Source organism: Copadichromis virginalis, linkage group LG1 (assembly GCF_057382275.1).
Source record: "Copadichromis virginalis isolate Kocher_CV1m ecotype Utaka linkage group LG1, C_Virginalis_male_GT1.1, whole genome shotgun sequence".
Classification (NCBI taxonomy): domain Eukaryota; kingdom Metazoa; phylum Chordata; class Actinopteri; order Cichliformes; family Cichlidae; genus Copadichromis; species Copadichromis virginalis.
Genome location: NC_140618.1, coordinates 29241920 through 29358967, shown reverse-complemented (window position 1 = coordinate 29358967; position 117048 = coordinate 29241920). Strand labels below are relative to the sequence as shown.

The window sequence follows — 117048 nt, the reverse complement described above, 5'->3', positions numbered from 1 at the left end:
ACAGAACCTACATGCCATTTAACTTCCCACAATTCTTGGTAAAGAACAGGAAATGAACACACTTGAAATATTGTCCCCGTGTTTTCCTGAACACTTTATGCAGAAGGTAAATGTAATAATGATATCTGCGTCATTTGATACAGTCAGTAAACAGGCAGGGACTGAATGCATCTCTGTCCAAACAAACAAACAAAAAAAAATAATCAGATATCATCTTTTAATATGAATGCTGTCACAAGGGTGAAATTAAATAATTTTACAACCAAGAAATGCGGTTTTCCTGCTTCGCTCATGCCCATGTGGATTCTCTCTCAGTCACACGGACCTCACCCAGAACAACTCACCAAAAACAACAATGACCTAGTGTGTGATGCCATTCTTTCAGACTTGTGAGGCCTGGTGAGGGTCACATGTTGTCAAACTTGCGAGGTCACCATTTGACCTCTGGCCCCTAGCTTGCAAAGCTGCGGAGTGTAACTGTACAAGACAGTATCAGACTGGTGTTGATAATTTGAACAACGGAAATGTTTGTCTATAGATAACCCTCTACTCTTGGACTCTTGAGCAGGATAAAAGCATATTTTTACTCTGGTATAAAAAGAAATTTGGCACTTTCAGTGAAAGGCAGTAATTTTAAGTGACTTCAAAGACACCGATGATATTTCAGTTAGAAAAAAAGAAGGTTGGACATTCAACATTTGAATAGATATATGATCAGGAGGTTTTAAATGGTAATACTGAGACATTTTTGGTCCCAGCCTTCCAAACATCCGTTCGCTTCAGGTTCGTGGGAGCCAATCCCAGCTGTCTTAGGGCGAGAGGCAGGGTACACCATGGACAGGTCGCCAGTCTGTCACAGGGCCAACACAAAGAGAAAGACAATTATTCGGACTCACATTCACACCTATGGGCAATTTAGAGTTTCCACTTAACCTAACCCCACTAACTGCATTGTCTTTGGACTGTGGGAGGAAGCTGGAGTACCCATGCAAACACGGGGAGAACATGCAAACTCCACACAGAAAGACCCTGGTGGACCTAATTCCTGGTGGAAACCACTTAATACATAATGGCCACTGTGGATGACTAGACAACAACAAAAATCTTAAAAGTGACCGTTAAGACAAAGAATATAATGTCACAAAATGGATAAGTAACCAATTTATCACTTGCTCTGACCAAAAAAGTTATTAAACTAATCCAGGAAACCATAGGTTTAATAATTAATAATAAAAAAGTCAGGGTTGTGGTCCACAACCGCATAACTTTTACAGCCCTCGAACCCAATAATTAAAATAATTGAATAATGTCCAGTACGTTTCACAAAATCTCCACTGTGTCAAGCTGTAATTCATTATTCAATCATCTGATTAAGAACATGACCCCCAGTAATAGATGCAGACACCCTTGGACATGAGATCTCCCTCCACCTCGCAACATGAGCCCATGAGGCCTTGAGTTTTCGCTTGCAGAAAGATTTACTGTTAGAGTAATTTAAATATTCAGCTCGACCAACAAAAGGAACTTTACCTTAAATGGTGTAAGCACATGTTGAGCTTTCCTTTGTTAGTGCATATGTGTGTGAGTGTGTTCTTTGAACCGATATCGAGACGTTTCCTCAGAAAAAGGAAATGATAAACTTTTTGTAAAAAAATCTTCAAGTTCTGTGGATTTAGTTCAGATCCAGAGCATTAATATAAAAGCCTGAACTTGAAGTCCTTTTGCAGAATAAACCTGAGTGCTGATGAGCCTGAGGGCATTAACTTTGCACACACACACATACAGATTGCTCAAATGACAAAGCATTCCCAGACCCTGAAGCGCCTTAATGGAACAATTAAAGTCATAAAAAGCGCCCAGAATACGAGAGCATGAAATTGTTCCTCGTTTCAATGTTATCAGAGTCACACAGAGTTCAGATCTGGAAGGAAGCAAAGCAAGACTTGGCCCACTGACTGGGCCATGTTGCAGCACTTATTGCCATGCCAAAATCTACATGTATGTTCCCCCAGAGGCAGCCCAGAGGTGGAGACACGTGAGTCATGTGAGATTTGCAAACAAAATGCACAAAAAAATATAGAGACCGACGCCTTTGTGCCTGTTTCTATTTCCTGTTTCCACAAGTCAGGGACCAGTGAGGGTGTGCTGTGAAAGAAAGAGAGAGAGAGCCACGAGTCTCTGTTAAATGAGTATACAGTGAGTTGCTGTTGGCTCGGGTCTGTGTAGAATAGATGAGTGTGTGCGTAACCCCCACAGCGACTGCCTCGCTCCTCAGCAGCCCTCAATCTGAGATTTTACCTCCCTGTGCTCACAGGCTCTTTACCCTGGCTTAGCATGGCAGCTTGGCAGGCCTTACTGAGTGGAATCGCACACATATGCACACACACATGCACACATGCGCAACACACTTTGTCCTCGAGCACAAAATGCCCTGGAGTTTCTTAACCTCTTTCAAATCTTCATCTTTCCACTCTCTCTTTATCATTGCCCCACTGGAAACTAGGTCAATGTCAGTTCATGTCATTAGCTTCTGCTCCAACTGTGCATGTGTGTGTGTGCTCTAACTGTGCATGTGTAGATGGACTTACAAGGGTGTGCATGATCATGTTCAGTTAGCAGCCATGCTTATCTGCCACTTGGCTAAAGAACTTCCTTGAAAATGTTTGTTTTCATGATCTGTGCCGGTGCATTGGAAATGAGTCTGTGCGCATGCGTGTGTGTCTCTGTGTGAGTGAGTGTGTGTGTGTGACACGGTGATGATGAGGGGGTGGGGGATTCCAGGATTTTTGCACGAGGCAGCAGACAGATGTGGGAGACTTGAATCAAAACTGTTTTGTTGGCCAACTTCAAAAGGCGACTTCTCCAGTGTTGGTCTCTTTTTGCTTTCCATTCCTCTGTCATTCGCTCATGCTTTGGCCAGCAGCTCACGCTTCTCCCCTGTCTTTCAAGCAGAGGCTTGGAATTGAGCAAACAGCAGGACGGATGTTTCAGTAAATCTTTATCATAACTTTCTGTCTTTGCTCCGGAGGACCTGTGGTCTCTATAGGACCTCAAAAGACATAATTAATAGTACACCCTAATTCACGTCTTTTTCCCCACTTTTTAAGAGAACTCCTGCTAAAGATTTTGAACAGAGGTCTCAAAGTTTCAGGGGAACCTTCTCGTAAAAGTTTACTACAGTATATAAACTGAAATCAGTCTTTCATCCATTTGTGACTGGTGCTGACTTTATTCATGTAATTTACAGTACAATTCACAAATCTCCCAAAAGTCTGGATTAGGATATGTTCTTGCAGTTTTATTGTTTGTAATTGCATTAGGAGGCTCAGCTGCAAATCAGCTGCTCTCAATGTTTAGTCCGCATCAGCTGATAGCTAAGCAGATACTCTTCTAGACATCCAGTGAGTAAACCTCACATGGAACATTATCTTGCATTACATATGCAAGCAGCTTTGTAACCCACCTCCACTCCAGCTCCTTGTTTTCAGGTTGTGCCCAACTTAATCATCAATTTGACAATCCCATCAGGCTCAGTCATTGTGTTTGTTAATCCAATGTTTTAAATGCATAGTACTTAAATGAAGCCTCCTGCAGTTGGTAGCATAGTGATAAATTATTACAATTTTTTTTTTTCACAGTAGTGAGATTTATGCTTGGAAACAAGGCCACAACAAGGTAAAAAAGCCTTGAAGCCACAGCTCTTTGTTTTCTCTTCTGTTACTGCTCTTTCTTCATCAGCAGTAACAATCCCCTTCTCAGGCATCCTCCTCACCTCCTCTCTGTTCTTCCTTTTGCAAACAAAGAATGCATTCATACTTGATGTCCTAAAATAAAGTTATAACATTAAAACTGGAGTAAAGTGTATTTGTCTGTCTTTTTGCACGGGGTGTGTTTATGGTTCTCTCTGCAAGTGTGTGTCTCTTACAGATGGCAGTGAACCACCAGCGGGAAACAGGGAATGTTTTCCATCCCTAAGATGGTCAGATTCTTGTGGGGGGACACTGACTCTGCATAAATCGCACGTGGAGGGAAGATAGGCAAACTAGAACAGCTTGCATTGCTACTATTGAGTGTACCCCGCAGACCCTGAATAAATCTCTGAGTATTCAGCATGTGAACACCTGGCATCACAAACTACAACCTAAAAAATAAATGTATGCAAATACAAATGCCAAAAGGTAATTATTTAATGTTGAGTAGCTTTGTAAACTCGCTTTATTTAATACGGCTCTTCAGCATTTTGAGAAAACATTGCATTGCAGCCAAAAGAATAGTTTAGATGAGGATATTTTTAAAGCCAATAAAACTAGTGCCTCTGCAGCTAAGGTTATATCTGTGCTTTGTCTACAGCATTTATGGCCATTGTAAGAGCTGTGAGTGGAAGGCTTGGATACTGCTGTTGTCCTAAAAGTAAGGACAAAGGAAAAATTCGCGCTTTGGGGTTTGTCATTTGAAATTCATTGAAAGGTGATGCAAACTTGAAACAATATGGCAGTCAACAAAAGCTTGAGCCAGAATTGTACTAGGGACCTTGCAGTCATCAGGAAACTGTTCCTCGTAAGCACACTTTCATCAAGGATTTGAAACAAATATTTTACATTTGTATCTATCACTCTATCAAACCTGTTGCCTCTGATTTTCATTCTAGTTCTTGTCTAATTTATCCCTGTTTACTTCTTCTTATGAGGCTTCAGTGAACGGTTATTGGATCAAATGAAATTTCAGGTTTCTCATTCAGGTCCTGTGTCAAGTCTTTGGCTGATTTATTCTTATTTCTTAAGGAGAGCATTGCCAGATACTGTTCATTGGGTGTGCCACTTCTTTTGTCTTCCACTTGTCCAGTTTCCTCAACTTTTTTAAGAACACACTGCACACCATGCTGAGATTTGCCAAGTTACTGCCAAGCTTCTAGCTCTTTGGGAATCACCATTTTGGTGCAAAAATACAATTTCATGCCTATTGTATGATTGCGTTATCTTTGGCAATTTTCATAGGCTCATCTAAAGAAATGGGATTTGGATTCAGTTTGGAACCAAAAAAAGTCTGCTAAATGTAAAGAAATCAGATTTTGCACACTCCTGTATTTAGCTTTTACTTTTGTATTTACTCATATGTCTGTTTAATCAATTTTCAGCTCCTCACTTTTAAGTTGCCAAGCAATCAGTGAAGCCTCCAGGAAACCATTGACCTGGGTCAATGAAAAGTCAAGCACACACACCCAATAAAAACAACTTGTCCTTTCCCCCCTAATTTAGCAAGAGTATGGATTAAACAACAGACATTTCCTGTATACTGTGTTACTTAGTGATATGAAGAGATGATGACGGCTAATTTAGTTACTTAGGACAGCACAAAGAAAGAATTCCTTTTTATTCACCAAAGAGATGTTAAGGTGTTTCTCTCAGCTAACTCTGTATTGGTACAAAGCACTTTTTCAGTTGCCATTTTGACAAGTAATAGTGGAAAAACACAGGTGTTACTAATCACCTTAATTAAGGGTCTGTTGTGTTTAGGGACAGAACATTGATTAAGGTGATTAGTAACACCTGTGTTTCCACTTTACTACAAACCCAAATGGGTGCAGTGAAACAGGTCTATGCGGTGCATGCTTGCGTGAAACTTTCTTGATTGGGGTTTAACGGTTCCATTAATACAAGTTCTTTTATATTGATTACACTAGGGTAGCGGGCTTTTCTGATGTAACGTCCTCTTTTCTCAATCAAGGGTCACACAACTGAGTATTGCTGAAAAACATTTGGTTTACGTAAACCAGCTATTAAAACTCAGCTCCCAGGACTCTTAGGGATGACTCATGCTGTCATCCCCGCATTTCTCCTCTCCTCCTACACATGGGCCTTTTTCCTTGAAAGAGGCATCCTCACCGTGAAATAGACCAACTACAACATTTCATGAGCCCAGAAATTCAATTTTTCTTCTTCCGTGGAAACAAAATTTAAGGGAAATGAGTTCACGCAGTGCCTAGGTACACATAATGAAAATGATCCATTTGGAGACGAGAAGGGATTCCTCTGAGTTATTTTGTGGTTATGTTTGAGTTTGTGCAGCACCAGTGTGCAGTCTGTAGTGTGCTATGTGGCAGTGAAGGGGACGATTTGTGATGACAAAGTGACTGAGCCCAAACATCTGAATTGCACCAGTACATTATCCTCATAGAAAATACAAATACAGAGCACCGGGCAGCCAAACTCACGTGTTACATGCATACACACCCATGCAGAAAGAGAGAGTGGGGTGTGTGTGAGTGTGTGTTGGGGTGAGGGGGGGGTTCGTTTCTGCTGCAGCTCATTTTCTTGAAATATTTCATATGAATATTGGCAGCAGTTGTGCTGCAGAAGACAAAAGGAAATGAACCGTGCGTGCCGGAGCCAAAGACAACATACAGTGTGAGAAAGTCTTGCTGCAGTTGCTGCTCACAGCACAGTGAGAAGCAATCTCAATCTAAGCTATTAAAAACTGCCAGGGGATATGTGAAACACAAGGGCGGGGAGATGAGCTGGTGAAATGATATTTGGGTTGTTGCAGGAGATCGGCTCGCGTCCCATACAGCAAAACAAGTGAAATATAAAACGCAGGTTGTGTTATTACTAAATGACAGTTAGTTGGTATTCTGAGGGGGAGGGAAGAATTGAGGGGTTGTGAAGAAACAATAAGGCAGAACTTCTACTTCTACAGTGTTTATCTAATCTCTGTTTCAGTCTTACTATTTCAGGCTTTTTTTGGTTCAGCCATTTCAGGACAGAGGAGTAAACATTCCCTAAAATGAAACCCACGCTCAGTTTCTAAAAGTCAGGAGATTAGCTGAGAGACTGAAAGAAGGATGGGGTGATACACAGAGGTGGGTGGTGGAGAGGAGGAAAGTAGGGTGGGGTGAGGAGGTGGTGTCTTACTGTAAATGACACCCACTCTGTGTTGAGGAAGAGCAGAGGGTGACCCTGTGATGGGAACCATGACACGAAGAAACAATCCTGCCGTAGACTCTGACATCAGTCTGTGAGTCTGGGAATACAGCATGAGCCCATCTATTCATGCGTGCTCGTCCTATACACATGTCTGCATTGTTATATTCAAATTACTTTCTTAGCATCAAAGGGGGAAATCCAGGAGTTTTAAACATGCTGGTCAGAGCAAAAGTCTGGGGAATGTTACTCATCTGGTGAACACATTTTTAGATTATCTTGAGTAACTCAGAATGCATTTACTGAAGTGGTATGACTTGAATAAGCTTAATTTGTCCGTGAGAGAAAAGTCTAGGAAGCCAAAGTAAGCCTGTACTCTGAAAGTACAGTTTTACTAGGATGCACTATGAGGTCTTTAAGATATGAAGGTGGCTGATAATTCAAGACTTTTTATATGAGAAGGATTAAATTATTCATTTCTCCAGAAGGCAATGTAGAGAAGTTAATATGGGATGTATATCTGTTATCTCTATTCCACGTTAGCACTCTTTTTCTTTTGTATCCAATTAGGTTTTTTTGAGCCTGATAGTAATGAACTGCAACAGTCCAGCCTCAAAGTAACAAAAGCATGATATAATATTTCACCATCAATCTGAAATGTCATGTTGCCAGTTTTAGCAATGTTGCAAATATAAAAAAGACAGCCGGGCATGTGAGTAAACTTTAAAGGATATATAGTGATAAAAAATTATCAAAGAGTTCCACATGGTAGCAATGGAAACCAAGGCAATATTTGATTAAAACCATGTTTCTGAAACTTTTAGAACCAAAAACAAGAACTTCAGTTTCATTTTCGGACTAGAAAAGTACAGATTATCCAGGTCTTTCTGTCTAAGAGTTTAACCAAGTAATCTGTAATACACATACCTGAGTATAGCAGTGGAAATTTATGCATTGGCCGTGCAATGGTTACCTCTCCAGGGTGAACCCCGCCTCTCGTGTCAAGAATCGCTGTTTTGCAGGTAGGAGTTGGACCCAAAATGACCGTACAAACAAAAAACAGGAGCACAAAGAGTCCAAAAACAAAACGTGCACAAAACACACTGGCGCACAGGGAGCAGTTCATGAATGATTCAGGGGGCCGACCCGGAGGACGGCAACACAGGAGTCCAAAACAGTTCAGTTTGGGAGTCCAGCCGCGCCAAAGGCAGCGGCGGCGACGCAGTCGAAGGAGATCCAGAGACTGGCCACGCGGAAGGCAGCAGCGGCAACAGAGCAGGTCCGGAGGTTGCCCATGACGGTTATGACGCCCAGCCAGTGGCCTGGAAAGCTGCCGGCGATGTTGAGGCGCTGGATGTAGCTTGGACAGTGGCGTAGCAACCGCAGGACCAGGCGAAGCAGGCGATGGCATGGAAGCCAGAGGCCGAGGTGCTGCAGGCTGGATAGATCCCTCGGACCCTCCAGCGGAGACAGGGGGCTGAAACGGTCCATCGGACCTTCCAGCGGAAAAAACTGACCAGCTACAGGGGGACCGACCAGCTACGGGGGGACTGAACTAGAGGGAGACCGAGCTGCTACGGGGGACTGAACTAGTGGCAGCGTAGGAGACCGAGCTCGGAACTGAACAGGCAAATGAGCGACCGACTGAACAGGTAATTGAGCTATGGATTGCACAAGTGGCCAAACTAAAGGTTGAGCTGAACACTGATTAGCAGACTGGGCTAATGGCAACATAGGAGGCTGAATAGCAGGCTGAGTTAATGGCTGATGTTAAAATGGAGCTAGTGGCGGAGTAGATGACTGAGCTAGCGGGAAACACTGGAGACTGAGGCAGTGGCGGAGAAGATGACTGAGCTTCAGGCTGGGCAGTTGACTCAAAAAACACGGCCTCGGAATAAACAGTCCCTAAGTCAGAAAACTCTTGATTATTGTCTCTTTCACTCATCACAGCCAGCAACTCTTCTGACTTCTGGCTGTGGCGATGGGCGGCGGCGCTGCTTCTTTTTTGATGACAGCACCGATGGGGCGGGCAGCTCCACATCCGGCGAGTCGGGCAGGTGAGCAGTAGTAGCTAGGGGATGAAGGTGGAGCTCGTTTAGGTTAAAATCCTGTGCGAGTGGGTGGAGCGTACCTAGTAGCCAAGGAAGACCGGAAATTAACCGCTGTAGCCTTGTTTCCACAGCGTGATGAAACTCCCTCCCCTTATGTTCAAGCCACAGTTGAAGGAGTAGATAATGTCCTGGCGAAGATCTCCTGACGGGTTGAGTGCCACTGGGTCCATGTCCGGTCGTGTCGTTCTGTCAAGAATCGCTGTGTGGCAGGCAGGAGTTGGACCCAAAATGCAAGCTCTCAGACACGAGGGATGAACTCAAAATACAGCTTTATTTGCTGACTCAAGGAAAAGATACAAAACGAAACTGGGAAAATATAAACTAAACTTCACAGAGATGCACACAAGGGAACACACAGCATGAGGGACAACACGACACTGACACAAAGAAACACAGGGCTTAAATACACCGGGGAATAACGAGGAAATGAGACACAGAAGGAGAGCACAGCTGGGGGAAATCAGAACTGACGAGACAAGGAAGCAAAGCAGGATACACTCACATGAGACACAGACCTTCAAAGTAAAACAGGAAGTATAACACTGGGATGCAGACTAGACACGGTGGAGACAGAGCAACTAAGAACACAGAGACATAAACCATAAGGCATAGAACTCTAAGAACCAAAAGGCTAAAGATGATAAATAATACACAGAGGGAAATATTAGGCACTAGAAACTAGACTCAATGAAGTAACTAAAGACCAACAATGAGAACATAATTCACAATACAAAGTGACAAAAAACACAGGAAACTCAAAACACTCAGTCAAAAACCCAGGACCCTGACATCTCGCCCTATGATAGCTGGGATAGGCCCCAGCATCCCCACAGTTGTTTGAATGCGATGGAGTATTGTTGCCTCACAGCAAGAAGGCATATTGAATTTCTTGAATTTCAAAATGTGAAACAACCACTTTGCGCGCAATACTTGAGTGAAGGTAGGCCTACTTTTACTCACCACAACTGACAGATGGCTGCAGCAGAAGCCTGGTGATGGCTAATGCCAAGAGTTTTTTGGTGTTGAAGCCAGTGAGCTGCCTCTGACTCCCTTTAACTCACCCACAAACCACTTGGAATCAAATACTTAGAATTCAAAATCTAGTACTCAGAATTTCACCCTCATCTCAGCTTCTATCCAGGTCACACTTCTCTTGCAGAGGGTAATCACAGTTAGGTTCAGCAAGAGAGTTAAGGGTCCAAGATAACCAGGGAGAGGCCGTTTTACTGTCAACCACTCCAGCCCCGTTTGCCAGTAACCAGTCTGTTATCTTGGTGCAATATGAAGTTCAGCTTTAGATGTCGTTCACTTTTACCAAGCATACTCAACAGTACTTCCAGTATTATTCCTATTATAATGGAGCACATAAATGTGGGTCCAAATAATATTTAAGTGCAAAGATAATGTTTGAGAACAGAAAAGCTCACATGGATATTTTTTTTTCAGAGAACTCAGGGAAAACAGCAGAGAGGAGAAATGTTGAGTGAAAAGTTGGGGGAATGGTATGGGTGATCCAGTTATTTATGTTTGAATACCATTAAAATAAGCCTGCCTAAAACTTCAATACCTTCTGTTACTACCTTTGTAAGAAGTGGCTCATGACGGCATGACTACATGATAGAAGAGACTGATTTAAAGCTTAAAAGATGATTGCCCACAAATATGTGTAATGACTGAAGGGAAAAACTTTTTGCTTCAGTAATACATTGTTAAATGTACAGTTTCAAACGTTTTTATAAAAGTTGAACATAGCCAACAAAACATCATCCATTAGTTCTTTTTTATTTGCTAAGGTGTCAACTCACACCAGCAACCTGCAGGCTGTATGAATGCATAAACACAGATACCTGCTAATTAGTGCTAAATACCACACAAATAAAATGCTATAAACACTGACAAGGAGCAGGGTGCAAATCAGCAACCGAAATGAGTGAAGTTGAAGTCTGGCAGATAGCTAACAGCCACAGACACCTCAATGAACTTTTATCCAATTATATAGAGTTTTATAAAATTACAACATGTGTGTGTGGAGGATTTAGCTACTTTTGGAGCCAGCCTCAAGTGGCCACTCAAGGAACTGTAATTTTTGGCATCTCATAGTTTGTTTTTGGTTTGGTTTTCACATAAATCCCTAATTAACTTTGTATATCATTTGTATATTTTATCTACCCATACTTTCTCCACAGTAAAACATAGAAACATATGTTCAAACTGAGAAAATGTAAATGTTAAAGGTAGAGATGGACCGATCCGATATTACATATCGGTATCGGTCCGATATTGACCTAAATTACTGGATCGGATATCGGAGAGAAATAAAAAATGTAATCCGATCCATTAAATATCACGAAAGCACCTCACAAAACTTGTGACACGCTGTAACTCGCCTCATAACCTTAGCAGTAGGAGCAGTATGCATCATGTGATAGAGCGGCTGTGCCAGACCTGTCCACGGTCTGGTTGAGCATTTGGAGCTTCGCTACCAACCAGGCATTTCATCTCCGACAAAGTGATCCCAGACAGAAGTAAAGCAAGTGTGTAAGTCCATCTCTGAATGTTTGTAAAGCGACTGCCTCTCTCTCTCCCCCTCTCCTGCTGCTACTTCAATCATGAAACTGCTTAATGATCAGCTGATCGGCTTTTCTGTCGCCAGTCCGTCTCTCTTGTTTGTTTTTGGCCCACTTTGCACCAGAAAGAGGAAACCAGCGCCTGAGCAACAGCAGCACGTTTAAGCTTGATAAGCTGTTGTTAGAATTTATTTAATATTAGTTTTTACACCAGGATCTTTTTCTACGTAGCTGACGGCTGGTAACTGTGCAGGGGCGGATCTAGCAAAGTTTAGCCAGGGGGGCGGATAGGGCATTAACAGGGAAAAGGGGGCACAAAGACATACTTTTCTTTCTTATTCTCATTTAAAATGTCTAGCTTTTATTAAATAAATATCTGACACCCAAAATTTTAATTTGATGTAAAAATGAATAGAAGTCCATTACTGTATATAGTAACTATTAAGTCTAATATACTTTTTCCTTTGGGAAGGCACCATCTGTGCAGTCTGCAGTTCTGTTAGAGAAAGATGTTGAATCTATTTAATTATTCTTGAAAAATAATTTATTTCTGTGCATTTTTTTCACACTGCATCAAATTAAGGTTGATTACATTGATTAAGCATCATGAGGTGGAGCGTGAGGGGTGATTCCCTATTTTTTATTTTTGTTGTTGCTGGGAGTTGGAACCCTATTAGCTAGGTTGCTTAATATTTACGCTAAGTACTCTTTCAAATACCAGAATAGGGAGGATGGTGCAGGTTTAAGTTTATTAGATTGATCAGTATTTGTACTCTTGCACCCAATGTGACCCAGTGTCCTATATTGAGATTCACAGCCAGCTAAACTCTCTCTTGCATCACTTCCTCCAAGGCACGTGTTGTATTTGGACAGGATTTAATGCAAAAAAGTGTGAAACTGAAATGATACAGAATACAGAAATGTCACATAAACCTTAGCTTGGGTTGAACTTAAGTGGACATATAAAACACATCAAATGTTTCCAAATCGCTTCAATAATGTCATATACCCTGTCTGAAAGGTAAACACAACTAAGAAACTTACTCATATTGCCACTCAAAGAGATTTAACGGAGTGGGTGACTTTGGATCGGAAGAAACACACCATGTCTTGCTTCACTCATGAGCAAACACTTCCTATCACACTTCTTTTAGTGACTAATTGGCTCAACATAGCAAACTGTGCAAACCTGCGCCCCCTATAGGCCTGGAGAAATAACATACAAACAGTTCCAGTACAGTATTGCTGAACTATGAAATTTTTTTTTACATACAGGTATAACAGAATAGCTTTAGTGTTGTTGTTTTTTAAACTTGAGTATGAACTTATACAAAATGCAGCAAGATATTAAAAAAACAGTTTTGTTGATTAAAAAACACTATATCGGATTCATATCGGTATCGGCAGATATCCAAATTTATGATATTGGTATCGGTATCGGACATAAAAAAGTGGTATCGTGCCTGTGGTGTATTCATAATTGTCTCTGGTACATTTGTTGTATGGGCAGTATGTGTTCACTGTTTGATTGTGTAATTACGTGTTACGCACTGGCAATGCATGCCGGTAGATGGTAATACAGGAAGTAAAAAGAGATGGTCTTACCGCACACAGTGGTCCCGCGTACTTATTCAGATTCAGAGTAAGAATCACACATGGTGTCAGAAGTGCTGTGTGACTTGTAAGACTCCATACATCTGCCGAGTGTGAGGAGAAGGGGAAGGTGGAAACAAAATGCCGAATGACGACGTAGACGATCGTCCGAGGGCAGGAGTTAGCACCGCGGCTAGCACTCCCAGCGCTACGTTTAGCATCCAACCACCGGAGCCCTTTGATTTTTCCAAACCACACGAATGGACAAGATGGGTCCGTCGCTTCGAGAGATTCCGTCAGGCAAGTAATCTGTCTGCGAGCTCGGAGGAAAATCAAGTGAACACTCTCATATATTGTATGGGAGACGAAGCGGATGACGTCCTGAGAGGACTAAAGTTAAGTGATGTAGACCAACGGGACTATGGTAAAGTGAGAGATAGCTTCCACAACTTTTTCATTGTCAGGAAAAATGTTGTTTATGAGCACGCACGTTTTAATATGCGCAAACAAGAGCCGAATGAGACTGTTGATGCATTCGTGACTGCCTTGCATGCATTAGCAGAGCACTGTAACTACGGACCGCTCCACGATGAGCTGATAAGAGACAGAATAGTAGTGGGCTTGGCCGACACGAGGCTGTCTGAGCGCATGCAGATGGAAAAAGACTTGGACTTGGTATAAATCTATAAATATGGCCAGGCAGTCAGAAGAAATCAAAAAGCAACAGTCAGCTTTGAGAAGTGAAACAAATGTAATGCATGTAAATGCGAAAACAGTTGACAGAGTGATACAAAAGCACGACAAAACAAAGTTCAACATGTTCAAAAATAAAACTGTCAAAACACAACAGCAATATAGCAAGAGACAAAGTAACAAATGCTACAAGTGCGGAGGCTCTCCACATCCGAAACCTGAGTGCCCAGCAAATGATGCAAAATGTCATTTATGTAGAAAAAAAGGTCACTACCAGCGAGTCTGCAGACAAAGCAAGACAGTGCAAAGTATTGAGGAGGAAGAGGAGCAAGGTTTCTTCCTAGGCTCAGTTTCCAGTGACGGCCAGGCGTGGACAGCCAACATACAAGTGAAAGATGCAAAAATCACTTTCAAACTGGATACTGGAGCAGATGTGACTGTAATAGCTGACTCGGACTTATCAAAGATTTTTGCTAACGAACACAGACCAGTTCTCCAGCAGCCAGAAAAACCTTTGTTAGGCCCTGGAAAAACACCACTGGACGTTGCAGGTTTTACAAAGCTACAGCTCAACTACGGAGCGAAACAGACAACAGAGAAGGTCTATGTTGTAAGAAACCTGAGCACTCCACTGCTAGGCCTGCCCGCCATTACAGCTCTTGGCCTGCTGGTGCGAGTTGACGCGGTTTCAATGGACACTCTGAAGACTACTTACCCTAAACTTTGCAATGGTCTAGGGAAAGTGCAGCGGGCCTATCACATTAAACTCAAACCGAATGCTGTGCCGTACTCACTCAAAACTCCGCGAAGGCTTCCTCTGCCTCTGATGGGAAGGGTAAAAGAGGAACTCCAACGAATGGAAGAGCTTGGTGTCATTACCCGAGTTGAGGAACCAACGGATTGGTGTGCCGGCATGGTTGTTGTTCCAAAGAAAAACAGCCCTAGGCTAAGACTTTGCGTAGACTTTACCGGACTAAATGAGTATGTGTGCAGGGAAAAATATGTGCTGCCATCGGTTGAACAAAGTCTCGGGAATGCTCGCAGGAGCCAAAGTGTTTAGCAAACTGGATGCCAACATGGGCTTCTGGCAGATTCCCCTGTCCGATGAGTCTGCCAAACTCACCACCTTCATCACACCCTTTGGGCGGTTCCACTTTAACCGCCTACCGTTTGGGATCAACTCAGCGCCCGAACACTTTCAGCGCATGATGGCGGAGGTCATCGAGGGTCTCGAAGGAGTGGTGTGTCACATTGACGATGTGTTGGTGTGGGGACGTAACCATCAGGAGCACGATTCCCGTCTCCATGTGTAGCTGTTGCTGTTCTGAGAGTCTATTGTGCAAATGGTGTGATATGCCCATGTAGAAAGGACGGCACTGCAACGCTGGACTTGCCCTTACTCTGGGCTCCCTCTTTATTCTGGCAACTGGTACAAAGAAAACAGCACACAGTCTTCATTAACAATCTGCAAAGCAACTGCAACATTCAGTTCACCAGCTTGGGAGTTTTTTTCCTTTTCCAAACATAACACTTAACAAATGACTAAGATATATTTATACAACACAACATCAACAAAATCTTTATTTTAAAAGTTCTAGCTGAAACCAAACTTGTGATCGTATAGTAGCAATATTATTTATTTATTTTTCTCCTTTTTCCTAACCAACAACAACAATAACATATAAAAACAGCTTTTCTATTATAAAACAATCATCATTGTTCATCATTTTTTTTCCTATACAACAGCATCAATTAAAACTTATACTTAACAGCGCCTACCTGGTACAAAGAAAACAGCACACAGTCTTCATTAACAATCTGCAAAGCAACTGCAACATTCAGTTCTGTTAAAAAGAATTAGAACAATCACAATCTCATAGAGAAGCATTAGAGCTGAGTGCAAGTCAAAAAGCACCCGACTAGCTAACGAGTATTAGCTTAGCATGCTAACTAAAAATGCTACTCGTGAATAAAGTTACTACCCATGCATCAAAATGCCTGTAACTTTCGGGATACATGCTAGTACTGCTTACAATCAAAATACATGTTGACAATTACCACCATGAGGGTGTTTTCATTAATACAATTACAAAATTGACAACAGTATCGCTCACTAGCACCTACCACCAGCTTGGGAGTTTTTTTCCTTTGCTGAGGCATGCGCTGTGCAGCAATTTGGAACCTTAACAGTTGCAGTTGCTGTGTTTGTCCACCAGGTGGCTCCAACTATTCACAAAGCACATCAATTTTGAGGAAATTCATTAAGCTATTTTCTAACTCTGTTACATCCACCCCCGCAGAATTTCACTCAAAATTAAAGATGCACAACCCACAGCATCCACCAAAATCAACAAAACAAAAGAGAAACCCAAAAGAAAACAGACCCGACATGGTTATATAGACACACCAACTCAAGAAGTATCCCCAAAAGGATGAAGCAGAGTGAGCGGCGCCAACTCACTACCAGCTCCTGGATGCAGGATGCCGTCTACACCCCACACAAACCATGCCCCACAGAAAAAGAAATGTCCCCGCATCGGGACCGAAGTTCAAACATGGTGGTGCAATGGAAAACCAGAATGGAACAAAGAATACACCAAACTGGAAACCACAATGTAGAAAATAAAAAAAACTTACTGAAAAGCCTGACGTAATGACTTAGAGACTTTGCCAATCATCTGACTTGCATCATTAACAACCTCTTGAGTGGACATTACATGGAGCAACCGATTGACTGGTTTGACAATGCGTCCAAAACGAGATCTGACTGGTTGTACATCACCAGGACCAGAGTGGGTGGAAGGCGTGAGTTGTCTGTTCCCTCCCTGAGTGATAGTCGAGGGGGCCGATAAGCAGTCTCGTTCAGAGGTCACTGAACCGGCTTGATGGTGCAAATCACTCACACTCTCAGGCTCATCAGCCATGCTCAAAACATGACCAGAGGGCTCAGCGCCCTCACAGCTGTCCGAACGTGCAGCCGACAATTTGTCAACCCATTGCCGAGTTCTGTTCACAGAATCCCCACTCTCTGAGAAAGACAGCAATCCCGTCGCATCCATGGCATCGCCAGATCCAGCTTCAGAAGAAGACTGAAAGGTGCGATCTGCGTGACTGTCCACGTCCACAGGCAAGAAGTTAACAAGCATCAACAGGTTACGGTGCACAACCCTCTCCTGTCCAGTGATAGGATTCTTGATCACATATGTGTGAGTAGCAGGTTTCACACCAACGACAGTGTATATGGCGGACTCCCACCTGTCTGCTGTTTTTCGCTTCCCTCTCTCACGTCTGTTGGAAACCAGGACTCTATCACCCGTAGCGATCAAGTTCCCCTTCACACGGCGGTTATAGAGCTCAGCCTGACGTCTCTGTTCTTTGTCAACATGTCCTTGAGCAATAGCCATTGCCTCTTGAAGATCCTTTGTCAGGGACACCACGTAGCTATCATAACAACCGATTTCAGGATCTTTCAGTATGTTTTTGAACAGCACATCAACTGGAAGACGGGGGACCCTACCAAACATGAGATAGAAAGGAGCGTAACCTGTTGTCTCATGCACAGTACAGTTATACATGAATGTCAGGGTCTGGAGGCGCCGGGGCCAGTCGTGTTTCGCATCAGGAGGGAGGGCACGAATCATGTTGCCCAGTGTCCTGTTAAAACGTTCCACACTACCGTTGCCCATTGGATGGTACGGCGTCGTCCGAGACTTCTTCACACCAGCAACCCTGAGCAATTCGGCAACCAGCTGACTTTCGAATGATGCGCCCTGGTCAGAATGGACCCTCTCTGGGAATCCATAAATGCAGAAATACTTGTCCCAGAGTTGCTTCGCAACCTGTTTAGCAGACTGATCTCGGCAAGGGAAGGCCTGGGCCATCCTAGTAAAATGGTCTGTCACTACCAGCACATCAACAGGTTTCTTGTTAGAATCCTCCGCAGTCCAAAAATCAATGCACACAATTTCCAAAGGTGCAGATGTCTTGATACTCTCCAGGGGTGCCCTCCCCTCAGGATCAGCTGCCTTACCAATGACACACCGCTGGCATTGTCGCACATAATCCTTCACATCTCTGTCAATGTGCGGCCAAAAGAACCTCTGGCGGGCCAGACACAAGCTCCTAAACTGCCCCTGGTGGCCAGCATTGTCATGTGTGCCCTGGAGGACCTCGGGTTTAAGGGCATCAGGAACAGCAAATTGGTATCTCTTCTTCTTGGAGACCTGATCCCTAGATACTCTGTAAAGGACACCATTACACATCGTCAGTTTGTCCCAGTGTTTAAGGTACCTAATGACCATGGCACACTCACTGGATCTTTCCTTCCGGGAAGGTCGACGGCCACGTTCCACAAAGTACAGCACTCTGGAGAGGACAGGATCCCTCAACTGCCCCTCACGAAGCTCACCCTCAGAGAACACAGGTTGAGCATCCGTTGCAGGGAGAAGTAGCTGTGGAAGCTGTTGGAGGATGTCAACAGCACGCGTTCTGGCACCCGACTCCCAAAGGGTATGTGTCTCAAAGATGGCAGAGACCTCTTCTTTAGTCAAGGACTGGTTCTTAGCATGCACCGACACATTAGGCTCCTCCTCGACCTGGCCATCGAAGAGATGTCGACTGGAGTTCGACTGTCGAAATGCCTCCTGTACTGAGCCAACAGAGATGGGAAGAGCTTCTCCAACTAGGTTGCTATAGGGACAGCAGAGCAACCTCTCTCCGACAGCCAACTTCACAAACGGTCGACGGCTTAGTGCATCTGCGACAATGTTCTTAGAACCAGGGACATATTTGATATCAAACTCGTAAGATGCCAGCTTCGCCACCCACCGCTGCTCACAGGCGTCCAGATGAGGTTTAGTCATAATGTGTGTAAGTGGATTATTATCAGTCCACACCGTGAAGGCATGTCCCTTGAGCCAGTGGCTGAACTTGTCACACACAGACCATTTCAACGCAAGGAATTCAAGGCGATGAGCAGGGTACTTACGCTGGGCACGGGAAAGGGATTTACTGGCAAATGCAACTGGTCTAGCCACAAAATCACCTTCCTGAACTTGTGAAAGAACTGCTCCCAGCCCATCCAAGGAGGCGTCGGTGGACAAGACAAAAGGGCGAGCAAAGTCAGGATGGGCCAAAACTACTGAGGACACCAAAGCAGCCTTCAGATCCTCAAATGACTGTTGATGATCATGTGTCCAGTCAGTAGGTGTCAGCTTCCGAGATTGCATAGCACGGCTCACACGTGCCCGCCCCTTGCGCTTCTGCTTCTGGCCAGACAGAAGGTCAAAGAGGGGCCTTGCCAAGGCAGAGCAATTGGGCACAAAATGCTGGTAATAGTTCACCATCCCCAGAAATGATCTGACCACGGGACTGTGACGGGGTGATCCCATCAGGCTCCATTAGGTCCGCAATGGTCATATTGCTGACAGCCTCGACCTTAGCAGGATCTGTGGACACACCAGACTCATTAATGATGTGCCCGAGGAATTTCATCGTCCTCCTGAGAAGCCAGCACTTCTTTGGGGCCAATTTCAGGTTGTGTTGGCGAAGTCGGCTGAAAACCATTTCCAATCTCTCCAAAGCCAACTGCTCAGATGGTGCAAAGACCAACAGGTCATCAAGGTAGCACAGCAGGCTGAGGAAATTTTGATCGCCAAAAATGCAGGTCATCATTCTCATGAAGCTGGCTGGGCTGTTGCACAAACCCTGAGGGAGGCGGTTATACTCGTACAAACCCATGGGTGTTGTGAATGCAGAGTATTTGCGATCCTCCTCATGTAGCGGCATGTTATAGAAGCCAGAAGTCAAGTCCATCGTGCTAAAAAACGCATTGCCACCAAGGGCTGCCAAGCAATCAGCTTGATGTGGCAGGGGATGAGCGTCCTTTAGCGTCCGCCTGTTGAGCCATCGAAAATTGGTGCACACTCACAAGTCGCCATTTCTCTTCCACACAAGGACAAGAGGTGAGGCAAACTCGCTAGTAGACTTCCTGATTATGTCTCTCTCCTCCATCTCGTTAAGAACCTGGCGGAGCTTGTGGTATTCGGCAGGAGGCACACGCCTGTAGGGGAGACGAAATGGCCTGTCATCTGTCAGTCGAATCCTGTGTACAAAGCCCTTAGCCTCACCACAGTCCAGATGATGGCGAGAAAAGACATCTTGATAATTGACCACAAGGTCAGCCAACTTTTCTTGCCAGTCCGATGACACATCACAGGATTTCAGGTCCAGGTCACCCAGGCCAACACGGTCCAGCCTCTCCTGTACAGTACCAACATCCACTGTGGGTACAGATGTCCCAGTGGGCTCTGTACGAGTAGACTGTTGACTGAGCTCTGGAACCTCCATATCCTCCAATGCAAGGCAGGTGTAGACATCAGCAAGCTTGGCATTCCTCCGCAGAATAACAGGGTTGTCTGTGACATTAAGGAGCTTGAGTGGGACCCACCTGTCTCCCCAGAGAGGAGTCACCACTCTAGCGACCATGATGCCCCTGGGTGCAGAGCGAGAGGTGGTTGGCTCAGTAACTACAGTAGAGCCGGAAGATATCTTAACATCTTTCGGAAGTTTCCCCCATACAAGAAACTCACTGTTACCTGGCAGGGTGACAGCCCTGTTGCACCTGACTGTGCCCACTTTGTCTGGTATCTCAGTACCAGACCAGCGTTCCAGGCCAGCAAGCAGAGAGAGGAACTGTTCAAGTTCCTGATGCCCTGAACGCGACATCGAAACTGCCTCCCAGTAGCTTGCATCTTTCTTGAACTGACGGATTAAATGTCTGATGACATTCGAGCCAACTATTAAGTCATCTTGTTGATTCTCAACAACAAAGGTTGGAACCAAGATACGACACCCATACACTTCCATGTCAAGCTCCACCACTGATTTAGGCTTCACTCGTACACCACCACAGCCAACAAAAACAACAGTGGGTGCCCCCTGATTTCTCAAATCAATAGCACCAGCAGCAGCAAGCCTCTGCAGCGCTACTTCACTCAAAGAACAGGCCATTGAACCACTATCCAACATAGCACCAAGGGATGACTTGCCTCCGATTGTAACAGGAGTGTAGAACAGGCTGTCACTGCTGCTGATTCTCTGTGTGTCCTGAAAAATAACTCTCTCAGACTTGTCTAAGTCCTTTACATTGTCATACAGTTCTGCTGCATCATGTGTGTGGGAGTGTTCTTCATGACCTGTACAGCCTCCCTCAAAGCACAGGTCGTCTAGTTTCCCTGGGCATTGTCACCCGTAGAGGCCCCATTGGCACACGAGCGACGTGTGTGACCGGGCTGAAAGCATGTGAAACAGAGTCGGGCAAAGCGGCAATGGGACTGTGTAGTGTGGTCCTCCTTATTACAGACCTGACAGCTCCTGCCATTGAACAAAGGGGCCCGATTCTGTACTCGTCTGCCACCCTGCCGTGAGGGGGAATGTCCATCCCCAGCCTTCGCTTTATTCAACAGCTCCCTGAGCATCGACATCATCTCACCAAGCACAGCATTGTCGCTGGGCTGCTGACAGTGGGGGAACTGCTGCTCAGGAGCAGGGAGGGCAGACTGCTTCTGGTAATGCAGGGGAATAGTCTGGCATCTATTCTGAGTTGAGGTCGTCGGATTCCGTTCCCCATCCTGTGACAATAGAGGAGGAACAGTGGGACAGCTTGGAGCAAGAAACATCTGCTGCGTCTGGGACAAGAGAGGAGAGGGTGAGACAGAGGGTCCTACCCCAGGTGATGGGGGTGACATAGGAAGCGCGTCAACACCAGAAGACTTCCTGTCATCGTTATTCAAGAGCTCAACACGCGTGTCATCACGAATTAGCGCTGCTGCATGGGCCTCAACCACGCGCACTCTCACAGAAGACACCCTCTTGCGCCGATACTCATCTATCCTCTCCTGAATCTCCTTGCACGTCCACTCATGTATCTGTTTGTACTTAAACACAGATGCGAGCTCAGGATCTGGGCAGTGTTTCACAAACATTTTAGCGATCTCACCACCAATGTCCTCCATTCGCCTGCCTTGACGCTTCAAACCTTCCTCAGCCATATCAGCAGCCTTGTTGAGGCGTATCCAGTAATCAACAGGATTCTCCCTGTGAGAAGGCAGAGTTGAGTAGAAGTCCTGCAGGGGTAGGCAAGAGGAAGTGCTGCTGAAGTACCTTATCAGCATGTTGAATATGACATCAGGGGCGCAGGAAGTAATAAGCGCAGGATCACTTCTCAAGCCTATCTTAACTACATCCCTGGCCTTCCCCATTAGCCTCCCCATCACCTCCTCTGTCTGCAACGACACATCAAGACTCTGCTTCCTGATGTATGATTTCATCAACTCAACCCATTCAGTCACTGTGTACTTGTCTGTACCATCACCCCTGAAAATGACAGGTTCCCTGTCGGATTTTACAATAACACTGAATTGAGTGTTTTCACTAGGTGTATTCGTATCGCCACCCGAATGTGAAGTCTGGTTATGTGAGTGAGCATTATTTCGGTCGACATCACCAACAGCTCCACTAGACATAAGTCTGGCCGCAATAGATTCACCTATCTGTGAACCAAGTTGAAAGATCATGTCACTAAACTGGTTTAATGTGTCATTCCCATCACCGGGAGTGGAGTGACGTGCTTCGCCCCGCAAAAATTGCCCCACGGGAGACTCATCCGGATCTAAATCCGACCCAAAGGCTCCAACCCTCCCAGGCAACACAGGTGAAGCTCCCTCATCCCTCCCAACTGACCCATGTGACAGTAAATGAGCACGTGCTGCACCTCTACCCCGCCCAACAGAGGAGAGAACATTTTCACATATATCACTCAGCTGGAATTTGCTTGCCATATTAGCATATAAACAGAAAAAAAAAGGAAAAGCAAGAAAAACAAAACAAAACAAAACAAAACGTAGACAATAACAAATATTCAGAGTTGCAGGTGTCAGCACAAGCAGTCCGGAGAGAGTCCCATCAAATCAAAGAACAAACAGTCCAGTACCTCAACGTAATTCACAGTCCAAGACGAGCAAAGGATGAATCTTTAAGCACAATACACTGCAACCTGGGTTGGAGATCTGCATCAAGTTGATCTCAAATCACAGAGTCACGGCACCAATGTAGCTGTTGCTGTTCTGAGAGTCTATTGTGCAAGTGGTGTGATATGCCCATGTAGAAAGGACGGCACTGCAACGCTGGACTTGCCCTTACTCTGGGCTCCCTCTTTATTCTGGCAACTGGTACAAAGAAAACAGCACACAGTCTTCATTAACAATCTGCAAAGCAACTGCAACATTCAGTTCACCAGCTTGGGAGTTTTTTTCCTTTTTCCTTTTCCAAACATAACACTTAACAAATGACTAAGATATATTTATACAACACAACATCAACAAAATCTTTATTTTAAAAGTTCTAGCTGAAACCAAACTTGTGATCGTATAGTAGCAATATTATTTATTTATTTTTCTCCTTTTTCCTAACCAACAACAACAATAACATATAAAAACAGCTTTTCTATTATAAAACAATCATCATTGTTCATCATTTTTTTTCCTATACAACAGCATCAATTAAAACTTATACTTAACAGCGCCTACCTGGTACAAAGAAAACAGCACACAGTCTTCATTAACAATCTGCAAAGCAACTGCAACATTCAGTTCTGTTAAAAAGAATTAGAACAATCACAATCTCATAGAGAAGCATTAGAGCTGAGTGCAAGTCAAAAAGCACCCGACTAGCTAACGAGTATTAGCTTAGCATGCTAACTAAAAATGCTACTCGTGAATAAAGTTACTACCCATGCATCAAAATGCCTGTAACTTTCGGGATACATGCTAGTACTGCTTACAATCAAAATGCATGTTGACAATTACCACTATGAGGGTGTTTTCATTAATACAATTACAAAATTGACAACAGTATCGCTCACTAGCACCTACCACCAGCTTGGGAGTTTTTTTCCTTTGCTGAGGCATGCGCTGTGCAGCAACTTGGAACCTTAACAGTTGCAGTTGCTGTGTTTGTCCACCAGGTGGCTCCAACTATTCACAAAGCACATCAATTTTGAGGAAATTCATTAAGCTATTTTCTAACTCTGTTACACATGCTACACTGCAAAGACTGGAAAAAGCAGGCATAACGCTGAATGTTGAAAAATGCGAGCTCTCCCAGAGCAAGGTTGCTTTCTTGGGTCACATCATAGCGGATACAGGAATCAGTCCTGACCCGAAGAAAACGGAGGCAATTACAGAAATGACAGAGCCAACTAATGTGTCAGAGTTGCGCAGTTTTCTGGGCATGGTGAATCAAGTGGGCAAGTTCATCCCCCATTTAGCTGAAAAAGACAAAGCCCTGCGAGATCTTCTTTCCAAAAAGAACGCATGGTATTGGGGAACTGACCAAGTGAGAGCTTTCAAAACATTACGAGATGCCCTGACCTCACCCCCAGTGCTCGCAATGTATGACCCCAACAGAGACATTAAAGTATCAGCAGATGCTTCATCCTATGGTCTCGGAGGTGTTCTTTTGCAGCTGTGGGAAGAAGGATGGCGACCAGTGGCGTATGCATCGAGGTCCCTTTTTCCTACAGAACAACGATACGCACAAGTGGAAAAAGAGGCACTGGCATCTACATGGGCGTGTGAGCGTTTTCGTGATTTCCTGATTGGTAAACATTTTTGTCTTGAAACGGACCACAAACCTCTCGTTTCCTTACTGGGAGGACAAGCTCTGGATCTCTTGCCACCCAGGATCCAGCGATTCAGAATGAGACTCATGCGTTACTCGTACACTGTGCAGTACGCCCCAGGGAAATCGCTCTGGACAGCAGATACTTTGTCCCGCTCACCTCTGAAAAAACCAATGAACCTGTCAGACAAAGAGCTAATGGAAAGCACAGACATATATGTCGACAGTATTGTAGCAAACATGCCTGTCAGTTCATCTTATATGCAAACACTGAAGGAACAACTGAAAAGCGACAGTGTGTGTGCTCGCGTCATAGACATGTGCACCGAAGGCTGGCCAGAACATGCAAAACAAGAGCCTTTACTGCGAAATTACTGGCCTGACCGAGCCACGCTCACTGTTGAAGACGGCCTTTTGTTAAAAGACACACGGCTTGTCATTCCTTCAGCAATGAGAAACGAGGTGCTGGAAAAACTACACGAAGGACATCAAGGTGTTGTAAAATGTAAAGCTCGTGCACGCCAAACAGTGTGGTGGCCCAGGCTGAGTCAACAAATCTCTGAGATGGTGCTCAAGTGCAAAACGTGTATTCAAGAAAGACACAATAACAGTGAGCCACTCATGCCAACAGAATACCCTGCCCGCCCATGGCAGAGAGTGGGCACAGATCTTTTCGAGCTGGGAGGGAAAACTTACCTTCTCGCTGTTGACTATCACTCTAGATTTGTTGAGATTGCTTTGTTAAACAGGACAAAATCAAACGACGTCATTACTCACCTGAAATCTTTCTTTGCCCGTCATGGCATCCCAGAGGTCCTCATGTCTGATAATGGGCCACAGTATTCAGGTCAAATCTTTACAGACTTTGCAGCAGCATACGGCTTCAAACACACAAGACCAAACCTGCTCTCGGGGAGCTGCCTCACAGTTGGTCGTCTTGAGGCAGACGCAGATTCTTGGCAGTCCGCTCAGGAGCAAACGTGGTCTTGTACGCAGTGATGAAGAGGCCTTGCAGAGGGCAGGACTTTCCAGAGTAAAGAAAAAGCAGCACAGCATTGTTGAGACTAAGTTTGAGTTGGTGGCCAGACATCCAACTGGAGATGTCAGCAGGCCTAATGGAGATGCGTGCCTCAACCTGAGTGTCAAAGAAAAGAATAGCTGTGGAAGCTGATATAAACTGTAATGCAGATCAACTCCACATAAGGTGGGACACCTGTTGGAGCAGCTGAAGCAAGTTGTCATCAACGTCTTTACAGAGGGAGGTGAAAAATGGACAAAGGGTTACATAAAACACGGAGAATTTAGTGTGTTGTCTCAACCTGGCAATGGCAACTTTCTGTGGTGATTTCATGAGGCTTCGTTCAAGCTATAAAATCTAAAATGCAAAACGAATGTGTAAGACTGGGCTGTGCTCAGACTCGTGTGAAAGGAGAATGCGCATAATAGAAGGAAAAAAGACAGCGATGAAAGCCAATGCAATGGAACACATAGCCTATACTGTGTCAAAAACCTTTTTTGTTCTTCTTGGTTTTAGAGGGATAGCAGACTGGAGCGAGGAGCAAGTTTGACTCTATATTTGCTGGGTGTGGCTGCAGACATGAAGCAATGCGTGTGAAAACTATCACTGGACTGGACAAAATTCCTCAAATATGGACAGTGTAAATATCCACCGGACATATATCAAGAGGAATAACAGTGACTTTTTTATTTTTTGAGGGGATGAGCGAAAGAAATTACATTTCTTTAATATTTATAACTACTGGAGAGAATGGTTCGTCTGATTATCGTTTGGAACTGTTCTGTGTCACCACGTTTAAACAAAGGAGGAGCAGGTGTACTGGTTTCAAAGATGAAAAAAAAGACATGTTATTTATATTATTCAGACTTTAAACAAACATATAAACGTCTTCATCCTCCCGGTTTTTTCTGGGCTGACTCTGTCGTTATAGTGTCGCTGCATGCTGAAGGTCCGCGGCTTAAAGTGCATTTTTAAACTCAAGATTTTTATTGTATCGCGAGAGCAGGGCACGGAAGGGGGGAGTTTGGGGAAAGTTGAGCTGAGCAGGGATGAGGAAAGACCTCAGCTGGAAAGGAGAGACGCAGTGAGTTTTACCATTCTCATCCTCTGGAATGCATCAGCTAACTTATCTGTGCACAATTCACGCACAATTGGATGCGCTCGGGCAGACTTCAAAAGTTGCATCTATTTATAGCCTAGGAGCCTAAGCGACGGTTTTCAGTGGCTTTTTTTTTCTTTTCCACAGTTTGCTCCTACACGTTTTTTTGTTTTTTGTTTTTTATTGTTTTTGTTTTGTTTTGTTTTTTACCTGCAAGTCAAAGTGCAGACAGTCCTCTGTCGAGTCCCAAGCGAATCTCCTATTCGGGAGACAAGGTAAGGAATTGGCTGGTGATACATTTTTTTATTTTTTTTTTGCATGCTTTTGCAAACCTATCACCACCAACCCAGTGACAACAGCAGAGTGTTTTTTATTTGGTTTTTTGCCCACGATTTCTTGCAGTCTCCACTGTCTCCTTTCAAAATGTTTTTTCCCCTCCTGCATTTATTGTTGTGCAGCTTTGACTCCAGACAGGAGAGGTCGACGGGGCTGGGAAACTACATAAGGTGATTTTTCTTCACTGAAGTCGTACACTTGAGAGTGGAAATGACAGAAATTAAGCGTGGAGGACGGCTGCTGCAGTTGGCCGTGACTGTGGCTTTACTGTCGCTCTGTGCCGAGGCTAAAGACGCAGCAGAGGTGGCAGATACCGAAATCACTGAGTTGGCGACGAAGCAGACCGACACCAGAGCCAGTAGGGCCAAGAGGAGGGGAGGGACGGACGTCCTCAGAGGGTAATGTGGTTCTAATAATCCGGCAAAGTCAGTTTTGGAAATCTTTTCTTTTCTTTTAAACTTGGAGCAGGTGTCTGTCCTCACATGTTAATTGGTGTGTGTGTGTGTGTGTGATTTTGTGTATTTTTAAAAAGGCAGACTGGGACCCATGAGTGACATTGTCTGTGATGGGAAGTTTGGAGAAAAGGTTTAGTAATTAAATACTGGCAAGAATATCACATTCCTGCTGACTGCAATAATAAATTACATCCAAACAAAGGAGGCCATTGGCCGTGTGGCTGTGGCAGAGAGAGAGAGAGAGGGGGAGAGAGAAAGAAAGAGAGTAACAGCCTAATCCTCTTTCTAGCCAAAAACACCACACCCCAGTTGTGGATAAATCACATCTGCAGCTGTACACAGTGGGTCACTGCTGGAGAGGTTTTGTGTGTGTGTGTGTGTGTGTGTGTGTGTGTGTGTGTGTGTGTGTGTGTGTGTGTGTGTGAGAGAAAGAGAGAGCGACAGAAAGGAAAGACAGACAGGAGGAAACCAATGCAGAAAAGAAAGAACGTTTGTGTTCAGTGATGACAGCAAACAGCTGATGAAGGTCACACAACTCAATGAGCATTCTCCACAGGCATTTTTATTTGACATGCTTTAAGTTAATCTATCTGAACATCTGGGTTCAGTGCAGGAAGTGCATACAGGCTGCATACTGTGTCATGCAGACTTACCACTGTTTCCAACATCCAAATGGCTTCAATTGTCTGGTTTGAGTTACAGTGTACATTATGTATATACTGACCCCTTGGTCAATGTATGCAAAGTGATTATAAGTTCACATATGTCGACCTGCTCAACATCTGTAGGTGGGAGGACGGACTAGGTGTTCACTTTCATGTCAGATAAAACATTTTTGTGTACAGGTGCAGTAAATTTCTTATAGTGGCTGTGCTCACATCATAGCATATTCCAGTGGTTCCCTACATTGTTTTACACACGAACACCAGACAGCTTTATTCGATACTTAAAAAGTTAAGAAATGAAAGAATTAGTTCTGTCATTTGTGCAAGGGAACATCAGATCCATGTGAAAAAAGCTTGGGAACCACAGGCACACACAAGAACTTTCTAAGTAAAAGCAATGGACAGCTTGTGGTTTTTTTTTTTGAGGACTGTTAGGATATGATTCAGGCAGTTCCTTTGTACATACAAAAGATTGTGATTAAGATTGTCATTTACTTCTACAGTAATACATGGCTTATTACTGGCACATGGTGACAAAGAATTTGGTATTAAGTGAGAAACGGGGTGACAATGAGAAGTCGAGATGAAGGTGGGTTGCAAAGCAGCTTGCAGCTTGCAGATGTGCAGCTACTGTTTCTGGGCTAAAGAAGCATAAATAGTTCACTCTGTGTGGTTTTTACCAAGTGAAAGTCTACAAACTATGTTGAGCCTTGTGTATAGGTGCAGTGGACTTTCAGATCAGCTCATCAGGTGATCAGCAGGGATTACAGGTTATCTTTACTTTGTGGCTCACCTGATCTATCACTATGCCTGATTGTTAGTATTTTTGGGAGGGTCTCAGTGTTTGTGTATTTAACAAAATATGGATGCTGTGCTTGGACAACACAGACAGATCCCAACTACCATTCTATTAAAGTGTCCATGAGCAGTGTGCCATTATTCCTGCCACCTGTTTTAAAAGCTTCAAGAAACAGACCATCAGTTTCAATAATATGTAGACGAGTAAGTAATATAGAGTAATTAGTGTTTGGTGTGCCAAATTTCAAGCCCACTTGGACAGATCTTCGATATATATCTTAATTAAAGGACTTGTCTTGAAAATACTTGAGTTTTTTTGACATGGATCATCACTTTTTGATCGTCTGCAGCCCAAATGTGTGCGGCTCAAGAAACAACGCCTACTGCTGCCCAGGTTGGAAGACTCTGACTGGAGGAAATCAGTGCATTGTTCGTGAGTATCACCTCTATTAGTCTACTTGCACTTCTCATTGTCAATTTTAAATCAATTTTTGCCATAAATTTCAGTTTTTATTTATTTTATCCAAAATTTATTTGGTCTATTTCTCTGGCTGTGGTTACTTCAGGTATACTTTGTCATTAATTGTATTGACTCCACATTTTGCTCTGTCAAACTTCACCTGCCTTCACTCACTTAGTAGACAAGAGAGTCTGAGAAGCTGTGTGATTGCAGCGCTGGCTGGATGCCGGTCGCAGCTCTAATGACATTGTTTAGCAGTGGGGTTCATGGAGTAGGGTTCATTGGCTGGACTCTACCTGATGGGAGCTGGGGGGGAAGTGGACCATGCCAACAAAAGTCTGTGGGAAAGAGAACAACAGAGCAACACAGACGACACCAACTGAAAACACATAACATTTATGGTAACAAAACTCACAGAAGAAAATAGCTCAGCAACGTTGCCAAGTCAGCTTCTACAAGTAAAGCACGATCAGGGCAAAAAGAAAGATTTGGCCTTCTTTGGACTGTGGTCTGTGTTTGAAATATTACAGAAGAGAGTTTAGCATGAGGTTAAGATCAGCGCTTTAGCTGCAACAACTGATATTCTAACCTGAAATTCAAAACCGGCAGCGGACAGGCTGACAAGCAGCAGACCCACAACATCAGAATTTCTCGAACGCAAAATAAAGTCAAGTCCTGGCGCCGTGACATGAGCGTTGCTTTGTTATTTGGCCTTGTATTTTCTTTGACCGAGTATCATTTTCTCATTTGCAGCCATCTGCCGGAGTTCATGTGGAGATGGTTTCTGCTCCAGACCCAATATGTGCACCTGCCCCAATGGTCAGATCGCACCATCCTGTGGATCCAAGTCAGGTCATTCACTCACCTCCATTTTCATATACTTTCTTCTGAATCAGCTCCATTGAAGTGTTATTAGTTTTGTAATATATAATGTGGGTGGCTGGAATGGGAGTGGGGCAATAGACAAAGATAATTATGATTTATGCAAATAGGAGTAATGGATGACAGAAAATATGCCATCTTATATAAATTTTCTTTTATTACAGAAATTGCAATCGAATTGATTTTTTGGCACTTAAAAAAAATCAGTTGTTTTTCTCTCCTTATCATGAGTAATGGGCACCAGCTTATGTGTACTAGCATATGAGATAGCAGGGCAAAGAACCTGAACGCATCCCTTTTAACTGCCTAAGACTGAAGCAACTGATATATGTTGCAATCACATCCTTGATACTAGCGGCCGGTCCTGTGGGTTTTGTGAACGGGTGTGTGTAAGTGTCGACTGGGAGTGTGTATGCTTTGGAAGATGTCCACCATCAACATCTTCTCTATGTCGCTCCCTTGCAGCTCACCGCACTTCAACCTGGTGTGCTCATCTGTTTACACACCATAAATTTTTTTAGGAAATATCTAGAAGCATAACGTTTAAGAAACATGGTTCAGTGTCAGTTTTGTTGATGTCGTAAATATAATCTGCAGCATGTGTTTGGATACACTGAACTGAACCCTAACGCTGGTCTGTGTTCATGTGTGTGTATCTTTGTCTTGTTCTTCCCACAGTCCAGCACTGTAACATTCGGTGTATGAATGGGGGATCATGTGCAGAGGACCAGTGCTTGTGTCAGAAGGGCTATGTGGGAAACCACTGTGGACAACGTAAGGCTCATAATAAAACGCATTACTCTGAATAACTTCATCATTATCTGCCTCCTTTTTAATTCTATTTCTTAGAGTTTCTGTTTTACCCTCAAGCTTGTAATAGTGCTATTTAGTAAAACTTAGCGTCAATAACATTGAGGCCCTCTAGAAGCAAGTCTGGCAACTCTTATTTGGGTGGAAAAAAGAGCTAATGAATGCAAGAACAGAATTTATTGTCTAATTAAAACACTGTGTATAGTCATGTGAAAAAGCCTTACTGCTTTCAAGGGAAATCAGAGAATAAGTAGCACTCAGGTGCTGCTAATCAAATGAACCTGATTAACTGATCATCAGCAAGTGTGAGCACTGTGGAAGCAGAGGTTTTGGCAGATTTCTGTTCTGAGCGTTGAGATGTGTGTTAACACAGCGCCACAATCGTCCCAAGACTGGACAGACAAGCTAATCACAAGGTCAGAGAACAGCACAGATTAAGGTTGAAAATTTGCATCTTAACAAATCAAAGGAATTCTGGAATAATGTTTTTTGTGCAAGTGCGACCAGAATGGAGAGGTTTGGCCGTAATTTACAGCGCCACATTTGGTGAAAACCAAACACTTAACACCAACTGTGAAGCATGGTAGAGGAGAGGTGATGATTTGGGCTTGTGTTGTGACCTGGGTGCCTTGCAGCCATTAAGCTGACCATGAACTCTGAATATCAAAGTATTCTAGAGTCAAATGAGAGGCCATCTCTCTGACAGCTAAAGCATCATTATTCTGACAGTATACAGCATTGAATGTGCAATAAAATGGCTTAAAAAGAAAACACTTGAGGTGCTGCAGTGACCCAGTTAGAGTCTAGACCAGCGGTCCCCAACCTTTTTTGCGCCACTGACCGGTTTATGTCCGGCAATATTTTCACGGACTGGCCTTGAAGATTTCGCAGATAAATACAACAAAATAAACCAAAAAAAAGAAGATTTATTCATAACACATGGGAAAAGACCCAGGGAAACCGAGTTAACGATAAAAACGATAAAAAAGTAACTATTTTAAAACGATAAAAACCCTGAAAAACCATGAATTTCACAGCCGAGCCTCAACTCTCATGGCTCGGTACCAAACGACTCATGGACTGGTACCAGTCAGTGGCCCGGGGGGTTGGGGACCGCTGGTCTAGATATCAGCCTCCTTAAAATATTGCTGCAGGACCTTAAGAGAGCAAAGTATAATCAGATGCCTGGAAACCTCAATGAACTGAAGCAAACACTGTAAAGAAGAATGGGTCAGAAATTCTACACAACAATGTGAGAAACTAATAATATCATACAGCTTATTTGGTATTAAATCATGAGTTATGAGTCCTGTGAAAATATTCTTTTTCACATGACTGTGCTTACTAAATTTCACTATAGAAAAGGATCACTGTGTGTAGGTTGGGTGTCTTTTTCCCATGGTTTTAAAGCTAAGAGCATGTGCCTAAACTTTTGATGCTCATTTCTTGCTCCACCTAACCACAACTAGTGACATCATTGTGTTACTGAATTCCTTCACTTTGCATCAGTTATATTTGGTGACACCCTACAAAAACAAAATCCTGGCCCCGTCTACACAGCGGTGTCCTCCTGTTGTGACATTGTCGATTTCTCTCTCTTCTCCAGCGGTATGTGAAAATGGCTGTCTCAATGGAGGAAGGTGCGTGGCTCCCAACAGATGTGTATGCACGTACGGCTTCACCGGAGCTCAGTGCGAGCGAGGTAATGAGCGCCACACCGCATTACTCCGAATTTTCCTCCTTCACTTTACATGAAACTGTTCCTGTGCTCTACATTCACTTCTCACTGCTGCTGAAGTAGTTTTTAAAGGCACACGTGCTGCTTCTTTAAAAACGTGACTTGATATTGAGTGGTGGTTGTGTTTTTTTGTTTTTTTTTTTTGACTGAAGGCAATTCCTGCTTAGTCATGCCATCGGCTCCAGGAATGTGGTTTGTTGTGGAACATTTGAATTTTAAGCTCAAGCTCAGAAATTACCATTATTTTCCACATCTGCTCTGAAACAACGCTTTGGGGAATGTAATGTCTTTCTAAATGTGAGCTGTTTGTTAACTGAAGACCTCCCAACCTCCTGTGGTTGCTCTCTGGCACATGTGAGCAAAGTCTCCAAAGTATACAAGCACACGCAAACCAAGGGCAGCCTGCAATGTGTTTGAACAAAAATGTGAGCATTTTTTCAGTGTACGTGTTTTGTGCTTGTGCTGACGACCTTTAGAGGTCAAAATGGTGACCTACTAAAACTAATATTTGGATTAGAAGCCGAGATCCTAATTATGCTTGGGAGGCCTGTCAATTAAGTCCAACTGAAGATGTGCCTATTGGTTTACTTTAGTATGTTCATTAGCCTGTATCTAATAACAACTTATCTGGCTGCTCAACACTTGTCTGCTGGGTTTCTACTCTTTGCTGCGGAGTCTTTGGAGTGTTTGTGAGATTTTGCAGGAATGTAAATTAAGCCTTTTTTTCAACAAATTAACTTGTCAATAGTCATATTTTTCAAGAAACACAAAAAAGCACAAGGAAAAAACATGTTTTGTCTTATATAATTATTTCTGACAAAATAATTATGCACTGGGAGGGAAGGGGGCCATAACTTTTTTAACTGTTTGATTCGCCATGTAAGGTGATGAGAATTCAAGGAGATGATACATTTTTAAATGAGTGAAACAGGTATACTTGCGTATTTCGGGCAACTACTTAGAGACCACCCTCCAATTTCAGTCAGGTTCTTAACATAGTGTAATATACTGTATGGAGTTATCCATTGATGCCATTGCCAGTTCATGTTTAGCCAAAATCTAAGATGATGAAAGCCAGAACAAATCAATAAAAGTGATGATTTTGTAGTGATGAGTATAAATAGTGGAAAAATAAAAAATAATTCATCTCTACATCTTTTCTTTGATAATATGCATCTTTTTCTGTGTGTTATTGTTAGCTTCAACTGTTGTCAGCACTTTGAAGATGTCCGTTTAGGATATGAATGAAACAGCTCAGAATTACAAGCTAGCTAACTGTATTTCACTGAATTAAAATGTATTTTCAACTTTTAAGGGTAATGTGGGATGATATTTTTCCTCTATTTGATTGACTTTTTAGTGAGAAATAGTGGATAGAAAATAAATAGAAATCCATAAATTTGCTTTTTGGCTATTCTTCTGGTATTTTGTTCGGCCCAGTCTGGGAACTGATTGGCTATCATCTGATGATAGAGCCTTAAATAGTATTTCTGGGCTTCTGGTCTAGCCAGGCAGATATCTGACCCGAAACCTTCTTCAGGTAACTTTTTTTACACTCACTAGCTACTTTGTTTGGTACACCTATTCAGCTGCCCAATTATGCTATCTAGTATGCCAATCACATGGCAGGAACTTAATGTATTTAAGCATGTAGACATGGTCAAGATGACCTGCTGAAGTTCAAACTGAGCATCAGAATGGGGAAGAAATGTGATTTACAGTGGGGCAAAAAAGTATTTAGTCAGCCACCGATTGTGCAAGTTCCCCCACTTAAAATGATGACAGAGGTCAGTAATTTGCACCAGAGGTACACTTCAACTGTGAGAGACAGAATGTGAAAAAAAAAATCCATGAATCCACATGGTAGGATTTGTAAAGAATTTATTCGTAAATTAGGGTGGAAAATAAGTATTTGGTCAATAACAAAAATACAACTCAATACTTTGTAACATAACCTTTGTTGGCAATAACAGAGGTCAAACGTTTACTATAGGTCTTTACCAGGTTTGCACACACAGTAGCTGGTATTTTGGCCCATTCCTCCATGCAGATCTTCTCGAGAGCAGTGATGTTTTGGGGCTGTCGCCGAGCAACACGGACTTTCAACTCCCGCCACAGATTTTCTATGGGGTTGAGGTCTGGAGACTGGCTAGGCCACTCCAGGACTTTCAAATGCTTCTTACGGAGCCACTCCTTTGTTGCCCGGGCGGTGTGTTTTGGATCATTGTCATGTTGGAAGACCCAGCCTCGTTTCATCTTCAAAGTTCTCACTGATGGAAGGAGGTTTTGGCTCAAAATCTCACGATACATGGCCCCATTCATTCTGTCCTTAACACGGATCAGTCGTCCTGTCCCCTTGGCAGAAAAACAGCCCCATAGCATGATGTTTCCACCCCCATGCTTCACAGTAGGTATGGTGTTCTTGGGATGCAACTCAGTATTCTTCTTCCTCCAAACACGACGAGTTGAGTTTATACCAAAAAGTTCTACTTTGGTTTCATCTGACCACATGACATTCTCCCAATCCTCTGCTGTATCATCCATGTGCTCTCTGGCAAACTTCAGACGGGCCTGGACATGCACTGGCTTCAGCAGCGGAACACGTCTGGCACTGCGGGATTTGATTCCCTGCCGTTGTGGTGTGTTACTGATGGTGACCTTTGTTACTTTGGTCCCAGCTCTCTGCAGGTCATTCACCAGGTCCCCCCGTGTGGTTCTGGGATCTTTGCTCACCGTTCTCATGATCATTTTGACCCCACGGGATGAGATCTTGCGTGGAGCCCCAGATCGAGGGAGATTATCAGTGGTCTTGTATGTCTTCCATTTTCTGATGATTGCTCCCACAGTTGATTTTTTCACACCAAGCTGCTTGCCTATTGTAGATTCACTCTTCCCAGTCTGGTGCAGGTCTACAATACTTTTCCTGGTGTCCTTCGAAAGCTCTTTGGTCTTGGCCATGGCAGAGTTTGGAGTCTGACTGTTTGAGGCTGTGGACAGGTGTCTTTTATACAGATGATGAGTTCAAACAGGTGCCATTCATACAGGTAACGAGTGGGGGACAGAAAAGCTTCTTACAGAAGACGTTACAGGTCTGTGAGAGCCAGAGATTTTCCTTGTTTGAGGTGACCAAATACTTATTTTCCACCCTAATTTACGAATAAATTCTTTACAAATCCTACCATGTGAATTCATGGATTTTTTTTTTTTCACATTCTGTCTCTCACAGTTGGAGTGTACCTCTGGTGCAAATTACTGACCTCTGTCATCATTTTAGGTAAATGGTAAATGGCCTGTATTTATATAGCGCTTTCACTAGTCCCTAAGGACCCCAAAGCGCTTTACATATCCAGTCATCCACCCATTCACACACTGGTGATGGCAAGCTACATTGTAGCCACAGCCACCCTGGGGCGCACTGACAGAGGCGAGGCTGCCGGACACTGGCGCCACCGGGCCCTCTGACCACCACCAGTAGGCAACGGGTGAAGTGTCTTGCCCAAGGACACAACGACCGAGACTGTCCAAGCCGGGGCTCGAACCGGCAACCTTCCGATTACAAGGCGAACGCCCAACTCTTGAGCCACGATCGCCCAGGTGGGGGAACTTGCACAATCGGTGGCTGACTAAATACTTTTTTGCCCCACTGTAAGTGGCTTTGTCATGTGGCATGCATCAGAAACTACTGATCTACTGTGATTTTCCTGCAAAACCCTCTCTAGTGTTTACAGAGAATGGTCCAAAAAAGAAAAAAGGTCCAGTGACTGGCAGTTCTCTGGGTAAAATGTCTTGTTGATATCAGAGGTCAAAGGAGAATAGCCAGACTGCTTTGAGCTGTCAGGAAGGCAACAGTATGGGTATGCAGAAGAGCATTTTTGAATGCACAACATGTTGAACCTTGAAGCAAATGGACTACAGTAGCAGACGGCCACACCAGGTGTCATTGTTTAAAACTTTGCACTAAAAATCCAGGTAGTTATGAAGGCAAACGAGGCTCCAGTCCAATACTAGCAAGGTGTACCTAATGAAGTGGCCAGTGAATGTATATTTATAGAGATTAGGTCATAATTAAGTGAAGCAGAGAAAGTTGGCTGATGCATTCAGTGGCATTTTTGGTTAAGCTACTTTCCCTGGAATTTCCTTGGCTATAATCCATTACCTCCCAAGAGAAAGACATTGTGCTCTCACATAAATACAAACAGATGCATAAAGTACATGTATACATACACCCCACAGGGTTTTCTTAATGTAGTTTACAGAACTGCGTCCCATTATGGCTCTATCTTATCGCATTAGCAAGAACACAAGCTTTCCACACACGTCATGTGACCAGAAGTCACTAAACTCAGGAGTTCGAGGTTTTCACGGCTGTAGCGTTATCATGACGTTGTCATGGCTCAGCATGAACATACTGAGCTGTGTGTGCTAAACTGGCTGGCGATCTGCTGACCAGTCGTCCCACCACCAGGCACAGCTGACTGCAGTGGAAATGCAGTCTGGTACATGAACGTGTTCTTTGTTCGTTGCAAATATGATTAAGGTTGGAATGTGGAATTGGTGATTGCATGCAGGGCTCCGTGCTCCGGCTGTAGAGTCATTTAACTGTGGAGCAATAAAGTCGAGCTTTCAGTATGACACCATTGAGACGGTGGGGAAAGACTGGCCTGAAATGGTGCTACACGTGAGTTACACAGTCAACAAGTCAGCAGCCAGAGCACAACAGGGAAGTGGGTCAATCAGCTGAGGGGCTCTCTTAGCATCTCACTGACACCCCCAAGTGTGTATGTCTGTGTGTGTTTGAGTTCAATTTGTTAGTCCAGGGAGGATGAAGAAATCTGCTGACATGCCATTAGGGAAGGCCCCACCCAAATATTAAGACCCATAACACGTGCAATGAAACACACACATGCACAAATCTCACAAACATATGCAAATTACACACACATAAAAGCATGTAAGGTGTATGTAATGAACACCATCTGCAAGGGAAAAACTTAGGAAGGGTGGATATGGAGAAGGTGTGCAGATATCTTTGTGTATGTGTTCCTGGAGTTAATCCAGGAAACTCTTTTACCCACTTCCCGTCGTGCTTTCCCTCGTTTCTTTTCTCGATGATGCTGTTATTGTGCATAAACTCGCCGGGCACTGAAGGAGCATTTCTATTGTGTTCTAAAAGTAACCAAACCTCAAAACAAACACTAAAGAGCTAACGAATCAGAGTCAACGCAAAGTCTTGAAGCTAAGATACTTCTTTACTGAAGGAGCTAAAGCAGCTACTCACCACGTTTTTCCAAACTGGGGCAAAAACAAGAGTAACATTTTGCAAGTTTTGCTGTGTTTTTGAGATCATCGCTGGCTGGAGTGGGGATGAGGAGTTGGGACATGGGCAGAATTTTTAAGTGTGTGCATGTGTGCGTGAGCGTGTTTGTGTGTGAGCACGTGCGATTACTCCCAGATGTACAGGACATGGGTGGATCCCCCAGCTGTATGCAGTTCACAGAGAGACAGTAAGATGACGGATGAAATGACACCATTTTCACCCTACAGCTGTCTGCCTCTCCCTGTTTACCTCAGCTGACTGTTTAAGTGCAGTGCTTGGATCTACTTTATCTTGTGCTCAGATCTTTTGCCTTAACACTCACTCACTCTCCTCAGCTAAGAGCTGTAATAAGCAGATATCAAGTTAGATTGTGTACTTAAAGCATTGTGAATAAGACATAACAACCTTTTTTTTTTTTGATGAAAAGAGAAACCTGAGTTCTCTTTATATAGCCTGTTGCACTCACTCAGCCTGGGCTCCATGTGAAAACTTTCCATAGCTCCTCAAACTGCTTTGCCTACATAGAGATTTTCGCTTTGTTATTTTAGATGAGGCACATAGTGTTAGATAGAAAATAAGGCTCACAGTTAGTTAAAACAGAACATTCTTGATTAGTAGACCCCTTAAGTAACTTAGGCAAAATTTCTGTGTTAAGAAAATAGAGTGAAAGCAGGAAATACTGGAGAAAATTCCCCCTGGATATATCTTTTTTAAAGCAATCTTTGGCTTTCTAGTCTAGATTTTCACAAAAACAAAATCATTCCACTCCTGTCAGCACTGGCTCTTTGATCACTTGCAAAATTATAACCATTTCCTTCTGTTGGAGATTTCATAGTTCATGCTTTTCCCCCTCTCACCTCGATTATTGCAGTTCTTTTTGTGTAGTCAAGCCTTATCTCTCCTGCAGTTTGGAGACCATATCACCCCTGTGCTGGGCTCTCGTCACTGGCTACCAGTGAAGTATAAAAATTGGTTTTATGATTTCTTCTTTTGTTTTTAAAGCTGTGGCACCTATTGATACACCGCGATTTAATTGATATCAATAGTGATCCTGTTTATCAATACTGATACTTATGAATACTTGTATTGATAACATGCAACATAGGCAACATAGCTGTGATTTTAATAACATCATATGGCTGGTTTTGCAACTCTTGATACAAACCGAGTTAAGCACAACTTTCAAGGTGACTAGAGAAGATGATAACATTTGAAGACATTGAAGCGTCAGCAATTTTTGAAGTGTGATAAACAACTTTATTGCTTGACGAGCACACTTCGGCTAGTGGTCTTCATCGAGGTCATCATGTTCTCACTCTTGATGAGTTAGCAAGCTAATGTCAAGCAGGTATTGAGGTTTCTTGCGTGGCGCAATGTACACATTGCTTGAGAGTTGTGTGTTTGAGTATTTGTGTTTGTAGACATATCCGTCAATTCTGATCAAGCTACAACAGCAGCAGTATACTAGCAACCAAAGTAACGAAAAATAGCTTTTTGCCAACTGGTGCAGAAATACTGATTTTCCCCTCACGACCATTGATTGCCAGATGGTTGCAGACTGGTCTCTAGATCAGTGTGACCAGGGCCTTATTCAACTGATTCTACATTGTTACCATGATTGTCCATTTTATAGCAATTCACAGTTGTTAGCTTTTGGCTCCTGACCATACAATACTTTAACAATGCAAAAGAATCTAACTTGACTAGTTGTGTTTTTTCCTGCTTGGTATTGTTTACCAGTTGTGGACAGGTTGGTCTTGACTAAGCTAAAGCTTTAGAAGTGAAGCCTGATTAATTATTACTGCCTTTGTTACTTATTGAAGTTCAAGCTCTGGCTGCCGGGCTGAAGTCTGCATACCTTTAGCTCTACCATCACTCTGGGTTCTTTGCTAGCTTTGTGTTAGCATGCTGTCTTTGCAGATGCTTGCAAAGAGCTGATGTTGAGTTAGCAGCAGTGGAGTTGTTTTTGTCCTGGACTTTTCTACTTTACCATCACATTCTTGTCCTTCTGTGCAATAAAGAAAATAAAGGTTATGTACACATCTCCACTCCTCAGAAGTTACAGTCTGCTCAACCATTTTCCTCCTCCAACATATTTTAACAATGACTGCAAATGCTGAAATTTTTTAGTTTCACAAATCCGACCCACATTAGAACTGGCGAGCTCTGCTAGAGCAAGCAAGCTGCACAGCTTCGCATTTACAGAATCTCATATTTGCAAGTGTCTTGTTAGGTTGCTGGTGTAACTTGTTTTCCACTGCTATCTATCTGCAGGCTAGCTGCTTTTTTCAATAAAAATGTTATGAAGAGACATTTATTCCAATCAGATGTGATCGCTTGACTGGCAGCTTCATTATTAGAGGATAACTTGTAAAACATGAATTATGTTAGAAGGGTAGAATATTATAGATGAATTGATTGGCTTTAATACTGACAAGCTTTTCTGCTACCTACTTATTTCGATATTTCGTTATTTCTGCTGTGCCTAGCCAATCAACTGCTGGAAGTGCTTTAATTTACTACTCACATGGGTGAGTTTAGACCCGTTTTTTATCAGAGCACCCCTAAAAAAAATATTAATAGTATTAATAACTTTTCCCCCTAACTTTTCCATTGATGACAGTACAGGATAGGATGAAAACAGGTTTTATGTCCAGTATTGTTGATGTCATGATGTTACAGTGCGCTCACACAGAGGTGTTGCTGCTTCAACAGCGTGGCTTGTCATTAATCGCTTAATAAGACTTTCATTGCTGCGGCAGAAAGAAGACGAGGATGACACAAATCAATGATGCAGATTTAAAACACACTTTAACTGGAATATAGCAAAAGTTCAAACTCTTCTCATAATTGCATTGTTATGCATATAAAGTGCCTATTTTGTTTAAATTGTTCTCTAAATAGTGTTAATATTAGCTAACGTAGAGTAAAACATATTTGGAGTTGCCAGCCGAGGAGCTGATATACTTTATTACTTTTGTTTGCTAAAAAATGTTCATTCCTGTTCTGATCGAATTGGGCTTCAGTGTTTGTTTACAGTACAACTCCAGATCCAGGTGACAGCAAGTTAAAATGATCTTACCTGTCTATGTCCAGCAAAAGCCTGTATTCAGTTTTAATATTGCTATAAACTGATAGTGATCCGTTTATGTCTTTTATTCACTGTAATGTTTAGCTTTTGGGTGATAGTACAAAGAGTGACAGAGGAGTATAGAGAGGGAAAAAAGGGAGAGAGCAAAATGAAAACAGCAAAGAGAGAGAGCAAAAAGAAACAAGAGTAAATGTAGACAAATTCACCCAAAATTATAAAGCTGTAGCTTCTGTTTGCCTAGCTAGTTGAGTGAAGAGGATGGACAGGAAGAACGAGGGAGCAAATCGTGAAGTTAGCTGGGGAAAAAAAAGTTATTTTTCTCAAAGTAGTTTTTCATGTACTTCATGGATGCTTTGCATGTTTTGCAGTAGGACACTTAAAAAACGCCACTGGACATTGTAAACAGAGCGTATTGATATGAATGGTAGCATTTTACAGGACTCATACCACTGTAAACATGGCATGAACAGGATGGTTGCCACTACACTGATGTGACAGACTATAACACTCTTCTGCTATGCTGATTCGGCATAATAAAGGAAGGGTTTGTGTGAACTGGTAAAAGAACTTTGTTACCAATTTGCTTCATGTACAGGTCTGGGGTGATTTTCCAGTGTCTGTACTGAATATTGCTACTTTATGTGACTGATGATTTGGTGGGCTGCTTCTATGTGATTAAAACACTGCATGTTTTGTGTATGTTTCTCATCTTGTCTCCTTTGGCACAAATGGTTCCTTATCTTCTTTAACTAAAGGCTCCACCCTAAAATAGTTTGCATTTGAAGGTAACACTGTAATGTGTATCTAAGTAAATTTAGGTTTGTAAATGTGAAAAGGGTTGATTACATTTGTAAACAGCATGTTGCATTAATAATAATTACTAGGAACTGCTGACATTATGATTGGGAGCTGAGCCCCCCTAAACTTTTGAACCTAGAATCACCCCTGCTGTACAACATATGTAAGTTATTTCTTTTTCATTATATAGTATTTTTTGCAAAAAGGTGAAGTCATGTTACAATGTGTGCTTGGATTTGTTTTGCTAAGGGTCCCATGAATGTACTACAGCATGAAAAATTAAACCAATGAAGAGGTAGAGCCCTCGTTTGCCTTTCAGATTGCATCTAAGGTGTGGGCTGCCTCTCACATCCTATGAGCAATCAGGGAGCAACATTCAGCACAAATTTAAATTAATTAAACTGGGAATTAACACAAAAGTGGCAAAACATGGGAGTGTCGCACTGGGTTGTGTTTAGCCTGCAGTCTGATTGTTGACTTTTTGGTAACTTTCAGGTTATTATTGTTCAAGAAAGAGACATTATCCTGGAGTGTCTCATGGAGGTTTTCCAAAATAGAAATACTCAAGTAAAGTTCAAGTATCTTCAAACTGGGCTTGAGTAAATGCACTGCGCTACTTTCAGCTGCTTGTTGGAGGGAGAAGTAGACAAAGAATCAAAAGCATTTGGTCTCCAATTGAGCCTGAGCAGGAGGGGAGTGAGAAAGAGAGATGACCCAGTTCTGTTTCACACAGTACTGGTGCCAGAGGCAGAGAGACGGTGGAGGCTGGGGTGCACGTGACGGGACTGGGCTGGGCCCCGGTCCACATGGGAAACTCACAATGTCTCGTTTGTTTTAAACGACTGCGCTGCTGGAACTGGTCTCCCTTTTTCCTTACTGTCTGTTGTCTGCTGTGAAATGTGGAAATGATTTTTGTCTTTGGCTCATGTCCAGATTCTTTTGGGAAAGATGTATCCCCCTCCTACCCTTTTCTTCTGTGCCCCTATCTCTGTTCCATCTTCATCTTCCAGGCCTTCACCTGATAAGAGTAAATGATTGTGTAAACTCCTTGGGACTTGTAAGGAGAGAGTGGAAAAAAGAGGGGTTAGATAAAGCAAGCAGTCGGCTCTAGGGAATCTGATTTGAAGGAAAGGAGAGATGAATAGTCTTGATGGAGGGACTTTCTTTACACTCTGTTATTTATTATTAGCCTTTTAGTTTTAATTCTAGGCTGTAGTAGCTAGTGTGGAAATCACCTACTGTGTTCCACAGACACACCCTTGCCAGCCAGCCAGCCTCCGGTGGCTTTAGGGATGATGATCTATACCCTAGATTGTGGATTATTAAGAAAATCGCAAAAGGTAGCAAACTGCTGATGGTAAATGTGACATTTTACAGAATAGCAGTAGCATCGGTAACTAATGAGCCGGTGATCATATAATAGAAGCAACAGACTGAATTTTCTTGTCCTTGCTTGTGTCCATTGCTCTCCATAGCCGCCCACACAACTTTAAAAGGTTTTCCAGACCTCTTCCCTATCTCTTGTTTCTTTCTTTCTTTCACTCACTCACATACACACACACACACACTCACACAGACACGCGCACACATACACACACTCACAGAGACACGCGCACACATACACACACTCACGAACAGTGCACCTGAGAGCCAGACCAATTAAAATGCCAGGAAAATACAATGCATGCTTTATGGAGTGCGTTACCGTCTGCTCTGCAGGCCCTTTATCACTTATAATCTAAGTGTGTTGTAGATGTCATGTGAGATTACATTGAGTTTGAGTATGCCAGACAGCCATTCGCTCACTCACTCAGGATAATGTTCATATTCTGTGATTTTAAGCTCCAGCTTCAACCTTTTTCTTTGGCCTAATCTTACAACCTGTCTTTTTGCTTTGGGTTTAAAAAACATCACCCTTTTACCTCTGCAGACTATCGCACCGGGCCGTGCTTTGCCTCAGTAAATAACCAGATGTGTCAAGGACAGCTCACGGGCATTGTGTGCACAAAGACTCTGTGCTGCGCCACAGTGGGACGGGCGTGGGGTCACCCCTGTGAGATGTGCCCAGCCCAGCCTCACCCCTGTCGAAGAGGGTTCATACCAAACCACCGCACCGGGGCATGCCAAGGTAAAGTCTATTCCTCTGTGTCTCTGCCTCCCAGTCTGTTTTCCTATCTTTCTTTTTCTCTGTTACTCTCCCTCTACCCTCTGCGTTCTTTGAGTAGTGTGCTGCTGCTGCCATCTTTTCCTTTAACTCCTTCTCCCTCCTTGTCTGCTTTCACCCCCCTCCCTCTGTCACCCTCTGAGCTCTGCCCACCATCCCTTTTCCAGAGGATTAGCTCTAATTGGGTTAAATTGGGGTGGGTGGCAGTGCCTCCCACATGTGTATGGAATGCCCGCAGACGCCCGCTGCGGCGGGACTGTCAGAGTCAGTAACACGGGTCAGTGGCGGTGCCACGTGGGAGAGCTCATTTCTGGTAAGACGGCCCTGTGTCTGCCTGCTCCAGACCCAACAACATCAGAACCTCCGCAGGGGAGGCGGACCTGAGCCAGGACCCAGAGGAACATGGAGTACTCTGAGACAGCATCAGGTCACAGCCTCCTGTAGGTTTCCAGCCTGAGACCTTCGTTTTAGTCTGTCACATTCATTAAATGAATTTCATTTAATCATCAGCATCACTGACAAAGTAACAGATTAGAAAGCTGCACAAACCTGATGGTCCGGGTCACCTCACAAATGGCGTCATCATGACCCTCCTTTCAAGCAACATCTTTATGTACATTAGTCTTCATGTGCGTGTGATCATAAATGTATCAAACCTGATGCTTTACAGTCAGCCTTTTTTTTTTCTATATTCACTTCATTCCTGTTTTTTTTTTTTTACCAGTTTGGTTGCAGTTTTTGTTCATTCTGCTGGAGAAATTCCTCTCCCCCTGTTTCTTTTCGTTTGTCATACTGTTGATCTCAGGAAAGTCAGAGAGAGACTGTAAAAACAGACCCATGTACATCCAAGGCTGTTCACATTTGTGCGTTAAACTCAGTCAGCATGTGTATTAACTTCCTGCTCCTCTTCTAAGTTTATTTTACCACAATAATGTCTGTGTTAGAGTATTAATTCTGTGATATGCATGTACAGATGTGGATGAGTGCCAGGCCATCCCTGGCATCTGTCAAGGCGGAAATTGTATCAACACTGTTGGATCGTTTGAATGTAAATGCCCCGCTGGGCACAAGTTCAACGAGATCTCGCAGAAATGTGAAGGTAAGCAACAGTGAAGCCATGAACTGTCTGGTTTTCGGTGTCAGCTTGAATGACAGAGTAGACCTTCGGATATTTTTTAAATCCGTAAAAGTTGAGACAGTTAAAAGCCACATCCGCCAAGATGTGGTTAACTTCACCTCAGTCGTGGTAGTCTGATTATTACTTTGTAAGGAAAGACCACACATAAGCCACATTTTTGCCCTTCCCTTGAAAAAAGCCTAATTAAAGCAAAGCAGCGCTCTGGTTTCTCTCAGTAACCCCATGTAACACTCAATTTTGATGTTTGAAAGAAATGCTGATGAATTTTGAAAAGAATTTTCCCCCTTCTATACAAATGTTAAAGCTAGACTATGTAAGTTGCTGCTCCAGACTAACTAAGTCTGGTATGGACATTAGATTTGGGAGGCTAATATTGTGTTTGTTTTATTGAAATACTCATCATTAACTTACGTCTCTTCTTTACAATACTTCTGTTTTATTGCTTTGAATGTTTCACCTTATTAAAATTTGTTATTAGCATTAATTATTGCTGTCAGTTGTAATCAACATGGTTGATCTGCACCATGAATCCTAATTAGACTCAGTTTCAGGATTACTTGATAAAAACACGTTTTTCTCCCTCTGCTGTGGGACTCACATGGATTTTAATGCTTTTGCTGGAAAATTTTTACTACTCGTCCACAAATATAGGCCTAAATCGATCCTGCGAAATGTATTGTCTGTTAGGCGTGTATGTAATAATTTCAAGGCCTAAGCTCAGAGAAAGGTAAAGGTAATCGGGCACTTCTTTACTTTATGTGTGCTATTTTAATGCCCAGAAATAATTACTGGAAAACTTCTGCACTTTGTAAGAAATATTTCAAATGTGTCGAAGTCACAGCGCTATTCCTGCAGACTTTTGTGCTCCATGGTGTGCGTTTGGTGTTTAATGGTGCTAACAGAAGAGGTACGGAGGTCCCTGGATTTGATATCCTGTGACAATGCCTCATTTCCATTGTTCCTGCCAACGCATGCTCTAGTTTTGGAGAAATTCACGTTTCAAGATAGTTTTCACTTTCCTCTCCTCTCCTCTTTCGCAGATCTGGACGAGTGCTCAAACATTCCAGGTATTTGTGGTGTGGGTGAATGCTCTAATACTGTCGGCAGCTACTTCTGCAAATGTCCCCAGGGCTTTTATACCTCAGTGGATGGATCCAGGTGTATAGGTGAGTCCACCTGTCCGCTTTTCCACTCCAAAGAGCTGCAAGTTTCATTGCGTGTGATTTGCTTGTGTTCATAGTTGCAGTCATTATTAGGCATGACAAAATAGGAGACAAAGCAAAAGATGCTGCTTCATTCTCTTTCCTTTTTCCACTCTATTTTGGTTCTTCTTGGCACTGAAAGCAGAGAAAGGAAGCTCTCCAAAGTTCCAGCTGGTAGAATTTAGGTCAATAGTCACTTGTTGAGTTAAACTCTCTTCAAGCTGTGGCGAGCACGTGATGAGAGAAGTAAAATGAAGTCTTATTTCCAGGTGACTTTCTACACAGCTGGAAAACGCTAAATCTATGTGCGTCTTCGTAAAGAAAACTCCTGTATGCTTCCTAGTTAAGCTCATTTTCGCCCTAAAACCAGAGCAGGAAAAAAATTAGGTCAGAGCAGCCTCTTGCACATACACGTGCATACAGCACACACGCACAAACATATGCAACCATGCAGTCACATTACTCCCCCCCAGGAGAGCGTGTTCCTGAGGAAGGAATGTCTGCGTGTTTCGTTTCCAGAAAACTTTTGCCCAAAACATTTTCGTCTGTTTCTCATGCAGTCGCACTTCTCGCCCGACCCCCTTAAGACCTCGTGGTTGCTTGCGAGCAGTTCTGTGCCTGACATCTTGTCGAACTGGAGCAAGCGATCTGTAGTTTAGGCTGTCATTTTCTCCACATGAAATCTGCCCCGGATGGTCTGGGTGTGAAACAAAACATGATATATTTATGTTAATGCGCAACTTGAGTGTGAGTCATGCTGGCACACAGTGCCAAAAACTGCAGGATGAAGGAAGGGTTCATATAAATAGGAAATGAGGACTATTGGAAGTGGCTTCCACCTTCCAAATGATGGAAAATCTGAAGCAAAAACAACAATTTTTTTTCTGATTGTACTCTTGCCAATTTGCTCAACACGCAGACAGCACATGCCATATTCCATGCGGCGCGGTTAGTTTAACCGACTTCCTGCTGTGTCGTTTCCCACAGATGCTCGTGGTGGGTATTGCTACGCCAGCCTGCTGAACGGGCGCTGCGCCAACCAAAATTCACAGCTGTTGACCAAAATGCAGTGTTGCTGTGATAGTGGACGCTGCTGGTCTGATGGGTCCACCCCTGAAATGTGCCCCATTCGTGGAACAGGTGCAGTCATTCACATGGCTTAAGTATTGTGATCTTTGTGGCATTGTTATTTAATTATACTCAAAATCAGTGCTCTTAATAAAAATGTAATAAATCTGTGAGAATCTATGGAGATTTACAATGAAAACAACAAAAACAAACTTTACAAAGAATAAAATGCAAGTTAACAAACAAACTCACTTGTACACACATATTCGCACACACACTAGACAATTCAGAGCTAACCTCTATCTGCTTTTCAAATATGCTTGTTATAGAAGAGCACCAGAAACTGTGCATTCAGATACCCAGTGCACCGATACCTGATCGTGTCCCAGGGAGCCCTGACATACCCAACATCTACCCGGTTCCATATCCTGGGCCTGACATTCCTCAAATTCCAATCAAGGTCCCTGTCCAACCTGTGCAGCCTGATTATCCTAGACCACCTGTAGAACCTATACCTATACCTAGGCCAGGTATGTCCCAGCTTTCTGCCCGTGATTGCTTCATGTTTGCATGTTCAACCTGCAATTGATCTTGGATTGCCATCAACGTCCAACTTTTGATATACAAACAACCGGTACCGTTGAACTAAAAAATGAATGGCAGTGAGTGTCCTTTCTCAAAGAAACCATCCTTACACAACTGCATAGTAGTATTTAGAGTTATATTAAACATGTCCAAAATCTTTGGCTTTAAAAATTCCGACATACTGTTTTGCACAACTATTATACTACTGCAGTGTTGAGATTTATCTGGCAATGTAAAACTACATATGTGTAATATGCCAGAAACAGGTGTGTTGGCTACACTTCCTGTAAATTAAGATGTTGAACTAAACAAAAATACGATTTTTCGTTATATTACCTCACGTTTTGACGAAAAACGCTCGCGTGATTTTGTTCTATCAGGTCCCGTAATTATCCAAACCCAGAATATCACCAATATGTGCCAGGCCTTTCGTAACCTCTGCCTGAATGGCAGATGTATCCCCACGCCAGGCGTTGGATATCGCTGTGAGTGCAACATGGGCTTCAGGCTGGACAGAAGGGGAGAGTGCATCGGTGAGTTCTGACGCGTTTTCTTAACACAAAACTCAAAGTGCATGCGTTTGGCTGTTAAATTTCATGCTTGCTTTCCAGATGATAACGAATGCGAGAAGAACCCATGCGCGCACGGAGAATGTGTGAACACAGACGGCTCTTACATCTGTCAGTGTCCTGCTGGATTCCAGTCGACCTCAACCAGAACCGAGTGCCGAGGTTACACATTTACATACATGCAACATATGCGCACTTTAAGAGTGTGTATGTTTATTGTGCTATCTGTTTCTTTTTTCCCTGCCAGATCTGGATGAGTGTGTGGCCAATGGTCGTATTTGCAACAATGGCCGCTGTGTGAACACTGAAGGCAGCTTCCACTGTGTCTGCAATGCTGGATTTGAAATTTCTCAAGATGGCAAAAACTGTCAAGGTCTGTTAACTTCTCATGTTGGTCACTTACTACTCTATGGGGTAAAGATTCCTTTAGTATTTATGACAAATGGACCATGGATATGTTAGAGGTGGTGGAAGCATGAACCATAATGGGTGAAATCATGCACAATCACTGAAAATAATTATTACTAGAGTAAACCTCTAGTGTTACTAGAGTAAACTAGGGTAAATCATTTAGTTCCTCTTTGTCCACAGACCTAGATGAGTGTCTGATCAGGAACATGTGCCTCAATGGACTGTGCATCAATGAAGATGGGAGCTTCAGATGCATCTGTAAACCTGGGTTCTATCTCGACACCAGCGGACGCATGTGTGTAGGTACGTTTGTCCAAAAGCCCACAAAGTGAAGCATCAGCAGAATGTATTTTGAGTAAGATATTCTCTTGACTGCATTTTCGCCTAGCTTGGAGGATGACTACCTCTCTGGCATGTTAATAGCTCTGTTATATGACTCTTAACACACAGGGCAAAAAATCCCCCTAAAAAGCCTTGGAAAAATCCCTTTGCTTCCTTGCACGCCAGTTGGACATAGTTGGATAGTTGGGACCCGCCTGTTTTGAGATTTCAGCAGACAGCCTGCCCTAAACTTGTTGAGTGCAAAGAAGAAAAAACGATTTGGCTTTTTCTTGTTACGTGCTTTAATATGCTGTAATAGCCAACAACTATTGTATATGCCAACATCCGAAGCTATGTCGAACCTTAGATGGCAACTAGAGTTTCATGGTCTCAGACACAGACGTTTGATTTCAGAGACACTGACCTGGTTAAGTCATTACAGAATAAATAAACAGGAGAGTAGAGTGTGGCTGAAATGTGCTGATGTATGCAGCCATTAATGAAATGTGTAGTCTGAAGGGGCCCTGGGGCCTCATTGTCTCTCTCCGCAGTCTGTCTGTCCTCCAAGACACCCAAACAGAACACACACATACACATCATACACATACGTTCATAAACACAGATTTCAGCATGCATGCTTTATCATGGTGCATGCTCGTTATCGTAATTATTGTAACACAGTGAGAAAACAAAGAGAACACAGAACGTTTTCTTAGCTGAAGTCAAAGCTGAAATTTTAGGAGTTGTGGCTGCATTTTTTTTAATCAGTTATTTATTTCAATCTGTTTTATCGTCTTACCTCGTAATATTGTGAAGAGAAAGGTATATAGTTTGATATAGATATATACAGAAGTGTTTTTTCTTGTCTCTATTTGTAGACATCGATGAATGTGAGACTCCGGGTATGTGCATGAACGGCCACTGTGTCAACACTGAGGGATCCTTCCGCTGTGAGTGTATGGCCGGGATGGCAGTGGGCCTGGATGGACGGGTCTGTGTTGGTGAGTACATGGAACTAGAGTGAATTGCGTGATCAAGAGTCAAGAATAATCCCACCATTTTTTTCTTCTTTTTTTAAAAATAAAGCAAAAAGTTGAGTTTGTACAATTCTAATAAGTCAATATTTGGTGTGACCATCTTTATTCTTCAACACAGCCTGAACTCTCTTATTTAGCTTTCTTGTAATCTCTTTGAGTAATCTCCAGGAATAGTTCTCTGGGCTTCTTGAAGGACATTCAAAGCTCTTCTTTCAAAGTTCTTCCAACTTTTGGACTGTACTGTCAAGATGATCCCACACTGTTTCAACAGCTTTGAGGTCCGGGCACTTGGGAGGCCAATCCATGACTGTTGTACCTCTTGACGTTTGTACTTACCGATGAACCAAAAAACCTAAAGTTTCAGATTTGTACTCATCACTCCCAAATACCTGTTGGTCCAGATTTTTGGTCCAGTTCTTGTGTAATTTGGCATACCTGTACCCCTTCCTCAATAATGACTTCTTGACAGCCACCTTTTCACTGAAGTTGTTTCTGAGGAAAGTTCATTCACTTCCTCAAGTTTCTAAGAACATCTGCACAGCATACCAAGATATGAAAAGTGCTTGGCTATATATGGAAATCACCTTGTTGGTGAAGAATAACAGTTTTATACCCATTAAACTTTACTATCTTTCACTTTTTTTGTAGATTGTATATTTGATAGACTGCTAGTAACAAGGTGCATAAAGATACACTTTAAAATTGTCTCTTTGCTAAGTTGTCTGTTATGTGTAGACACAACACTGGTTCAACCCTTGAGGTGCATTTTTTTATTTCGTATGTGCCTTTTCACTCGCTGGGCCCATGTCCTGGAGCTGCGGTTTGTTTCGAAGGGGACTGGCGGCGGCTCCCGGGCCTGGCTGATCCCCATGTACTACATAGAGGTGAAGAAGTGAAAGAATCGAAAAGGGGAGGGAGGCTGGGGCACGAAAACCTTGTCGAACTGGGGGATCATATACAGATAAGAATCGGAAGGAGCGTGTTTGGAGGTCCCACTCCTGAAATTCAGATACTTTATCTCCAAACCAAACAGAAAAGAAAACAACACATAAACAGGAGTGTAGAGTGAAAAAGAAGCCAATGTTCAAAGAAATCTCTGTAAGACCTCCATTAAGACTGGACAACTACTGCTCAAGAACACTTTAAAAAAAATACAAGAAATCTGGCTCTTTGTAAGAAAAATATGAAAAATTATGGTTGGCTCCAGACTTTGTACTGCACAAGTCCAAGAACAGAAAACATTGTCTGAAACTGTTTAGAGCAGACTGAAAATTTGCTTTTGATTACTTGTACATACCATGATGTCAATATTTGAAAATTTGTTCATATTTAATAGGAACAACCAGCACATTAAGAAAGAAATAAGGAAAAGAACTTTAAGTGCTTTGGCGAAGACTTCAGTACATGTGACCGTTTTAACCAACAAAGGACAAGCCGGTGATGAAAGCGTTTGTTCCACTTTTCGAAGCACCTGAAAGCACAGACTGAACATACTTGTAAGATGGGTTAATCCCACAACTGTCTACAGATGTTTACCAGCAAGCGTACATATTTTTTCCCATTCTGTGCTAAAATTTAGCAAAGATGAACGTGATAAAGCAGAGAGTATTCACGTCATATTAACCTTTACCATCAACCTGTGCTGTTCCTGCACATTTACTGCAGTTACTGAGCACATGTTGATCAGCACTCAAAGAACTTTCTGTCTCTCCTTCTGCTCCGGTCCCACGGAGGAGCCCTTTGAAAGATGTGTTTTGCATTTTCATAAATGATATCTCTTTGTGTGAGAAATGTCGAAACGCTGTTGTTTGGTCTATGTGAACATTTGTCAGAATGATATCAGTGCGAGAGAATTCCTCAAATCCCTGGATATTGTGAAAAGAGAACAACCATTTGTTTTGCCAGTGTTGTTGTTTATTGGAGCTGCGGCCTCTTTCCTCTTCTCTCGCTCTCTCTCTTTTGCTTGGTCTTCGGTCTCTTTCGAGATCTCTTTCCTCATCTCGGTTTCTCACACACATGCTGTCTGTCTTATTTTTGTTTCAAACAGACACGCACATGCGCAGTACGTGTTACGGCGGCTACAAGCGAGGGCAGTGTGTTAAGCCTCTCTTTGGGGCTGTGACCAAGTCGGAGTGCTGCTGTGCCAGCACAGAATACGCCTACGGAGAGCCCTGCCAACCGTGCCCACCACAAAGCTCTGGTACGGCTATTCAAATTGCCCCAACCTTTACACATATAGAACCACCTCCTGCTGCTTGACAGATGCAAACGAAGACAGACACAGTTTGCGCAAAATTCGAAACACACCCGTTGATGTGAGGATGACCAAATGAAACACTGCATCTCCTCTGCATGCCAGCTTAGATTTCACAAAAATATGAAGTTAAGTTGTTTGACGGTGATTCCCGCAGTTTGGAAACACTGACAGCCACCAAACACACACACAAACCCATGTCCACAACCACACACACACACACATAATCCAGTCACTTCTCATTAGTTGTGCCAATTAAGGTTTCGGTATCAAAAGATGCCAGAGCTGCACCACATTAAGAGCCTGTTTTGTACACATCTAAGCTAAATGAGAAGGCGTGTAAATGGATAATGACATGGTATTAAATGGCTTTTGGCAAATGTGATATTACTTCTGTTGCTGTTGTTGCTGCTTTTTTCAAGCAAATTGTGGTGTGTGTGTTTGTAGCCGAGTTCCTGGCTCTGTGCCCCACTGGCATCGGAACGACTGGTGATGGACGAGGTAATGTAATACATAAGCTCAAACCACTGACAACCTTGAAACCAAGTGGTGCTGCGCATATTTAAGAGGGTTTTTTTTAGAGTTTGTTGGTTTTTTTTCCTGCAGATATGTTCAGCGGTTTATTGTTTTTGCAGATATTAATGAGTGTGCCCTCGACCCTGACATCTGTCAGAACGGAGTATGTGAGAACATGCTGAGGACGTACAAATGCACCTGCAATGAAGGTTTTGAAGTAGACCTGACAGGGAAAAGCTGTGTTGGTGGGTGGACTGTTCTGTAATGTCCTTGTCTACAGCTTTGATCTCAAAAGCCAGTGTCGTCACGCGTCCCTGTCTGTGATTTCAGATATCGATGAGTGTCTGATGAACCGGCTGCTCTGCGAAAATGGTCAGTGCCGGAACACGCCGGGGAGTTTCTCCTGCCAGTGTTCGACGGGATTTCGCTTTGATCCCGAGACAGACGTCTGCGAGGGTCAGAGACCCCTTCATTCCCTTGTGCGGCGCAGTGTAGCTGCATCTGCCGTGTCTCAGATTTGTTGTCTCATTTTTGTGTCCCACAGATGTCAATGAGTGTGAGTCTAGCCCTTGTATAAATGGGGACTGTGTGAACAGCCAAGGGTCCTTTGTGTGCTTGTGTTCAGCGGGTAGCTCCCTGGACAGCACCGGGCTGGAGTGCATAGGTAGGTATTATACCAATACATTACCAATAGATTTTTTGTGTATTTGAAAAAAAGTTTAAAAAAGGTACACTGTAGTATGGATTGATTCAGTCCTACCAATTATAATTAGATCATTATAGATGAAAAATGAAAATTTGCTTCACTTTTGCTGAACCTTAACCCAATGCATCGCCCCTAAATTAGTGCTACGCCAGTGCTTGTAAGCCAATCAGCACATTCCTTTTTTCCAACGATCAAAGGAGATTAATTGAATGTAAACGATATTATGCACTGTGTCATACTGTATATAAAGCCAAATCCAAGTTACTTCATGTAAACTGATTATCTAGTAACTCTGAGGTCTGTTTGATAAACCAGAGACTATTAAGAGCACTTGCTGGCTGAAGATGATCAATGATCGGTGTGAGGTCAACATCAACGGGGCCACACTGAAATCCCACTGCTGTGCCACACTGGGAGAAGCCTGGAACAGCCCCTGTGCCAAATGTGAAAAAGGTGGACAATCGCTGATTTTTTTAGATATGAGTTTATGTTATATAGTTTTTATTTTAACCGATGACTTCATTGATTTGGACCGTGTTATGTGCCCTTCTTTGTTTAGATCCAATCTGCAGTAGAGGCTTTGCTAGAGTCAAAGGAAACGTCTGTGAGGGTAAGTGCTGCTTTGATGCTGGGTTCTGGAAAATCAGACTTCCACTCTTATTCCTGTAATGTTCAGATTGATGATGCTTTTTTTCTCTGCTTACCTTCAGATGTGGATGAGTGTCAGGTATTTCCTGGAGTGTGCATCAATGGCAAATGCGTCAACACACCGGGCTCCTTTTACTGCCAGTGTCCTCCAGGAATGACTGTTGACATGAGTGGCAGGATGTGCATCGGTAGTAGCTGTCCTTTATACTTGTGCAATCTATAGCGCGTCATAGTCTTATATCAAATACATGTTAAATGTGTGTTTGTGACATCCAGACCTGCGCACGGAGCAGTGCTACCTCACTCATGAGGATGAGCGCTGCGGGACTCCTATCCCGGGGCGGCACCGTGTAGATGCCTGCTGCTGCTCAGTGGGTGTGGCCTGGGGCCCTGAATGCGATGAATGCCCGGAAAAAGGCACTCCGGAATTTAACCAGCTCTGTCCTCGGGGCCGAGGTTTCTCGCACAGGGGTGACTTCATTAACGGCAGGCCCTTCCTTAAAGGTGTGGTACTGTTCACAAATAACAAAGACTGCTATTGGTTGTTGCATCAACTACCTCTCACCTGTGTCTTTAATCTCTCTGTTCTGCACCTCAGATATAAACGAATGCAGGATGATAAGCACGCTGTGCTCCAATGGGAGGTGCAGAAACACTATTGGTAGCTTTCGTTGTCGCTGTGATAACGGCTATGCTCTGGACTCTGATGAGAGGAATTGTACTGGTGAGTAGAACTGAAGCTGATTGGTCATATCATTTGGTCAAGGCATGAAAGCATTAAAATAAATTCTTAATTTATTGTTATTGTAGTTTATACAGGGTGGGCCATTTATTGTTTTTCTTGTGACATTACCAATAAGTGATGTGTCACATGGCCCTCTTCCTATTGAGAAAACAAAAGTTGTATCCAAGATGGCCGACTTCTAAATGGCCACCATGGTCACCACCTATCTTGAGGAGTTTGCCCCCTCACATATACTAATGTGCCACAAACAGGACTTTAATATCACCAACCATTCCCATGTTATTACGGTGTATCCATATAAATGGCCCGCCCTGTTCAACCTCTGATTCAACCTCTATATTTAAACAGCGAGCGTCTGTAGGGCATTTGCTTATTTAAGCGTTCTGCTTTCTTCTGATTGGCTGCCCCTCAGCTGGCTTCCACAAACAATACCCATTACTCAGGAGCAATATCTCCTCCTCATTGTAAAATAAACTCTTAGATAGTTTCTTAATGGATTACTTGATGGGCTCTGGTCACACACTGATCAGCATGTTTCAGTATTTCTCACATATATGAAAGAATGATTTACTGAACATTTTTGACAGCTAATCTGTAATGAAAATAATCTTTAGCTACAATTAAAATTCTATTGTTGACTGGAGTATGTCAGCTGCTCCATTATGTCTCTGCAAGTCTAACCATACTTCATCAGTCCCGCTTTCTCTGAATCCCTCTGCCAGCACTAATTACAACAAAGTGTTGCAAAGACATTGCCTCCATTCATCTCATTCAGTCTAATGGGAGTCTGGCTAGCTTTGGGGACTTGTTGGAGCCGGTCCTTGCAGTCTGGTTAGCTACATTGCAACACTGTGCACACATCACTTTAGGTTTAAATGCCTTTAAGTTCTATTTCGTTATTCTGAAATAATTTATAGGCCCAGACAGAGTAAATGATATCTGGGACCCTTTAACCCCATATGAGGGAAATCCCAGCCCAAATGGTTTGAGTTAAGTGTTTCAAAATGTGGATTCAAGTCAAAAGGGATCAGACCTTTAGCTTTCATTGGCCCTTTAATCTTATTGTATACTTTAACTTTCATGTAGTCGACTATTTTTAAGCGTTCTGTGCTTTGATATGTTAATTTGCCCTCCACTTAAAATAAATTCTCTATTTTATTTATTTTTTACTTATGTTACAATAAATAAATACATTAAATATGCTCTCTTTACTCGTGAATGTTAGTGCAGTTTTATGGATAATATCTAACTTGCTGCATTGTTCTGTTCCTTTCTTATAGACATCGATGAGTGCCGCATCTCACCGGACCTGTGCGGACCGGGCACCTGCATGAACACGCCTGGAGATTTTGAGTGCGAGTGCTTTGAAGGATACGAGAGTGGCTTCATGATGATGAAAAACTGCATGGGTGAGCACTGAATCCCCACACAGCAGTACCTGAGGATTCAGACTATGCATACCCCCTCATCTTCATATGATCCGGTTCAGTAATATGCAGAGACGACAGCATGCTTTCATGTGAAATCATTTCATCTGTCAGGACATAACTGAGTAATTTGATGTCCTTAACAGCTCTCTCATATACCCTGTTAAAGGGACAATGTCTGAGTGGAGCACAGCCAGGTTGAAAAGTATAGTGACGGCCTGCCACCTCCTTCACGTTCCCCCCATGGGTCATAATCTCTGGATGAGGTGCCTAGGCTTGTATGCCAGACCAGGACCTCACTGTTGAAGAAGATGATGTAATCGAAATGAAATGAAAGTTTCGTTCACTTAATTTCAGTCCCCGCGGGGTGTTGAAAGCATCTAGTCTGGGCAGCCCAATGTGGTCACAACTGCTTGACAAAGCTAGTCCATAATAGCTCTTTATTAAATGCTATACTTGACCTGCACGCGAAGGACCCGCACACAATCAGCTGCCCAACCAAAATGAATTTTATTTGAAGCTTCAAGTTCTAATACTCTAGTGAAAAAATGGTCTATTTCTGTTCTGGTCTGCCTTTTTATGCCGTTTGATTAAATATCTTGGAAAAGTCATACAAACAAAATGGTGAGAGTCAATACTTTTGTTGGTGAAGAGCCGTAATTAGCCAGAAATTGGCAAAGCAAAATTTACTGCTGTGGCAAAAAAGCAGCTGGAAATGGAAATAATGTGGGCAGAACTACAATCATAAACTGGTGGTACTGAATGGGTTTGCAGGCTGACTGAAATAACGTAATCATGCCGTTATATTGACTGAGATATAACAAGTACTTTGTGACTGCCAGTCCCACGGTCTTTGTTAAAATGGAAACAGAACTTCTGAAGTTGTCAGTCCGGTGGGTTTCTATGGTGAAGCAAACACGTGCACAGACTAATGTTGCCTCGATTGCCGATGGCTAGCGCTGAATGGCTGTACTTGCATCATTGTGTCTACTGTGTGTTCTGCCATCCCCAGACATCGATGAGTGTGAGAGAAACCCTCTGTTGTGTCGAGGAGGTGAGTGCATGAACACAGAGGGCAGCTTCCAGTGCGCGTGTCCGGAGGGACACGAGGTCGCCCCCGATGGATCGGCCTGTTTAGGTGAGTGTTGAGAGAGAAGAGAGTCTCTTCCTCTTTCCTGTTTTTCTCCCTTCATTGATTACTGCACATTAGGCCCTTTCTACTGTATTTTCTTTGGATCCTTGGATTGACTTGGATCATGCTGTGTGTGGGCTCATTAGAGAGCATTTGTGTCCTTAGATAGATGGGCAGACATGAACTCTGGGCCAATGTGCTCTCCTATATGCTGACATTCTTGCAGTCGTTGAGAAATAAACTAATATGATGTTTTTTTGTCTTTACAGACATCAATGAATGTGAGTTGAGCGACAGGCTGTGCAAGCATGGTCAGTGCGTGAATATGATCGGCCGGTACCAGTGTTCCTGCGACACAGGATACAAATCTACTGAGAACAGACTGGAGTGCGTCGGTATGTTCTGACTGTCACGTGACTGTGTTTTAAAGAATAGATTTTATTTCGATTTTTGCCAACAGTATGTGTGTTTTGTCTGCCGCTTAGACATTGACGAGTGTACCATTGAGAACGGTGGCTGTGAGACTTTCTGCACCAACTCAGAGGGGAGCTATGAATGTAGCTGCCAATCTGGGTACGCCCTGATGCCCGATCTAAGAAGCTGTACTGGTGAGTAGCTGCGTTACCTGTCTGTCGTTGTCTTACAGTTGGCATTTTTTGTACACTGCATGGAAAATGTAAAGAAAATACCCTCAATTTTTGTGTTTACATCAAAAAGCCTGCATGTGCAATACAAAGACGTGGCTGTGACTTGGCTGGCACATGTTTAAAGAAAGCTCACACTGAGCCGGGTTATGGTGCCAGAATTTTTTTTGGAGAATGAGTGCAGGTTTCAGGCGCTGCTTATAGACTCACTCCTGTGATGCTTATTCCTTTAATTAACAGAGACGGATTTACAGACAGAGATCCAGGCAATAGAGGGGTTAATGGGAGAGAACTGTTCAGTTTCTTGCAGAAGTGCTGTCCTGAATTGAACTTGCTTATTTATGAGAGACAAAGTAAATTCAGTCCTGACTTCCTCTTTGAAGCTGATGTGTGCTTTTCCCTCATTGTTTGCATACCTAGCTTTAAAATGTTTTTTTTTCTTTCCCTCTTGTCCCTCTCTTTTCTATTCCTATTTCCTTTCTGCTTTCTCCAATCTGCAGATATCGATGAGTGTGAAGAAAGCCCAGACATCTGTGACGGGGGCCAGTGTACAAACACACCAGGGACTTATCAGTGTCTGTGCTTTGATGGCTTCATGTCATCCGAGGATATGAAGACCTGCCTGGGTAACGGACGTTCTTTTTATAGCCCAAATAAAACACTGCAATTGTAGCTCTGCGCTTATTAGATCCAGGGGATTCTCGCATTTACTGAAACTACATAATGAGCATCTTCAGGGTTATCCAAGATATGAGTCATGAGAATAAGTCTTAAATGACTCAGATCAATGAGTCTGTGTATGAGAGAACGGGGCAAGTGCTGTTGTTGATTTATAAAATAGTGAACATTGTGTTAGCCGGAGGAATGTGTGACATTTAGACGTCTGGTTCCACTGAGTGAGAAAACAAAGAACCAACTTCTAAATGGATCTGCACAAGCTGACTGTTATTGCTGTATTTATTTAAAGTAAATGTTTTAAAGCCTCAGTGTAGCTCATGATGTCATTTTTTGTGCTTTCCTAACACCCATGTTATAGCTTATTTAAAACCATTTTTTTTTGGCTGGCTGAACATACAAAAGCGAATTCATCTCTATTAACTGCCATTAACCTTTCCTTTATTGTATTCATTTTAAGCAAGTTCTGGATTTTTATTTTTTAAAATGGCATCGCTCTGTTCTTACCTCATAGATGTGGATGAGTGCGAGTTAAACCCGAACATCTGTCTGAGTGGGAACTGCGAGAACACCAAGGGATCCTTCATTTGTCACTGCGACCTGGGCTACTCTGTACGCAAGGGAACCACAGGCTGCACAGGTGAGTGAAACAAGCACACACAAGCATACAAACCCACCAAACCAAAATGCTCTAACTGTGGGGGAAAATGAACAGAAGTGAAAGAACGGTGAGTCAGTCGGAGCCGGCTACTAATTAATCAGTGTGGAAAGAGTGTGAGTGTGTGTGTGAGTGTGTGTGTGTGAGTGTGTGTGTGAGAGACGTTGTTTAACAGCAGCAGTGAAAACAAGTTGAAGAGAGGTCAGAAATGAGAAGACCCGGGGAGAATGCCTGTCTAACCCGAAGCAGCTCTAACATTACTCATCACCATTCGAAAGCTGCTGTCTGAGTTGATAAGAAACACGCTCACACATACACACACACACACACACTCACGTGTGCAGACAAACATGCAGCATCGTTAACAGCAGCAGGAGCAGTGAGGTCACCGTCTTCCATCTAATGCATGCATCATTTTGCACCTTTGTTTATTCTTTTGTTGCTCTTTCATTAGGGTCAGTTAAACATTACGTGATGGTTGGAAGAGTTCGGCAGCACGTAATCACCTGTAACGTCTCCAGAACACATAAATACAATGTCTGTCCGTCCGCTAGAGTCTTTTGCTAGTTTGGACTCGCCTCTCGTCTAGAAAAAATTAAGTCTTGATTTATGAGGCTACTTAAAAAGTGTGCGGTCGAAGGCTAGTTGTGACTTTGGCCGGTGATTTCTTTTAATCTAACACACTCAGCAGCAGCAGCAGTGCATTTTCTTCAGACGCAAATAAACAGGTTTTTCTGAACTGTTACACCTCCACCTTCTCCACACACACACACACACACACACACACTTGCAAACACATAACTCCTGCTCATTCTAATCCCATTTAAATGTTCATACAGTATTTTCCTTGTTTTCCCCGAGGCTGCAGCAAAAGCAGCCGGTTCTGATTCACAGCTTTGGAATTTCAGCCCCAGACCAGGGAATCGAGATGCTAATTCCTCTCGGACAGGCATGATGTCTTCTTATACACAAGAAACAAAACCTGCTACTCTTTCTTTTGGAAAAAGGTCTCCACCAAATAAAAAAATTCGGACAATGAAATTCACAAAAAATTGGTTGCTATTGTTCAGCTGCCTCATGCGACCTTGTTGGCATGCAGGGACTAAACCTTCTTGTGCGTGTGTGTGTCTGTGTGTGCGAGTGTTAATGAGTGAGCGGTGCTCTTAAGCCCAGATATGATCCAGCTGTTTATGTGGCTCCCACAAGAATTATTTTTGTTTTTATTCCACAACATTGAGAACTCAGGGGCAGGGTGTGAGTATCTTGAGCGTACACTCAAGCACTTTTGCATCTCTACATGTGTATTGGAAAGTTGGGGCCTTTATGGTCTGTTGTCTTTATCGTCTCTCAGCTAAATGACAAAACAATGAAACACTTCTTGCTTTAACAATGTGTTGAAGCAAGACCATGCAACTTTGACAATAACAAGTTACATTATCTGTCATTTGAAAGTGAGAACTTAGATTCCAAAGAGTCAGTTGGTCAGTTTTTACTACTGCAGCCGAAAGGTCAGATTGGCTATATTTTAATTCCCAATCTAATCGTGTTATTAACCATATATGGTATGACCAGCAGCTTTCGCTGGCTAGTGCTTATTGTTATCAAACTTAACATGAATATGACTTTAAACATGGGCTGCATGCTAGCAAGATGGATGCAGCCACAATTTCAGTTTGTGCTGTTTTCAGTTTGAGTGATAAAGGTTAGATTGGTACTTAGTGCTTTTCTTATTTAACTGAGCACTCAAAATGCTTTTTACTACAAGCCTCATTCACTCAGTCACACACTATTCAATTTTATTTATACAGCGCCAAATCAGAACAACAGTCGCCTCAAGGAGCTTTATATTGTAAGGTAGACCCTACAATAATACATACAGAGAAAAATCCAACAATCATATGGCCTCCTATGAACAAGCACTTTGGCGACAGTGGGAAGGAAAAACTCCCTTTTAACAGGAAGGAAGCTCTGGGAGAACCAGGCTCAGGGAGGGGCGGGGCCATCTAATTCAACCAGTTGGGTTGAGAGAAGGAAGACAGGAAAAAAGACATGCTGTGGAAGAGAGACAGAGATTAATAACACATATTCATACAAACACTTTTTTCTATATAATCACCTTCTCTTAACAGTCACACACACTCATGCTCATGGATGAGGCAAATCGAGATTCAGTAACTTGCTCAAGGAAACTTCAGCACACAGCCTGGAGTAGGCGCAACTAGTCTTCCAGTTGGTACCTCCTGAACCACAGCCACCCCAGGAGCTCCTATGGTTTATGGTTCAAATAGATTTAGAAATTGGGTATAAAATAAATAAGGTGTATCAACTTGAAAAGATGAGAGTATCTCATAGACAGTATCAAAGATGGATTTAACTCCTGTGATTTCATTTATTGGTTTCTGAAGTCGTGTTCTGAAGCCTTGAGAGAAGTATTTCTGCTGTCACTGTCTTGGTGAGCAGTAATTTAAAAAAAATAAAAAGAAGTTATTGAGAAGTTATTAGGAGTTTCTTTCCACAGGTAATCCTACATTTTAGGAAAATAATCTTTTATTCATTTTTTTTAGTCAAAATCAGTGAGTCCATAATCTCAAGTCTTTAAAGAGGTCAAGATGGAACATTGTTTTCCCTTTAGGACTGGAAATGTTTCTTTTTTCCCCTCAACCACAGGTATCATCGTCTCCTTCAGATAGAGTGCAGGTTTAAGGCACTTCCACATTGGCTTCATTTTCCAACCTGGAAGCTATTTCCATGTTTTGTACAATGACTAAAACTCTGGTTTCGCTTTATGTTTTGGCTTCTTCTGCTCCTGTGCCAGTGTTGATGTGGAGGTTTTTACCCTTCAGCTGTAAAAGGCTCATGGGGAGTTGTCGTCACCCTGCTGGGCGGCTGGCCAACATGAACACCCAAGTTTGTGAATGCGGTACCTTGAGAACGAATGTTACCGCTGGGGTTTCTTTAGATTTATGTGCTTTTGAATGTATAAATGATGGGTTTTGGGTCTAAAAAAGGGAAAATAAGAGTAGAGCTGCATTATTTTTAATGACCAGCAGGGGCAGACTCTCCTAGTTGCAAAAAAGCTTCTGATTGCATAGAAATCTATGAGAAAAAACACCCCCCCGATCATGTGCTCTTTGACTTGGGTAAACACTTTCCCAAAGACTTTATGGGCTCATAACCAATACGATGTAACAGTGGCTCTGTCTTTTGTACTGTGTATGGTCTGACGCAGCTTCAAACAGCCGATGATGGATGGCACTTTTGGCACTGGCACTTCCAGTGTGTGAATGTGTGTGTGAATGGGTGAATGACTGGTTGTGTAAAGCGCTTTGGGGTCCTTAGGGACTTGTAAAGCGCTATACAAATACAGGCCATTTACCATTTACCATTCTGCTTTGGCATCATTATTCCACGCTGGCTTTAGTTTAGTTTTAGTTTTTCACGACTCTTATTTTTAACATGATAATATTTGTCTTTGTAAATGATTCCCTTGTACTCTTGCTTTGATTATTTGACTAGTAGATCATGGTGATTAAAACAGTAAAAAGGCTTCAAAAACATGTTAGTGGTGGTACATAAAGTAGAGGCAGATCCTTCAAATGCAGTATTAAGTATTAAGAGAATGCGGCACGTTAATATGGCAAATACATAAATGGTAAATGCTTGACAGTTGTCAAAACATGTTGGAATAAAACGAGACAAGAGGACACTCAGATAAACTGGCAGTCAGGCATGCAAACACACTAACAGCCAGCTAAGCAGCCATGTATAGGCAAATGTGTAATTCGCAACTTTTTTTCATCTGTCAAACACTGTCCTAGTTCATTCAGCCCTCTTTTTTGACCGATGACACGCTTCTCACATGCAGCAATCTTTGTTTGCATTGTGTGTGTATGTGTGTGTGTGCGTGTGTTTGTGTTCTTTCTTTCATCAAAGGCTTGGAGGAGCTGATCATTAGTTTTGCCTGTAATCCAGGGAGATTCGTTTGCCGCAAGCCCTCATATTAACCTTGTAATCAAATGTAATGAAAATATGCCATACCCTGTCCTTAGGAAGACTGTAAACCAGCAGCGCTAATCTCTAATTGACTGTGTCTTGAATTACTACCCTCACAAAGACAGACACACGCAGAGAGGAGTGTGTCTCATTCCCTGATAGGTCGTAAAAAATTGAGTTCTCAGCATGGTTTCCCTTGAAGTACATGAAGGGAACGTGAACTAACTAACTTGTACGCTCTTGCTATTAAAGCTCCACCTCTAGCTCAGGCCTCAGTCTTTGAGTGAGGCTACAGCCACACTCAAAGAGATCCTTATTGGTTCCACCCCACAGGATTTAATCAACGTTTTGGGAAGGGCAGATATTAATAATATTCACTAATTGCTCCCATTAATTTTTATTGCTCATTTATTAGAATCTTGAGTGGCAAACAGTAGGTCTGTACATTCAGAGAATAGATTACCCCGAATATTTCATTGGTTGGGAGATATTATTGTCATGGTTTTGCTGTGAAGGAATGTTTATTTGTAGAGTTGGCACATCACACTTTTACCACATCACATTTAAAGAAATTATGTTTTGGAAAGATTAAATTTCCACACTTGACATCTGGGGCGGTGAGAAACCCAAACATGAACATTAAAGGGGGGGCGGGGGTCGTAATGTGCTGTTCCAGAAGCTTCACATTAGAGGTGCAAAGTCTGTGGGTAAAAGGAGGTATCTTTGCCTAAAATAACCTGCGAGGACTAGTTCAGATGGTGCAGACAGAACAAGGCCTCAGCGTTAGGCCTTCGTTCCACCTCTTAGCCGTTTTACAGCTCTCAGGACACACTTGAATGACGAAAATCCAGAGACCTGCTGCGCTCATTAAACCTTTGTAGCAAGGCCATTAGTATCAGAGATCATGAGAATGCCTCGTTGCCTTGTGCTCTGAAATACAGAGACAGTGAGCCAGAAAGACCTAGCCCTGTCTTCTCCTGCTGCTATCTTTATACAAATCAAACCAAGCATCAACTCACTCTACAGCGCCAAGAACCCAACTGGAATGAGAAAGCAGACCTTAATCATTGGACCATCAGACCTGTGTCTATTTTTCTTTATGTTGTTTCTTGTTCTCTCTTTGTCAGATATCAATGAGTGTGAAATCGGAGCCCATAATTGCGATAGACATGCAACCTGCACCAACACAGCCGGCAGTTTCAAGTGTAGTTGTGCTCCGGGGTGGATTGGCAGTGGTCTCAAATGTACAGGTAAGGCTGATGGCCTGGAATGCGCAAGTAAATGGTAAAAATACATGAACCATCTGAAATGAATGAGCTTGTGTATGAGATGCGCAATTGCGAAAAGCGAACCTGTGCTTTTGGCTATCGTCTTTACTTTGATATTGATTTAATACTGCAAGGCTTATCCTCAATATTTGGATGAATTCGGTTACGTTTGCAGGAATGTAATCGTTTGTTGTGTTTCAGACCTGGATGAATGCTCAAATGGGACACATATGTGCAGCAACAATGCTGACTGTCTCAACACCATGGGCTCTTATCGATGCGTGTGCAAGGATGGATTCTCTGGAGATGGATTCTCTTGCTCAGGTCACACATACAAAATCAGTTTCTTAATCCACACTTCAGCCCTTTAAAAGATCCACGGATGTATTTTGTGCTTACTGACTCTGTGTGGGTGTGTGACTGCAGATAGCGATGAGTGCGCAGAGAACGGCAACCTGTGTGAAAACGGCCACTGTCTGAATCTGCCAGGAGGCTTCCGCTGTGAATGTGACATGGGCTTCATCACCACTGCTGACGGCAAGGCCTGTGAGGGTAAGGCAATACAACACAGACTATCATAGTTCCCAGGATTTGAATGGGTGCCCGCATCCTAAATTATGTTGACAGTTTCAAAAAACAAAACCCAAAAATTGCCCGGTGCTATTTATTTGTTTTGTTTTCCTGTTTATGGAAATAGCAGATCCAAACAGATGCTGCCTACTAATTATATGGATTTTTGGACATCAAAGAGCACAATATGCTGAGCATTAATGTGATTTAGGCTGTGAGAACATTTCGAAGGACTGACAATAACAGTGGAACTCGCCTTGATTTTCTGTTCACGTTTGCTCGATAATTTAGTGTTTCAACATCACGCTTCTGAAACTTGAAGCACACATCACAGCGTGCGAGCTCGTAACTACGAGATGTTTATCTGACTCAGGAGTGTATATCAGTTGTGCAATTGCTACAATTTGGTTAAAGGTTGTATCTAAGCTTTGTGATAGAGATAAAAATGAACTGAGTGGAAGGAATTCTTTGAAAAAACCGGTCCAAACATTATTTCCTGCTTACAGTGTAATTCCTTGTAGCATAAAAAGGCTACATATTAGAATTGTAATGAAAGGCTGCTCTAAAAACAGTCTTATTCTTAAAATTAGTGCTTGAGATGCACAAGCTGCTTACACTACATACAGCTGTGGACAGAATTTTACTCATCGTAGGCATAAATTGTAATTTTGAGCTTTTGGCGATTTCTTTGAACGGTTCTTTTGCCAGGGTGGAATGATTGTACAGCGTACACCTTTAATGACCCAAGCAAGAATTAGGTGCACAATTTTCAATTTACTTTTTTGTTTTTCTAATACACACAGGGCCAAACTTATACATACAGACCCAAGACCTTATACATAGACCCCCACTAACATGTTGTTAAATGTCTCTTAGCAAGTTGCAACTTGACCAGATGCTTGTCAAAAGTTGGAAGAGTTCATTTAAATTGGTTGGCACATTCTTGACTTTTAAATGTAGTCCATATATTTCCGATAAAGAGGAGGTCAGGGCTTTGGGAAAGACATTCCAGAAGCCTAATGTCAGCCTGCTTTAGTCATTCCAAAACCAGTTTGGATTTATGTTCAAGATCATTGTTGTTTTGAAGGATACCATTGTGTCCAACTTTCAACGGTCTAGCTGTTGTAGTCCAGCTTCTTCATTATTCCACCACTTTGTGCAGCATACCAGTACCATTGCTGGCAAAACATCTCCAGAGTATGAGCATTACGCTACCACCACCATGCTTATCAGCTGTTTTCTTAGGTTTGAAGGCCTTTACTCTTCCAAACATACCTCTTACCATTATGGCCAAAAAGCTTAAAGATTTTTCTCCAGAAGGCAGTGACGCTGGTGTTCCAACAGTTTCCAGTTCATGACACACTTGAGCCTGGAAAGTTCCCAGGTTGTTCTTGAAATACTAACCAATTTAAAAGTTACAGAAGTGGTGACAAATCAGAATAACTTGCATACAGTTGTTTGAACTGATAATCTTAGAGTCTGCACTTGTTTAGAAATGGCTTCAAGAGACCTTCGCAACTTGTGTAAATCTGCAGTTCTCCCTTTTACATCTTCACTGAATTCCTTGCACTTTCCCATTTTTCTCAGTTTTAAATGAGCAGTGTCAAACAAATGCTTTTTATGCTGGCAACTACCGGAAACTACCGGTTGTATTAAATTACAATCACTAAACAGAAGATAATATGTCAATTTAAAAGACATGGTAGAACCTTCAGCACCACTCATATTTTTTTAAAACCCCTCTGTGGATTAGAGTAAATCCCAAAACAATTTAAACCAGTGAAACCAGTTATTGGTTTTTAAAGCCATTAAAGATGTGTGTACAGTCATTTCATACTGGAAGAACAAGTTCCATGAAATCATTAAAAGTCCAAAATTACCATGACACTCATGCCAATGATGAATATAAGTCAGCTTCTGACCACAACTGTATAAATTCTGGATTCCTAACCTTCATAATATACTGACATATGATTCAGAGTTGCCATATGTGGGAATCTCAACTGCAGGCTCTTTTTTAAAGATGTTTTGATTGGGATGTATTCCGCTCATTTACTCAAAGTCTGAATAAAATATTAACTTGTTTTTAAGATTTCTTGTAAGCTGCATATGAACACATTTATAACTTGTTGCAGATGAATGCTGAGTGCAGTGATAATGCACTGCAGGATTCAATTGAAAGAGCAGACTGACCTCATTGCACTGATGTGTCAAACATCCTGAAATAACCTGTCCAGTCCTGCCTCCATCAGCTCAGTCGGAGCTGGACAGTAATGACTTGTGCAGAGTGTAATGATGTGGAAGAGCACAATTTCATAACCTTGGCTACAGTTCTGATAGTGTATGTGTGCGTATGTCTGTCTGAGTATGTCTAGAGCTGTCATTCTGTAGCAGAGGTGAGTGGCCTTCACTTCCTAAAGCCCACTGCCAGTTTTCCACCGTGATCTCATGATCCACTAATCACTCACAGCTGGCTCGCTCTTTATCTCTCTTTTTCACAGACATAGACGAATGTACCTTTGCTGACATCTGTGTCAACGGACAGTGCCAGAATATCCCGGGACTTTTCAGATGTAAATGTAGCATTGGTTATGAACTGGACAGAAGTGGAGGCAACTGCACAGGTAAGACTAGTCCAGCTCCCCTCCATGTTCCTGTGTTTAGGCCTCAGCAAACAGGGGAAATATATACAAGTGCAAAAGAAACGCAGCACACGTGTAAAGATAAGAGCTTTCATATTCTGTGATCCATCCAGTTGCTTTTGTATTGGCCAAAAAATTGAAAGCGATCATTTATATATAAAAAAATGTACTTTTTCTTTCTCAGATATCAATGAATGTGCAGACCCGACCATCTGCATTAATGGAGTGTGCGTTAATATCCCTGGAAGCTACCATTGTAACTGCCCACCAGACTTTGAACTCAATCCCACTCGAGTGGGCTGTGTAGGTGAGACTGCAACACTAAACATATTTAAAACTGTTCTTAGCTTGTTCTTTAACTAATTTCAAAGAAAAGGCTTAACCAACATAGCTGAAAATCTGTGCCTGTTTATGTGTGCGTTTGTGTGTAGACACTCGCTCTGGTAGTTGCTTTCGAGATGTTCGTTTGCGAGGAGACGCATCTGAAAATTTGGACTGCTCCAATGAGATTGGAGTTGGCGTCTCCAAAGCGTCCTGTTGCTGCTCCATGGGCAAGGGCTGGGGAAATCCATGTGAATTATGCCCGCCTGTAAACTCAAGTGAGTCATCACATTATCCTTTGTAACCACACATTATGTACTTTTTGTTTTCAGTTCAACTGCGAGGAATGTCTACTCTAGCAAGAAATACTCATGCGTGACGCACCTCCAGGAAGCCACAGCGTCTATAGCCCAAATACAGTGCATAGTTAGCTAACCTTAGCGTCTCTTTTTGGAGCTGATATACTCAGTGGCTTGTGATAGTACATGAGAAGGTAATTTATTGCTAGCATTACTTACTTTGATAAAGATTTCCACGATTCAACATTTTTGTTCATTTCAGCTGTAGGAAAGCAACACAAACATCTGAAGAATGATGGCATGATAAAATTGGAACCATGCAGTGGGTTGCATGGGTGCATCACTCAGATATAGTACCTGCTAATTAATATATACAAATAAAATGCTAGGATTTAGGAAGACTTTATCAAGTAGGCTACATTTGTGCATAAACCAATACATGTCATTTGTCAGATAAATTGATTAAAAAGTGTTCCATGAGTCTCCAAATCCATAAGCAGAGCAAAGGTGAAACACACCTCACAGTCAAACTACAGTTATGGGATAAGGCATAAGGGATAGATTAGCTATGGATTGCAACACCATTCTTTGTACCAGGATCTTCTTCTTTCAGCTGCCCCCTTTAGGGGTCACTACAGCAGCTCATCTGCCTCCATCTCACCCTATCCCTAGCATCCTCCTTTGTTATACCAACCCTACATCCATGAAACGTCTCTGTGGTCTTCCTCTTTTCATCCTCCCTGGCAGGTTCATACTCAGCATCCTTTGTCCAGTATCTCCACTATGCCTTACTGCTCAACCTGAGCTGGTCCCTCTGATTTACCATCTTATAAAGCTTCCCTTTCATTCTTGCGGCTATCCTTCTGTCACAAATCATCCCTGACATGGTTTCCACCCTGCGTGCACTCCCTTCTTCACCTCTCTTGTGTACACATTTGTTTGGATGCCTGACCCCAGGTATTAAACTCACCTACCTTCACTACCTCTACTCTACTGCATGTTCACCTTTCCACCTTGCTTCTATTGACTCCTCTTCTCTCTTGTGCATACCTCCACCTCTCCAGGATGTAAACATTTTTATATATGCTCTTACGCTCTTAAGCTTTTGCACCCTGGCTGAAGTGGTCTCTCCTGGAAATGTGATTTTTGACAGTTCCTTGTCGGCTTGACTTTTCACCCTGTATTCTTGTTGGTGGGATGGGTTGGCTTGTTAGCTGTTGGCTGTTTTGAATTGTGGTTTAAAAATTAGATTTGAATGTAGAGGAAAGAAAAAGATTTGGTGTTTATGTTTAATCAATAACCCTGTCAAATCCATCTATTTGCGGCAGGGTAAACAAAACAGACCTTAATTTCCTTAAACCAAACCTTAATTTCCTCAAATTAAGGTTTGTGAATCATATCCAAGATCAAAATATATTAATATACCAGAGTACATAAGGAGTCTTAAGGTGCAAACTAGCTGCTCTGCTTACATGCAGACTCACATGCTGGCTTCTCTTGCCATGCGATTAGTGTGTTTGCTGTAATTGCTGTTGCTGGTAAAAATGAGACAGCTTTGTGCAACTTATTTGGAAATTGCCAACAGATGTTTCAAAACATTACAGGGAATGACTCATCCTTTTCAGCTCAGGGAACTGTTTGCTTCTGTGACAAGAACAAAACCTTTTTCTTTTCGCTTTGTAATTCTGAGTAGCTGCAGTCATGTCCGGTCCTCTGGGCTCTGTGGCTAACGCTGAGATCACAAAAAGCACGACAGAAAACGAAAGGAAACAAGTGCATGACTAAAAATGGCTTTTTCAAGCACCACGATTCATCGCAATTACTGGCAAATTCTGCTATAACGCACACCCTTGATGCAGGCTTGTAATTCGTTTCTGTGTTTTGTGTTACAGCTCAGTACAAGACTCTGTGTCCTGGAGGGGAAGGCTTCAGACCAAACCCCATCACTGTCATCTTGGAAGGTTGTAGCAACATGCTATTATGCCTTTTTTTGTTTTTGAGGTCGCCCCTGGGTATACTTACAGAAACACCAGCCCACAATGGTGCTGAGTTTTCCCTTTCTCTCTCCCACAGACATCGATGAGTGTCAGGAATTGCCCGGCTTATGCCAGGGAGGACGGTGCATCAACACATTTGGTAGTTTCCACTGTGAATGTTCAAGAGGCTTTGCCCTCAACCTGGACACCAGAGTTTGTGAAGGTATTAAGCACACACATGCACAAATGAACAAACAGGTGACCCATCCGTCTCCAGCTCTGGCCCTGGGACATTTCACTGGGGAGGAAATTGAGTCCAGCCGTGGAGATGTTCTTTCAGTGACACATGGAGAGAGAAAGAGAGAGAAAGAAGCACTGGGAGCAAAAAGGCAAAGAAAATATTGGACCCTGTTGTCCCATAGACAACACTGCAGCTCAATAAGTGTCTGCTCTAGTTCCCGTTTGTTGCTAACCCAGCAAAGCTCAGCCAGAATGATGAGACAGCTGAGAGCGCTAACTGTGTCCAGAAGAGCAAGGCTCTGATGTGGTCAACTCTTTCCTTGGGGAAGTACGCAGTGTCCCCTGTAGGCACGCCAGTGATGACGGAGAGAGGAACGAAAGGCGATGAAATAGAAGGCTGTTTAAAAAAGAGAAAAGGGAACAGAGAAAGGAGGAGAGCAGGAGGCTTAATGGGTTGACAGTGACATTTTAACTCAGCCGAAAGCGTGTAATAGACACGCCGGTCCACCGTGCACATTTCACGCTTTGCCCCCCCCCCCGTGAAATGCACACACATGCAGTAAGTTGCAGTAACAGCAGAGGGGGATATTTTATTTCAAGCCAACATGAAAATAATCATGGGAAAGTGTTTAATTAGTGTGTTTTTGTTGACCTGAAGTACAAAAGTCTAGCACTGCAAGTCCTCCTTGTTTGTGGTCAATGAACTGTTCAGCTATGAGCTGGGCTCATAGGCATGCTCATGGCTTTTTAGGAGTAATGCTGATAAAGAATTTTATATATTTAAAGGCGTGGACCAAAATATGTTTCATAGAAGTAGCTGGCACCTTTACTGAAGGAATGTTTTTTCCCCCGTGCTGCTCTCTCTGTGTACAGATGTCAATGAGTGTGAACGGCCAGGCATCTGTGGCCCCGGCCAGTGCTACAACACCATTGGGAACTACACCTGCATCTGCCCTGTGGATTACATGCAGGTCAACGGAGGGAACAACTGCATGGGTAGGTAGGCTTGCTGGGTTTTCACGATTGTCGCTGTCGTATTTAGGGTTACCTGCAACTCTGCATTTCTCACAAACGCACCACACACAGACATGAGGAAGAGCTACTGCTACAGGAACTTTTACTCTGACAACGGAACGTGCGACGGCGAGCTAAACTTCAACATGACCAAAAAGATGTGCTGCTGCTCCTACAACATCGGCCGTGCGTGGAACAAACCCTGCGAACAGTGCCCCGTGCCCAGCAGCGGTGAGGTCTAGAACAGTAGAGTAAATACGTAGTATATACCAGCACGCGGAAGTGGCGATGAACTCGTATAAACTCGTGCCTCCTGTCCATTCAGATGAGTTTGCGATCCTGTGTGGCAGCGAGAGACCGGGATATTACATCGACATCACCACTGGACAGATTATTGGTAAAGATTTTCACACTGAAACGCTTACGCGATGAGGAGGAACGCTTCTCTTTTCTCACGCCGCCGTTGGTCTCTCGTTCATTTGACAGACATCGACGAGTGCAGGGAAATTCCGGGAATCTGTGAGAATGGAGTGTGCATCAACATGATCGGCAGCTTCAGGTGCGAGTGCCCCATTGGCTTCATCTACAACGACAAGCTGCTGATTTGTGAAGGTGACGTTTGCAGTCTGCTGTAGAATCCCTGTGTTTTACTTTGGTCTTTTTATATTTATGCCTGCTGTATGAACATCTCTGTCCCTCTTGTTGTCAGATATTGATGAGTGTCAGAATGGACCGGTGTGCCAGCAAAATGCAGACTGTCTGAACTTGCCAGGAAGCTACCGATGCGAGTGTAAAGCTGGGTACCGCTTCACTCCCACTGGGCAATGTCTTGGTAAGGATGTGCTGGTTATTAGCTAAAAATGTTTGCGGTATCAGCGGCACTCGAATTACACTGCAGTTGTATAATCAGCCTCCAGTTTAGTCGTCTCCTGTAATGGCATAAAATGGAGACAAAATTAGTGGACAGATGGATAGAATGATAGAAAACATTAGCCAAAAAAGAGCAGCCAGAAATCCCTCTGTCATTCCCTTGAGAAAGATGCTAACTTCACAGGGTCTTTCTGTGGCCTCACGCTAACGCTGTCTCACTTCTTCCAGCTTTATCAAATGCGGTTATGCGAAACTCTTTGAAGTGCACATTCTGGCCAGTTATTTGCCAGAGATAAAGCACACAAAGAGGCAGCACAGTTACAGTCAGCCTGAGACTGAATTCTTCATGGTGGGCTTGTTATTAAGGAGGAGAGAATGTGAAGCAGGTGTTGAGCTGCTGAACATGTGCTACAGCATATCTAAATCATGTTGCTGTCAGTCTGGAGAGTCCTAAACGATAAGTGAATGTTATGCCGGCATCCTGCTTTTCATGCAAGTCCTAACACCCAGACACGCTCAGGCTGCACTTGATGATGTTACACTGGCCTCATGCAGTCTAATTATTGAGTTATAGTGCAAAAGAATGTTTGGTCAGTTTCATGTATTATGAAGAAATATATGAATTTTAGTAACTGTTTGAGGATAAAATATCTAAATACTATTTGAATATGGATTCAAAGTGTGACATTTGTTTTTCTCTTTTGTCTCAGACCGTAACGAGTGCGACGAGAACCCCGGTATATGCAATCCAGGCCATTGCATTGACACACTGGGGAGCTATCGCTGCGTCTGCCCCAATGGCTTCAAAGCAACTCGGGACCTGTCGATGTGTGTCGGTAAGCGGTGCTACTTCCCATCAGTCTCACCGGTGTTCCTCTGCCAGGTGATAAAACTGTGACGCTGCTCTCTGGTTTCAGACGTGGACGAGTGTGAGAGACAGCCCTGTGGAAACGGGACCTGCAAGAACACCGTAGGCTCCTACAACTGTCTCTGCTATCCTGGCTTTCAAAACTCGCACAACAGCGACTGCATAGGTGCGTGTGTGGACGTGAGTAAAGAAAAAGTGAAAAAGAAGAAGAGCCATAGCATCTGTGTTAACTGTTGTGTTGCCTGTGTGCCGAGCAGATGTCGATGAGTGTGCGACGCAGAGGGGCTTGTGTCGAAACGGGCAGTGTGTCAACACAGTGGGCACATTCCTCTGTGTGTGCAATGATGGCTATGAGCTCACTTTAGACGGCAGACTGTGTGGAGGTAAGGAAATGCTGTTTGTCCTTTTTTGATATTGATCTAATTATGATATAGATATGTTCTATAATATGTACATTTATATCATCCCTTTTCTTCAGATATTAATGAATGTGCAGTGAATCCAGGCACATGTGGTGCAGGAACTTGCCTGAATTTGGATGGTTCTTACAGGTGTATCTGCCCACCTGGCTACCACCTTCATGAGGAAACCTGTGAAGGTAGAGCGTCATAAATCCCATTCATTCCGTGTTGTGGTTAAAAAAAAACTGAGAGGTGAAAAACAAGAATTACTGAAGCAAAAAAAATGCACATAGAGGTGAATTTCTGCTAACATCTAACTTAGACTAGCTTAGATCAGCTCTACTGGAGTGCACCAGAGGAGGGGAAGCTTCGTCAGACCCCCTTTTTCTTCCTTTCACATGTGAGAATAAGGCTGAGCCAAAAAACATGGATTGTTTGTATAGCGGGGCTGATGAGGAGATATTCCGGAGACTTCAATACATTCCTGCTTTGTGCTGAGTTCCTAGACGAAGGGAGGAACAGCTATGAATTCTCAGCATCAGAAGCAGCCACAGCAGCTGGTTATTGTGATAAGTGAACATGTAACAGTGAGGCAACTGCCTTCGTGCAATTATTCACGTGCGAGATTACACTGACATTTAGATGTGCAGTGACATACTGGAAACTGGAATGCTTCTAATGGTTTAAACAACTGGAAATGTCATTTAATGAGGTTCACAATGTTGTTTCTCTCTTTTATGTCAGACACCGATGAGTGCGCCCAGTCACCTGAGATCTGTCAGTATGGAACCTGCTCTAACACTCAAGGAAGCTTCACCTGCTTGTGCCCTGAAGGCTTCCAGCTCTCTGCGTCTGGACGGAGATGCATAGGTAACTGTGTGTGCACGTGTGGGAGTGAGAAGGATGGGAAAAGAAGCTATGAAATTATAGCATGCGTTTGCTTTTACAGTGAAAAGTGAGCACTAGTGGAGACTAAGCAGCAGCCAGTGGTGTCCGGCTTTTCCTGCTCTTTCATGATAGCACACTGTGTTCCAGCTGGTTCTGCTGCTGCTGCCTCAACAAGGCCAAGGGTGGCTCTGAACAGATCACTTTTCCATTTCCTCACTTGTGTGTGTGTGTTTATACAGTATATGTGTGTATTTTGGATTGGGTGGGGGTGCGCTGAGTCCTCTGCTAGGGAGTTCCCTCTCCAAACACTGAAGTGATGACATCACCAGAAGCGTTCGACTGAAGGTTAGGGGATAAACAGGAGGAGTTTGGTGGAAAGTGAGTAACACTGGCAGTAAATTAGTTTGTGGTTTGTGTGTATTACTGAGAAAACACTGATGATGGTGAGATTTCCAAAATGCATGTATAGTTTCTATAGCTGCATAACCCAAAACAGCCCTTTAACACATTGAGGAATAACATTGTTTTATTTTAGATTATACTCTTCATAATTTAGCAGACTGGAATAGATGTACATATTTAGATTTGACCGCAAAGCCTAAATTTATTTGTGCTAACCGCTCTCCTCCGTGACATCTGTATTTTACATGAATGCTACAATAATGAATGAAGACGTAGTTCTCGGCCACAAAAGGGATTATGGCATTATGCAATATAGTGTTAAAGCAGCACAAGTTAAGAAGAGTTATGTAGCCTGCGTATGCAATAGCAGAGAGAGTACTGACGGGGACAAGAACGAGTAGAAAGTTAAATCTAAAAACAAGTTTAAAATCCTTCTACTCACATCCAAAAACTTTCCTTTTTGATAAAGCTTTTAGGGTCAGGTGACCCTGAACTAGCTCCCTTTGATAGGCTGCAGTCGGCCTAGGTTGCTGGGGGGCTTCCCGTGATGCACCGAGTGTTTCTTTTTCACTCACTATTTGTTTTCAAACTCCGCTTTGACTTCAATAATTATTTGTTATTAATCTCTAGCTCTCTTCCACAGTGTGTCTTTTTCCTGGCTCCCTCCCCTCACCCTAACCCATCGTGGCAGATGGCTGCCCCTCCCTGATCCTGGTTCTGTCGGGAGGTTTCTTCCTGTCAAAAGGAGTTTCTCTTTCCCACTGTTGCCAAGGGGGTCGTCTGATTGTTTGGGTTTTCTCTGTATTATTTTAGCGATTATCTTGCAGCATAGAGCGACTTGAGGTGACTGTTGTTGTGATTTTGTGCATCGCTGATGGTCACTGAGGTTCTTTGACATCAATGATTTATTAGTGATCACTGTCACTGTGCTCTGTGCAGTTCTAAATTTAATCTGTATGTATAATCATTTGTGACAGATATTGTGACAGCATAGGTGCCACAGTGATGCTTTTGATGTCATTCCCATTGGCGTCTATTGATTGCCTGGAAACAGGGAAAGAAAATGAGGCCACCCATCAAAACAAACTCAGCTTCAGCACTGCAGTTAGTAACATTCCCAGAAATGAGCCTCACAAGTTTAAAGTGGCTTGAAAGAACAAATGTCGAGATAGTGTGAAGGATATCAGTAGTTTCTCTATTAGCAGGATGTTTGTTTAACATTCTTTGGTAACAGAATCATTCACAAAATGCAGATATGCGGTGAAGAAAGAGGCTGTGAATTTCATGTTTTTTCTGGCGTCGCAATAATCGATACTGGTAGGAAAACAGAAAGAGAGAATAGGAGGGTGATGACACGCATGATTAGTCCTTGGATGGAACCATTTCAGTGATTAGGGGAGTTGCATTTGCAGTATTTGGTATGTGTCTTAACCACTTGGCCACCAGCGCTCGCCAATTAATGATACGTTTTAAATTATAATGCTTCAGTGGTTTTGCAAATGAACATAATTATAACTATTAAATATTTGTCACCACACTTCAGATCGTTGTCCCTGCTGTCATTGTTAGCCAAGAGTTGATTCATTTAAAAGCTTTTTTTTTTTTTTTTTATCAGGCGACTCTCTTGTTTATTTAGAAAATTTCTTTATTTCACAATTTTCCTTTTATAAAATGCAAAATATGAAGGAGATATGCACTTGGAGATTCCAATGCACCCGTGCATATGTGTACATATACTTGCAAGGGGCTGTGCATAGAGCTCCATCAATCTCCTTCGCAGAGAGGCTGACAAATCCGTTTCATGGAGGAAAGTAATGTGACACTCTTTGACATTCTCCTCACAGCACCAGGTGTTCATGTATGTGATCTTTGCTCCTGAGCCAGGTGTGTGAGTGATCTATGGTGGTCAGAAAGCTTATTTGTGTTGAGTTCACTGAAGGCCATTGTTAGCAGGAGAGCGAAACCATATGCTTCCTATTACAAGTAAGGGGCTGCTTAGTCCTGGAGTAACCAGACACACACAGATTGGTGAGTGGAAATAATTATGCAACTTCAGTCTGTACAATTAAAAAATGGTTGAAAACAAGAACACTTTTTCTCATATCGAGGTCCTGTTTTGTACACTGACGTAATAATCAAGTCGCAGGTACAAGCACTACGTAAGACTTTACAGCTTTTACATTGTGGCCGCAGAATACATAATACTACAGCTGTTTCTAATTCTGAACCTTTAACATGGTTGTTGTTTAGGGGCCCGAAATGAAGCTTCCTTCTTTTTCATTTTCTTCTTCGTATTTTTCATGTAAAAACGTAGGATTCTGCCACATTGATTAGGAATAGTTTCTTCATTCTTTTGTGTTAGTTTCATGTCTTGCCCTTGAGCACTCTGTCACCACCAATTGCTCAAGCTCAGACCATTTATGCGCGTAACTTTTGAACCTCATGACTGATTGTTTTCCAAACTTTTCCCGAAATGTCACGGATGATTTTCGGACTAAGCCTGCTCATTATTCATTCATGTGGATTTTTGATTCTCAAGCTCTTTTGTCTGTTACAGCCAATTGTTTGTGGCAAAGCTTCCAGAAAATGAAAGGAGACTGAAACCAACAACAGAAACAAACAATCAGGAAGATGGTGATCACAGTGATTAACTTGCCATAACGACTCAAGACCCCAGTTTGAGAAAGCACGAAAAAATTTGAGTTGTTTGAAAAACCAGAGTTTTGTCATATTTGCCTTAATCAAATAATCTTTGTGCCTGGGAATCTTCTTCTTCAGGCTGAGGCTATAGTGAACCAACCAGCTATGGATTTACTGATTTATTGAATTATTCAGAGGCAACAAACTTTTCTTACAATCTTTACGGTTGTCAAATAGTTTCTCGAGTTATCTGAAAGGTTTTAGATTTTCAGAACCAGTTGTCCTCTGCCAAAACAAGCCAGACAGGATCCTGACTTGATATAGATTATCTTGACGACATTGCGCTTCTAGATATTTCATCCATCTGTTTATCACCATTCACTGTTCTTGCCTTCTCTATGTGTGTTATCCCATAGATGTCCGTGTGAACTACTGCTATACCAAGTTTGAAAATGGGCGCTGTCAGGCTCCAAAACCTCAAAACACTACCAAGGAAGTGTGCTGTTGCATCGGCATGCCAGGTCAAGGCTGGGGAGACCCCTGTGAAATCTGCCCCATCAAAGGACAGGGTGTGTATTCTACACATAAAACAGACACTGCTGCGCAAAACACATAGATGTGAGAAACCGCTCATATTCATGTAAGCTCATGATCAAAACGTTTGATGACTTTTGACATCTGACGGTTCCAGAGGGGTATCGCGATCTCTGCCCTAACGAGGGATATCAACGTGGGCCAGATGAACATCCAAAAGGTAAATAGGCTGATAATAAATCTGCATTTTTCAATATCTCTGTTATGGTTGTGGCATTTAATTTCAATCTGTGTTGACATTTCTGATTGTAGATATTGATGAATGCATCAATAATCCTTGTGTTAATGGCCAGTGCATTAACACGGACGGCTCTTTCCGCTGTGAATGTCCCATGGGATACCGCCTTGACATTAGTGGAGTCAGATGTGAAGGTCAGTCAGGTCATTTTCTTTTTTCTTATCCTCCTGATTGCTCTTTTAGTCATTCTGAGTCGCTTTTTTCGTTTTTTTTCTTCAACACAGACACTAATGAGTGCGACATTGGAAATCCCTGTGGAAACGGCACATGCACTAATGTTATTGGGGGATTTGAGTGTGCGTGCGATGACGGCTTTGAGCCTGGGCCAATGATGACCTGCGAAGGTATCCGAAGCTGTATCTGAGCCCCCGTTTAGGTCATGGGTGTCTTAATGTGTAACTTGTGGTTTTTCTGTTTCCGGTCCAGACATCAACGAGTGCGCCCAGAATCCTCTGCTGTGCGCCTTCCGCTGTGTTAATGTAGTGGGTTCGTACGAGTGTAAATGCCCAACAGGCTACGTGCTGCGGGAGGACAGGAGGATGTGTAAAGGTATAACAGTAAAATGACTCACCCGTGTAGTCAGAGTTCGCAGGTCCATTAACGGGAAAGCTCTGGTAGAAATTCTCACAAAAAGCCATGCCAGCACCTTCCATAAAGTTACATAACGCACTCTCGCACTGTTTCTGTGAGATCCTCAAGGGTTCTCTGTCTGGGATGAACTTAAATCACTCTGACAACTGTAACCCACCGAGTCTGTTTACACCTCTGATCTCTCATATACCTCGCACGCCATAGCAACAGTTGTATTTGGAGGGAAGTGGTGAGTCAGGAGGAACATGTCAGTGTCTATAACGTCACTGTTTACATTACAGCTCCAAACAGACCACCAACTACCCCACTACAACCCTGTTATCAATCCAGAGCTCAGTGTTGGATTTAGTGGTTAGATTAAACTCTGGCATACTTTGTCTGAGTGTCTGTGTTACGTTACCTGTTGCACAGGCATGAATGCACGTGGGCTTCTTGAGGCTTTTGCATCCACTTACTCTTACTATGGTGTTTGTCTTCCAGACCAAGATGAGTGTGCAGATGGTATAGATGACTGTGACAGCAGAGGCATGACCTGCAAGAACCTGATTGGTACATATATATGTATCTGTGCACCTGGATACACACGGCTGCCCAGTGGAGAGGGCTGCATGGGTAATTATCATGGTGTCGTAGGTGGTTTTACCTTGAGTACATTTAATATAGTATGCCTCTTTACACTGTGTGTCTGTCTGCTTTAGATCTGAATGAGTGCACGGCCAAACCGGGTATCTGTAAGAACGGCCGTTGTGAGAACACTGTCGGAAGTTACCGATGCAGATGTGACCAAGGATTCATTCCCAACCCCACTCAGACAGAATGTATTGGTATGTACACTGTCATCACTTTAAAAAGGCTGTAAGGTTATCATCAGAAGAGAACCCCTTTATCTTTAATTTTCTGCCAGATAGATGAGATTAGGAGTACATAATTAAAACGAGTGTTTGCAGTGTCTAGCCACAGAGACAGTAATTGATTAAAAATCATCCATGCTACTTAATAGTTTAACAATATAAATAATTTAGACATTAATGTGCTGTATGTGTTTTGGAAGAACAGATGCTGAAGCTGAATTTAATGCTTCCATGGGAATTGAACTTTACCATGATGGTATCCAAATCTTCCTAAAATAAACAAGGGTCTGTTACTATCAGCAGAGGAGGAAGCAAGGAAATACTGCTCAAAGCCTTTCCTCCTAGTCTAAATATATAGTATAGCTCTGGATAGCTGTTATGTGTTGAGCATGGTGAGAAAACCTCCAGTGGGACTTTGTAACTGTATGGCTATCTTCCTCCTTACAGACAGTAGTGATATAGCAGTGTGGCTTATCTATTTATGTCTGCTGTGTGAGGCCAGGCCCTGTCTGGGTGGTTTGGTCTGCTTGCTGTTATTGTCTCGCTCTCACGATCCTTTCTGTGTGTGTGTCTCTCTCACCCTGCAGATAACCGTGAAGGCGTCTGCTTCACCGAGGTTCTGACCACTCTGTGTCAGATGACTTCTACTAACAGGGTCCCAGTGACCAAGTCGGAGTGTTGCTGTGATGGGGGCAGAGGATGGGGTAACAACTGTGAGCTCTGTCCCCTGCCAGGGACGACCCAGTACAAGAAGATGTGTCCTCTGGGACCTGGGTACACCACTGATGGAAGAGGTAGCTTAATGAGTATTTAGTAATCCACATTTACCTTCTACAATTCAGAAGCGTTGAGCTGGAAGTCACCGGATTTGGATGACACTGTGAAGTTATTAGCTAGTTCTAACTAGCTTTTCTAGCAAGGTTCATCGACTGTAAACAGACACCTTCTAATTAGCGCTTAAAATGCTCAATTTTCACTCACCAAAGCTGAAGCACTAACTTCTAGGACACTTTGTGCAGTTAGCCAAACAATAAACAATCATCATTTGAAAGATAGTTGAATTAAAAAAAAAAAACATCCAAAAGGTAAAACATCAACACAGCTGTATAGCCCATCTGTTCCTCGTGCTATATAGTTATCACTTTACTGGCACCAAATATCTGTATTTTTATTAAAATATGAAGACACTGATTTGATGTCCTTCTGAAAATGAACCAATTTTTGTGGTGAAGAAGATCAGGGTAATGTAATCAGAGATATTTAACTACACAACACACACTGCGGTGAATAAACACACTATTGTGCCATTTTTTCCTTCAGTTACCAAGGAGATTGGTGATTTTTTTTTTTGAAATATTACTCTGTGGTTTATAGTTACTCTGTGATTTCCACATTGAAAACCACAAACATGGTTCGGCGTTTAAGTGACTATAATTAGCTGAGGTGAAGCCTAGCAGAAAGCTTCCGCTTACAGCAGTTTATGTTGGCAACCACCTATCAGTCACAATGGACATGGGCTTAATAAAGCTTAACTTTGAGTCTTAATACAATCTAAACAAGTAGATTATCACTAAATTCACACCCCATTCAGTGAGCACAGAGTAGAAAATTATCTATGACAGATTCTTTTTTTTTGTACCAGGTGGTGTGTGTGTGTGTGTGTGTGTGTGTGTGTTTTCCCCCAATTCTAATTTTAGGCATTTTAACACAAGACAAAGGGGACTGACTCCATTTTGCAGCCTCAAATGGTCTAACAGAGGAACTTTTTGACACTTTGACTCAGTTTTTCAGTCCAGAGAAAATGGTGATCAAACATCAATCGATGAAAATAAATACTATGCATCTTTTTATCTGCTTTTGCATTAAGTATCCCTGTTGGTGTGAGTATATGCCAGCAGGCAGTTCCTCCCTCACTGAACTCCCTTGACATTACAAGGCACAAAAGCAGCATTATTTTAATCATTCCCTATATGTCTGTATTTGGTCAATACAGATAACAATGACAAGGTCAGTGATCATTGTTTCTAAGTTATAAGGCTTTCTGTCAATTTTCAACCAGTAAATTGTGAACTTGGCCTTGACGACCTTGGTGGTTGTAAGCCAAATTTTAATAGACTGTTAACATGATCCCATTCTACACTCCTACAAGTTTTATCAGAAGTCATTCAAAACTTTTCAAGCTATCGTGTTTACAGACATAAAAAATTACACACACGCACTCAAACTAGAGATGGCACGATACCACTTTTTTATGTCCGATACCGATACCGATATCATAAATTTGGATATCTGCCGGTACCGATATGAATAGTGTGTTTTTTAATCAATAAAACTGTTTTTTTTTTAATATATTGCTGCATTTTGTGTAAGTTCATACTCAAGTTTAAATAAACAACAACACTAAAGCTATTCTGTTATACCTGTATGTAAAAATACACTGCACCCAAAATATTTCATAGTTCAGCAATACTGAACAATCTAATAAACTTAAACCTACTTTATCCTCCCTATTCTGGTGTTTTAAAGAGTACTTAGCAGAAATATTAAGCAACCTAACTAATAGGGTTGTAAACTCCCAACAAAAAAAAAATAGGGAACCACCCCCCACCCCCCACCTCATGACGCTTAATCGGCGTAATCAGCTTTAATTTGATGCAGTGTGGTAAAAAAATGCACAGAAATAAATTTATTTTCAAGAATAATTAAATAGATTCAACATCTTTCTTCAACAGAATTGCAGACTGCACAGATGGTACCTTCCCAAAGGAAAAAGTAGTATAGCTTACTAGGGTATATTAGACTTAACAGTTACTATATACAGTAATGGACTTCTATACATTTTACTTCAGATTAAAACTTTGGGTGTAAGATTCAGATAATTATTTATTAAAAGCTAGACATTTAAAATGAGAATAAGAAAAAAAAGTATGTCTTTGTGCCCCCCTTTTCCCTGTTAATGCCCTATCGGCCCCCCTGGTTAAACTTTGCTAGATCCGCCCCTGCACAGTTACCAGCCGTCAGCTACGTAGAAAAAGATCCTGGTGTAGAAAGTAATAATAAATAAATTCTAACAACAGCTTATCAAGCTTAAACGTGCTGCTGTTGCTCAGCCGCTGGTTTCCTCTTTCTGGCACGAAGTGGGCGATGAACGAACAAGAGAGACGGACTCGCGACAGAAAAGCCGATCAGCTGATCATTGATCAGTTTCAAGATTGAAGTAGCAACAGGAGAGGGAGGGAGAGAGAAGAGGCAGTCGCTCCATATATCGGTTGTTAAGCTTAACGCTGGAATGCTTTACAAACATTCAGAGATGAACTTACACACTTGCTTTACTTCTCTCTGGGATCACTTCCTTGGAGATGAAATGCTAGTTTGGTAGCGAGGCTACAAATACACACAGCCGCTCTATCACGTGAGCACACTGCTCCGACGTGCTACGGTTATGAGCCGAGTTACGCCATGTTGCAAGTTTTGTGAGGTGCTTTTTTTTTTATATTTAATGGATCAGATTACAATTTTTATTTCTCGCCAATATCCGATCCAGTAATTTACGTCCGTATCGGACCGATACCGATATGTAATATCGGATTGGTCCATCTCTAACTCAAACGCTGCAAAATAGTGCAAAAAACACAATACGGGACACAATACGATGAGTTGAGGCCCTAAAAATGGGGCCAGTGATTAATTTTTCTAAAACTGCCATTGCGTGTATGTAAACCAGAAACCAGACAATTATGAGTAGTGAAGGTTAAATAATATAAGATGGTTGTTGTTATCTGTGTTGACATCACTTGCAAAGCATTAACTTTTTTTCTGGTTAACAAAATTTGTAAGATCAGTGATTTTATACCCGAAATACATTTTTTAATTGATGGTGCATAAAAGAACGCATAACAGATATTTCCTCCAACTTTTGTGGAACTATTCGGTCTTTTGATATGTAATTATTGTCAAAATCTGAAAGAAACCAAATCTTGAACTAACTTGAAGTAAGCTGGCGTTTCTCATTTCTGTCCAGATATCGATGAGTGCCGTGTGATGGGGAACTTGTGCAGGAATGGTCAGTGTATCAACAGTCTGGGCTCCTACAGTTGCATCTGCAAACCTGGCTACACTGCTGACATCACTGGCACGCAGTGTGTGGGTAAGGCTTAAATTCACCTCCAGTGTTTACACAGAATTGAAACCTCTCGTTCTCATTCCTGCTGTCTAGTAAAGAACCCAAACTATGTGGGTGGACTTCCCACACCACTCCTATGAAAAATGCAGCTCGGGTCTGTCTTTCTCATGATCTCTGTTTATGGAATTTCTGGCTACAGGATCTGTTTCTTTATTTTGAATCATTCTGCCTCTCCCTCTAGATGTGGATGAGTGCATACAGGCACCAAAGCCTTGTAACTTTATCTGTAAGAACACGGAGGGAGGGTACCTCTGTTCCTGCCCCCGAGGATACATCCTTCAGGAGGATGGAAAGAGCTGCAGAGGTAACTTGCACAAGCACCAAAAGAAGCCCGCAATTAAGCCCAATGGTTGTCACATCACTTGAGTTCAGCGATTTTCATGCTTGATTTAGTTTCCAGGTTGGAGCTGCTACATTCTGCGTTCTGCTTGCTGTCCTAAGATGCTCAATTTTAAATGCTCACTGCAAGTGTGCCCTTTGCCTTTGACACAGTGCATCTCTCTGTATCTGTGTTTATCAGGCGTGTTTATACGCCTAAACAAATAGTGCTCATAGTGTTCTTTATTTACCATAGTTTTAGCTTCCCCCTCTACAGTACCCCTCTATGTTTCCGGTGTCTAGTTCATTTGTAGGTCAGTGACTGTAGAAGGACTGGAATTTGCTTGAAAAAGAGCAGTCCACATACAGTAGAGCAAGTAGTAGTCTTAGATGACTGCGACCCCTGTATCTTAACTATGAAGTATGAAATAGGTTCAGTTGGGAAATTCATTCTTTATGTTGTTCTTGTTTACAGATCTGGATGAGTGTTCGACCAAACAGCACAACTGTCAGTTCTTATGCGTCAACACCATCGGTGGCTTCACCTGCAAATGTCCTGCTGGCTTCACCCAGCATCACACTGCCTGCATTGGTAAAAACACATATACAGTCTACACAGTCGTATACAACATCCGGTGATTTTTTCCCTTTAAATTCTGAATTGTCTTTAATCAAACTGCCTGTGTAGTCTGAATAGGATTTCACACAGACTGTTGGTCTTTTCAAAGAAGAATTTTTTAAAGTGTCATCCTGCCCAGCTCATAATAGACACGGGAAGCACTGTTTTGTCTATTTCTTTATATACCCATTAAATGTTAATGGACTCTGGCGGATATCACACTGATCTTATTAGGCCGGTCTGGTTTGTAGTCATGGCAGCTTAACAATGCTTGTTATGGAACATTGCAGTAGATCGCCATGACAACTCCAAGCCTTTTTTCCAGACCATAAAACGGCACCCGAGACCTCACATCAAATCAGTGTCAGGGAATCCTCGGGTTTGGCTTTTTTTAGAGTGTAACCCAAATGGCACACAGCAGGTGTGGATGTGCTGTTAGTCTACGAGCAATGAGCTGGGAAAAACATGACTGTGACGTAAAGCTGTTGTTCCAGTCATACTATGATCGCTGTTTGCCAATATTTAAGAGAAAGTGGTACAAAATGAACCTCTGAGTCATAGGAGGATAGTGTCATTTGGCTGTAGATTCCAAATATGCTTCAAAGTTGACCTAAATTGTTTTTCCTTATTTCAGTCATATGTGTGATTCACTAAGGTGGATGCTCATCAAACAAGCTGTTCAGTGGGGAAAGTAGTGGCCGTTTCCAGACATATTATAGATGCTACTCTTCTTCTCTCCCCAGCACATCTATTTTGTGCATGTCCAGCACCATCATTTTTTTTGTTCTTCAACTCTGCTAGACTAGCTTGTGTCATTTCACGTGTCGACACAATCTTTGTTTTAAATGACCCCTCTTTCAATCAAGCCATTTTGATCCTTTCCCTTTAAGCCATCTTTCCTGTAATTGGCTGCCCCTCATAAACAGTGGGTGGGTGTGTCTGCTATAATCACCGACCAAATTAAGAATATCCAATGTCCTTGACATCTTACAGAAACAAGAGTAAATAAAACAGTTTGAGCATTTACTAACATGCGGTTTGCTTGTACATGCACAGATTTTATTATGTGAATCTCTACCCGTGTTTAGCATGAATCCACAACTGTAATACTTTACATCCACTGACACCAGTAAGGAAAATCATAACGTGTCCACTTTAAATCAGCTTTGAAACCCATAGTTGGGTTGCCTGGGGACAAAGTAGACTATCCTGCTATGCTTTAGCATTATGTCCCACGCACTGATTGTTTCTTCAAATGGAAAGCTAAACTGCAAACGTGTTAGCAGTCTTTCTAAATCTCAACCAACTGTGAAAAATAACAACACATTTAAAAGCTGAGATTTAGAGATTACTCTGTTTCCCAGCATGAACTTCAACGTTGTGTTCAGATTTACACAGATTCCAATCACAACAATCAAACCTGTTTCTCAAACACCCACTTCTACATTTTTTCCCCCGAAAACTCTTGTTAACGAGCGCTGGCTTTTCTTTTATTCCCAAGGTCAGGAATTCAAATTTAAATATTTGTTTTTGCCACTTCTGATCTGATCTTCGTTCAGCTGATTAGGGATTTTATTCTTGAACCCCTTTCAGACATCAAGACAGTTTGTACCAAGAGTTTACAGTAACCTGACCTATTTTTAGAGGCCGGTGCCAACTGTGAATGAATTTTTATTGACTCAGCAAGTCCAAATCAGGGTAATGAGCCTTTATGGCATGTTTCCAGTTTTACCCTTGTCTGAACCTTCCCTTTTTGTCCATGCAGACAACAATGAATGCGCAACAGACCCCAATCTGTGCGGCTCCAGTGGCGTCTGCCAGAACACGCCAGGCAGCTTCAATTGCGATTGCCAGCGGGGATTCTCATTAGATCCTAGCGGACAAACCTGCGAAGGTCTAAAAACAATTTTTTCCAACCCAGCATCAGCTGATTAATCACAGGAAAAGACTCTGAGTAATTTTGTGTTGTGTGTGTGTGTGCGTTTGACAGATATGGATGAGTGTGACGGCAATCACAGATGCCAGCATGGCTGTCAGAACTTAGTAGGTGGATACAGGTGCAGCTGTCCCCAAGGCTACCTGCAGCACTATCAGTGGAATCAGTGTGTTGGTAAGTTATACCGCTGTCCTCTTTGACAGCAAATATAACAATTCTTTCATTTTGGAACATCCTCATGAATTGGTTGCTAAAATATCAACCATATAGCCTTGAAGTTCTCCAGTAGAGTCTATTTTATTAGAAAATCTTCTCAATTTATTGTGTTAGTGCTAATGAACGATTGAAGTAGGTAAAAAATCAAATAAAAGGTAGGGTAACATCAAAAATGCATTTGGTATGTAAAATAAGTAGGAATAGCTAAGTTATCGAGAAAGCAATTATATGTACTGTGTGTGTCCTGATGTGTGCACCGCCGAATAAACAAGTGGTGGTTAGTTAAATCTCTAATTTTAGTTTGAATGTCTGCACATATTTACGACATTCATTGCAGGCTTTCCCAGTATTGTTTGTCTCTTTTAACTGGAATGACCCCATGTTTGTTTACTTCCCGTCAACTTCCTGTGACCCAGATGAGAACGAGTGCCTGAACAGCCAGATCTGCGGGGGAGCGTCGTGCCACAACACCCTGGGGAGTTTCCGTTGCCTTTGCCCCACCGGCTTTAACTACGAGCAGACCAGCGGAGGCTGCACGGACATCAACGAGTGCTCCACGAGCCAGAACCCATGCAAGTTTGGCTGTTCAAACACGGATGGAGGCTACTTATGTGGATGTCCACCTGGGTACTTCCGTGCAGGACAAGGGTAAGTAAACGAGCGAATGCGGTGGTAACGTTTCCTCTGTGTTTATAGGTTACTGATGGCTTTACTTTTGCTTTCAGACACTGCGTCACAGGTTTGGGCTTCACAAGTCCTGGACAGGGAAGTGAAATGGAGGATAATTCCCTCTCACCCGAGGCCTGCTACGAATGTAAAATCAATGGCTATCCCAAGAAGGGACGCAAACGTCGCAGCATTAACTCAACACAGGAAAATCCTCTGGAAGACATGCAGGTATGTATGAAGCCCACTGTCCCCTGTATTTTTTTAAGAGAAATTGAAGGTTTTGAAAAGTTGATGGATTCTATAAGAGACACTACGTTTATTTTTCACTACTTTAAGTCTTAATAAAATAAATAAATGAAGGTCCCTGATTTCTTACAAAGAGTTTTCCCCTCTATAGCAGGGAAAGGCCTTGTAACAGAAATGGGACCAAAACCTTCATGTAAAAAAAGGAACAACTTTGTGAAAATCAGTATTAAATGACAGATCTACCAACTGATTACAAGTCTTTTTTTTTTTCATAATGTCTCCAGCGTCTAGTCAGACTTTAATTAACACTGATTCACAGATTCACTCTGCTGTGTTTGCACACGACTTTACTATTGGACATCTTTAGCCTCTAAACTCAGCCAGACCACATTTTCTCTTTGCAGCTAACTGAGACAGAGGCGGTCAGCCTGGCCAGTGTGGACATCGAAGACACTCTCCAGTTCCACCTGAACATCAGTGACCTGAGTAACCGCGACCACATCCTCGAGTTTACCCCGGCCTTAAGCACACTGAGCGACCATGTGCGTTACAGCATCGACTACGGGAATGAGGAAGGCTACTTCAAAATCAACCAGCGGGAGGGTGTCAGCTACCTGCACTTGAGCAAGAAGAAGGGCCTCGTGCCAGGCGCATACTACCTTCAGATCAGCAGTATGCCCCTCTACAGGAAGAAGGAGCTGGCTGAGCTGGAGGACCAACATGATAAAGACTACCTCACAGGACAGCTGGGAGACATACTGAAGATGAGGGTGCAGATCATGCTCCATTAACCATCACAAGACTGAGAGAGGCGGATGTTGCCAGCAGCTGCTAATCCAGTGTCAAGCTCACAGTCCCTCCTGAAAAAGGCCAAACATTTCTGACTCTGGTTCAGCAGCTAAGGGTTAACGTCTACTCACTCGAAGGGCTCGCCACCAAAGAGACAAGACGGGGGTGGGGGGGATGGACTGTTCTGTGTCATTTGATCACCAAAGATGATTCTGCATATCATAGGTACAATTTCTGTGGAAAGTATCCACCGAAGGTGTGAAAGATTCCAGTCGAAATAAAAAGCATATCACCCCGACACACCACTCCAGCTGCGTTTAAAGCACTAGAGGGTGTGGATAGGGTTTGTAATTGTATGGTTTAATCTTGTATAATGATATGTGGAATCGGATGCCGCATTGAAGGGCTTGTGGACTGCAGAAAGCTCTAAGGGCCAAGTTTGTTTGTTTTCTTAGAACTCAGCTTAAGTGGCGGGGGGATAAAAAGAAAGAGGCGAGTCCCAATAGTCTGAAATAAATTCATTTCCTCCCCTCAGGTAAATGACTATCAAACCTGGATACACACATTTCTTTGTTTCCCCAAATAAGGCTTAGGAGAGGAGAGGAACCCATTGTGGACTATTGAGATGTAGCTATGTCGGAGGTTGAACAACTCCTACCGCGTATTTTTGAACTATGCTTTTCCATTTTCCTACTGACTAGAATAATTCATATTTACTGGTGCTAGCAACACATCCACATAGACTTTTGAATGCACTCAGTAGTGAACAAGGCACAATCCCATTGGCCTTTCTGAAGGTTTCGTGTCTTTGCAACAGTAACAGCTAGCTTCATAGCCTGCCTGCTCTCCTCTATACTACATGTAAATTGTGTTTATACTGTAATAATCAATGCCACTTTTAATCTATGAAGCTTTTGTAAACTAGAGGATACCCCTGGAATAGAGGGGAAGGGGTTGTAATGGTGCTTATAATGACCAACTACTTCCTTTGTAAACTGTGTATACATACAGACACACACACAAACGCACACACAAACCACATTGATGATGCCAAACCTGGGCCTTCATGATTATGCACTGAGGTCTTCATGGCCACATATTCTCTCACAAGTCAAAATCAGTGCTGCATTGCAATGGACCAGCCTGACACCAGTCTGTGTTCCATGTACACATCAGTGAGGGTTTAGATGTAAATTCACAATAAAAACATTTTTGGAGTACATGTACTCACTGCTGTGTTTCCCCCCCTTTATCTGAATTGTATTACCATTGTAACCAAGTTGAGCAGGCACCTATATGTCCTCTTTCTGCACACGTCTGTATTAAGTAAAGGGAAGTTACCAAGTCTCTGGCGGATGAAATAGTTAGAGCAGATTACATTCTTGTGTATGACTGCCCCCATGTGGCCATATGGAAGAATAGCTTTGTTGAGAATTTATAACTTTAGTGAACTTTTACTAGGAACGCATGGTTTTAAGTCCCAGCAAAACTCTAGACTCAAATATAAAACAAAACTTTATTTCTTATTTTATCAAAGTTAAGACTAACATATTTTAAAAACACATGAGGGTTTCAGTTGGTTCCAGTTGATCCAAAACCTCCAGCGCCACGGTCTGTTTCATCGAGTGTCTAAAACAGAAAAGATAAATAAAGGCAAACACTTGGATTTAAAGACTAAAACTAATCTGAAGAAATACACAAGAAAACAAATGCATTATTAAACCTTTATTATTTCTACATAGTTTTCTTTTTCCTACTCTGAACACAAAGCGACTTCTTTAAGCAACCTTAAAGAAGACTCATTTTCGGGTTCTGAAACTCAGAGGATGAGATTCAGCTTTATGACAATTTCTGTGTCACTTGTAGTGCTGTTCACGTTCATTTTGTTTCACAGACATAAGCCTAGACATCTTTAAGTAGAATAGCCTATAATAATTCAAGAGCAACCAAAAAATGACAGCTTCTAATAGCCACACAGCTGAAGCTTCGCATCTTTTCATGACCATCTATGTTGCACCGGTTTTAATTAGATCTACCCAATAAACTCAACTTTGAATTTACCTCTTGCTCCACCAGATCTGGGTAGCAGATCTTCTCACACACCAGCTGAGCAACTCTGTCGCCCTTTTTCACTGTAAGGTTAAAAGGAAGCAGATGAGATAACCTTTAAATCTGACTGATCGATAAAAGTATTCATATCAAGCGTTTATGTGTATACTTTCATTATTAAGCTCCAATAGGCTGAAAAGTGTCAACAGTAAAAATATTATTTATTTTTTGTCTTAAATGAAATATAAGCAATATATGTGAAGCTCAATTTATCATTCTCAGATCACTTTTAGACCTTTTTTTGGTCTTCAAAGTGAAGCCAATAGCTTAAATAGTCTTTCACACAAATACCAATTCTTTTTTTTTTTTTTTTTTTAAATCACAAATTTTACTGATAAATAAAAGCTGATAATTGCATCATTCTTTTAAAGTATCCAAGTCTACTTTCGTACCATACTGCATCTATATTAAGCGGAGCGCATGGATATCATCCCCTAATCTGATTACTTTCATTGGTTACTGTGGTTATGAAAGACTGACAATATACATTATTGTCACCATAACTCACCTTCAAACGTCTCTTTGCCAAAGTTGAACAGCACAACACCAACATTTCCTCTGTAGTCCTCATCTACAACTCCAGCTGAGGAGAACATGCGACACATAACACAAATTAAAATGTCATGTCTGTACACTACTGGGGTTAACTTGCAATGATTAGGTCAGATAGCTAGCTAGCTCACCACCAACATCAATGAAGTGTTTTGCTGCCAGTCCAGATCTTGGTGCTGGGGAGGGAAAAACCACAAAAAGACAGTTACAGGCGACCTGGTGTTTTACAACTGGTGCACAAACAGGAAAGACTAACACGAGTTCACACAACAGATAACTCAAATAAAATAAAATTAAAAAACCCCAAAAACAAATAAAAATTGAATAGCAGAGAGACACTCACCAACTCTCCCATAGTAGCCATGTGGAACTGCTATCTGAATGTCTGTCTTTACAATGGCCTTATCCATAGGAGGAATGGAGTAATTATACGCACTGTTAAGTAAAGACAGTAAAGGTAAGCGTATCTGCATTTTTAAAATAATACTTTAAGTTAAAGGTACAATCAGACTTAAATATACATGCACACACATCAACAGTCACAAATTAGGCATCTAGTGAACCTAACCTAACAATTTCAGTTTAAAGAGTTACTAACCTGTAGAGGTCATAACCTGCTGCTTTAGCTGAGCCTCTGGTCGGGGTCGTAGCATGTTCAGAAAGTTTTGCAAATTTGAGGACAGGTCTTTCCTCTGCAGGGTTTGTTTCTGTCTTTGTTCTCTTTGATGGAGAAACTGCAGAAGCATCTGTGACTTCTAGGACGGGCATGTTGGCAAAGTATGCACAATTAAAAACCTACAGTACAATAAAAAATTAAAACCTACTAAAAACTAAGTAATTGATAATTAAAGGACGACACTACAAACTTCCACCAACAATCTGCTTCAGTGTGTTCCCGGGTCTGCGAGATTATTTGTATGAGATTCCCGCGTTCAGTCAAAGTAGTTAACGTGAGTTTTCTCGCGAGAGTTACTAATATAAATATTTCGAACTTCCGGTGGAAAAATATATCAGCCTACAAAAACAAAAAGGAAATCGTTGACATAAGCCTTATACATTATATATCCGAACAAAGCAGAATGACTGTTTCGCTTACGTGGTTCGAACACGACAAACAAGAAAGAAAAGAACATGACCAAACCAAAGCAGACAGTTACAAAACGCTAGGCAGGCTAGCAAAGCTAATGCCACTAAGCACTTCCTGGCGTGTCGGTCATGGTGGTGTTATCGCTCGTAATTTCTTGCTTGCCTTTATTTTTAGTTGTCATTTGAAAGTGCAGTTCTTTCCCCAAGAAACGCGGAGCAGCGTTAAAAACCCGCGAGCATAGTTGAAAGTCCTTCAGCAGTATTCGGGCCATACTGTTAATAATTTCGTTTTGCAGGTTTCTCAGGTTCACGAACGCCGCACTCCCCCCCCCCCCGTGTCTCGGAGCAGCTCTAAGCTTCAGCAGCGTATAAAGTACGCAAACGATTTGATAGGCTAGAACCAAGAAACGAAACACGATTTATATACTCTTCGTCGTATCGACTCGCAACCCAGTTCTGGTTGATAGGGTATGTTTTTCAGCTTTTATGCTCCTTATATCTGGAACAAACTCCCAGAAAGCCTCAGATCAGCTGAAACACTCAGTTTATTTAAATCCAGGTTGAAGACTCACCTGTTCTCAGCTGCATTTGAATAAAGCACCAAATCCACACTTTAAGCTTAAATTTCAAAACTTACATTTAACTACTGATTTTATCTACTGTTCTGATTTTATATACTGTTGTTTGTTTGTTTGTTAATTAGTTAGTTAGTTTATTTGCTTGTTTTAATCAATTTTAAATCATGCTTTTTATTTGTTCTTGTTTCTAATGTCTCTGTAAAGCACTTTGAATCACCTTGTTGTTGAATTGTGCTATACAAATAAACTTGCCTTGCCTTGCCTTGCCTATGTTTTTAAATATAAATTTAATTTGCTGTCACAGCAGCTGGGCTAGTTCAAATCGTGGCATCAGCACCGAGATTTGGCATTATCCCCAAACGCTGCTGCATCATACCCAAAATGCTGTGCAGTCATCTCCAAAGAGCAGGACATCTCCTACTCCATATGCCACAGCATGACCCCTACATGCCGTCATAGCATCTGAACGTGCTGGTATCACGATTTAAATCAGAATCAAAATATTTTATTAATCGCCAAGGAAATAATGTCGTTACATTTGCTGTAAGACAATAACAGTAACAAACTGAACTAAATTTAATAATGTAAAAAGAGCATGTGCAAAAGAGTCTAACTATTGCACTGTGTAGTGTGCATTAGATGGGCAGGATTACTGTGGCCCCTAGAGAGTTTGTACATGCTTTGTCTCTAGGGGCCACCGTACAGGATTGATTTCTTGCATCGTTCTTTGGTGCATTTGGGTAATTTCAGTCTTTCACTGAATATTCTCCTGTGACTGGCCAGCATGTCATGGCGAAGGTGGGAGGTATTATCCACCATTGTCCTTATCTTGGACAACACCCGCCTCTCTGACACCACCTTAAGGGAGTCCAGCTCCATCCTCACAACACTACTGGCGTTTCGGATCAGTTTTATTGAGTCGATTGGCATCTGCGACTGACCACAATAGCAGGGTGGTATTGACCACAGTAGCATAGAGGATGGTACTGACCACAACAGACTCGTAAAAAATCCTGAGCATTGTCTGACAGATTTTAAATGATATGGTATGATCACCTTAATTCGTCAACACAGCCTGAATTCTTCAGGCATTTTGAAGCTGTTTTTTGGAAACAGCTTCGCTCTGTTCTCTGGCAAGATGATTCCGTGCTACTTAAGTAAAGTTAAGGTCCAGGATCTGGTGAGGCCAATCCATGACTAGTGGTGCTGTTTTTCTATCTAGGTATGCTTTTACTGGATTGGCCATGTGTTTGGGATCTATTTAAAAATTAAGCTATTGGCAATCAGATGCTTTCCAGATAGTAGCTCAAAATCTGATTTTTCTTGGTTCTTGAGTGTATTGATTTTGACAGGATCCCATATATCACAGGCTGAAATGCAGTCTTAAACCACAGCCTACGAATGGCTATAGACACTCATTGTTGGACTCCTTGCCTTCTCTGTATACAGTGATGATTTGAACCAAAAGTGTCAAATTTGTTTCCTCAGTCCATAAGACCTGGTACTACTGATTTGATCTTGTGTCATTTGGCATACCTCCATCTAGTCTCCCTGGTCACAACTGAAAGGCCAGATGCATCTCTCATATTCTGGATCAGCTTTTTAGGAATTAAGTTGTCTGTTACAGTCTTTTTTTATGCTTGAATGATTCCTAGATCACTGTTAAACAACTTAAACAAACAAACAAAAACATGGTCAGGTACAAGGACTGGCCTGAAAATGACTGAAAAAACAGCCGATGTTCAAAGATCATACTCAGAGTATCTATATCCCTTTATCTGAGAACAGAGTTGAAGTTTAAGATTTTCTCCTTTGAATTGAATTCAATTTTATTTATATAGCGCCAAATCACAACATAAGTCGCCTCAAGGCGCTTCATAGATACAGAGAAAAACCCAACAATCATATGACCCCCTATGAGCAAGCACTTTGGCGACAGTGGGAAGGAAAAACTCCCTTTTAACAGGAAGAAACCTCCGGCAGAACCAGGCTCAGGGAGGGGCGGCCATCTGCTGCGACCGGTTGGGGTGAGAGAAGGAAGACAGGATAAAAGACATGCTGTGGAAGAGAGACAGAGGTTAATAACAGATATGATTCAATGCAGAGAGGTCGATTAACACATAGTGAGTGAGAAAGGTGACTGGAAAGGAAAAACTCAATGCATCATGGGAATCCCCCGGCAGCCTACGTCTATTGCAGCATAACTAAGGGAGGATTCAGGGTCACCTGGTCCAGCCCTAACTATATGCTTTAGCAAAAAGGAAAGTTTTAAGCCTAATCTTAAAAGTAGAGATAGTGTCTGTCTCCCGAATCCAAACTGGAAGCTGGTTCCACAGAAGAGGGGCCTGAAAACTGAAGGCTCTCCCTCCCATTCTACTTTTAAATACTCTAGGAACAACAAGTAGGCCTGCAGAGCGAGAGCGAAGTGCTCTAATAGGGTGATATGGTACAATTCAACTGATGGTGAATATCACCATCAGTTGAAAAGTTTGTGTTGGATCACAAATTTTAGCTCTTTCTGTGGGTTAAAAGTGGTTAAAAGGGGATTCACATTCAGTGTAATATATTCATAGACACATAATATAATCAGGGAGTTGTGGCCCAATACTGACCAGTTATGCCTGTATAGGTGTGTTTTTTTTCTTGTTTCTTTAAACTGCAAAATTTTAACTACAGCAATTAAAATAATAGTTTTAAAGTGCGCTAAATTATGTTTGAACTCTGTATTGTTGATGTGACACAGCAGATTATGGATACTGCCAATGGTAAAGGTCGTCTTATTTGCTGATAGGGAAGGCTGATCTTGATTTGGCTGATATGTAGGTGGCATGTGCAGCTTTACTTTTAACTCAAAAGATCTTTTATGGTTTGCAATGAATAAATATGTCTGATGAAGGGTAAACATCATTATTGTTAAACCTTAGGTTCTGCTGACTACTTTCAAAGTGTGCATACTTTTTATTCCCAGTGTGCCAAACTGTATAGAATAATCATCATAAAATGAGAAAATACCCAAATGATGTCTGTAAGGTACCAAGTAAGATACTATACATTTAAAATAATAGACATCTAATTTATGTACTGCAGTATATACCCCATTTCCCCCTCCACTGACACATTTCTCTGGACAAAGAACATCTGACGATATAAATATATATAATATATTCACATAAGGAGACATCACAAATGTTTTTAATCTTTATTTCAGCTGATTAACATTATGTGCTTAAATAGATAGACTAAAATAGGAAGGGTAAAATTTACAGAATAATCTGATTTATAATGTTCTACCTTATTCCATTGCCCTTAAAAAGTGTACTATGAAAGTAACATGAAAAATATTGAAAAAATGTCACGTGAAAGGTAAACATCTGTATAATGGCAGCAGTGTATTTTACACAGTGAATATAACAAGTGTTTAAAAAAGAACTGATAATAAAGTTGCCAATAACAAGATGTTGATCATTTCTAGAATACACACATCTACTATATACAATTATTTTACAGTCTGACCATTGCACAGCCGTGGTTGTGTCTCTGCCTTTGTTTATGAACTGATTTGAATTGATTTGACTATGTGTTTTTCTAAGCAGCTACATTCATATTTGGACACATTTCACATTTGCAAATTCAATTTCGGAAATACAGACTTGTGTGTGTGTCCTTTCTTAGCGGGCATATATATATATCTATATATACCTCTCTATATATATGCTTATGTGCTGGAGTTATCCACAAATGCTTGATTGTGTTACACTTTTCTGCTGGCCTGGAAGACTAAATATTCTTGTACATTTTATTTAAACATGGCTTGTCATTATGGCAACACCATTCCTTTTCCTTTCTAGCTATATCACACTCGGATTGTTGGCATGGAAAGTGCTCAAGAGTAGAAAGTTAGCACGCTCTTGTGGTTGCCTCTAATGAGCAGGGTGGGTGGAAGGTCCTTTGTCAGGATGTCCAGCCAGGCCATGTAGAGGAAATCAGAGATCGTTTCTTTACGAGCTATGGGCATGCTCCTACAGGGGGTCAACAGTGTAAACAAATATGTTAGACATTGTTCTTTCAACACTGGATTAAGCTTGGTAGTGTTATTCAGACAATATATACTTACACAATGATTAAATTGGCTGATCTGGAGTGTTCCTTGAGGAGCTCATTCAGTCGTACCTGGAGGTGTGTCTGTAACCAAGCGACAGTTATTTTTTTTTAACAATAAATTTTTTATTTTGTTTATATTGATATGAAGATAATACATGATATCTTCACTGTAGCCTGTGTAAGGTTATTACTTAGTGTCAGTGCTTTTTACCTTCTCCTCAAACTCGCTTAGCTCTTTGTCGGTGACCTTCCAGGGCTGCTCTTTCTGCAAGGCTCTAATCTGATCAGCGTCTTTGGACCCTTCATGCAGACGGAAAGGCTCAATCATCTCCTGTAACTCCTTCAAGCTGGAGAAATGCAAATAAGAACATGAGCTTTCTCTATAAATGTTCTTTTTCTCCCCTAAACTTGTAGCATGCTGATATTACAATGTGATTCAATTTTACTATTACTACTTCAGCATCTGGTTCGCTGTTACTTGTGCATGTGAAAAGAAATGGCAGTTACCTTTCAGACCTGGGCTTGATATGTAGGTCATCAAAGACATTAATGTCACTGCAGTTGATTCTAAACTTCTTCAGCAAGCCCTTCATCCTGCAAGTCAAATCACCCCGCACTGATTAGCTGTCCTATACATGTACTTCCTCATTTTGGTGTTAATGCTAAATAGCATTCCAGTAACGTTAGCAGCACATGAATTTTCATATCTTGCCAATTAATGTATCCAGTCTAACTTCCACATATTAAACTGTAATTGATATTGAAATATTAATTAGTTTACTCACTCCTCCTTATCCAGATCACTGCGTCCAGGCTGTCCTGCCATGAAGATCCTCATTTTGCAGTCTTTCCACTTCTTCCTGGTAGTGAGGATGTAGGGGAGGAGCAGTGTAAGACCTGAGAGAAGAGAAGCACATTTTTTATTTATTGGTCCGTGTTGCGTCTTTCAGAGACTACTATTTTTTAAAGATTTGGCTTGTTTCATATATTTTTGTCTCCAGTGATATCGAGGAGAATGTTATGGATTTGGATCTGTTACGAACTTCAGGCAGTGTTCATAAAAATGATCCAAGAATTACCTCCGTCATCAAACAGCCACCACACATCAATGGTGCCTTTGGGCTGTTTCTTCTTGAACTGAAGACTGGCTTCCACCAGCTTCTCATTCATTTTGGCAACCTGTGGCGGTGGAGAGCCACACACCGACACTGGGAGAGAGAAAGAAAGGGAGAAAGATATGAGAGCAACAGCAGGAGGGAATATAATTCACTGTAAAGTCGGATATGAAAACTATCACAAACCAACATTAAGAGATGACTCTACATCACCAGAAATGGCCGTCTCTCAAGTTTAATGCTCCAATGAGTAGGGTGCATTTTGTATACTAATGACTGCCTTGTCTCGCTGTCTTGCCAAGATGCAGCTCAGGGATGAGTGTGTGTTGGCGTGTGCGTGTGAAACAGAGAAAGATTGAGCTACAGGCTGCAAGCACCCTCTGCTGTCTGGGTTAAAGGAACATTCTTAAAAGATGCTCTTCAAAGTGGACAAAAAGGAGTGTATTATTGGATTACAGCCTCAGGGGCCTCTTTAGTGGGAATGGCGGATTCAATTATGTCTCAATGTGAGCACCCCCCCCCCCCCCAAAAAAAAAAAAAAAAAGAGAGTCATTGGTTTCATTTATTAAATGTACGCTATTTGAGTCTGTGTGTGGAGGAGACTGAAAAAGAGAAACGTGCTTCCACATATTAAGAGATCACATTCATCTTTTGATGCAACTTTTTCTTTAACCCTTTCAGGCATAGTGGTCGTTACAGTAGACAGCTATTCAAAGGCTGTTTTCTTGTATTTGTGTCAGTGTTGATGGTTTACTTGCACATAAACCACTACATTAGACACTAATGTGTCACTCCATCCCCCGCCACCCACTGGTCATTTAACGTTACTGGAGATATATGACGTGTTTCATTGTAATTATTGTTATTTAACCCTGTTATGCATGAATTATGACAATCTCAATCTGGATTTTTTCATTAAGTATTTTTATTTTTCATACCTAAAGATGAATGTAAATGTGAGGCTGTCATAATTCGTGCATGAAAGGGTTAACCATCTCAGGCTCAAATTAAGTTTTTTTGTTGCTAATGCACAACCAAGTCCGGCAGTGATACTTCTGAGTAAAAAAAACTCATAAGATATGTATGTGGGGTAATCAGGTTGTTAGTTTTTAACTGTTGCAAATCGGCAACGTCTGCCTTGAGAGGGTTAAATAGGAGTTAGAGACAGTCGTAAGATGGGTACCTCTGGTCGTGAGCACTTGCTGAGATGACTTCCTGGATTTCCTGAATAGTCCTTTTCCCTTCCCTCCATTTGGCATCATCTCATTCTCCAGAGCCTCTTGCTCCTTTGCTGCCCTTAGCATCTCCTCTGAAAAACAGAATGGGAAACATGACTGTGAATATGTGTTACACAAGGTAGGATCCCTTTTCTTATTGGAAAACAAATCTGCAGAGACACAGCTATAAATGGCATTTTTTTAAATATCTTATCTGTGAACTACCTGACCGTTGTAAACCTTTATTAAAAGCTTCTAATCTACAGAACAAAGTATCTCAGTTTATCAGTGTTTTTATTATTACAAAGGGTTATTGTGAGTTGTTGTGACAGATGTACAGCAGTTTCTTACAACAGTTTTTCTTAATTTCTTGGTGGTTTGTTTTCTCTACCATGGGTATGTTGATGCTGGAGCTCTTGCGGGTTAAATAATTTAAAGCCTAACGACAATATCATACAGACCTTCTGCCTCGACAATGTGAGACACATCCAGTCCCTGGTTCACCCTCAGCATTGCGGTCCCGTATTCAAAGTCAAATGCATCGCTGTCAACAAGAGAATAAGGATGCTAGTTCAAACACAGATCTCCTGTTTATGCTTAATCACCTTTATGCTTAATTACGGAGGTTGTGCTTTCGGTAGTCTGTGGTGTACATGTGTGTCATATACAAATACAATAGCTCAAAAACTTTTGAATGAATTCTTATGAAAAAATAAAAATTCTGGCTTACATCCACTAAGAACTTCAAGGTCAACTTCATGATTAATTCGCTGAAAATTGACAAAAACCCTTATAACCCAGAAACTATGACACTTACATTTGTTGTGTACAGTTGGTGTGTGTGAAATGCATAATTTAAAATATGTCACATTTGACCTATGACCTCCCCTTTAAGGTCATTAGATTGATCTGAAGGTCAAAGTGAGAATAATGCTATATAGAGTTATTAAATGCTAAGTTTCTAATTTCCATTTGCATTAACAATGTGTAAGCATATGGGGAAGGATATATGGGCATTTGAAATATCACATTATTATGGCTTTGTAATGTACATTATAGGAGCAGGTTATAAATGTTTAAGTACATAACAATGTGAATACATCCACAATGTTTATTTGTATGTTCCTAAAGATTTAAATGGAATTTACTGTGAAATAAATGCTACACATGTATTATAATGACATATTAAAATAGATTTCAAATGATCAAATAAAAGAAGCCTACACTTTGCACTGGTTTTTTACTGCACTGCAAACTTCATAAAGTACATTTAAAAAGCACAGAGAAAACAAAATAAATGAAATGATAACTCTCAATGTGCTTCTCATTACTGAGTGTGTTATTGTTATAAAAATGTATGTGTGTGTGTTTATTCAGCACTTACTGAAGTATTCCCACGTAACTCTGAACTGCTTCTGCCCCGGCAGTCCTCCAGTTTTTCTTGAAGCCTATCATTAATGTGTTAGGCTTCATACGGCCAAGACCAGAAGCCTATGAGGAAGATATAAAATCCCAAATCACAATGAGCTGTTAAGTGAAGCAATACAGACACCATGTTACCCTGGGGTTATAAAACCGAGTGTAAAACCTTGATTAAGAGAGGGAGGGGGGAATGATTTCTAGAAAGCTTAAAAATTTCCAAGCGAAATAGACTGTAAGGCTGTTTTACTGTCAGATCACTCAGCAGACCTCACTTTATCTTTGCCGGAGCTCATCCAAATGCAGTGTTAATCAGTTATAGCTTTTAATCTGCCGTGTTGTTTGAAGTAAGCTATCCGGACAATCATAAGAGGCCTTATCTCGACGGTGCAATAGTCTGAGCCATACCACTGTTTTTCCACTCCGAACTTTTCTACTGCACATATGTCCTGGCCAGATTTTTAAGACAGCTCTAGATCAACAGATGTAGGGTGTTGTTTGGAAGACATGGGTCAATAAAACCTGCTTCTGTGAATCTGCTATCATATTCTCATCAAAACTCACGTTACACATTAATACGCTGGATTATTGTGGGTTAACTAGATTTTTTTATTTACCTCTTACATAAATTATGACCATACTGACCTGCAGCAGACTCTCAGCCCCTTCTCTGAAGTTGTCACAGGCCACGGCAGCGTAAAATGCCTTACGTTTTTTCTTCTTAAGCAACAACTGGTTCTTCTCCATTGCATTGTTCATCTCGTCAACGGTCTCTGATCTGGGGCCCTGAGGAGATCACACCATACGGCTGAATGTAAGCGTTTTTGTGAAAGGGAAAAGCGGTCCATCTTTTTTTATATTCAGAAAGTGCACCTGACCCTAAACTTTAGTGTCAGACAGTTGGCATTTCCCTCATTCCTACTTCACATTCTTTTGAACATCCACTGCATGCTAAGTCTGCACTCTGATGAATTACATTTGCTTGATTTTGCAAATCTTAATATAAATGTGAGGTTGATTTTTTAAATCAAGATTTTAAGACTGTCTGAGATTGCAATATTACATACCACAAACACTTCGCAGGTGATGCATAGTCCATAGTTCTTAGAGAAGGAGTGAGCCAGATCAAGGAGAGCCGGCCTGCTTCGTGTCGAACCCGTCAGAACTAAGATCTGAGGCCTGAAGACGGGAAATAAGAACATTATCTCCTTTTTTTTTTAGGTTTCTGAAAATCCCCTTGATTGAAAAGTTTTACCTAACGTAAATTATCTTTGAAACTATTATGATAATAATGTTTCTCATATGTGCTTGCAGGAATTGAGTGCAGGATTTTACCTGAAGTTCTTGACGTGATCCTCCACGCCTGACAGAGATAGAGCATTGCTGACTGCACTCACAAACGTCACCGCTTGCGTGGACGAACCCCAGTTCACATCTGAAGATAAAATCAGTCCGGACAGGTTAGCTCTACTTCTCCTGTTGCACAGCAAAAATCCTTCCAAGCAATCAAATAAGCTCACCGGGCTTCTTCACTGTGACATATATGTAGAGGAGGAATTCAATGCCATATGTGAGCAGAGCAGCCCACCAGTTGATAACAAACATAACAACGCAACAGAGCAATGCTCCCATCAGGGACAGCCACATGTTATAGTATTTATATGCCGGTCTCCAACCTGCATTAAAACAAAGAGCAATGTGAGAAAAGTGATGGAAAACAGACTATATATAACAAACTCCATTAAACATAATCCACTGCTGAAACAGCTCGGTTTGTCAGGTAGTGCTTTATTTCCTAAATATTTGAAGTCACTTATACAAAGTAATGGATTAAAACACTAACAGCAACAAAAAATGGTAAATGAGGATAGGGACAAGCAGAACTACCTGATTTTACTAACATAATTTTTCCTTTATAAGCTACTTTTTAGACACCCACCTGGAGATTTGGCATAAGATGCATGGAAGCAGGAGAAATTGATGAGGGCATAAGATGCGAGGAAGAAGTTTGAGATGATAGGAGCGATTGTGTTGAGGTCACCTGCACAGACAGAAAATCTCTGTCACTTTAAATTCTTTCACAGAGCGGGAATATCAAACTTAAACATGAACCAATATGTATCTGAAACAGGTTTGTGAATATACACAATAAGCAGATTGCTAAGAAGGAGTTTTAACTGTATCACTTTGCATGGACGCCACTTGTCAGATGAAATCTTCCTTTCGTTGTTTGGCTTGTTTAGTTTATGTCAGTGATCTGTTGATGTGTGAACGTGTTTTCTGATTCATTCAAACTGGAAGACTTTGTTAGCTATGTGGTTTGAGACAAAGCATGAAATGTTGGTTTAAGGTTGTTTGGGTGGTATGGTACAGCAGCAGCGAGCTCACCGATGAGAATGAAAGCAACAGAAATGATGAATGTGAGGACATAACCACGGATTGGCTCGTTGTTTTTGCCGTGTCCTTTGGCAAAGAAGTGCAGGGCCCTGTAGATGTTGTCTTTACACAGTGCCTGAGGAGAAAAGAAATGATGTGAAGGAAAATATTTTCAGAGGTTAAGAGCAACAGGTTTGCTTCTCTATGACTTTGCATTTTATTGTAGTACATTAAAAAAAACAGTGGCGATCTACTGACCTGGAAGACTTTAGGCGCACTGACAAGGGAAGCCAGGGCTGATGACAGGGTGGCTGAAAATGTTCCAGCAATAATGAGAGGACCAAACCCAGACACCAAGGTCATGACCTGAATCAGATGTGATGAGAAGATGAGAGCATTACAGATGACGAAATTGAATTCTTCTTAAAAGTTTCTTTATTTAGAAAGTTGTGTACCTGGAAGTTATTCATCAAGCCAAACTTGCATTTCTCTACTTCACAGGAAGAAAAATCGTAGCCGAGTTCACAAGCAACCGCTGTTGAACCGTTGCAAATTACTGGTGTTGTGTGATTTATGATGCTGGATGAGTTGCCTGTGGCATCACGGACAACAGTAGCAGCTGACCAGTCGAAGAAAAGAGCAGATGGATTAATTAGCATTTTTTAGATAAAATTTGTGCTTTCAGGACACATTTATATTCAGGGACATAAGTGATACTGATTGTATGATCCTGGTAAAACTGTATCTGCCCAAGGTAATGCTATACACAGTTTTACTCATTCCAGTGAAGATTTTATTTCACTGGAGCTGCATTTAATCAAACATGTCACTTACCGACACAAAGAGCCATAGCCAGATAGGTGAGACCAGTGATCAGGATGGCTAACAAGGTACCTTTGGGTAGTGCAGCTTGGGCATCCTGTGAAATAATAAAGATTTGTGTTAAATTATGCAGATCTGTGCTTGACAGTTAAATACAATGACTTTAAAGAAATGTATTTATGTAAAACAAATAAGTTTGAATTAAAAAAATAAAAACTCTTTATTCAAGCCTATGTTACGTAGCAGTTAATGACCCCCATGTATTACTCTTCTCTGTATGAAAAAGTTACCCGCAAGTCTCCAGAGATGTTAGCTCCAGCCAGGATCCCAGTTGCCGCGGGGAAAAAGATGGCAAATACTGAAAAAAATGTCTCACCGTCCCTAAATGCTGGAGTAAAATTCTCTAAGAAGATTTTGGCTGTGAAAAGAGAGAGTGAGGAGAAACGGCAGGGGTTAGCAGCACTTTGTGAGTGAGTGGGATTATTTGTAATGAAAAATGTGTATCGGTTTGGAGCGGATGTCTCACATCTGTAATTGAAAAACCCCTGGGCTTTCTTTTCGTTGGTTGCAGGAATGACTGTTCCTACAAAAACATTCACTATGGCCACCAGCAGGATAACCAGAAGAATAATTTGCGCCTGTGGTGAGAAACAAATGCAAACAGTTTAAGCTTTTGTACAAGTAAACGAGACTGGTGAACAAACAGCACCGTTTTTTGCTCTAACCTTTGCCTCCCATTCCATCCCAGCAACTGATATACCCAAGAGCAGCACAATAGTAATACAGCCAATGATCCTGATGTCGTTCATTTCATCCACCATGATAGCAGAGTTCTCCTGTGTATGACAAAACCCCCCCCCAAAAAACAATATATCTATATCTATATATCTATATATATATATATATATATATATAGATATATATAGATATATATAGATATATAGATATATATCCTTCTACAACAGCCTAATCAATATAACATGTCTCACCTTGAGCAAGTCGACCACTGTCTCAGCAAATCCTACCACATACATGGATACGCCCACTGCATTGGCAAATGCAAAAATAAGACCAATCGAACCACCGAACTCTGGTCCCAAACTGCGAGATATCATGTAGTAGGCACCTCCTGAAATGGCAATGTAACGCACACAGACACATACAGTAGGGAATGATTAATAGAAAATTCAGTGACTGGTTGATTTAATGTCAGGATAAGTTAAATACAGCTTAAAAAAAAACACAAATAAAAAGTGCTTCAGGAGCTCATATTCAGGTGTTGTTTGGAACTTTGTGCCTTTATCTTTATCTTGAAATTTCGCTGCCTTACCTCCTCTCACCACACCATTAGTACAAATAGCGGACATGGAAATGCCAGTGATGGTGGTGACCACACAGCTGAGCGCGATGATCACAATTCCCAGACCTGAAATGCAAATATGCAAATAATCACTTTTGTAAAGTCCAGCTACAGCACTGCTTAGTTAGGTGTAAAACACTCTGTGTGTGACATGAAAGCTTCCTCCCCACAGTTAGCTTTAAAAGTGCTAAACTTTAACGTCTCATGGGAACCCCATGGGTTACCCAGCTGATCTATAGGTTCTGAAGCAATGAACAAATTAATGAAGTCATACTCAAAGCCCCACTCCTATTTTTATTTCTCTCACTTTCTCTCTCATCCACACACACAAACACCACTATCTACCTCTCCCAACAGACCTTGAGCAGGTATAGATCATTAAGGGAGCTCATTAATTATCCTTTAATTATCTCCAATCCCTGCAATTACATGGAACAGCATCGGCACTGGCCTTGACAACACAGACCTCTGGGATCGGTCTGTTTTTGCCCCAGATTATACATTTTCACCAGGTAAATAGATTATTTTTATTGCGTTCACTGTTTGATAAGGGCTGGAGTTACAGGCGGACTCATTTTCAGCAAAAGTGCTCACACACACAAAAAAAACATTACTGTGGGCTTAGTGGCTATTTATGTGTGCGTATGTGTGTATCGTTGCCACACTCACCCCAGCCTGCTTGACCAAAAACCCAGGACAGACGGATGAACAACATGACACCCCAGATGTTGAGCATGCATCTCACCTGTGGAAGAGAGCAGTGTAAGTCTATTTTTCTCACTGTGTTTCATGATTTAATGTTATTTCAATTTATGGAGTAAATGTCACTGAGCATAATTTGGCTTTTAATTACAAAAAATCCAATAAAAAATATGTTGGGGGCCTTTTCTGACCTTTGTGCCCTTGAAACACAAAAGCAAGATCAAAATCATGTCCTGAGCAAATGCAAATCATTCCCAGATTCTGGTCTCGAAAGCGCCACTGGGCCTCGTTGTGTTATCGAGACCCACAGAGCTTCATCTTTGGTTGAGTGACCATGGTTAAATAAAAAAAGAAGCTTACCATGACCTAAAATAACTTACCAGGACTCCTCTTATCCAGCCAAACTTTACCATGCCCTTCATATCGTCAGTGGGAGCAGCAGACTCTAAATCGTCAGAGGGGGTTCCACTGCTCCTCTCGCCATCGTCCTCCAATGTGTCTGGGACAGAGATCACCCCGTTCTGGAGGAAGAATGAAAACACAGAAGGAAACATACATTTTCACAGTAACTAGATGGCATTTTTGGTGTTTATATGCATAATCCGCTGCAAGAAAAGGGGCGGCATTATAAAAAGTTGTGGTTTTTGTTTTCTCATGGCAATAAATAGGTGGTTGTGTTTTTTCATTTTTTGCTGGCAAGGGTACTAAAATATCTTTTTTTAAACCATCCAGGGTTGCAAACCTAATTCAGCCAATAAACCTAAATAATCTTACCCATTTCTTAGACAATGTAGCCTTATAATAATTAAAAAAACAATAAAACTTAAGTGTGTCAAGAGTGCTGGTTGTCATTCAGTTGTAAGAATACCTTTTGTTGTCCTTTTTAGTTTCACAAGTTTTAAGATAAGACTCTAATAATTGGACTGTGGCTACTGCACGGATGTTTGAAAGAATAAACATCTGTAAAATATATCACTTCACTTTCTAATGAAGTGTGCAGCAGAGGAGGGAAAAAAAACCCTGCAGTTAAAACGTCACTGATTTGAATTTGGAGAAAAATGGGTGCAAGCTATTTTCTGCAGAATGGCAGGTTGTGGACAAAACAGGCTTAACAGAGGAGGAGATTGGGTGCCGACCATAGAGGAAAAACAGAGAGATCTTATACATCTCACACATCTACATTCACTCACCTTCTGAAACACATCATGGAGCTCCTGCAGGGACGGTCGCACAGCTCTGTGGCCACTCATGCTGCCTGCATTGCGGTAGAAGTCAATGTGGGGCACGCGGTCCAGAGTGTCATGACCGAAGGCGCTGATCACGGAGGGTCGCACTGTCCTGTGGTCATCGTTGGTCTCCTCATAAACTGGAGGTTCATCCAGGTTGGAATCATAGGCAGAGTTGATGTGCCCCCCCTTGTTAGAATTGAATCTCTCCATCAAGAATGCTGAGGGAGACTCTCAGATTTAAACCGTCAAGGATGAAAGAACAGTCTAGTCTTCAGACATCCAAAAGTTTCAAAAGCGCAGAGAGCTGGATCAACTTGGTGTGGTTGTCCTTGTTTACTGATGACTAGGCTATGATCTATGATCAGACTTGCAGAGAACTCTTCTGATACTCTCAGCTCCTTGCAAATGAGCTGGGTTTCTTTCAGATAGCTTACCTTTATACCATGTATCCCAGGGTCATACACTGGCTGTCAGCTATTGGCTAACTTACTGGATCAACCCTCAGAAATCCGAACAAGGGGTGTCAGATATGTCCTTGCTCCATCGTAAGGGACACAAAGACATTGCTTAACTATTAACCAAGTCATAAACACCAAACGAGAGATAAAGGTGCTCATTGCCTGAGTGCTGGAGAATTGATTACTAATATTATTGTGTGAAGAGTAGGGTAACAGCATATGTTGTTCTGTGGTTGCAGTTTAAGTATAGTATTTCCTCAGACCTATGGATGAATCATTTGGAAACATCCACATGGAAGTTCTCACTAAACAGGTTTCAGACCCATTATGATGTGTATATTGTAAAGAGTCTGAAAAAGATAAGGCTAATGTAGGCCAATAGAAAAATATACATTTCATAACATATGTTTGCAATAAGATATAATCCTGAGGAACGGTGTGATAACAGGAGAATCTACGTGTGACTAGTATACTGGGCCCAGAGTTATATAGCGGATTAAATAAATGTCTCTAATGATTCTCTTTGCTGCAAATTGTTATGGGGGAATGTTAGTGAATTGGCGAGCTCAGAAGAAATGGCCATATTAATGGGGAAAATGGGAGTTAATATAAGACCATGAATAACAGGAACATGCCGGAGGCCTTTCACCAGAGCCACATGACTTCTGAAGTGCCTTTAAAAGACCTTTTAACAGGTAAACTTCCTTATTACTGATACACCACAGTGATTTATGCACCCAGTGAAAGGGTGGATAACGACTTGAGATCTGACCTTGGCTGTATTGCGGGCTGACAAAGATACTCCAGCATGTGTTTCTATATCTAAGTTGAAAGGAGACAATCAATTGTTCATTGCCTATCAAATCAGTGTTTCAAAGTTTTTATGGTTTAACACATGAATGATACTGACTGAGTCATGCTGAAGAAAAATTTCCATGTGGAGTGTAAAGATCTGCACACTAGATCTCTCCTCTTCCCTTCTGCCTCCCCATCTCGTTTTTTTTCTTAATCAGACTCAAAAAGCCTTGTACACCTAATAAATAATAATAATAATAATAATAATAATAATAATAATACATTTTATTTAAGAAAGCGCCTTTCAAAACACTCAAGGACACTGTACACAAGCAATAACAACAACAAACGTTATAATTTACAAAATAGTAAAGCTAAAACGTAGAGCAAATAAATAAAATAAACTAAAGTAGCAGGATGGAAAAGTTTATGTGGATTAGGCTATTGTGAACAGGTGAGTTTTGAGTCTGGACTTAAAAAGAGGGAGGGAAGTGAGGTTTCTTATCTCAGGAGGAAGGGAGTTCCAAAGACGGGGGGAGAGCAGCAGAAAGCCCTGGACACTTTGAAGCTTATGGATAGATTTTTGACTAAGACCAAAAAGAAGAGAGTTGCAGTAATCGATCCAACTAATAGAGATATTAGTCTTAAGCTTTGAGACACATGTTCATTCCCAGGTTTACAGTGTTTTTGGTGGTTAAACAGACCCAGGCCTTGTCTCATTTTACACTGCGGCTTTCTTATTAGAGTCAGTGATCCTCAGGCCTTGCTGACTCTCCCGCAGCCGGGACATGAAATTGCTGCGATTCTTTTTTATTATCCAGGCTGCTTGACTTTTGCCAGATCTGCTTTAATAAATTCACAGTATACAGCTTTCCTCAGAGAGCTGTTGAGCGGACACTGTGAGCCTGTGGTAGCAGGTGCATATGCACCAATTTGTACAGAGAACAAGGGAGTCTGCACTCTCGTTAACATCCAAATCACTTGAAAAAGGCAGAAAACCCCTTTGCATAATCTATCAAGCCTGCAATGTGAAAATATTAGCAGACAAGATTCTCGGCATTACATCTTAAACAGGAAGCAATAGACTGCAAATTAAAGAGTGGTCAAACCTTTTAGCTCCACTCATCTATTGCACTAATTGTACTGCATTATGGCATTCAGAAACAAAATAAGTGACCTGGACTCAAATATGGTCTATTTAAAAAAAAAAAAAAAGACAAGAAAATTTTAAGTGCTGGATAAATGTTCTCTCTTTTCTATAATCTAGCAAAGACCAAACGTGATCCTTAAAATGAAAAGGAGAAAAAGTCAAACGCGAAATAACTCGCAACTTCTGGCTTTGATGGCTGTAATGTAGCCTTTGATCCAAGAGTAGCAGCACTTCTCTGAAAATTCAGCTTTTTTACATAACTACTACATGTCACGGCGGGGTGCGCCGGTGTGTGTGGAAACAGGACCCAAAAGCAGATGACGATGAGGAGTAGTAAGGTTTTAACAGAAAGGTGAGGCTTTATTGAGATGACGGCAGGGAAAAACCAGGAAACCAAAGCAAACTGTCAAAACACTAAGAAACAAAACACTAAAGGTACTGAGACCAAAAAACTATAACTGTGGAGAACATAAACAGGCAAAGGCAAAAACTAAGGCTAAGGTCAAAATAACAGACGAAAACTAGAACTATGGCTGAGGTAAACAGACGAACCGACAATGGCATGAAGAAAACAAAAGGCTTAAATACAGACAAGAGGTGATCAGGGGAAGTGGGGACACATGGGGGAACAGCTGACAGACATAAACCTAATGACAGGACCAGGAGAGGAAAGCTAAATACAATGAACAAAGAACACATGACATTGTCAGAATAAAACAGGAAATACTAAAACTAAACATGACAACACAACTTAACAGACCTAATACATGATGAAGAAATACAAAACCCCAAAACATAGAAAACCAAGGGAACAATAATAAATAACAGCTTAAACTAAAGCTAGATAGGAAATAACACAAATTAATAACATATCACAAAATACAAAGAAAACTTAGAGTGCTGGGTCGGAGACCCAGCCTGTGACAGAGCCCCCCCCCCTCAAGGGCGGATTCCAGACGCCCGAAAACACCCAGAAAACAAACACAAAACCACAAAAAACCCACCCAGGGCGGGCGGAGGGGGACCAGGAAGGAGGGCCGGAAACAAAACCAAAACACCGGAAGCACACAGGCCAAAAACAACAAGGGCACAAAAGTCCGAGACCCAGCTTCAGGAGGGCGACCATGAACCCAGCAGAACAGGAGCAAACGGCGAAGCAGTTCAGGCGGCCGCCCCAGAGGTCGACAGAAAAGCAAAACAGAGTCCAAAAGTTCGGGAGGCCGACCAGGAGGCCAGCGGTCCAGCAGTCCAAAATCCATGAGCTCAGGGGGCCGACCCGGAGGTCGAGAGCACAGCAGGTCACAGGACATCAGTTCAGGCGGCCGACCCCGATGGCAACGAAGTCCAGCTGACGGCCCGGAAAGCGGCCGGCGATTCCGAGGGGCAAAACGAGGCTTGGGCGACAGCAACACAACCGCAGAACCAGGCGAGGCCGACACAGAAACAGAGGCTGAAGCTGGACCAGGCGGAGGCGAAACAGGAACAAAAGCCGAGGCCGGACCTGACGACAGCGAAACAGGAGTCGAGGCCGAAGCCGGACCAGGCGAAACACAGACTGAAGCCGAGACCGGACCAGGAGACAGTGAAGCAGGAGCAGGACCAGGCGAGGCAGCAGCAGAGGCCGGACCAGGCGAGGCAGCAGCAGAGGCCGGACCAGGCGAGGCAGAAGCAAAGGCTAGAGCCGGACCAGGCGAGGCAGAAACAGAGGCCGGAACAGGCGAGGCAGCAGCAGAGGCCGGACCAGGCGTAGCAGAGGCCGCAGCCGGACCAGGCGAAGACGAAGACTCTGGCGAAGCCGGACCAGGTGAAGACGAAGACACGGAAGCCGGACCAGACGAGGCTGGACCAGGCGAAGCACAGGCTGGAGCTGCAGCAGACGAAGCACAGGCTGGAGCTGCAGCAGACGAAGCACAGGCTGGAGCTGGACCAGGCGACGCACAGGCTGGAGCTGGACCAGGCGACGCACAGGCTGACGCTGGACCAGGCGAAGCAGAAGCACAGGCTGACGCTGGACCAGGCGAAGCAGAAGCACAGGCTGACGCTGGACCAGGCGAAGCAGAAGCACAGGCTGAAGCCGGTCCAGGCGAAGCAGAAGCTGAGGCTGAAGCTGGACCAGGCGAAGCACAGACAGAGGCTGGACCTGGCGTAGCAGAGGCAGAGGCTGGACCTGGCGTAGCAGAGGCAGAGGCTGGACCTGGCGTAGCAGAGGCAGAACCAGGTGACAGTGAGGCAGCCACAGGTGGTGGCTGGACGGGCTCCTCAGGCCCCCCAGCCGACGTGGCAGGAGGCTGTATAAATTGCAGCAACACACAGTCTATATTGGGTGAAATGAGTTTATATGTGTTCTCAGACTGAGGTGTGGCAGAACCAGGCGAGGCGTCGTCCTCAGGCTGAGGCGCAGAAGCAGCAAGCAGTAGTGCAGCAGGTGGTGGTCCTGCAGGTGGCGGCACGGGAGCCGCAGGAGGTGGCGCTGCAGCCACAGGTGGTGAAGCAGAAGGTGGCTGGACGGGCTCCTCAGGCCCTCCAGCTGACGTGGCGTGAGGCTGAACGGGCTCCTCAGGCCCTCCAGCTGACGTGGCGTGAGGCTGAACGGGCTCCTCAGGCCCTCCAGCTGACGTGGCGTGAGGCTGAACGGGCTCCTCGGGCCCTCCAGCTGACGTGGCGTGAGGCTGGACGGGCTCCTCGGGCCCATCAGCTGACGTGGCTTGAGGCTGGACGGGCTCCTCGGGCCCTTCAGCTGACGTGGCTTGAGGCTGAACGGGCTCCTCGGGCCCTCCAGCTGACGTGGCTTGAGGCTGAACGGGCTCCTCGGGCCCTTCAGCTGACGAGGCGTGAGGCTGGATGGGCACCTCGGGCCCTCCAGCTGACGTGGCTCGAGGCTGAACGGGCTCCTCGGGCCCTTCAGCTGACGTGGCTTGAGGCTGAACGGGCTCCTCGGGCCCTTCAGCTGACGTGGCTTGAGGCTGAACGGGCTCCTCGGGCCCTCCAGCTGACGTGGCTTGAGGCTGAACGGGCTCCTCGGGCCCTTCAGCTGACGAAACTTGAAGCCGGCTGGGTTCACCCGAACCCCCAGCAGACGAAACTTGAAGCCGGCTGGGTTCACCCGAACCCCCAGCAGACGAAACTTGAAGCCGGCTGGGTTCACCCGAACCCCCAGCAGACGAAACTTGAAGCTGGCTGGATTCTCCTGAACCTCCAGCAGACGAAGCATGAAGCTGGCTGGGTTCTCCTGAACCTCCAGCAGACGAAACATGAAGCTGGCTGGGTTCTCCTGAACCTCCAGCAGACAAAATGTGAGGCCGGACGGGCTCCTCGGGCCCTCCAGCTAACACTGAAAAAGGCTGCACAAGCTGCACCTCCGTCCCCGGCTCCAAAACGGCCTGGTTTGCAGTCCCACAACAGTTTAGCTGAGCCTGATGGCTAGCATTTCCTGTGCAAACAGTCTCTTTGCAGCCGGGCTCATGAACCGAAGAAGCAGTGTCAGTTTCAAAAACCTCCTGAGAGAAAACATGAGGAGCCAAAATGTAATCACTCACTTGCGTTTGTGATACGGAGCGTCGGTAGCACGCACGCCGCTTTTTCTTAAGAGTGGAAGATGGCGGAGCAATGGGTGGAAGTCCCTGATAACTCCGAGGTCCCCCGAGAGCCAGTCGAGTTCCCCAGAAAGAGTGCTCGTGCTCCGGAATGAGCCACGGCTTCCACCGGAGCTCCTCCTCCAAGAGAGCGCAGAATATAGACTGGCGCTCGTCGTCGTCCAAGTCTATGGTGTCCGGCGCTTCCTCGCGCTGAACTGTGACAGGAGTATGGCGAGACTGTGATGAGGGCGTGGAAACTGGTGAGCTGAGAGGTGGTGACGCTGTGGCGAATCTCAGCGAACCGACACGAACACATTCAGGTTCCGGAGGCAGCAATGGAGATGACTGATTGTGGGGTTGTTGTGACTGGTGGGTGCTGGAAGCCATTTCCTGACTCGACAGTACCTGGGCCTGCAGCATCTCCTTTATCCTCGTAAAGGCATCAACTATGGCAGGTGAGTCCGGGAGGTGGAGAAGGCGGGGATCCCTCTCCATAATAGCTTCTGCAACATTAACCATCACCAGCTTGCTCTTCAAATCGGGCGCTGTAAAGATGCGGTCGAGGATCGCTTGGATACGAGCCGTCTCCTCCAGACACTCGGTGAGAGCAGCATCCGCTGGGTCCATACTGGTCGGTTCGTACTGTCACGGCGGGGTGCGCCGGTGTGTGTGGAAACAGGACCCAAAAGCAGATGACGATGAGGAGTAGTAAGGTTTTAACAGAAAGGTGAGGCTTTATTGAGATGACGGCAGGGAAAAACCAGGAAACCAAAGCAAACTGTCAAAACACTAAGAAACAAAACACTAAAGGTACTGAGACCAAAAAACTATAACTATAACTGTGGAGAACATAAACAGGCAAAGGCAAAAACTAAGGCTAAGGTCAAAATAACAGACGAAAACTAGAACTATGGCTGAGGTAAACAGACAAACCGACAATGGCATGAAGAAAACAAAAGGCTTAAATACAGACAAGAGGTGATCAGGGGAAGTGGGGACACATGGGGGAACAGCTGACAGACATAAACCTAATGACAGGACCAGGAGAGGAAAGCTAAATACAATGAACAAAGAACACATGACATTGTCAGAATAAAACAGGAAATACTAAAACTAAACATGACAACACAACTTAACAGACCTAATACATGATGAAGAAATACAAAACCCCAAAACATAGAAAACCAAGGGAACAATAATAAATAACAGCTTAAACTAAAGCTAGATAGGAAATAACACAAATTAATAACATATCACAAAATACAAAGAAAACTTAGAGTGCTGGGTCGGAGACCCAGCCTGTGACACTACACATAGAAGTGTTTTCTTGCAATATTAAACTCAGGTAATATATACCGTTTCATTATCATTAATAATAATGATAAATATTCAGGTAAAATAAACTTTCTGTATATATATTATCTTGATCAAATCAATTCAAACCACCCTGGTTTGAATTGATTTCAGTGTTAGCATTAACATTAACTTGCAAATAACTAAGAAAAGGGTATCCAAGAATCAGTTTTTTTTTATCATTTAAAAGTAAATTATTAAAGAACCTTTTAATCATTAATAACCATTATCAAACAATGATATATATCGAGGTAGGTAATCATTGATATGTTCATTCAGACAGGCTTCCACAGTTGTTCAAAGCGCTTATTTCGAGCCTGTCCACATTAAGATTATACATGCAAAAGCAACCCAGCAAACCCAGCGTGAACTGTGAAAAGATAAATAAACACCTTGAATATTTTTATGATTTTGAGTTTTCTATACAACGTGCCATTTTTAGCACCACTGTTCTTTATCAGAAGCAAATGCAATTATGGGGAGGCTTGTCAAATTATCTAACTCAAGTCACGAGTCTAAAATTAAATAGTCTTAGATAAAGCATTAGATCTGACCCCAAGGGCACTGACAATAACCAGTGCAGTGTTAAAATGAGGCATTTAAACTACAGTATTCACCTCACTAAAATGATTTCCTAAAGCTCTTGTACTAAAAGCAGCAGATTGTGTTAAATTGCTTTTGGTTTAAACAAAAATGTAACTTTTTGGATCTTCTGGCCTTAAGGTCATAGCTGTGAGGTCTGAAGATCGCAAGTTATAAAACTAATGATCGATAATCAGCAACGCTAAGGTACGTTATTCAGCCATGCCATCAACACATGATCTGTGCAATAATAATTTTGTAATCATTCATCAGCTCCTATTTCCATCAAACCCAGGAGCCAAAGATCCAAAGAACTGTCTCCTTGTTTTATTCCAGTCAATGAAGGGATAGCGATTTATAGTGTTTAAACGAATAAACGACACCGTCCGAGCTGACAGCAGAGTGACATATTACAAGACAGTGCGACGCAGAAACGCTTCGAAACACTTCCTGGGTAACCTTTGTTAGAATGTCGGGTTCATTTTTCTTTTAAGTGGTCTTGAGGGCAAATTGGGCCTTTTCCTGCTAAGAATAGATTTAAGATAAGGGTGTCACGTAGGTGACAGAGATAATGGTGCAATAATGATTGCATTCCTGACAAATGATGCGTGTCAGAGGGGATGAACAGGGTGGCCTTTCATTGTAAACTGCATGTGGGTTCTGCAGATCTGCTTGCGTCTGCTGTTGCATTAGCCCCCATTTCTCTTTAGACCGTACCATACATGCACATGCATATCATCATTTTCTGCATGAGGACCTATTTGTAAATGTTTTATTTAAAAATAAAATAAAAGTCTAACTGCTTCTAAATCTCTGATGGCATCAGCCACACAGGGGCGTGGCTGAGGACTCTAGGAACAAAATGCCTGCTCAGCAGGACCAACCATGGGCTTACCAGG

General features: G+C 42.4%; 4 protein-coding genes across 6 annotated transcripts; 1 reads left to right on the top strand and 3 right to left on the bottom strand.

Annotated features, from left to right (window-relative positions):
* Positions 1–15266: 15266 nt before the first annotated feature.
* On the bottom strand, positions 15267–18065 carry LOC146718980 (uncharacterized). The gene is made up of 2 exons (XM_085458258.1): positions 16006–18065; positions 15267–15725 (listed from the first exon to the last, which is right to left on the bottom strand). Exon 1 carries the CDS (start codon positions 17760–17762, stop codon positions 16515–16517), a length of 1248 nt encoding a protein of 415 aa, XP_085314384.1. The 5' UTR covers positions 17763–18065; the 3' UTR covers positions 15267–15725; positions 16006–16514.
* Positions 18066–26628: 8563 nt separating this feature from the next.
* Positions 26629–90796, top strand: fbn1 (fibrillin 1). 2 transcript variants are annotated; one of them, XM_085458222.1, is made up of 66 exons: positions 26629–26953; positions 27137–27412; positions 29283–29365; positions 30146–30244; positions 30953–31048; positions 32691–32786; positions 43959–44156; positions 45166–45291; positions 46371–46496; positions 47520–47672; positions 47930–48130; positions 48566–48718; positions 48797–48916; positions 49002–49127; positions 49346–49468; positions 50365–50487; positions 52571–52723; positions 53225–53278; positions 53413–53538; positions 53624–53749; positions 53838–53957; positions 54315–54452; positions 54559–54609; positions 54710–54835; positions 54924–55151; positions 55246–55371; positions 56673–56801; positions 57832–57957; positions 58221–58346; positions 58437–58559; positions 59096–59221; positions 59785–59910; positions 65049–65171; positions 65391–65513; positions 65616–65741; positions 68261–68383; positions 68586–68708; positions 68833–69000; positions 70914–70982; positions 71095–71220; positions 72111–72233; positions 72324–72482; positions 72577–72648; positions 72738–72863; positions 72961–73083; positions 73832–73957; positions 74039–74155; positions 74247–74372; positions 74468–74587; positions 75135–75260; positions 78737–78889; positions 79012–79074; positions 79167–79286; positions 79377–79496; positions 79579–79701; positions 80224–80355; positions 80442–80567; positions 81182–81388; positions 84616–84741; positions 84959–85081; positions 85571–85687; positions 87480–87608; positions 87705–87824; positions 88283–88514; positions 88592–88763; positions 89186–90796. In XM_085458222.1, the coding sequence occupies exons 2-66, from the start codon at positions 27225–27227 to the stop codon at positions 89570–89572; spliced, it is 8664 nt and encodes a 2887-aa protein (XP_085314348.1). In that variant the 5' UTR covers positions 26629–26953; positions 27137–27224; the 3' UTR covers positions 89573–90796. The 2 variants fall into 2 exon arrangements, with proteins under 2 accessions (XP_085314348.1, XP_085314354.1); XM_085458228.1 differs by lacking the exons at positions 26629–26953; positions 27137–27412; positions 29283–29365; ... (2 more) ...; positions 32691–32786; positions 43959–44156 and adding an exon at positions 44177–44632.
* Positions 90797–91067: 271 nt separating this feature from the next.
* On the bottom strand, positions 91068–93759 carry dut (deoxyuridine triphosphatase). 2 transcript variants are annotated; one of them, XM_085458240.1, is made up of 7 exons: positions 93481–93759; positions 92830–92986; positions 92575–92666; positions 92363–92407; positions 92188–92262; positions 91632–91702; positions 91068–91199 (listed from the first exon to the last, which is right to left on the bottom strand). In XM_085458240.1, exons 1-7 carry the CDS (start codon positions 93587–93589, stop codon positions 91143–91145), a joined length of 606 nt encoding a protein of 201 aa, XP_085314366.1. In that variant the 5' UTR covers positions 93590–93759; the 3' UTR covers positions 91068–91142. The 2 variants fall into 2 exon arrangements, with proteins under 2 accessions (XP_085314366.1, XP_085314374.1); XM_085458248.1 differs by lacking the exon at positions 93481–93759 and adding an exon at positions 93328–93472.
* Positions 93760–97062: 3303 nt separating this feature from the next.
* On the bottom strand, positions 97063–109371 carry slc12a1 (solute carrier family 12 member 1). Its single transcript, XM_085458212.1, has 26 exons — positions 108198–109371; positions 107388–107528; positions 106975–107050; positions 106276–106371; positions 105935–106074; positions 105671–105781; positions 105472–105583; positions 105236–105363; positions 104958–105042; positions 104579–104742; positions 104382–104489; positions 104136–104259; positions 103687–103788; positions 103268–103423; positions 103083–103182; positions 102815–102926; positions 102393–102533; positions 101713–101819; positions 100790–100872; positions 100295–100420; positions 99076–99204; positions 98782–98893; positions 98504–98590; positions 98208–98343; positions 98010–98077; positions 97063–97914 (listed from the first exon to the last, which is right to left on the bottom strand). The coding sequence occupies exons 1-26, from the start codon at positions 108444–108446 to the stop codon at positions 97779–97781; spliced, it is 3129 nt and encodes a 1042-aa protein (XP_085314338.1). The 5' UTR covers positions 108447–109371; the 3' UTR covers positions 97063–97778.
* Between the last annotated feature and the right edge of the window lie 7677 nt (positions 109372–117048).

Excerpts from the sequence above, each read along its gene's own strand:
- LOC146718980 (XM_085458258.1), bottom strand. The coding sequence starts at position 17,762 with ATGGCCCAGGCCTTCCCTTGCCGAGATCAGTCTGCTAAACAGGTTGCG.
- dut (XM_085458240.1), bottom strand. The coding sequence starts at position 93,589 with ATGGCCCGAATACTGCTGAAGGACTTTCAACTATGCTCGCGGGTTTTT. Across the intron at positions 92,667-92,829 it reads GCAGGTTATGACCTCTACAG|TGCGTATAATTACTCCATTC; the intron begins GTTAGTAACTCT and ends TTTACTTAACAG. Across the intron at positions 92,408-92,574 it reads TGGCTACTATGGGAGAGTTG|CACCAAGATCTGGACTGGCA; the intron begins GTGAGTGTCTCT and ends TTCCCTCCCCAG.
- fbn1 (XM_085458222.1), top strand. The coding sequence starts at position 27,225 with ATGACAGAAATTAAGCGTGGAGGACGGCTGCTGCAGTTGGCCGTGACT. Across the intron at positions 49,469-50,364 it reads CAGCGGACGCATGTGTGTAG|ACATCGATGAATGTGAGACT; the intron begins GTACGTTTGTCC and ends CTCTATTTGTAG. Across the intron at positions 54,610-54,709 it reads CAAAGGAAACGTCTGTGAGG|ATGTGGATGAGTGTCAGGTA; the intron begins GTAAGTGCTGCT and ends GCTTACCTTCAG.
- slc12a1 (XM_085458212.1), bottom strand. The coding sequence starts at position 108,446 with ATGGAGAGATTCAATTCTAACAAGGGGGGGCACATCAACTCTGCCTAT. Across the intron at positions 105,782-105,934 it reads CAGTGGTCGACTTGCTCAAG|GAGAACTCTGCTATCATGGT; the intron begins GTGAGACATGTT and ends TGTCATACACAG. Across the intron at positions 103,789-104,135 it reads TGTTGCTTTCATTCTCATCG|GTGACCTCAACACAATCGCT; the intron begins GTGAGCTCGCTG and ends CTGTCTGTGCAG.